The sequence below is a fragment of the Benincasa hispida genome, chromosome 3 (assembly GCF_027475165.1).
Source record: "Benincasa hispida cultivar pf3 chromosome 3, pf3_genome.v1.1, whole genome shotgun sequence".
In the NCBI taxonomy this organism is placed as follows: Eukaryota; Viridiplantae; Streptophyta; class Magnoliopsida; order Cucurbitales; family Cucurbitaceae; genus Benincasa; species Benincasa hispida.
Window position 1 is genome coordinate 839,737 of NC_143480.1, and position 105,580 is coordinate 945,316.

At 36.0% G+C, this 105,580-nt stretch overlaps 5 protein-coding genes across 11 annotated transcripts; 2 read left to right on the top strand and 3 right to left on the bottom strand.

The window, feature by feature from the left end:
• The first annotated feature begins 22,967 nt into the window (after positions 1 to 22,967).
• Positions 22,968 to 24,133, top strand: LOC120069794 (protein PHLOEM PROTEIN 2-LIKE A9-like). Its single transcript, XM_039021607.2, has 3 exons — positions 22,968 to 23,256; positions 23,409 to 23,509; positions 23,593 to 24,133. The coding sequence occupies exons 1-3, from the start codon at positions 23,203 to 23,205 to the stop codon at positions 23,960 to 23,962; spliced, it is 525 nt and encodes a 174-aa protein (XP_038877535.1). The 5' UTR covers positions 22,968 to 23,202; the 3' UTR covers positions 23,963 to 24,133.
• Positions 24,094 to 54,962, bottom strand: LOC120069934 (uncharacterized). 2 transcript variants are annotated; one of them, XM_090311624.1, is made up of 13 exons: positions 54,737 to 54,962; positions 52,691 to 53,324; positions 51,541 to 51,725; positions 50,654 to 50,776; positions 50,504 to 50,548; positions 50,351 to 50,395; positions 39,198 to 39,284; positions 38,119 to 38,245; positions 37,900 to 37,977; positions 36,917 to 37,042; positions 25,258 to 25,322; positions 24,530 to 24,641; positions 24,094 to 24,368 (listed from the first exon to the last, which is right to left on the bottom strand). In XM_090311624.1, the coding sequence occupies exons 1-13, from the start codon at positions 54,890 to 54,892 to the stop codon at positions 24,274 to 24,276; spliced, it is 1,878 nt and encodes a 625-aa protein (XP_090167750.1). In that variant the 5' UTR covers positions 54,893 to 54,962; the 3' UTR covers positions 24,094 to 24,273. The 2 variants fall into 2 exon arrangements, with proteins under 2 accessions (XP_090167750.1, XP_090167751.1); XM_090311625.1 differs by having other exon boundaries at positions 50,654 to 50,734; positions 54,737 to 54,961.
• Positions 54,963 to 68,490: 13,528 nt separating this feature from the next.
• LOC120069960 (uncharacterized) lies at positions 68,491 to 71,036 on the bottom strand. Of its 2 annotated transcripts, none has more exons than XR_005479728.2 (3): positions 70,479 to 71,036; positions 70,318 to 70,387; positions 68,491 to 68,980 (listed from the first exon to the last, which is right to left on the bottom strand). XR_005479728.2 is itself a non-coding variant. In XM_039021805.2 (3 exons), the coding sequence occupies exons 1-3, from the start codon at positions 70,556 to 70,558 to the stop codon at positions 68,695 to 68,697; spliced, it is 402 nt and encodes a 133-aa protein (XP_038877733.1). In that variant the 5' UTR covers positions 70,559 to 71,036; the 3' UTR covers positions 68,491 to 68,694. The 2 variants fall into 2 exon arrangements, 1 of the variants encoding a protein (XP_038877733.1); XM_039021805.2 differs by having other exon boundaries at positions 68,491 to 68,946.
• A 1,455-nt stretch (positions 71,037 to 72,491) lies between these two features.
• CYTC6A (Cytochrome c) lies at positions 72,492 to 75,853 on the top strand. The gene is made up of 6 exons (XM_039021804.2): positions 72,492 to 73,255; positions 73,335 to 73,449; positions 74,123 to 74,226; positions 74,562 to 74,593; positions 75,337 to 75,400; positions 75,468 to 75,853. The coding sequence occupies exons 1-6, from the start codon at positions 73,196 to 73,198 to the stop codon at positions 75,591 to 75,593; spliced, it is 501 nt and encodes a 166-aa protein (XP_038877732.1). The 5' UTR covers positions 72,492 to 73,195; the 3' UTR covers positions 75,594 to 75,853.
• A 1,975-nt stretch (positions 75,854 to 77,828) lies between these two features.
• On the bottom strand, positions 77,829 to 85,758 carry LOC120069958 (protein NARROW LEAF 1-like). 5 transcript variants are annotated; one of them, XM_090311729.1, is made up of 7 exons: positions 85,543 to 85,758; positions 85,248 to 85,379; positions 83,958 to 84,467; positions 83,572 to 83,715; positions 82,032 to 82,272; positions 80,918 to 81,418; positions 77,829 to 78,702 (listed from the first exon to the last, which is right to left on the bottom strand). In XM_090311729.1, the coding sequence occupies exons 3-7, from the start codon at positions 84,447 to 84,449 to the stop codon at positions 78,272 to 78,274; spliced, it is 1,809 nt and encodes a 602-aa protein (XP_090167855.1). In that variant the 5' UTR covers positions 84,450 to 84,467; positions 85,248 to 85,379; positions 85,543 to 85,758; the 3' UTR covers positions 77,829 to 78,271. The 5 variants fall into 5 exon arrangements, with proteins under 5 accessions (XP_090167855.1, XP_090167857.1, XP_090167856.1 ...); XM_090311731.1 differs by having other exon boundaries at positions 77,829 to 78,696; positions 85,543 to 85,753; XM_090311730.1 differs by having other exon boundaries at positions 83,958 to 84,490; positions 85,543 to 85,753.
• Positions 85,759 to 105,580: the final 19,822 nt, after the last annotated feature.

A 105,580-nucleotide genomic window follows, 5' to 3' on the forward strand; every position in this document is an offset into this window, starting at 1 on the left:
TTGACGCATTCCCGTGAAATGCTAGCTAAATACTTTCTCAACCCGTTCCTCCGCATACTCAATGTATCTACCGCATAATCGAACTTTTCTCAAATCCGTTGCATACATTTATTTTATACCCCAAACAACAACCCAAACAACTATTAGATTATTTGGTTACCGCAAAGTCTTCTTAGAAATTATCACCGCATACTATTTTCCCTAGTCCCTGAGTTCGACCCTGGACTTACCAGGAAACTCAGCGGGGTTTATACTTCGATTTCGCTGAGAAAACTTGTTGCTCAACGTATTTCCATCATTGCATTTCATTCCATTATTTCATCACATAAAATAACACATCAAGTTTTAGGCGCCGTTGCCGGGGATTTCGGCAATTCAGTGTGCTAACGATAATTTTTCTGATTTCTTTGTAGCTCTCAATCTCCGCGAATTACAACCCGAAGATTGAGAGGACGTTTCGATGATGATTAAAAGACAACCGCTAACAACAAGACAGAACCCCAAGAATGGCGGAACAACCGGAAGAAAGAGCCGCAAACGTAAACAATATAATGGCCAACCCCATCCTTCTGGCGAATGACCGTAGTAGACTCATTCGTGACTATGAGTCGCCCAACCTCTACGATTTCTCTCTAGGAATCATGAGGCCAGCGTTAGACGGATCGAGGTTTGAAATGAAACCGGTAATGCTGTAGATGATCCAGACTGCTGGGCAGTTTGGAGGAAGGCGTGGCGAGGACCCGCACGCCCACCTCTGGAGCTTCATAGAAATCTGCAACACTTTTGTGTTCTCGAATATCTCTACTGAGGAAGTTCGACTCACTTTGTTCCCATTTTCCTTATGCGATCAAGCAAGAAAATGGACGTTTTCTTTCGAACCGGGAGAGATAACCTCGTGGGAACAAGTCGTGGAAAAGTTCATGAAGAAATACTTCCCACCTACCGAGAATGCCAGGAGAAGGAAACTAATAACTAATTTTGAACAAAAAACTAACGAATCGCTCAGCGATGCTTGGGCAAGGTTTAAGAGGCTGGTAAGAGACTGTCCACATAACGGCTTACCAGGCTGCTTCCAGATGGAGATTTTTTACCAAGGACTGAACCCTGCATTGCAGACCGTTGCCAATGTGGCAGCAGCTGGTGGTCTGCTTGACAAAACATATGAAGAGGCAAAAAATATACTTGATCGAATTTCCAAAAATCACGAGGACTGGCGGAAAAGCGATCAAAGATTAAGAATTAAAGATAGTGATGTGAACAACGGGGCCATCGCATCCTTTCAGAACCAAATGACTGCGATGATGAGTTTGATACAAGGCATCATAATTAACAGCACGGGAGCGAAAAAATGGCAGATCAACGTAATTGCCAAAATGACCGCAAGTTGTGTCATCTGCGGAGATGCTCATCCGATGGAAGAATGCCCAGGAAATCTGTAGTCAGTATGCTTCATAAAGAATAATCCCTACTCCAATACATACAACCCCGGGTGGAGAAATCACCCAAATTTCGTGTGAAAAAATCAGCAACAAAACTTTCAACCAGTGGCGCAAAAAGAAGGGCCACCCAGATTTTTTTTGCAAACAAACAGTTCAACACATAACCAAGCTAGCAGCTCGTAGACACTGCAATCTTCGTCCTTGGAGAGATTGTTGAAGCAGTAAATTGAGAAGAATGAATCAGTGCTTCAGAATCAAGTAACGTTCATTCGAAATCTTGAAATTCAGCTGGGACAAATTGTGGGCGAGCTCAAAAATAGACCGTAAGAAGCGTTGCCGAGCTCAACTGAGCTTTCTCGCAATGCTGAGGGTACAGGGATGGAACAATGCTTAGCAGTCTCCTTGCTAAGCGACAAAATGACTGCGGAAGTAGGGGAGGAACCCATCACGACCAACTTGAATGCAGTGACAACCGAGGACCCGTTAACTTATAATTTGGAAAAGCCTGAGAAGATGAACCTTAAAGTTTCGTCCACCCTCAAGCCTTCAGAACATGAGATAGAAGAAGTCCAACTATCACCAGTCCCGCAAAGAGTGAAAGAGAAACAAAATGATGAAGACAAGATCGCGACAGTGGCAGTAACGCAAAATGCTATGATCCCACCAAAAATGTGCGACCCAGGAATCTTCACGATACCATGCTCTATTGGAGGGTTCTACAGTGGCCAAGCACTATGCGATCTTGGGGCGAGTATAAATGTAATGTTGCTATCAATCTTCAAACGATTGAATATGGACAAACTCACGCCCACGACGGAGACTCTTCTGCTTGCGGATAGATCCCAAATACATCCTGAAGGAGAGTTGAAAGATGTCGCAATCTCAATTGACAAATTCATCTTGCTGGCAGACTTCGTCATTTTGGATTATAAAGTGGACGAAGATGTACCCATCATATTGGGACGACCATTCCTCTTGACCGGTCGCGTTCAAATTGATATGCACAAGGGGGAAATCATAATGAACATCAATAGGGAGAAACTCCAGATTAAGGCAGTCAAGATTCCAGAAGACAGAGAAAAGAAGAAAAACCGCCGTAGACGTAAAAATTCCAGCTTGCACTGTAAAATAAGCTGTCCTTGAGTCATTATGTGATTCAACCTCATCAGGGACGCAAACCTTTTGAATATCCCTTTTCTACATCAATACTTCATGAACTTTCATCACCTTGTTATTATCTGTTATCACATAATTACTTCTTTAAAAAAATCATCATAATGTTGCAATCGGATCCTACTCGTAATTGGATGTCCGCATGACACGTGGGGTCAAGACAAAATGAAGGTGGCAATCATGATCAATGCAAAAATAAATGATCGTAACTCCGCTGCCAAGTAGGTATGAGTTTAGTTTGATAAAGAGTGCCTTGCTCGTAGTTGGATGTCCACGTGACACACGTGGGGGCATGCCAAAATGAAGGCAAGACACTTGGATTAGCGAAAGGTCAGAGAAAAATAATAATGTAAAAAATATGCAAGGATAAAAATTATTTAACACCCTAGTGAAACAATTTTTTTTTTGAAATAAATCATGCGATGTCATGAAATCTAGTAAAGTTCTTTTAAAGGTTAAACTTGCACCTCCTAGGTCTTAGAAATATTTTAAAAAGAGACTTGAATAAGACTTAAGGAAATTTTGGTGTATAGGATTTGAAGGAAGTATCCTTGAGAAATCTAGGAAAAGAGATTGTGCTCGACTTTTTAAAAGAAATATTTAGCTTATGCTTGAGGACAAACATTGTTTAAAGTTGAGGGTGTGATAACGGGTAGAAATGCACGTTATTATAGTGCTAAGTTATTAAATAATGCAGGGTTGCATTGATAAAATATATAAAATTGCGTCAAAAAAACATTAAGTTTGTAACATTGCGGTCGCATGCGTTCATCGCATAAAAACAGATTACTTTTGTATTTTTGTGCAGAATATGTGTTGACGCAAGGTGAAAAATGCGATCACAAGAAATTAACGGTCGAGTGCAGCGTTACCGCAAGGCTTTCCAGTGATTTATGCTTGCAGACATCTGCTCAAGAAGGATTTTTGCATATAGCCGGCGCAACTTGGTAGGCGCATCTGGGTGAAAAGCATAATTAATCACGATGGGACAGAAACTGATGATGGTCGAGTCCGAATTAAGTTGGCAAGCCGCTAACGGTCTACTGTAGCAAGTACTAAGCTTTTCGGGGAGAAATATTCGGTGCATCGGGCAGAGAGTTAAAGCCATCCCATCAGTGCAATCATAAGAGAGAAGACGCCTTTCACCCCAAAGCTCTATAAATACCGAAGGCAACCTTCAGAAAAGGAGTTCAAATAGTTAGAGATTTTTTCCTTAGATAGAATAACCATGTTCTTATATTTTCTTTTATTTAAGGCGAAAGCGAGAGAAGCGAGGTTGTGCCGAGAGATCGTTTCGGTGAACTTGGAAGAGTGTCGAAAGCGTCGAGATCAGAGATAGGGTTAGCTCTTGCGGAAGCAAGAATAACTTTTGAACAGAGTAGAATTGACAGTGTAAAAGCTTTGGGAAGCAAGGGATTGCTACCAGGCTCTCTATCCTTATCTTATATTGTCATTTTGTACTTAAACTTATCTATAGAAATGGAATTTACTTCTTTATATCTGTTCACTCTCTGTTTATTATGCATGAGTAGCTAAATCTGTCGAATGGGTTGAGAAGCACTTAGCTAGTATAACTGGGAATCTTCATTCCATGCGATTATCTTGTATTATGTATGCATCATTCGTCCATTAGAGATACTCAGGAGGGTAGTCTAAGGGCAGAATCTAGGCTTGGAAAATTCAGGTTAGAATCTAGCCTTGGGAGAGTCAGATTAGAACGCATAATCAAGAGATAGGAGCTTAAGAATAAGCACTGTTTGCTATTAACGCATCGCATACATCCTAGAGATAGGATATAATTGTGTGCGGTCATCTTGTCTTTATGTGCATCTTGCATCATCACATAGGAAAAGAGTAGAGACTTAGGAATAAACTCTATGGACATTCTTACATTCAACACATGCATCCTAGAACTAGGAGCACCACATTTGCATTAGAAAATGATTTGCTGATGCATAGTGTAGCATGATCGCATAGTTTGACGCATTTCCGTGAAACGCTAGCTAAAGACTTTCTCAACCCATTCCTCCGCATACTCAGTGTATCTACCGCATAATCAAACTTTTCTCAAATCCACCGCATACATTTATTTTATACTGCAAACAACAACCCAAACAACTATTTGATTGTTTGGTTACCGTAAAGTCTTCTTAGAAATTATCACCACATACTATTTTCCCTAGCCCCTGAGTTCGACCCTGAACTTATCAGGAAACTCAGCGGGGTTTATACTTGGATTTCGCTGAGAAAACTTGTTGCTCAACGCATTTCCATGACTGCATTTCATTCCATTATTTCATCACATAAAATAACGCATCACAGGGCAGCGCTGCAACACTTCCTCAAGTGTCGTAACGCTCCAGAGATTTCATGACGCCGCCGTCGCATCTCTGCTTAACGCTATAACTCCAATGCTCTAGAATAAAATAGGCAGTGTTGCAAGGTCTGAGAATAGTTGGGAAGACTCTCGTAGTGGTCTATGAACCGTTTGTAAGAAGATTGAAGCTGATTTGGAGAAGATTCAAAGACTACAAAGGTTGTATTCTTTTCCCCCATTTTTCTTGTTTTATTACATGCATGCTTATCTTTATAATTAATCTAATTAGAGTACTTTAGATCTGTTTTTCTTTCGCTGCACATGTGTTCGCTCCATCATCGAAGACAAATGAATCAGATTTATTTTCTTTGGAGTTTTTTCTTTCTAGAGAGTAGTGGGATCAGCTCTAAAACCCAAGTCATAAACTCCAAGTTTTATCTCAGAGGACAATCCTTGTCGATGAACTTTATTAGAGTTGGCAACGGTTTCTTTCTTTGTTAGTCCCTTGACATTCAATATAGACTGGAGATTATCTTGGGAACTGACAGTACTGGTTTCATTGTCATCAATCCCGTTTTGCTTGAATCGTGAGAACTTTCGTTTAAACAATTCTCAAGTTGATTCCATGATCTCATGTGCAATGACCATGTTCTTAAACCTTTTGACCAATGCATCAGGTATGCTTGGAAAAATGTGAACTCGGGCCCTCAAATTAGCCTTCATCCATACCTCATATGCATTACAAACATTTCGTTGTGCATCAGGGGTTAGGACATCAGGACAATCCTTAGTCATGACAATTTTGAGGTTGTTTACCACGAAAAACTTTTTAATGGATTCTTTCCACATTGTGTAATTGAAATCGATCAAACTAGAAAAGGAAATTAATGGAAAAATGCTATTTGACATATTTGCTAAAAAATAAACACATTGATCTACATTAGATTTTAGCATAACTCTTAAAAAATCCAATCAGTTTTAACAAAATCTAAATGAACCCCATTTAACATCTAATTTTGTAATGACACTTCAGTGATTTAGGACTAAAGCCACCGAAGGGTAGTCAGTTGTCCCTTCACTGAATTGAGACACTCTCAACCAATCATTACACCAGAATAACTCTTATTCCTATAACAATCAGTCATCATTTATTCAACCAAGAAATCATTAACTTGCTTAATAATTTTTCGTAAGTGTTACCCTCCATTTTAGATCATAGAGTTCCGCTCCAATGAACTAATCGAAGGAAAAATCGATTGAGGTAAAAACTAAAGCGATCATATCCATATATAGAGTTCGCCTTAAATATTGACCAACTGCATAAACCGTCCGAAGAGGGACGCTCCCAGGGTGCCTCGAGGCCGTGCAAGAAAATCTCACGGTGCAAACCAATGAAAGAGACCATAGGACATGTTGACACACTTCCCTCTCCCATTTACTATAAATACTCTCTCCATTCACCTTGATACTGACCCATGCAAACATCATTTGAAGGGGGGATGCTCGTAGGGCACCTCAAGGCTAAGTATGCGTCTCACGGTGTGAATATTAAGGGAGAAACGTGAGTGGAAAAATTGACGTATCATATACATCTTTCCCTCCTACTGAGTATTTTAACAACCTAGGGTTTAATTTACTTAGGAAAAATAAGACTAATTATTTTTATTAAGTGATTGTTTACGTTTGCCCAAAAGTAACACTTACTTTGGAAAGAAACAATTTTGATTAATATTCGTTAAAACACTTTAACAAATGTTTTAATCAACAATTACATGCTTTCAGTAAATCTATCTAATTCACTTTTCCATGTAGGTTCCCAGGTAGGAGTGTGGCATTACTGTCATCTTAAGTACCCCAACCTAGATAGAACTCGCTTTAGACAAAAGGTCCCTTATAGATATATTTACTACAAATTTAGTCTTTTATTGAAATCAATTTAATCCTATTAAATCGATTAAAAAAAGATTAATCTAATTTCTAATCTCATTAGAAATTTGTGAACAAGGTCTATGTGAACCATATTTTAAAACTATTTCAAAAGATGATTTTACCTAAGTTTTCATGCAATTCTTAGTTATTCATTTTAATTTCTAATTTCATTTATTTATAACTCTTATAAAGTAAATAAAACAAATTAAAACCTACATTGCATTGATTGACATACTTTATTAAATTGTAACGTTAATAAGATTACCTAAAGTAATGTCATGCATCATGTAATGTTCATTTTATTACTACATATACATTACACATATATATCAAAGTAATGAAATGAAATAACATACATTACATGCATACATTCAAACTATATATTATAACGACTATAATATAAATGATGCACGGCTATGTTATTTATGCATGCAAACATATAATATAACACTTATATTATATGATGCATGAGCATGCTATAAAATTAAATCATGCATATACATATATTATAACACTTATAATATAAATAATGCATAACTTATGGTGGGTTTTGATTCTATATGACAAACAATATGACATATAAGAAAAAACATACATCATATGTATATTTACAATAAACAGTTAATGGACCGGGATAGGACACCTAAAAGAAATTTAAAGACTAACTATTACAGCAAAAGAGTCATTTGGTTCGAAACAGGTGAACTAGGCCTTGAACCACTCAAATCGAACCGTCCTTTAATGAACTCTCTGCAATGATCGTGTAGCAAACTCGTTGTACGATCTTGTAGCAAATGCTACACAATCGTGTAGCAAAATCTACACTAATGCTACACGATCGTTTAGCAAATGATACACGATCGTATAGCAAAAGCTACATGATTGTTTAGCAAAAGTTGCACGATCATGTAGCTGGCTACACGATCTTGTAGAACTTCTTCGTCTTCCTCATCAAAGCAGTGCTCTAAATTTCTTCTTTGAAGCTCCTCGAGAACAGCACGAGCGACTCAAACTATGAATTACAAATTCTATAGCAATAAAAATGCCCAAAACAGGGGCCTTTACAAACCAAATTTGTAAACGAAATAAAGCCTTAAAACTAACTATCCTATCTCGAAACATCCATCAACAAAATCACATTCACAACCATTCATCGCATGAACTTTAAACAAAATGCAGTAAAACCCACCAACACTGTAAAAACAACTCAATAATAGAATGGAATTTGGGATCATATAACTATCAACCTGGCTTTGATACCAATTGAAGGAACTCTAACTAGGGAGAGAACCTTTAAGCGGAAACAAGATTGCCCCAATTTTCATTTTTCATTGAATATAAATTTTACAGTTAAACAAGAACAATATATGCATTCACTTATATTATTGCATGTAATCATAAAGGAAAATTTAGGGTTTCAGAAACCCTTACTTTTGAAGAATACTTTCTTCAAGAATCCCTCGAACAAGTCACAAATAGATCTCCTTCTCCAAACGGGACACCATCAAACGGAGCCTCCTGTATTCTTCTTAGGGATTGAGAATGACAGGAGTTGTGGGCTCTGCCTTAGGGCTTTTGGAAGAGGGAAGAAGATGGAGAGGAAGAGAGAGGAGAAGAATTTTTCTTCTCTGTGAGTTTTTTTTCCAGAGAGAACCAACTCACAGAGAGAACTCTTTCTCTCAGTGTTTTCAGGAAGATGGATCTTACAACCACATCATCTCTCACACAACCCACATAATTGACTGAGAGAAATAGGGAGAGGAAGTTGTAATTCCTTCCCTTTAATTAATTAATATTAATTTAATAAAATAAAATTAATAATAGTTATACATATAGTAACAACCTTATTATATGTATATAAACTATATGTTATATCCCATATAACACATAATTTATAGTTACATATCGTATCAAATATAATATAACCTATAGATGTATTTTCTCTCAACAGTACATGACATTTAATATAAATCACATTTATATTAAATTAATTTTTATGAATCTCATTCATATAATTAATATTTGGATCATATCCAAATATTTAATTCCTCTCAACTTATTTATGGTATTTAATCACATGAATCTCATTCATATAATGAGTATTTGAATCATATTCATATTCCTCTTATATTACCTTATATTATAATGTATCAAATAGATTATATTAATTATATCTCATATATAATTAATTCCCTCAATTAATTTGAACACTTCAAATTAATCCAAAAAATAATTCTCAATTAAATCCCTGTTAGGGGACCTTATGAGTCTGTAGATTGAAGCTCCAATGGTATTTGAATAATTAATTAAACTCTTTAATTAAATTACCCCACATCCGTTAACTGTTGGTAATTCCACTAAAGACCGATAGTTGTACTCTTTGCACTACAAATAAATTTCTTTGTCCATTGGATATAACCAATCAACAATGTGATGACTTTTCCCAAATTGCTCGTAAGTACAACTGGGCTAAAAATACCATTTTGCCTCTGTAGTTACATCTAACTTCTTAAGTACCACTGATCCCTCTAATGAATAATAAGTCATAGTCCAACTATTGTTGGGGTTGATGCCCTAAACTCTCATTGGGTCCTGTAATTTGTAAATACCTGTATTGAACAAACGCTTGTGATGTAATAATATGAGATATTTTTTTCACTGTTGTCAATGAAACATGAGATGTTTTATTTGCATTTACCACAAACCAATAAACTAAGATCCCTAGTTGTCGTTGTAACTTAAGAATGAATGTGGAGACATACAAGTGGATCATGTATTAAGTGATAACCAAAATGGTCTGTAGTATATAGATATAGGAGGGAAACCTTATCCTAGTGACACTACGAATGTGGTCTGCTTTGTAGATAGTTACAAGTGTTGTGACATGCTATAGATGGTTTGGTTCTTATCATTCATGTAGAGACATGCGAACGGGGGTGTCTTATACAAGTGGAGTTTGTATAAGACCAGACCACGAAGTGTATAGTCTCATTATATAACGCCGTTCATGATAGAAACTTCACTTCACTAGGATGACCACAGGTAACATGATCTTAATCCTGAGTGAGTTAGAAACTCCTGCCTTTGAAAGCGGTCCTTTGATTTGCATGGGTGCGAATGGCCAGATTGCCGACTCAAACCCATCACTTTGGGGATTCATCTGATTGGGGAGCTGGCAACTCAGCTACACAAGATGGAATTCACTACTTCATCGAAGCATGGGTAAGTAGATAGATTGCTCCCTTAAGGGCTAATTCCGGGGCTTGAACGATGTGGCATCACATACCTTCTCATGGCCCGAGAGGTGTTCACTCATAGTAGGACTATGATGTATTGTTCATTAGAGGGATCAATGGTACTTAAGGAGTTAGATGTAACTAAAGGGGCAAAACAGTAAATTGGTCCAACTGTATTTACGAGCATCTGTGAAGGGTTATCGTATTGTTGACTGGTTATATCCGATGAACACAGAAATATATCTGTAGCGAGAAGAGTGCAGCTCTCGGTCTTTAGTGGAGTACCCAACAATTAATGGATGGTAGATCTCGTGACTAAAGAGATAGTCAGCTATTCACGTACTGTTGGAGCTTCAAGCTACAGGTCCATAAGATCCCCTTAGTAGCTCAATGAATTCAAGTTGAGAATCAGTTTTTAGGTCAGTTTAAAGTGTTCAAATTAACAAGAGGTAGTCTGATTATATATGATATGATTAAACTGGTTTAGTTATATATGATATAATTGACATGATGTAGGAGATACATTAATTGGAGGAAAATGATATAAATATGATTTATATCAAGTAAAGGAGAAAATGACTATGGTTTAAATGTTACATATGATGTGATATGAAAACTATAGGTTATAAATATAATATGATAAGTTAGTTATTATATTTATTTATAATTAAAACAATTATGAGATAATTGTTGGCGGTTTCTCCTTTAATCATGCGTGAAGTGGGAGGTTTTATTCAGTTTTCATAACTGAAGGATAAAATGAAAAATGTTTTCATTTTGGAAAAGAATCGCTGAATCGCTTTATTTGCATACACTGCCTATCGTTTAGCTCATGAGAGACTACATGACAGCTTCAAGTGTTTGTCTAAACGATCGTGTACACGCGCCATTCTCTAAATGATCGTGTAGCTTTTACTAAACGATCGCGTGGTTTAGCAAGATTCTCTTAATGATCGTGTAAACGATCAAGTTATTTTTTCCTAAACGATTGTGTACCTACTGTCTTTTACTAAACGATTAAGCATAAAGTCTATACGATAGACACTATACTCTCTCATTTGATTGGTCATTGAGTGCAATCGTTGTTTCTCCAAACCTCTACTAAATCCAACAGAGCCCACACCTCATGGATTCTCACTCCGAGAATACCAAGGTTACTAAGTGGTGGTGTCCAAGAGGTTACTTTTTCGTAGAGATATTTGTTCGTGACTACTGGACGACTGGGTAGACATATGGGCGAGAGCGAGATTTTGTTGTCCAAAGTCTTCACTAGAGCGAGAGGTCTGTGAAAGAAAAGTTCTTCAAAGGTATATCTTTCGTCTCTTTTGTTTTGAATTTCTAAAGCATGTCGTAATTTATTATATTATGCATAAATGGTTTGTATGTTTGTGAATGCTTGTAATTCTATCACAATAAATTTGGAACGATCTTGCTTCTGCTCATGGATTCTCTTTGATAAGAGTTCCTTCAACTATGACCAAGTCCCTCTCGGGCCAAGAGTGCTGGGGTTTGTGCCCTAAAGTCTCGTGTCCAGTAGTTTATAAACAACTTTATACGAACACTTGTGATGTATAATATAAATGATATTTACTTCACTACTTGACTTTGCACATTTAGATTTTACCACAAACCAATAAACATAAAATCCCTGGTTATCTATATGTGACTCAAGCATGTATGTGGTGACATACAAGTGGATCATGTCTTGAGTGATAACCAAAATAGTCTGTAGTATATGAATATAGGAGGGAAACCTTATCCTGGTAACGCTACGGATGCGACCTGCTTTGTTGAATGGTCACAAATGTTGTGACTTGTCACAGATGATCTGATCTTGATCATTCGTGTAGGGGACATGCGAGCGGGGGCGTCCTCTACAAAGAGTTCATATAAGACCTGACCACGAAGTGTTAACGTCTCGTTAGATAACACCGTTCATAAATGAGACTTCACTTCACTAGGATGACCATAGGTAACATGACCTCAATCTTAAGTTTGGAACTCCTGCCATTGAGGGTGGTCCTTTGATTTGCATGGGTGCGCGTGACCAGAACGTCGACTCAAACCTACCATTTTAGGGATTCGTCTGATTTGGAAGCTGGGAACTTAACTACACAAGATGAAATTCACTCCTTCCCCGAGGCAGGGGCAAGTAGATATATAGCTCCCTTATGGGTTGATTCCAGGGCTTGAACGATGTGGCGCCATGCACCTTCTCATAGTCCGAGAGGTGTTCACACATAGTAGGTCTATTTTATATTGTTCATTAGAGGGATCAGTGGTACTTAAGGAGGAAGATGTAATTACAAGGGTAAAACGATAAATTGGGTTGCTGTAATTACGAGCATCTGTGAAGGGTCATCGTACTGATGATTAGTTTATATCCAATGGACATAGAAATACATCTATGGCAAGAAGAGTTCAACTGTCAGTCTTTAGTGGAATGCCTGACTGTTAACAGATGGTGGATATCGTAACTAAAGAGTTTAGTCAGCTATTCACGTACCGTTGGAGCTTCAAGCCATAGGTCCATAAGGTCCCCTTGGTAGCTTGGATACAAGTTGAGAGTGGGTCAATGTAAAATGTTCAAATTGACAAGAGTTCGATTATATATGATATAATTGAACGAGTTAATTAAATATGATATAATTAACTTTATGTATGAGATACATTAATTTGGAGGAAATTGGATATAAATATGATTTATATCTAGTAGAGGAAAAAATATTATAATTAATATTTGATATGAATTTATAAGTTATGAATGTGATAAGTTCACATTAATTGGATGGTTTTAAAAGGAAATGGGAAGACACCTCTTCATTTAAAATAACGGACGAGTGCATTATAAATAGCAGATGGTATGTTGATCTCGATGTGCTTGGGTATTGTGAAAAAGATAGTGTCATCTTTAGAAAATCAGTGCCTATACGATAGGACTACACGATCACTTACATATACGATATTGCTAAGCGATCGCATACCAATTACATCGTCGCACGCTATTATCTAAACGATCGTTTGCTCCCGGTATTTACTAAACGATCATATAGACAATCGCTTAGTTTTCCTACACGATCCTTTTGGACGATCGCTCATCCATTTTCTAAACGATCGTTTAGACGATTGTTTACCTTTTCCTACACGATCGTATAGACGATCGTTTACTTTTACTACACGGTCGTATACTTCACCTAAACGATCAAGCATCCTGTCTATGCAATAGACGACCTCTTCTCCCACTTGCTTGATCGTTGTGTACGGTCACTCTTCCTCCTTCCCTCTACCAAATCCGAACAAAGCCCACACTTTAGATTCTCACTCCAAGAATACTGAGGGCTCTAAGTGGTGTTGTCTTCTCCGATTCCTTCTGTTCGAGTGGTGACTGTTTGAGGTAGACGGTTGGGCTTCAGACTCGAGAAATCTTCATCTAGTATGATTTCTTGATCTCTTTAGCATTATGAAAGTATGTATGAATGTCTATGCGGTAATTCTGTCACAATGAATTGGAAAGATCCGCTTCCGCTCATAGGTACTCTTGAATAAGAGTTCCTTCAAAGAGAGAGTGTGACCACTATGTTCAAGCCCCGAAATCAGCCCTAAGGGAGCAATTTATCTACTTGCCTTTGCATCGGGGAATGAGTAAATTCTGTCTCGTGTAGTTTCCAGCTCCCAGTCAGATGAATCCTCAAAATGGTAGGCTTATTGAGTTGGCAATCTGGTCGCTTTCACCCATACAAATCAAATGATCGCCTTCATGAGCAGGAGTTCACAACTCACTCAGGATTCAGGTCATGTCACCTATGGCCATCCTAGTGAAATGTAAGTCTCTATTATTAACGACGTTATATAAAGAGACTAATCATTTTGTAGTCCGGTCTTATACAAACTCTTTGTATAGGATACCCCGTTCAAATTGAAGGAACTCTAATGGGAGAGAACCTTTAGTGGAAGCGAATCGACCAAATTCCATTTTTATTTAATATAAAATTTTACAGTAAACAAGTAACAAGATATGCATTTAATTCTAAATTACAACATGCTTTAGAAAGGGTTTCAAGAAACCTCACCTTTGAAGACCTTTTCTTCACGTTTTCCCTTGAACAAATCACGAACTCCTTGAAGACCTTATTCAAGATTAACCTCGAACAAAACCGAACACTACCATGAATGTTACCTTGGTATTCTTAGGGTGAGAACCCAAGAGTGGTAGGCTTTGGCTATTTTGGATTTTGAGGGAAAACTTAATGTAGAGGATGGATTGAGAATTTTCACCAAAAAAAACTCAAAGACACAAAACACTTCTGTCGTTTACACTTTCTCAATTTTGATTGACCAACCTTCTTCTTGCAAGAAAAAGAAGAAGCTTTTTCTTTTTTACTTGCCAAAAATAACCACCACCCACTTACGTGGGTGAAGAGAAAAGAATAATATATAACTAATTATATATTATATATATATATATATATATATATATTAAATTATATGTTATATCAAATATAACATATAACCTATAGTTTTAATATTGTATCACATACAATATAAACTATAGTTTCTTTTGTCTTTTATATGATATTTAATATAAATCTTATTTATATTTAATACAACAACTATGAATCCAATTCATAGAAACTATATTTGAATCTCATTCAAGTATTTATTTCCTCTCATTAAGCTATAATGTATCAAATACATTATGACGATTATATTGCATATAATTAAAACAACTTAATTATATCATATATAATTAAAGCCCTCCATTAATTTGAACAAGTCAAATTAATCCAAAAACTGATTCTCAACTAAATCCTGTTAAGCTACCAAGGGGACCTTATAAACCTGTAGTTTGAAGTTTCAACTGTGCATGAATAATTAATTAAACTCTTTAATTACATTATTCATCATCCGTTAACTGTCGGGAATCAATCCTTAAGGGAGAAATTTATCTACTTATCCTTGCCTCGGGGAAGAAGTGAATTCCATCTTGTATAGTTATGTTCCTAGCTTTCTAATCAGACGAATCCTCAAAATGGTAGGCTTGTTGAGTCGACGATTTGGCCACTCTTACCCATACAAATCAAAGGACCATCCTCATAGGTAGGAGTTCACAACTCACTCAAGATTCAGGTCATGTGACCTATGGTCATCCTGATGAAATGTAAGTCTTTATTATGAACGGCGTTATATGATGAGACTAAACATTTTGTGGTACGGTCTTATACAAACTCCTTTGTATAGAATATCTCCGTTCGCATGTCTATACATGAATGATCAGGATAAGATCATTTATAGCACTTTACAATAATTGTAACACCTACAAAGCAGGTCATACTCGTAGTGTCACAAGGATAAGGTACCTCGCCTTATCCATTTACTACAGACTATTTAGGTTATCACTTAAACATGATCCACCCATATGTCTCTACATACATGTTTAAGTTACAAAGATAACCTTGGATGTTAGTTTATTTGTTTGTGATTAATGCAACTAAAATATCATATATTTTATAGACAATGAATAAAATATCATATATTTTATTAAATACATAATGAGTTTGTTTAATAATGTTTACAAACTATAGAACTTTATGAGATTTAGAGTATCAACCTCAACACACATGTCTCCACATGAATGATCAGGATCAGATCATTTGTAGCACTTTACAACACTTGTAACACCGACAAAGTGGGCCGTATCCGTATGTCACCAGGATAAGGTACTCAGTCTTATCCATCTACTACAGACCGTTTAGGTTATTATTTAAACAAGATCCACTTGTATGTCTCTACTGAAGGAATTCTTAAACAAGAGTGTCTATGAGCGGAAGCAGATCTTTCTGATTTCATTGTGACAGAATTACCACACATACATTCTAACAAATAAATATGCAGTGTAAACACTAATTATTAGCATGCTTTAACAAACAAATACAAAAGACCGAGAATCTTACCAGTTGAAGATAGTCTTCAATCGAACTTGATCCAACGAAAGTGAACTCCTCATGCTCTTTATCATCCAACAATCAGTCGCCTAGCAGTACCACAGTCGTCTATACGATCAACAACGCACAAACAAAAAAAAAATCGAGGACGTCACCACCACTCGAAGCCCTTGGTATTCTCAGAGTGAGAATCCAAAGGGTGGACTTTGATGGAATTGGTAGAGGGAATGAGGAAAGGCGATCGTGTAGAACAAATAAGCAAGTGGAAGAAAGAGATGACCATCGTATAATTGGGTGCCTGTCGTTTAGGTCGGGGTACATGATTGTGTAGGTTTAGCTAAGTGATCGTCTATCAAAAGATAAGCGATCGTTTATTTCTGCTCGTCGTGCTAAGCGATCGTGTAGTAAACTTAAGCAATCGTTTAGAAATCGCGGGCGATCGTTTAGTATGCAGGTGTGCGATCGTTTAGGAAGACGGGCACTATCGTATAGGCTCTCAACGCTAAGCGACCGTATGCTTTCATACTGTGAGCGATTCTTCGGATCTCTTTTTGTGTATATTTCAAAAATGAAAACTATTTTCATTTTTATTCTTCAATTACAAGAACTGAATCAAACTTCCCACTTTCACACGAATCCGGAGAAAAACTTGACCAATTATCACATAGCTGCCCAATTAATTAATATAATCATATTATATTCTTAATCTATAGTTTAATATCATATATCAACTATAGTGGTTTCTCCTCTACTTGATATAAATCATATTTATATCCAATTTTCTCCAAAATAATGTATCTCATACATTTAGTCAATCATATCATATATAATTAACCAGTTCAATTAATTATTCCTTTTGTCAATTTGAACATTTTAAACTGACCCAAAAACTTATTCTCAACTTTATTCAAGCTACCAAGGGGACCTTATGGACCTATGGCTCGAAGCTCCAACGTATGTGAATAGCTGACTAAACTCTTTAGCCACACGATCTACCATCCGTTAACTACCAGATATTCCACTAAAAATCGACAGTTAAACTCTTCTTACCATAGATATATTTCCGTGTCTATTGGATATAACCAATCATGAGTACGATAACCCTTCACAGATGCTCGTAAGTACAGTTGGGCCAAATTACCGTTTTGCCCCTGTAGTTACATCTCACTCCTTAAGTACCACTGATCCCTCTAATGAACAATACAACATAGTCCAACTATGTGTAAACACCTCTCGGGCCAAGAGAAGGTGTGTGACGCCACATCGTTCAAGCTCTGGAATCAGCCCTTAAGGGAGCTATCTATTTACTTGCCCCTGCTTCGAGGAATGAGTGAATTCTATCTTGTGTAGCTGAGTTCCCAGCCCCCAAATCAGACGAATTCCCAAAGTGTTAGGTTTGAGTTGGCGAACTGGCCACTCATACCCATGCAATTCAAAGGACCGCCCTCAATGGCAAGAGTTCCCAACTCACTCAGGATTAAGGTCATGTTACCTATGGTCATTCTACTGAAGTGAAGTCTCTGTCATGAACGGTGTTATATAACGAGACGTTAACACTTCGTGGTCAGGTCTTATACAAACTCTTTGTATAGGATGCCCCCACTCGCATGTCCCCTACATGAATGATCAGGATCAGACCATCTGTGACAAGTTACAACACTTGTAACTATTCCACAACGCGGGTTGCATCCGTAGCGTTACCAGAATAAGGTTTTCCTCCTATATCCATATACTATAGACCATTTTGGTTATCCCTTAAAACATGATCCACTTGTATGTCACCACATACATGCTTAAGTTACATACAGAAACCAGGGATTTTAGTTTATTGGTTTGTAGTAAAGCAAATAAAACATTCAACTGAGCAAAATCAAGAAGTGAAGTAAAATATCATATATTATACATCACAAGCGTTCGTACAAACTGTTTACAAACTACAGGACACGAGACTTTAGGGGATCAACCCCAACATCTACATACTTGTTTAAATTACATAAAATAACCTCGGATCTTAGTTTAATGGATTGATTATATGCTTATAAAATAACACTTATTTTATTAACAACAATATGTTTATACAAAGTTTACAAGCTACGAGATTTCAAGGAGATTTAGGATACCAATCCCAACACTCATGTCCCTAGCTATCTACCTGGTCTTACCTTTGAAATGGTAGGCTTATTGAGTCGGCGCTTTGAACCAACCCTCACCTATACAAATCTAAGAATAATCCTGAATAAACAGGAATCCATAGTAGCTTAGGATTAAGGTCGAGTTACCTAGGTCATCTTATTCGAAACAGTCAGCCTTAAACAGTAAACAACGTTATAAAGTAAGAATGACTTATTTTTTGGTCCAATCTTATGCAAATTCGTTGCATAGGACGTCCCCACTTCTCATGTCTCCCCATGAACGATTTAGGATCATGTCATTTTATACTATCTACAAAGCGGGCCACATCCGATAGTATTACCAGAATAAGATACCCAACCTTATTCATATACTGTAAATCGTTTTGGTTATTTACTCGAACTTGATCCATCTTATGTCTCCACATAAAGTTCAAGTATTTATGTAATAGTCATGGATCTTAGTTTATTGGATTTAGTTTTTACAAGTGCAATTTACATATTCAACAACAACTTTATCGAATAACATCTTTTATTGATAATAGAAAATGTTCAACTTTACAAACTGTGAGTTTTAGGACATACAACCCAATACGCTTATGTACATATACCTTATCAGAAATGTAGGAAGCTCGATGATAAAAGTGAGAAGCGTATTTTTGTTGGCTATGATACAAGCTCAAAAGGCTACAAGCTTTATAATCCTGCTACAGAGAAGAAAATGGTAAGTAGAGATATTGTGTTTGATGAGGAAGCAACATGGAATTAGAATGATGAACCAAAAGACTATAAGTTTTTACTTTTTCCTAATGATGATGATGAGTTTAGTGACATTGCTTTTCCATCAACACCACCAGTGTCGCCAATCACTCCACAACAAAGCACACCTTCATCATCTACAAGTTCAAGTGAAGGACCTCGTGGCATGAGAAGTTTACGAGACATATATGATGAGACTGAAGAGTTAAGTCAGTTTTAATAATCTTACTCTTTTTTGTCTTTTTGGTAACAGTGAGCCCTTTGAATTTTGAAGAAGCTTTGCAAGATGAAAAGTGGAAGACTGCCATGGATGAAGAGATAAAGGCCATAAAGAAGAATGATACATGGGAACTTTCTACTCTTTCAAGTGGAAAGAAAGAAATCGGTGTCAAATGGGTATTCAAGACAAAAAAAAAATGAAAAGGGATAAGTGGAGAGGCATAAGGCAAGATTAGTTGCAAAAGGCTACTCTCAAAGAAAAGGTATGGACTACGATGAATTACTTGCTTCTGTTGCTCGCTTGGAAACCATAAGGTTGTTAATTGCAATTGTTGCTCAAAGTAAATGGAAAATCTTTCAAATGGATGTTAAATCAACATTCTTGAATGGATATTTGGAAGAAGTATACTTAGAACAACCTCTTGGCTATGCTGTGAAAGATCAAGAAAATAAAGTCTTGAAATTAAAGAAGGCGTTGTACGGATTGAAACAAATGCCTAGAATATAGAATAACATAATCAACAGATATTTCCTTGACAACGGATATTTGAGATGTCCTTATGAACATTCTCTATATATTAAGACTAGTGATCGTGAAGATATTTTGTTGGTTTGTCTATATGTGGATGACTTAATTTTTACCGAAAATTGTGCAAGTATGTTTGAAGATCTCAAAAAGACAATGACCCAAAAATTTGAAATGACAAATATTGGACTGATGTCATATTATCTTGGCATTGAGGTGAAGCAGTCAGAGGAAAGTATTTATATCTCTTAAGGACGATATGCTAGAGAAGTTCAAGATGATCAATCCTAATCTTGTCACAACTCCAATTGAAATTGGGATAAAACTGTCCAAACATGAAAAAGGAGATGTTGTTTTCTTTCATCTTTCAAAAGCTTAATCAGAAGTTTGAGATATTTGACTTGCACACGACCAGATATTCTTTTCAGTATTGGATTGGTGAGTCAATTTATGGAATCTCCTACAATTACTCATTTGAAAGTGGCAAAGAGAATTCTTCGTTACCTCAAAGGTATAGTTGATTATGGATTATTTTATTCTTCATCTAAAGAATTCAAGCTTGAAGGTTATTGTGATAGTGATTGGGTTGGAGAGGTTAATGACCGAAAAAGTACAAGTGGATATGTGTTCTTTGTTGGTAATATTGCATTTACTTGGAGTTCTATGAAGCAACCTATTATGACATTATCTACTTGTGAGGCAGAATATGTCGTTGTAGCCTCATTATTTGTCATGCAATTTGGTTAAGGAATTTGTTGAAGATAATTGGAATTTTGCAAGATAATGCAACTGTGATACATGTAGATAATAAGTCAACAATTGCTTTAACAAAGAATCTAGTGTTTCATGATCATAGCAAGCACATTGATACAAGATTTCATTTTATCAGAGATTGCATTTCAAGAAAAGAAGTTCATATTGAATATGTGAAGACTGAAGATCAAATTGCAGATATTTTCACGAAGCCACTCAAAGTTGATGTGTTTAACAAGTTAAGAACTTTGCTTGAAGTTTTCAGAAAACATGTTTAAAGGGAATATTGAAAGTTAAACATGTTTTATTTAACTAGATAAGTTACAAATGAATTTAAGGATGTAGGTTAATTAAGCATATTAATTTATGAGAGGTTATAGATGAACTAATTTATGAGAGTTGAAAAAAAATTAAAAGATGAGAGTTAATTAAGTATGTTAACGTAAGAGTTAATTGAGTAGAGTTTCACATAAATTAAGTGTAGGATTTTAATTGTTCCATATATATTTAATTAGGGTGTGAGTTATGTATTTAAATTTACCCATGATAACCCTAAAATAAGATTGACATTGACATTATTGATATATCCAAGTGTGTAGAGAAGAACACATAAAGAGAGTTCAATCAAAAGTGTGAACCAAGTTTGAAGAGTCTTTCAATTAAAAGTGTTTTTGTTTCCTTTCAAATAATCGTTTGTTGGTTATTTATTTGCGAGTGTCCATCACACGCTTCCAACACTGCACGCGTGTAGTGATGTCTTGTTAATAAATGCTGAAAAATCGGTTCATTTCACTTCATGTGTGTATGTGTAATTTTAGAAAAGAAGAAAAATGGAGAAAGAATAGCAAAAACATCATGATCCGATTTTTATAGCATTCACCATTCAGCCGTGCGTGCATGTGGGATGTGTCTAAAGCAAAGCTAAGCATTTGGATGTCTAGAAAGAAAAACTATATTTTATATATTCATATTCTTCTTTTTAAATTGAAACAAAAGGAGGTTGGCACACCAGCGAGCTTAAGTTTAAGCCGCCGATCAACTCAAATTTCCAGAAAACAATTCTAAAAGAGATGGAAACAACCGAGAGAGCCAGAAAAGTAGGGTGTAAATAAATGAATAAGCATATCTTTTACTTGCAAGTCAAGAATTTGGGTTTTGATATTTTTTTCTTTTTGTTGATAATACACGAAATCAAAACCGCTAGCTAACAAACAAATGGCGGCTAGAAAAAGATCGATCAAACCTCTTCTAGCCAAAAAATGAAACTGCCATTGCCAACTTGATTTTATATCACATTGACATCACTATAATGTCCTTTATAAATAAATGATCGATCCAAAATTTTTCTTGTATTGTAATTTTAAAAAAAAAAAATTAAAAAAAGCAACCTTTTAGCCTCAACCATTGATAGAGAATTTGATTCCCTCAGAATTTGTAATATCTGGCCTTATATCAGAAGTTTCTACTTTATGTTTCATCCTTCAGGAATTCTGTTACCTCCCAAAGATACTCATCTTTTTCATTTCTTTTCCTTCTAAAGTTTATTCCTTTCACTTTGATTTATGCAATTCATACTTTTATGCTATATGTTCTTTTTTCTTGGTGGACAATAACTTTCTTGTCTTTACCATCATAATTGACTCGAGTCTCAAGTATTAACACTTTTCTTTTCTTCTTTTGAATACAACCGATTTTAATCTATGACGATCCAAGTGAAATAGTGCATATCAATTATCACGAGTTATGCTCACTTTTAACAAATATTAACACTTGTGCTTGAAGTCTTTGGGTGATATTTGGGGGAAAAAGATTACTTTTCTTAGTGTGATATTTTTGTAAGCAATTTTGGAATAATCACCAATTGAGTACTTCACCTAAAGTCAACATAATCATAGTTCAAATAGCTAAGATACGGCCGTTTGATTCAACTCTCCACCCTTAAATATTGTTGAATTAAAAGAAGTTTCTTTAACTGTTTTTAGAATTTTAAAGTTATATGTATTATCCATCCAAAAATACTACAAATATGTTTTAAAGTATTTCTAATGGACTAAAATCAGTCTTCAATCTTATTTCTATTTGGAAAACTAATGCATGGTAATATGATGTGATTATATGCTCAATTGATAACATGTTCCGAAAAAAACGGCCTGATATTTTATTCACAATCAGAGGCCGCAATACCCTTTACAATACAACTACTGATTATCTTTTCAAAATACAAATTCTTAAAATTCTACCATATTTTCATTTAGTATTGTTATTATCATTATCGGATATTTTTAGAGAATTCAAACTTACGACCTCTTAAAAAATGTATAAATGTATTAACTATTGAACTAAACTCATATTTTTATTAATAAATATACAAGGCAGATATTGGGCACCATAATTACCCACCGTTCGGTCTTTTTAAAAAAAAGTTAGCAGAGGATATTTTCTAGACATTTTCAAAATTTTACAGACTAAATTGGTAACCAGCTTAAAGAATATGAATACTTCATCCGAAATGAAAGTGACATATTCTGTATGAAGATGAAGACAGGAATAAGTAAAAGTTAGAGATTGGGGTTGCTTGATGCGTTTGTGTTGTGTTGTAAATAAAAAGATTTAGTTAAAAAACTTTCATACTTGTCTGATAATAAACCGATTATATTCCTTTTAAAAAGACCTATATATTTATATATATATATATATATGGAAGGAGGTGGTGAGAATGAGAAACTAAGAGTTTGACATTGGTTCGAGCAGGAGAAAGAAACAAAAGAAGCTTACAATCAATGAGTGGAGGAGGAGGACAAGCTGAGAAGAAAAAGAAATATACGGCTCCAAGTGTACGTCTCTGTTTTATTTATTTATTTTTTTGGGGGGGGGGGGGGGGGTGGGGCGGGGGGTTCTGAAATTCTAATGTTTTTACTTTGCATGAAACTCAATCAGTGAGTAATGGAAAGACATTTATATATGATATGATATAAAATGATGGCAGGAGAAAGATGAACATGAGAATGTAATTATACCACCACGAGACCTGAAAATAGCATGGGGCTCCGATGACACTCAGTGGGAAATTGAGAAGGGAAACATAGAGTAAGCACCCACCATGCCTTGTAATTATATATATGAATGGGATATATATATGAATGAAATTGGAATGAATGAATTGCAATTAGGGAAGAGAGCTATGCAGAAGCAATCAAAGTGACATGGCTTGAAGTAAAAGCAATATACAAGGGGGCAAAAGCAGGGAGCAAATATAGGATTGGGTTCAAAGTCGGCCTAAAGCCTGATGCGTTTGGGTGGGATAACAGTCCAGTGTTCCTGATGGCTAAGGTTGGAGAGTCAGGATCCTACGCTTGGAAGAGGCTTTATTTCAATACCAGGGATCTCAAAACGAAGGCTGTCAACTTTCCCAGCAATTTCGAGATCAATATTCCAAGCTCAGCTGAGGACACCACCCTGTACTTTGGCCTTTATGAAATCTGGGGTGGCAGATGGAAGGGAGGCTTGCGCATATATCATGCCTTTGTTAATAAAGTTTGATCCAACCTTTTCTCATCACATTCTCTCTTTTACTAGAATACTTATCTCTAAACTTGACACTACCCTCTCTTTATCTATGTGTGACCACTCTTTTCTTTCTTCTTTCACTCTTTGACCATTACAGTTGTATGTTACCATCTAAATAATCCATACAATCTCATTTAAACTCCACTATTGGTTTTTCATATGCCAATTCCACTTACATCAACGATCAAAATCTACTGTAAAATTTATGCGAAAGGCACAATTAAATTAAATTACGCTTAAAAAAGGAAGTTGATAAGTAGCTTTGCGTATCTGTGCCACTCAGATTAGCATTTCTGACAAAATTCTTCCAATATGCGTTCGATAGTCCTCCTTGATGCAATCTTATTAATCTCAAATGCTCTAATTTCATCCGTGAGACCTGCATGGCAACCATGAAAAAGTACGCATTTCAATGGTATGTCAAGTGAAAAGGCATAAATAATTCAACGGACTGATGCTAGAAGCTATCAGCTGCGCCACCTGTTGATGTTATCCTGCAAATACTTTTCCAGGATGATGAAGAAGAAGAAGAAAAATTACCTGTCTGATGAAGAACTTTCAGGGGTAGTTGTGACTGGGAGGTATCAGTATTTAAAAAGACGATCAGCTTCTGCATAAGCTCCAAAGAATCAGCGACGGCTAGGATCTCCCTCTTAATTACGCGATATGCACGGTAGATAGAAATAGGAGGGAAGAAGTAGCAACATAAAATCAGTTAGTAATGCAAGTTTCTCAAAACTGGAAACATAGAACAAAGCACAGTTATCCTTGAATGTTGGTTTAAATATACAGCCATTCTAATGAAGGAAAAATTTTAGTTTAATTGATTTGTCAAGTTAAAGATATGATAAAGGACAACCAAAAAAAAAAAAGAAAGGAGAAAATGGGAGATAAGACAGAAGAGAGAGGTTGGGTCATGGTAACGGAGAAAGAAATAACGAGCTCTAAATTCTAGACACATGCATATAATAGAAAGACACCTAAACCTTTTGATTATATTTTATTTCCATTTTGTTTTCAATCTAGTCCATTCCATCTAAATTCTTCCGTTACTCATCTCACAAGTCGAAACAGAATGCAATGCCAACAGTGTAATTGTAGAATTTAAACACGGCTAACTAGATTGAAGGTAATTAGAAACTAAACAATTAGATAGAAAGATAGGCAGAAAGGAATCACAAGGAGTGGGGAGATAGAAAAGAGCATAAGGATTAAATTTGAAATTTATCCGTATCCCATAGTTTGACTAAAGGCCTATCTATTTCAACCTTGAAGTTTTTCCGTGCATCGTAGTATCCAGAAACAATTACAAGAAGCTGAAGTTTCTCTACACCTGAAAAAGAAACAATAAAAGTTGTTAGAACGATGTTAATAAATCAACATCTAGAAAGATGTCAGGCTGAAGGCTGATTTCCAAAAGGAGCTATTGCAATCTAAGGTTTATTTATCCATTGGATGCAAAAGATCACGAGTGTCAGATGTGATGGGAACTAACACCAATGTTCTCTATTCCTCACATGGATCAATTTATATAATCCTGGCTTGCTATTAATTCTAGGAGGCCAACTTCTCGCCCTCTCCACCTCACTATTACATCTTTACTACTTTATATACAAGTGTCGACCATACTAACTAACTTTTAGCAGATACATTTCCCTTTATGCCTCTTCTAACGTACATTCACTATTGGAGGGTTAACAATGTCCAACATAATAAAAGAGAACATTTTCAACGTAAGTGTTAAAGCAGACAAAACAACACTAGTCTCGTTAATCCTGTTTGTCCTTTTTAAGGCTCTCAGGTTTTTTCTAGTCTTCATCTAATAAACGTGGTTCATGTATCCCGGTTTCATATTGTACCTATTACTACATCACAGGTTCTTTTACTGGTATAAGGTGCTTGAATCCTTCAAGCAGCTTAGGGCTATGGGGTCTCTACAGAATGATGTCAAGTTCTCCCAAAAAAAAAAAAAAAAAAAGTCTTTCTTTGGGTGGATAGTGAACTTGACACACCAAACCAAGAAGAGAAGGATTTTCCATGCTGACTTTGTTGACAATTTCCATGAAAACCTAGGTTCACTCATAAGCATGGATTTGGATTCTCCACCCCATTTTGACAAGATAGATGGTTGAACAGTGTACGCCTCCAATCAAAATTCCAAAGCTCTACTATCTCTCAAACTGAAAAAGAAGCATATTTAATTAAGTTTGGAGACCCTTGGAGAAAAGTTGGGTTCTAAACTTCAGAAGACATCACAAAGAGGAAGGAATTAAAGAATAGGCATCTTTGTCACATTTGCTAACGGAGGTATTTCTCTAGACAGTTAAGGATGTTTAATATGGATGATGAATCCATCGGGCTCCTTCATGCTACATTCCCTCTATTATGATTTTATCAGTCGCAATATGGAAGTTGACAAGCCCAAATATCAAAGGAGGTCATGGAGGCATCAACATACACAGATTTTTCCTCATAATCTTCACCGTTGCAAGATTTGCTATGTTTCTGGAAGAAGGATGCCGCAAAGGAGAAATAAACCATCCTTGTTTACAAGCAACCTTCAAATAGCCCTCTGAGGTGATATGAAGTCCTTACTAAAATTCCCTTTTGATTGGTCACCCTTTCAAGAAGGAAAAGAAGCTTCTACAACTCCAATATTAGAGGCTTCTTTAGGTTGAAATGGCTTGAAAGAGAAAACAGCATCAACAACTTCACCCCTACTTTTTCAGAGTTTCGAAGTCTCTACGTTTGTCCTGGTTTTTTTTTGGTGTAAATTTTACTCCACTCACTCATTAGTCTTAGTGATCTAAAAGCAAATTGCAGACCCTTTTTATAACTTTCTTTAATAAGATTTCTTGTATAGATTTGTGAAATATTTGTTTTCTATAAGGGAAAAAAGAGAAGTGTCCATGAAAACAGAACGGCAAGAAAAGTTGTGTGATTGTATCTATGAACCAACCATTTGTCTTGATGTTCCTTGAATGTAAAAGAAGAGAGAATCAAGAAAAGAGAAACCCATTCTAGAATTTCATCGTCCAAAAAGTTCCTTTAAATTTCAATCTCCGAGATTCCAACTATGGGAAGCAAAATTTCAAGTGCCTTGAATAGAAAGCTTTTCCATTGGCCAAAGCATAAATATTCGAGGTCGATGCAAGAGAAACCTCACCAATCCAAGAAACTCTCACAAGAACTAGTGGAAGCTTCCATTCCCACTTTGATCTTGATTCTTCTTGAGAATAGATCCTTCAGCTTGTAGATGACTTTCCGGGTCCCTTTAAAGAGTGAACAGGAGGATCCTGGTAGCAAAGTGGTAAGGCAACTTGGCAACTAGATGAAGGCTATAGCTTAGCTCCTACTTTGATGGGAGATGTAACGACTCGACTTTTTAAGACTACTAACATGGTCGCTAGTTGCTACTAGCCATTCTATCAAAATGGCTTCGGGAATTTTCTTCGAAGTCCAGTAAACAGAAAATATGGTCTGGGCGAACAGAGATAGCAAAGCAGTTTTTTCACAAGGGTGCCTGCAGCCCTTGAGAGTCATGCATGTCAATCTAAATAATATATGCATATCCAACATACATTGGATACCTAATGTTATAATTCTATGGTAAGGGTTTTCCATTATTAAAAATATCTTATTATATTTTCCTTTTCTATGCTTTGTACACTTGTATGTATTCATATATTTGGTGAATGAATAGAGTATTTTGATTCTCTCTCAAACCTAAGAGTTTTATATGGTATCAGAGCCCTCTAAACAAAATTAGGGTTTTGTGAACCTTAGGGTTTTAGAATTTAGAACCCATTTGTATTACATCTAGGGTTTTGTGGAGGGGTGAGTTTACACTTTTGCTCATAGCCGCCATCTTCGGTTTGTTTGCTGCCGCCACCGCCGTCGGAACAAAAAAAGAAGGTAGTTTTTCGACACCGCCCAATCCGTCGAGGAGCCTAACTGCCAATCTACAGAACCCCAAAGTCCGGGATCCATCTGACCAGCGTGTGAGGCTTACACGCCACTTTTCCCTTCTGTCGTCAATCCACGCATCGGCGCGTGTAGGTGCGTGAGCCACCTGTTTTGGTTCATCTTCTATGGGTTTCCTCGGTTTTGTTGACTCTTCTTGATGATGTGTTTGTTTGGACTATATACTCATTATTTGTGGTTCATTGAAGAAAAAAAAATATTTTTTCGGTAAATTAGGGTTTGATTCTCTTCTGTCCGATATTTATAATGGTTGATAAGTGTTATAATTCTATAATTAGGATTTTCCATTCTTGTAAATATTTTGTGATATTTTCCTTTTCTGTGCTTTATACACTTGTATATATTCATATCTTTGGTGAATGATAGAGCATTCAGATTCTTTCTCAAACCTAAGAGTTTTACATGGTATCAGAGCTCTCTAAATAAACTTAGGGTTTTTGTGAACCTTAGGGTTTGAGAATTTAGAACCCATTTGTGATACGTTTAGGGTTTTGTGGAGAGGTGAGTTTACTCACAGTTGCCGTCTTCGGTTCGTTCGCCGTCATTAGTCGCCACCACCGCAGTCATCAGCCGTCGTCGCCAGGAAAAAAAAAAGGCTGTTTTTTTCGACATTGCCCATTCCAAAGAGAAACCCAGCCGCCGATCTACAAAACCCCCAAAGTCCCGTTGCCATCTGTTCCAGCCTGCTGTCCGTCCACGTGCCGGCGCGTGTAGGCGCATGCGCCGCCGTTTTTCGTTCGTCTTCAGTGAGGTTTCCTCAGTGTTGTTGGCTCTTCTTGGTGGTGTGTTTATTTGGGATATATAGATATACTCATTACTTGTGTAGACATCTCTTCGGTAAATTAGGGTTTGATTCTTTGTTGTCCGGTGTCTACTTTTTGAGATAATGGCTGATAAGAAACCGGTAATATCTGAAATTGTTCCTATGGTGTCAAAAGTAACTGAACACAAGTTGAATGGATCTAACTACTATTTCATGGAGATCAAATCCAAGAGGTGTTGTTTGCTATTATTGTCATAAACCTGGCCATACGAAACATGAATGTAGAAGATTACTGAATAAGGGTCAGAGGATGCCATCACCCTCTGCACATGTCGCCTCTACTCCTGATAATCTTGACAAGTCAATTACGATTTTTGCAAGGGGGTTTGCTAAATTTCAGTAGTATCAAGAGTCATTGAGGGCATCATCTTCTACTCCCATTACGACCATCGCAGAGACAAGTAACATTTCTAAATGCCTTCTTTCCTCCACGTCAAAATGGGTCATTGACTCTGGCGCTACAGACCATATGTCAGGTAACCCCAGTTTATTCTCTACCTTTTGTACATCTACCTCTTCACCTAATGTTACTATAGCTGATGGAACCTCCACTCCTATTTTAGGATCAGGAACCGTTCATCTCACTGAAACAATTTCTTTGTCATCAGTTTTAAATTTACTAAATTTCTCGTTTAATTTTATTTCAATCAGTAAACTCACTCGTGATCTTCATTGTTGTGTCTCCTTTTTTTCTGGTTATTGCTTATTTTAAGATCTTACGATAAAACAGACTATTGGTAAAGGGCGGGAAGTTGGAGGTCTTTACATCTTTGAACCACAAACACCTACGGCCATCACATGCTCTAGCGTGTCGTCTCCCTTTGAAGAGCATTGTCGTTTGGGTCATCCGTCTATCTCTATGTTGAAGAGTCTTCGTCTACAACTTCAATATTTGTCTTCTTTCAATTGTGAGTCATGTCAGTTTGTTAAATTTCATCGTTTGAGTTTGTATCCTCGAGTCAATAAACGAGCTAGTGCTCCTTTTGAATTAGTCCATTCTGATGTTTGGGGTCCCTGTCCTGTTGAGTCCAAAGGAGGGTTTAGGTATTTTGTTACATTTTTCGATGACTATTCTCGTGTTACATGGTTATATTTAATGAAAACTCGTTCTGAGTTACTTTCTCATTTTCGTAACTTCCAGCCGAAATTCAAACTCAGTTTAGTGGTATTCTTAAAATCCTACGGAGTGATAATGCTAAGGAATATTTCTCTCACACACTCAAGTCTTATTTAAATGCCCATGGCATTCTTCATCAATCTTCTTGTGTTGATACTCCATCTCAAAATGGGGTTGCAGAACGAAAGAATCGTCATCTCCTTGAGATAGCCAGAGCTTTGATGTTTCAGATGCATGTTCCAAAATCCTTTTGGGTTGATGCTGTTTCCACAGCTTGTTTCTTAATAAATCGCATGTCCTCTTTCATTCTTAAGGGTGAGATACCTTTTCGTACTTTATGCCCCAAGCAACATTTGTTTCCCATTCAACCCAGAATATTTGGTTATACCTGCTTTGTTCGGGATGTTCGGCCTCAGCATACCAAGTTGGATCCAAAGTCCTTAAAATGTATTTTTTTTGGTTATTCCCGTGTCCAAAAGGGTTATCGGTGTTATTTTCCTAGTCTTAATAAATATTTAGTCTCTCCTGATATCACGTTTTTTTAACATACCCTATTTTTTCATTACCGTCTTTCTTTTCGAATAAGAGTCAGGGGGAGCATAAGGAATTAGAGGATGATTTCCTTGTCTACACAGTTATTTCTCTTTCCTATCCTCTTCTTGATTCATCTCTTCCTGTGGCTACCTCTACTCTTCCTGATTCATCTCTTCCTCCCATCGTTAAGATCTATACTCAACGACAACCTCCTCCAGTTCCATGCCTTGTACCAGAGTCTTCTTCGTCATTGGATCCAGAAACGGGTGATGATTTTCCTATTGCTCTTCGTAAAGGTAAATGTACTTGTGCTCATCCTATTTCCTCTTTTGTTTCATATAACCATTTGTCACCTTCCACATGTTCATTCATTGCATCCTTAGAGTATGTATCCATCCCGAAAATTGTTCATGAAGCTTTGTCTCATCCTGGTTGGTGTGCCGCAATGGTGGAGGAGATGACTGCCTTAGATGATAATTGTACTTGGGATTTAGTTTCTCTCCCTGCAGGAAAAAAGGCTATCGGTTGCAAATGGGTGTCTGCAGTTAAAGTCAATCCTGATGGTTCTATTGCTTGGTTAAAAGCGCGCCTTGTAGCGAAAGGCTACGCACAAACTTATGGCGTTGACTATGCTGATACTTTTTCTCCTGTAGCAAAAATGGCATCTGTGAGGTTGTTTATTTCATTAGCTTCATCAATCATTGGCTTTTACATCAGCTTGATATTAAAAATGCTTTCTTCATGGTGATTTTCAAGAAGAGGTGTATATGGAGCAACCACTAAGATTTGTTGCTCAGGGGGAGAATGGAACGGTGTGTCACCTTCGTAAATCCTTGTATGGATTAAAGCAAAGCCCACGAGCTTGGTTTGGTAAATTTAGTTAGGTGATTGAAAGCTTTGGAATGCAGAAGAGCACGTCAGATCATTCGGTCTTTTTTAAGAGATCTGAGGGTGGTGTCATCTTGTTAGTCGTATATGTGGATGATATTGTGATTAATAGTGATGATGCTTTAGGTATCCAGACTTTAAAGACCTTTCTTCATAGTCAATTCCATATAAAAGATTTAGGCATGTTGAAATACTTCTTAGGAATTGAGGTAATAAGAAGCAAGAAAGGAATACTATTATCACAGAGAAAATATTTACTTGACTTGTTGACTGAAACAGGAAAGCTAGGGGCTAAACCATGTAGTACCTCAATGATGCCCAACTTACAGCTCACAAAAGATGGAGAATTGCTAAAAGATCCTGAAAGTTATAGGAGGTTAGTGGGAAAACTTAATTACCTTACAATGACTCGACCCGACATAGCCTATTCAGTAAGTATTGTGAGTCAGTACATGTCATGCTCTACAGTTTATCATTGGGCTGCATTGGAATAAATTCTTTGTTATCTGAAGGCTGCTCCTGGGCGTGGTTTATTATATATGGATTATGGTCATACTAATATTGAATGTTTCTCAGACGCCGATTGGGTAGGATCTAAAGAAGACAGAAGATCAACCTCAGGGTATTGTGTTTTTGTTGGTGGTAATTTGATTTCTTGGAAAAGTAAGAAGCAAAATGTGGTGTCATGTTCAAGTGCAGAATCAGAATATAGAGCAATGGCACAATCTGTGTGTGAATTGATTTGGATATATGAACTTCTTGTTGAGTTGGGATTTGAAATCACCACACCGACAAAGTTGTGGTGTGATAATCAAGCAGCACTTCATATTGCGTCTAATCCAGTATTTCATGAAAGGACTAAACATATTGAAGTTGATTGCCATTTTGTACGTGAGAAAATTTAATAAGGGTTGGTATCTACAGGATATGTGAAGATTGAAGAACAATTAAGAGATATCTTCACGAAAGCATTGGATGGAAGATGTATAGATTATCTATGTAATAAGTTGGGCATGATAAAACATATATGCTCCAACTTGAGGGGGAGTGTTATAATTCTATAATTAGGATTTTCCATTCTTGTAAATATTTTGTGATATTTTCCTTTTCTATGCTTTGTACACTTGTATATATTCATATCTTTGGTGAATGAATAGAGCATTCAAATTCTTTCTCAAACCTAAGAGTTTTACAATAAGAAACCAATAGTCATGTCTGAGATGGTTCCTATGGTGTCAAAAGTAACTTAACATAAGTTGAATGGATTCAATTACTATTCATGGAGATCAAATGTTCGTCACTTTATTAGGAGCATGGAGATGGATGATCACATCACGGAAGAGCCACCGATTGATGCTAATAAAAAAAATTGGTGGCGGGATGATTCAAGAATGCTTCTACAAATCAAGAATTCTATTGACCATGAAATCGTTGAACTAGTAAACCACTGTGAATCAGTCAAGGAACTATTGGAATATTTGGATTTTCTTTATTCTAGGAAAGAGAATGTTAATAGAGTGTTTGATGTTTGTAAGGGTCTATATCAACCTGATCAAGGAGAAAAATCTCTTACAAGCTACTTTATGGAGGTTAAAAATACATGTGCGAATTCAATGCCTTGATGCCAATCAGCACGGATCCAAAGGTTTTAATGGCTCAACGTGAAAAATTGTTTATCATGAGTTTTTTAGTAGGTCTTGCATCTAAGTATGAGATGGTCAAAGATCAAGTGTTGGCAAGCTTAAATATCTCATCGTTGGAAGAACCTTATATTTGAATACTTCATACAGAGAAGACACAAGCAACTATGTCATCTGATTCTAGTAGTGCTTAATGATTATAGAGGTAATAAGGAGGTTGAATCAAATAGCTCTAAAGGTCATCCCAATAACCAAAGATAAAATCTAAGATGTGTTGTTTGCTATTACTATCATAAACCTGGCCATACAAAATGTGAATGCAGAAGATTGATGAATAAGGGTCAGAGGGTGCCATTTGCACATGTCGATTCTACTCCTGATAATCTTGACAAGTCAATTACGATTTCTACAAAGGAGTTTGCTAAATTTCAACATTATCATGAGTCATTGAGGGCATCATCTTCTACTCACATTACGGCCATCGCAGAGACAGGTAACATCTCTAAATGCCTTCTTTCCTCTACGTCAAAATGGGTCATTGACTCTGGCACTACAAACCATATGACAGGTAACCCCAGTTTATTCTCTAACCTTTGTACATCTACCTCTTCACCTAATGTCACTATAGTTGATGGAACCTCCACTCCTGTTTTAGGATCGGGAACCGTGCATCTTACTGAATCAATTTTTTTGTTATCAGTTTTAAATTTACCACATTTCTCGTTTAATTTGATTTCGGTCAGTAAACTCACTCATGATCTTCATTGTTGTGTCTCCTTTTTTCTTGGTTGTTGCTTATTTCAGGATCTTTCAACAAAGCAGACTATTGGTAAAGGGCGTGAATTTGGAGGTCTTTACATCTTTGAATCACAAACACCTATAGCCATCACATGCTCTAGCATGTCGTCTCCCTTTGAAGAGCATTGTCATTTGGGTCATCTGTCTATCTCTGTGTTGAAGAGTCTCCATCCACAACTTCAACATTTGTCTTCTTTAGATTGTGAGTCATGTCAATTTGATAAATTTCATCGTTTGAGTTTGTATCCTCGAGTCAATAAACGAACTAGTGCTCCTTTTGAATTAGTCCATTCTGATGTTTGGGGTCCATGTCCTATTGAGTACAAAGGAGGGTTTAGGTATTTTGTTACATTTGTCGATAACTATTCTTGTGTTACGTGGTTATATTTAATGAAAAATCGTTCTGAGTTACTTTCTCATTTTCGTAACTTCCATGCTGAAATTCGAACTCAGTTTAGTGGTGCTCTTAAGATTCTACGGAGCGATAATGCTAAGGAATGTTTCTCTCATGCACTCAAGTCTTATTTAGATGCCCATTGCATTCTTCATCAATCTTTTTGTGTCAATACTCCATCTCAAAATGGGGTTGCAGAACGAAAGAATCGTCACTTCCTTGAGACAGCCAGAGCCTTAATGTTTCATATGCATGTTCCACAATCCTTTTGGGCCGATGCTGTTTCCACAGCTTGTTTCTTAATAAATTGCATGCCTTCTTGCATTCTTAAGAGTGAGATACCTTTTCGTACTTTATGCTCCAAGCAACATTTGTTTCCCATTCTACCCAAAATATTTGGTTGTACCTGCTTTGTTCGGGATGTTCGATCTCAACATACCAAGTTGGATCCAAAGTCCTTAAAATATATTTTCCTTGGTTATTCTCGTGTTCAAAAGGGGTATCGGTGTTATTGTCCTAGTCTAAATAAATATTTCATCTCTCCTGATGTCACGTTTTTTTAACATTCCTCATTTTTTTCATCGCCTTATTTCTCTTTGAATAAGAGTCAGGGGGAGCATAAGGAATTAGAGGATGATTTCCTTGTCTACACAGTTATTTCTCCTTTCGATCCTCTTCTTGATTCATCTCTACATATGGCTACTTCTACTCTTCCACTCATTGTTAAGGTCTATACTTAATGACAACCTCCTTCAGTTCCATGTTTTGTTCCAGAGACTTCTTCATCTTCTTCGGTTCCATGCTCGATACCAGAGTCTTCTTTGTCATTGAATCCAGAAACGAGTGATGATCTTCCTATTGCTCTTCGTAAAGGTAAACGTACATGTGCTCATCCTATTTCCTCTTTTGTTTCATATAACCATTTGTCGTCTTCCACATGTTCATTCATTGCATCCTTCGAGTCTGTATCCATCCCTAAAATTGTTCATGAAGCATTGTCTCATCCTGGTTGGTGTGCTGCAATGGTGGAGGAGATGACTGCCTTAGATGATAATTGTATTTGTGATTTAGTTTCTTGTACTTAGGTGATCTTCAAGAAGAGGTATATGTGGAGCAACCACCAGGGTTTGTTGCTTAGGGGAAGAATGGAACGGTGTGTCGCCTTCGTAAATTTTTGTATGGGTTAAAGCAGAGTCCACAGGCTTGGTTTGGTAAATAGCTTAAGAATACGGAAGAGCACATCAGATCATTCGATCTTTTTTAAGAGATCCGAGGGTGGTGTCATCTTGTTAGTCATATATGTGGATGATATTGTGATTTCTGGCGTTGATGCTTTAGGTATCCAGTCCCTAAAGACCTTTCTTCATAGTCAATTCCATATAAAAGATTTGGGCATGTTGAAATACTTCTTAGGAATTTAGGTGATAAGAAGCAAGAAAGGAATACTATTATCACAGAGAAAATATGTACTTGACTTGTTGACTGAAACGGAGAAGCTAGGGACTAAGCCATGTAGTACTCCAATGATGCCCAACTTACGGCTCACAAAAGATGGAGAATTGCTAAAAGATCCTGAAAGATATAGGAGGTTAGTGGGAAAACTTAATTACCTTACAGTGACTCGTCCCAACATAGCCTATTCAGTGACTATTGTGAGTCAATACATGTCATATCCTACAGTTGCATTGGAACAGATTCTGTGTTATTTAAAAGCTACTCCCGGACGTGGTTTATTATATAAGGATTATGGTCATACTAATATTTAATGTTTCTCATACGCCGATTGGGTACGATCTAAAGAAGATAGAAGATCAACTTCAGGGGTATTTTTGTTGGTGGTAATTTGATTTCTTGGAAGAGTAAAAAGCAAAATGTGGTGTCACTTTCAAGTACAGAATCAGAATATAGAGCAATGACACAGTCTGTGTGTGAATTGATTTGGATATATCAACTTCTTGTTGAGTTGGGATTTGAAATCACCACACCGAAAAAGTTATGGTGTGATAATCAAGTAGCACTTTACATTGTGTCTAATCCAGTATTTCATGAAAAGACTAAACATATTGAAGTTGATTGCAATTTTGTACATGAGAAAATTCAACAAGGATTGATATCTACAGAATATGTGAAGACTGGAGAATAATAAGAGATATCTTCACGAAGGCATTGAATGGAACACGTATAGATTATCTATGTAATAAGTTGGGCATGATTAACATATATGCTCCAACTTGAGGGGGAGTGTTATAGTTCTATTGTTAGGGTTTTTCATTATTGTAGATATCTTGTTATATTTTCCTTTTCTATGCTTTGTACACTTGTATATATTCATATCTTTGGTGAATGAATAGAGTATTCTGATTCTCTCTCAAACCTAAGAGTTTTACACCTACCACTAGTTAAATTTTGAATCTAAAGCATTTAAAAGTTGTAATATCACTTAGAATTATTCTGGAACTTTCTTGGTAGGCGTTAATGTTAGTCATGGCACCATAACAACTACGTAGATCCTTGATTTTCAACTGTTGTATAGCTTGTCTTCTTTTGTTTACTGTGCCCATGTCATGTGTCCGCATCCATTCTAGGTTATAAAGGGTAGTTTTATCTTTGGTAAAGAGGAAACTTGAACTTTAGGGTTTTCTATTCCCTGATTCTTAAATAAAACTTCTCTTTTATCATTATGCTTCAAACCAGAAAAAGACAAACAGAAGTGTAATAATGAAATCTTATTCAAATTTCAAATACTTACGTAGAAAGTTTTTTATGTCTTGAGTCGAGTTAACTTCCAGTGAAAGAAATTGAGTAATTGATATTCCAATGGAACTCATCCCAAGATCTAGTTTCGTCAATCTCTTTCCAGAATTGTCCAAAGATCCTGGAGTAAAAATTCCAGAAAGAACTATGAATCAGGTAAAGATACTTTTTAACTTGAATTGAAGCATCTAGACAGGTCAGTGGTCACTGTGCAGATTAAAGTATCAATACTTATAGCAAATTATTAGTACTAAAAACATGAAATTTAACATCCACTAAATAACACATTTACATACTTACAAAATAGTTCCACGAAAGTAGGCATGAAAGATTTGCATAAACTGGTCGCCGATACAAAAGCAAATTGTTGGTTTAACGACAGTCTTTATATTTATTTATTCTTCAAGTCTCCAGACTACAAATATCATTGTATCAAGCAAGGTACGTGATTTTTTCATTGAATATAATGACATCGTATGTTCTTCGCTACTTTAGTAACTGGGATCAAAATAGAGTCAGGTTTGGCACAGAGGAAATGCCCAAAGCATGGTGCGGTGGCAAGACTAGTTTTAATTATTGATTGCCTCTTTGACAATTGAGGAAGGTGAGGATATGCGAGTCTTTGCCCAATAGTTCTTTGATGTCTCCCTCGATCAGAAGTAGGAGATATAATTTGAAGTTCCTACTACTAGACCCTGAGGTCCCATATAATTTCTCACCCTAATTAGATATTATGAAAAGGAACATAGTTCACTCCCGAGTACTCAGCACCTAATCATTAATGCTAGTTTTGTATCGAGAGAATTTGACAGATAGGAAAACTATAACCTAAGAGGGTTTGGTCCCTTCTGCGAAAAAGAAAAATGAATTGCATGAAATGAAATTTAAATTTTTCATCAAAGTTTGAAGAGATTGAACGGCATTAGAGGACCTAAGTAAATATACAAGACAATGACAAACTAAATGTCAAGTCCCCACCTTTTGTCCACTTCTTGAAATCCTTCAGCACTATATCAATTACTCCATGGCTGGACACATTGTACATCTTGTATTTCACTGTAGATACACAAAAATTAATAATAATAATAATAAATAAATAATCCTTAGATGATATTAGAAGAACAAGAATGAGACACAAGTAATAATAATTTGGTATTTGAACCATAAAGATTGGAAAGAGCAGAAATATAGACATACGTATCTGATAAAAACCATTGCATCCAAATCGACCAGCACCGTTAATCAACAATGTAGCCATGTACTTATCTTTGGGCGTACAATTTGGGCTAGTTAGGTTTCCTGAATCTAATAGAATTCCAGCAAGCTGCAAGGAAAGGAAAACACAACAAAAGAGTTAGGTTTTAAAAGACAGAAAACGAGAAACCTATGGAACTAGGAAAATGATCAACTCAGAAGCTAACATTAAGTATATCAAGCAGGAAAACTTTAAGGGAAGAAAGATGTCTAACCATGTAATACTTCTAAAGTTGAAGCCAAGTTATAAATAAATTTAAAAATTGTTGGAAGTTTTTTAAATTCTGCATAGTTGTTTATGCTTCACGATCATACAAACGTTTAGAGGGGCAGAACTAAGACACCATCTATTAAATGGGAATGGGAATAAAGAAGAATGCTAAATTGTCTGAATAGAAATGAAACGTCAAATATTGTATATAACAATTTTTCTTTTTTTTTTTTTTTGGAATTGGAATTTGAATGGAGAAGACAACAAATGATATTGTTTACTAATACTTCAAATGCATATCAAATTCAATTAATCTGGGACCACACAGAGAAAGCAGAAAAACACTAATCAATAAAGTATGGGACTTGCTAAAATGGGAATGGAAAAGACATTGTTTTCCTTTTCAAGAGGAATGAATCAACGAGAATGGTTAGAAATTTTGGTGGGTCCTGGGAATTATTTCCATTCATTAATTACTTTTGTAATCAATGTGAAATGGAATATGGGAGCATGATTTTCACTCTCCAATTCCTGTTTCATGTACGGAAATAAAATGTGTGCATTGTATGAACTTCCATAATACCAGGGATTAGGGAATGTAGGATAACACCATGAGAAGACAAATATTTAAAAGTTGAGGTTGAGGTAAGTGTATAGTGCATGCGGAACTAGCTAGGGGATCAGCTTTGTATCTAATGTTGATGGGCATTGTACATTTAAGAAAACAGCTCTCCCCAAAATTTTTCATCCAACCCTTCAAAGTACATATGCATGGATGAAGTCAAAAGTAGTTGTCAAGAGTAATAAGTACCAAAAGTCTACTGAATCCTTTCCCAGCCAGAATCTCGGGTGAAATTTGAGCGAACTTCTCGGCAATTAGAGTACAACATGAACAGTCCTGTTTTACAAAGTAGTCTCAGCTAAGAAATACAGTAAACCATAACTGGATCAAGTGAACCCATACAATTGAAAGAAATTTGAACACTAACTTTTTCTTGAGAAAGAAATTACTCAAATTTCAGCTGGCTTATATATTTTAACCGACAAGTTCTAATGAATATGAAAATGGAAGACCTCATAGAATTCCTCTTAAAAGCATCAAGTCAGATTTCCTACTGTTGAAAGTTGGTACTGTAGTAAACCTTTTCCCTTGCTTTCTAATAATATTTTTATTGTTGGGACCGTTAATGATAATTATGATAATGGAATTTCCAGCTATAATTTATGAACATGACCATTTAACTTTTGTAATTGCATTCGTATAAAATTTACCTAATATTTTACTGACATTTATATATGACATGTAACAATAAGCCATGTTTAATAGCTGCGTTACAACTTTTGTCCAAGTGCATAGCACTCATCTTCTCGACATCTCCAAGAACAAATTGGAAGGTTTTTTAAGCTAACTTCCTTAATATGGGTTGAGAGTCTTCTCCCCTATTTAGCATTTTTCTATTTTCAATTAAAGCATTTCGTGTCTAGGAAAATGTATGCCATAACCATAATCAAAGCAAGAGGAACATAAACATACTTTCTTTCCTAATTTCAATTATTTATCATATATTATTATCTCTCTTTATTTCTTTATCTTCATTAACTAGGCTACACTCCCCTGAAAAAGATGGATATGGCAAGTGGTTTTCAATTCTATGAGAGTGACGACGTGCCTATGAACCAAATATTTTGAAAGGCATTCCGCTCTCATGTTAGGTTTGTTTAGTTTGGAATTCAAAGTCATATTTGAGTTTATTTGTCATAGATTTTACACTACTAGTTTGTTAATTTCCATATAAGGGAACAACTCAACTGGTTAAAGCATATATTCTCGACTGAAAGGTTAGAAGTCTGAATCCTCACCAAAGTGGGGTTATCAAAAGACCTTTCATGAGAGTGAACTGAGTCGTTGGGGTGCTGCCAATGGCAACTGCTTGAAAATTTTCAAGAAGAATAGAAAACAAGACGTTCACATGCGAATTTGATAAAGAAAGCAGAGGGAGAGTCATCTGTTTGATAGAATCTCATCTTGACAGAACTTTTTCGATCACCAAAGAGGAAGCTATAAAACAAAGCAGAGGCAGAGCGTCTGTTTGTTAGAGAAGATCTCTGCTTTTGATTCTATAGACGACTTTGGTTTGCTCTCTGATGCTGCTATTAAAGAGAGAGGCGATTGTAAAGTTTCTCATCTTAAGACTATTGTAAAAGAACAAAGGATTTGGGCCTAGAAAAGTAAAATTCAGTGGCTTCAAGAGGGTGAGGATCGAATTTCTTTCATAGACAGGTCTCCGCTCGGAAAAGTAAGAACTTCATTTATGCTTTAGAAAATAGAGAAGGTCGGGTTTTCCTTAATGAGGACGAGATAGTGGATGAAATCTTATACTTTTACACAAACCTTTATGGTGCTAAAATTCTCCATCCCTTCACTTTTGAAGGGCTAGATTGGAGACCCTTTAGCACCACTGCCTCTCTGTCCTTGGAAGTCCCTTTTGAAGAAAAGGAGATTCGAGATGCAGTTTTTGATTTGGGGAATCTCAAGTCTCTAGGTCCCGATGGCATGACAGGGGAGCTTTATAAAAAATCTTGGAACATTTTGAAGCCCGATATTGTTAAGGTGTTCCAAGAGATTTTTTGAAAACGGTATCATCAATAAGCGCTGCAATGAGACGTATATTTGCCTCATCCCCAAAAAGAAAAAAACCACTAGGGTTAGCAACTTCAAACCCATTAGTCTTGTGACCTCTCTTTATAAGATCATCTCCAAGGTCCATGCTAATAGATTGAAGAGAGCCCTACCTCCATTGTCTTTGAGTCTCAGATGGCCTTTGTCGAAGGCCGCCAAATTCTAGATGCTATTCTTATTGCTTCTGAAGCTGTGGATGAGTGGAACTGTTGTGGGAAGAAAGGTGCTCTCTTAAAACTAGACCTGGAAAAAGGCTAATGACAAAGTGCACTGGGCTTTTCTTGATGTTATTCTCAAACTCAAAAGTTTTAGTAAGAGATGGAGAAAATGGGCTTGGGGCTGTCTGTCCACGACCAACTTCTCCATTATTGTTAATAGTAGACCAAGGGGTAAGATCCTTGCTAAAAGGGGTTTAAGACAAGGAGACCCCTCGCTCCTTTTCTTTTCACAATCGTGGGGGATGCCTTGAGTTGTTTGGTGCATTATTGCAATGAAACGAAGGTCATTAGAGGCTTCTCTTTTGGTAACTTGCTCTATGAGTTAACCTATTGGAATTTCTATATTTGTATATGAATATTTATTTTTCCTTTATTGTCTTTATTCTTTCCATATTTGTAAAAGGTCTTCCTCCTATATAAAAAGACCTAATCTGCACATATTTAATAAGAAAAATGATATTAATATTTCTATTCCTCCATGTTATAATTCTATTGTTAGGGTTTTCCATTCTTGTAAATCTTTTGTGATATTTTCCTTTTCTATGCTCTGTACACTTGTATATATTCATATCTTTGGTGAATGAATAGAGCATTCTGATTCTCTCTCAAACCTAAGGGGCCGTTTGGATTGAGGTTTTCTCAATACCCAGGAATTAAGGATGTCTGGGAATAAAATTATTGGGAATCAAGAATAACTATGTTTGGTTGTGCATGGGAATGCTATTAGAATTTTGTGACCAAAAATTGTATTTGTGTTTAATTTATGAAATTAAGCATGAAAATCTTATTATAATTGTAATAGATTAATAATTTAAAGAATAAATAATATTCAATATTTCAATAAAAAAAATAATTAATTATGAATCAATAATAATTTCAATTATAAATATTTGAAGATAATAATTATAATTATAAATGTTCAATATTTTAATTATAACTATAAATATTTTAATAATTTTATAATTAAAATTAATCAATTAATTCATTTTATGAACGTCATACTAATTATAATCTAACACTTAATCATTTTTATTATTAATCAAGTTCAACATTAGTAATTTTACTTTTAATTAAATAATATAAGAAAATATATTTAAATGGACAATATATTATATAAAAGGTGAAGAAAATGAGATAAAAATATTATATATTAATAAAGAATACTAAAAAGTATTTTGTAAATATGATATGTCTATAATGAACGGAGTAATAAAAAATAATCACAATAAATAATTAACTTCTTATAAATAACCAGTGATAATTATATGTTCATAATGAATTATCAAATTAAAATTAATCTCCATAAATTACTTGATTATTAAAAAAACAATAAAGTAATAAATTACTATTATTGAAAATGAAGTTATATGTGGGAAATGAGAAAACCCATAGTTTTTTAAGGGAATAGAAAACACCTATATGTGGGAAATGAGAATGTTTGGGAATAGCTTATTCCCAGGCAAATAGGTGAAAACTGTGAAACAAACATGGGAATTGGATACCTATGCCAATTCCCATGTAGAAAGCCTGCCAACCAAACGGCCCCTAAGAGTTTTACATGGTATCAGAGCTCTCTAAACAAACTTGGGGTTTTGTGAACCTTAGGATTTGAGAATTTAGAACCCGTTTGTGATACGTTTAGGGTTTTGTGGAGAGGGGAGTTTACACTTTTGCTTACGGTCGCCGTCTTTGGTTCATTTGCCGTCATTAGCCGCCTCCGTCGCCGGGGGAAGGAAAAAAAAAACTAGTTTTTGGACACTTCCTAGTCCGTCGAGGAGCCCAACCGCCAATCTACAAAACCCCAAAGTCTAGATTCCATCTGACCAGTGCGTGAGGCTCACACGCCGCTTGTTCCATTCTGCCGTCGGTCCACGCGCCGGTGCGTGTAGGCACGTGCGCCATCTGTTTTGGTTCGTCTTCTGTAGGTTTCCTCAGCTTTGTTGACTCTTCTTGGTAATATGTTTGTTTAGGATATATAGATATACTCACTGCTTGTAAAGACATCTCTTCGGTAAATTAGGGTTTGATTCTCTATTGTCCGGTGTCTATTTTTTGAAGTAATGGCTGATAAGAAACCAGTAGTCATGTCTGAGATTGTTCCTATGGTATCAAAAGTAACTGAACACACACTAGTTGAATGGATCCAACTACTATTCATGGAGATCAAATGTTCGCCTCTTTATTATGAGTATGGAGATGGATGATCACATCACAGAAGAGCCACCGATTGATGCTAATAAAAAGATTTGGTGTGGGACGATTCAAGAATGCTTCTACAAATCAAGAATTCTATTGACCGTGAAATCGTTGAACTAGTAAATCACTGCAAATCAGTCAAGGAACTATTGAAATATTTAGATTTCCTTTATTCAGGGAAAGAGAATATTAATAGAGCGTTTTATGTTTGTAAGACTCTATATCAACCTGATCAAGGAGAAAAATCTCTTACAAGCTACTTTATTGAGGTTAAAAATACATGTGCGAAATTCAATGCCTTGATGCCAATCAGCACGGATCCAAAAGTTCTAATGGCTCAACGTGAAAAGTTGTATATCATGAGCTTTTTAGTAGGTTTTGCACCTAAATATGAGATGGCCAAATATCAAGTGTTGTCAAGCTCAAATATCTCATCATTGGAAGAAGCTTACACTCGAATACTTCGTACCGAGAAGACACAAGCAATTACGTCATCTGATTCTAGTAGTGCTTTGATTGGGCGCACAAATGATTATAGAGGTAATAAAAGGGGTTGAATCAAATAGCTCCAAAGGTCATCCCAATAATCAAAGATCAAATCTAGGAGGTGTTGTTTGTTATTATTGTCATAAACCTAGTCAGACGAAGCGTGAATGCAGAAGATTGATGAATAAGGGTCAGAGGATGCCATCACCCTCTGCACATGTCGCCTCTACTCCTGATAATCTTGACAAGTCAATTACGATTTCTACAGAGGAGTTTCCTAAATTTCAGCAGTATCAAGAACCATTGAGGGCATCATCTTCTACTCCCATTACGACCATCACAGAGACAGGTAACATTTTTAAATGTCTTCTTTCCTCCACGTCAAAATGGGTCGTTGACTCTGGCACTACAAACCATATGACAGGTAACCCCAGTTTATTCTCTAACCTTTGTACATCTACCTCTTTCACCTAATGTCACTATAGCTTATGGAACCTCCACTCCTGTTTTAGGATCAGAAACCATACATCTTACTGAATCAATTTCTTTGTCATCGGTTTTAAATTTACCACATTTCTCGTTTAATTTGATTTCAATCAGTAACTCAATCGTGATCTTCATTGTTGTGTCTCTTTTTTTCCTTGTTATTGCTTATTTCAAGATCTTACGACGAAGCAGACTATTGGTAAAGGACGTGAATTTGGAGGTCTTTACATCTTTGAACCACAAACACCTACGACCATCACATGCTCAAGCATGTCGTCTCCCTTTGAAGAGCATTGTCGTTTGGGTCATCTGTCTATCTCTGTGTTGAAGAATCTTCATCCACAACTTCAACATTTATCTTCTTTAGATTGTGAGTCATGTCAGTTTGCTAAATTTCATCGTTTGAGTTTGTATCCTCAAGTTAATAAACGAGATAGTGCTCCTTTTGAATTAGTCCATTCTGATGTTTGGGGTCCATGTCCTGTTGAGTCCAAAGGAGGGTTTTAGGTATTTTGTTACATTTTTCAATGACTATTCTCGTGTTACGTGGTTATATTTAATGAAAAGACGTTCTGAGTTACTTTCTCATTTTCGTAACTTCCATGCTGAAATTCAAACTCAGTTTAGTGATGCTCTTCAAATCCTACGGAGTGATAATGCTAAGGAATATTTCTCTCATACACTCAAGTCTTATTTAGATGCCTATGGCATTCTTCATCAATCTTCTTGTGTCGATACTCCATCTCAAAATGGGGTTACAGAACGAAAGAATCGTCATCTGCTTGAGACAGCCAGAACTTTGATGTTTCAGATGCATGTTCCAAAATCCTTTTGGGTTGATGCTGTTTCTACAGCTTGTTTCTTAATAAATCGCATGCCCTCTTCTATTCTTAAGGGTGAGATACCTTTTCGTACATTATGCCCCAAGCAACATTTGTTTCCCATTCCACCAAAATATTTGGTTGTACCTGCTTTGTTCGGGATGTTCGGCCTCAGCATATCAAGCTAGATCCAAAGTCCTTAAAATGTATTTTCCTTGGTTATTCCCATGTTCAAAAGGGGTTTCAATGTTATTGTCCTAGTCTAAATAAATATTTCATCTTTCCTAATGTCACGTTTTTTGAACATACCTCATTTTTTTCATCACCGTCTTTCTCCTCGAATAAGAGTTAGGGGGAGCATAAGGAATTAGAGGATGATTTCCTTGTCTACACAATTATTTCTCTTTCTGATCTTCTTCCTGATTCATCTCTACCTGTGGCTACCTCTACTCTTCCACCCATCGTTAAGGTCTATACTTGACGATAACCTCCTTCAGTTCCATGCCTTGTACTAGAGTCTTCTTCGTCATTGGATCCAGAAACGAGTGATGATCTTCCTATTGCTCTTCGTAAAGGTAAACGTACATGTGCTCATCCTATTTCCTCTTTTGTTTCATATAACCATTTGTCACCTTCCACATGTTCATTCATTGCATCCTTAGAGTCTGTATCCATCCCTAAAACTGTTCATGAGGCTTTGTCTCATCCTGGTTAGTGTGCCGCAATGATGGAGGAGATGACTTCTTTAGATGATAATTGTACTTGGGATTTAGTTTCTCTCCCTGCAGGAAAGAAGGCTATCGGTTGCAAATGGGTGTCTGCAGTTAAAGTCAATCCTGATGGTTCTATTGCTTGGTTAAAAGCGCGCCTTGTAGCGAAAGGCTACGCACAAACTTATGGCCTTGACTATGCTGATACTTTTTCTCCTGTAGCAAAAATGGCATCTGTGAGGTTGTTTATTTCATTAGCTTCATCAATCATTGGCCTTTACATCAGCTTGATATTAAAAATGCATTTCTTCATGGTGATTTTCAAGAAGAGGTGTATATAGAGCAACCACTAAGATTTGTTGCTCAGGGGGAGAATGGAACGGTGTGTCACCTTCGTAAATCCTTGTATGGATTAAAGCAAAGCCCACGAGCTTGGTTTGGTAAATTTAGTTAGGTGATTGAAAGCTTTGGAATGCGGAAGAGCACGTCAGATCATTCGGTCTTTTTTAAGAAATCTGAGGGTGGTGTCATCTTGTTAGTCGTATATGTGGATGATATTGTGATTAATAGTGATGATGCTTTAGGTATCCAGACTCTAAAGACCTTTCTTCATAGTCAATTCCATATAAAAGATTTAGGCATGTTGAAATACTTCTTAGGAATTGAGGTAATAAGAAGCAAGAAAGGAATACTATTATCACAGAGAAAATATTTACTTGACTTGTTGACTGAAACAGGAAAGCTAGGGGCTAAACCATGTAGTACCTCAATGATGCCCAACTTACAGCTCACAAAAGATGGAGAATTGCTAAAAGATCCTGAAAGTTATAGGAGGTTAGTGGGAAAACTTAATTACCTTACAATGACTCGACCCGACATAGCCTATTCAGTAAGTATTGTGAGTCAGTACATGTCATGCTCTACAGTTGATCATTGGGCTGCATTGGAATAAATTCTTTGTTATCTGAAGGCTGCTCCTGGGCATGGTTTATTATATATGGATTATGGTCATACTAATATTGAATGTTTCTCAGACGCCGATTGGGTAGGATCTAAAGAAGACAAAAGATCAACCTCAGGGTATTGTGTTTTTGTTGGTGGTAATTTGATTTCTTGGAAGAGTAAGAAGCAAAATGTGGTGTCACGTTCAAGTGCGGAATCAAAATATAGAGCAATGGCACAGTCTATGTGTGAATTGATTTGGATATATCTTCTTGTTGAGTTGGGATTTGAAATCACCACACCCACAAAGTTGTGGTGTGATAATCAAGCAGTACTTCATATTGCGTCTAATCCAATATTTCATGAAAGGACTAAACATATTGAAGTTGATTGCCATTTTGTACGTGAAAAAAATCAATAAGGGTTGGTATCTACAAGATATGTGAAGACTAGAGAACAAATAGGAGATATCTTCACGAAAGATTGGATGGAAGACGTATAGGTTATCTATGAAACAAGTTGGGTATGATTAACATATATGCTCCAACTTGAGGGGGAGTGTTATAGTTCTATTGTTAGGGTTTTCCATTCTTGTAAATATTTTGTGATATTTTCCCTTTCTATGCTTTGTACACTTGTATATATTCATATCTTTGGCGAACGAATAGAACATTCTAATTCTCTCTTAAACCTAAGAGTTTTACACTCCACTTTCTACATAACCCATCTCCAATATGCAGATAATACTCTCCTGTTTTGCTCTTGGGAGGAGGGTAACTTGGTGACTTGGTGGACCATTGTCAATATCTTTCTCTTGGGCTCGGGATTGTCTCTAAACACATCTAAAACCTCTATTATTGGTATTAACGTGGAAAGTGAGGAAGTGAATCTCCTTGTCGCATCCGTGGGGTGTAAAAAGGAGACCCACCCATTCATGTACTTAGGGTTTCCTATGGGAGGAAAACACAACGCTAAGGAAGTTTGGAACTCCATCGAGGAGAAGTTTAAAATGAAGGTGGATGAGTGGAAAGGAATTTCCCTCTCTAAAGGAGGAAGGTTGACCTTAGCTCAGTCTATCCTCAACAATCTCCCTTGCTGCTACCTTTTCTCTCTTATGCAAGCCCCCATTAGTGCTATTAATCGATTAGAGAAGATTATCAGAGATTTTATCTGGGATGGTAGTTTGTGCAACCCTACTACCCATCTTGTCAATTGGAACTAGGCTTCTTTACCTACAATACCTTGGGATTGGCTCTCTTCGTCAGAAGAATACAACTCTCCTTATGAAATGGTTGTGGAGGTTCTGTCATGAGGAAAACGCACTGTGGAGACGTATTATTGGTGCCATCTACGGTATTGAGGAGTTTGGTTGGTCTACTAAGTTTCCTAAGAAGGGCAAAAAGTCTAGAATTTGGGCTGACATCATGAAGTATAAAGATCAGTTCTTTAACTGTACTCAATTAGTGGTGGGTGATGGTAAAACAATCAGGTTCTGGCTGGATAAGTGGTGTGATCTTCAACTCCTTGCTTAGAAGTTTTCAGACATTTTCTCCATCTCTTTAGAAAAAGATGCGGTGATCGCATATTGTTGGTGTGTCTCTAGTCAAGCATGGGATTTGGGCCTTAGAAGACGTATTTTTGATAGAGAGGTTGGTGATATGATTGTCATTTTACAAATCCTGAACTCTTGGGCCCTTCAAGACAGTCGTGATTGTATCAATTGGAAGATTGATGCCTCTGGGAAGTTTACCACCAAGACCACCTTCCTTAACATTGTTAGGAAGCCCCCTTCTTTCACCTTTCCTTTGTTGAAGCTGATCTGGAAACTTAAAATCCCTAAAAAGGTTAAATTCTTCCTTTGGTCCCTCGCTTATAGAAGCCTTAATACTCATGATAAAATGCAAACGAAGCTAGAAAATAACTACTTATCCCCCTCTATATGCTGCCTTTGTTTGAAAAACTAGGAGAGCTTGGACCATCTTTTTTTGCTCTGTGAGTTTGCCTCCAAGGGTTGGTCCCGTTTGTTAAGTACCTTCAGTTTGGTGAGCTGCTGCCCCAGAAAAATTGATGATTGGTTGCTTGATGGGTTGGACAGCCATGCCTTCGGTGGAAGAGGGAAAGTGCTTTGGAGATGTGCTATGTGGTCCCTTTTGTGTGTTTATGGAATGAAAGAGATATTCGTATTTTTGAAGATAAGTATGCTTCTTTTGATTTTTTTTGGGCCTTAGTTCAACATACGGCCTCTTGGTGGTGCACTAACTATACCAATTTATTTTGTAATTATAGTCTTTTGATGATCTCTAACAATTGGAAAGCTCTTCTGTATTAGCTTCTTGGGGAGGGATCTTCTCAACCCCTTGCCCTTAGGTTGTTCCTTTGTTTTTTGATGGAATCTACATGTGTGTTTCTTATAAAAGAGAGGGAAAAAAAAAAGATGGATATGGACATAAGAAACAAAATAGCATGAATGCAATTATGCTAACATATTATCTTGAACTAAGATATGGACACCAAAAGCAGGTTAAACTTAAATTCTACATATACAATTTTGTATCTTGCAATCAGGAACCAAAGCCAACTAAAAAAAATGTCTTTCTTGTCTCCCTCACTAACAACCTTCCAATCCCTCTCACCTGGCTAGACTTTTTAGAATTCCTCTCTCATGGATATTGACATTTATATATGACATGTAAGAATAAGCCATGTTTAATAGCTGCATTACAACTTTTGTCCAAGTGCATAGCATCTCAGCTTCTCGACTTCTCCAGGAACAAATTGGAAGGTTTTTTAAGCTAACTTCCTTAATATGGGTTGAGAGTCTTCTCCCTCATTTGGCATTTTTCTGTTTTCAATTAAAGTATTTCTTGTCTAGGAAAATGTATGCCATAACCATGATCTAATCAAGAGGAACTTAAACATAATTTCTTTCCTAATTTCAATGATTTATTATATATTATTATCTCTCTTTCTTTCTTTATCTTCATTAACTAGGCTACACTCCCCTGGAAAAGATGGATATGGACATAAGAAAAAAAAATGGCATGAATGCAATTATGCTAACGTATTATCTTGAACTAGGATATGGACACGAAAAGCGGGTTAAATTTGAACTCTACATATACAATTTTGTATCTTGCAATCAGGAACCAAAGCCAACCGAAAAAAAGTCTTTCTTGTCTCCCTCACTAACAACCTTCCAATTTCTCTGACCTGGCTAGACTTTTTAGAATTCCTCTCTTTCATGACCCTAATTCACTTGATTATTACCTTTCAACACCTTCGTGTATCCGTGTGTGTTCTTTTCTTCTCTTTATTTTATTGAGTGACATGACACGTCTGAACACATCATCCATTCGATGGACTTCATAACTCTAGGTAGAAATATGAGTGGAAAAAAACTTCATAAAACTATACAAATGCCAAACCTGTTGGATTGTAATATTCTCGACCCAAGGATATACAGATTCATCCTGAAAGACAAATGGAAAATATATGAATGCTTAGTCTCTCATGATCTCAAGATGTCTTGAAGTTGCGAAATTTCTTTATTTCTGACCAAAATAAATTATTCTATGCACCTTATTGCAGTTAAAGATTTCAACAACTGCCTCTTTTAACGCTTGCTGTTGTAAGAGAGAAAAAAATGGATATTCCATAAGTATTAGTAAACGAAGGCCAGGTTTTTCCAGAAAAAATGTTGTCAAACCGTTGCCAAATGTGGAGCTTACCTCTTGTTTAGCAGGAAGTTTGGAGCTGTTTAGTAGAACTACCTTAAGACTTCCAAATAATTCATAATATGATAGGTCGATCTGGGAAAATATTTTGTGGTCCATATTAAAATGAGTGAACTTCTGAACCGAAGCTCAAAGAACATATCTGTTAGCATATTGTTTTACCACTGGCTACCTCTGTCGTGCTTACGTACAGCATAAGCTTATTCAATTAAATCCACATTGGGTGGCCATAGAGCTTACATTATGTTATGCAAAGATCGATCGAAAATGGATTTCACACCCTTAAAGAATAATAATAATAATAATAATAATTTATAGAAACTGGTATTCCTAAGTCATGCATTCCGAAGAAAAATTAATTCTTGACCCAAATTTCTACACATTACATCTGGGTGTGATGTAGTCTTTCAAATAAACGTTTCTATTCTCGAGACTAGAAAACATTTGTGGCTTAAAAGGCAATTAACAAATACCTTTTAAAATTGTCTACAAACGTCATTTATAGTAAATTCGTTAAACAGATATAAGTTTAGTGATAAAACGAAAACTCATACAGGTAAAATTGAGATATATAATGTTAGGGACAAAATTGAAACATATACAAGTATCTCATTTCATGCTTATCAAGCTTTAACGACATCAATTTAAAGGGTAACTTTGAAGTTGAAAAATATATTGAAATTGCTACAAACTTGGGGACAAAATTGAAAAGTCACATATTAAGTTAGGGGCAAGAAGTATAACTTACACCTTTCTCAAAGTATATCTTATTTGAGACAACAAACAATATTATCCTTCATTGTAGAGTATCATAAATAAATAACATTAACAATAAATGAAAATCAGCGAATAATTTTCAGAAGGATTGCAAAGGATTATACCTCATCTACAAAAATCAAAGATGACGTGTCAATCTGACAGGAACCGAGCAGCCATTTAAGTTCAGAATGAGAGTTTAGATCCGTTCTCTTCATGTTGATAACAGGTACGGTGCAAAACTCATCATATTTGTGTGTCTCATTCAAGTAGAAAGCATACATGATGGTAGAAACAACTGACCCAACATCTGTATGAAGCAATAAAATAAGTTAGATCTATATGAGGTTCTACTAGAAATCTTTTTTGAGTTTTTGAAATAAACAAATAGAAAATTCAGGAAAGCAATTTAGATTTTCAATATTATTTGGCAAGTGTGACGAGCTGTTTTAGAGATGAATCTAACAAGTATCATGCTTTACATTTGAAGTTGTATTAATCATTGTGTTCATCAATATAAGCTTCAATTAGCCATTTATATGGTCTCGGGTACAACAGACCAAAAGGACGGTGCTACTGTATCTCATGCATACAAAGAAATTGGGCTATCTAGCATTGCCGAAGTTTTCAGCAGACAGATTAAAAGAAGATCCCGAAGTTAGATGTAGAAAGAAATGGCGGTACCTACAGAAAGAGAGGCAAGTCTAGAATGTGATTTTGGTTTAACTTACCAATCTCAATATTAGACCAATTTCCCATTTTCCGGAGTTAATTTTCACCATCTCATTTGTACCTTCTATATTTAAAGTTTTTCTATTAAATTAGATAGCCAAAAAAAAAAATTATATGAGAGATAAGTAATTTCCATTTCTGGTCTAGACATGACATAAACAGAACTCAAGTTTCCTTTCAATTTATACTGAACTTATACACATATCCAAAGAGTGCAATTTGCATATGAAGCGTTCACTAGCTTTTGAGGGTGCACAGTAATGTTTTTATTTTCAACAAATTAATCAACCAAACAATTTGAAACCATCAACAACATAATCAAGTTAGATCTCAGAGCACCATTGACAAACCTCTAGTTGAATAGCTTCAAGTCTCCATAATACCATAAAGGTATATCAATATTATCATATAAAAAAATGTATACTAAATTTCAGATTAATGAACGTTAGAAAGAAAATTAGCACGTATAGTGTCCTAAAATATAACATAGACGCTCAGAGATCTACAAAGAATAGTAAAATAAGAGTCAGCCAAAAGTTTCACCTGAAACATCTTTTCCGATCACAACATGCAGAAATCTTCCAGGGACCCCTGCATTGACTTCATCCCTTTTGGATTTCAAATAAATATTGAGCTGTTCAATGCTTTCACATGATTCAGAAACTTCCATCACTGGCGACCACCCATTGTAAAATGAGGCTGCTGACTGAGGAAGTGAGATGCCAGAGAAGTCATCTTTCCTTTTCTTCACAATAAAAGACTTTTGAATCCAGGACCTAACTGGGTTGCCTGGAGTCTGACATTCTTGAAAGGTCCCAGCCTCATGTTTCTTTGTTCTATTATCAAGATCTTCCAAATCAAGGTTCAAATTCGACAAAATAGTTCGGAAAGCAAATGGTGATGTCTTGCCACCCTTTAACCACCTTCCAGATGATGATCTTTCAAAGGGTTCAAAAATAATATCCAAGCCTGAATCATCCATTTGGGGCTCTGTATCTTTGTTGATAGTTTTTGAAACCAGTTTTCTATTTTTAATATTGATGTCGCCATAATCCGATGTAGACTGAAAAGCATTCTGGCCATTGATACTATCTTGGGAACCGGAGCTAGAAGTAAAAACATGGGCCTCCACCGGAAAATCAAAACGTGGATTATCTTTGTTACCAATATATGGCTCCTGCAAATAAACGTAAACTCATTTCATATAAATTTTGTTTTCAATTAAAGAGATGGTACCGGTAGTCAGAATGTAATGATCCCGAAAATCGACTATAGCACTAATTTCAATTGCAGTTTGAGTTTTCGTATAAATTTTGTTTTCCGATTAAAGAGATGGTACCGGTAGTCATAATGTAATGATCCCGAAAATCGACTATAGCACTAATTTCAATTGCAGTTTGAGTTCGGATGAGCTAAGGTTGGCAAAAATTTCGTGGATCTCCGTTCCAATCGGGATGGAGAATCTCCGGTTTAACTAGAAATGAGTCAAACTGGGGATTATAACTGGATTCCCAATTGGGGATGGGGCGGGGATGGGAGGGTATCTCGTCCCATCCTGACCTCGACCCCGATTAATTTTTTATTTTATATATATATTAATATTAATTTTACAAATATTTATATAATTATATATATTACAAAAGAAACCGAAAATGGGTCCCCGCGGGAAGTCCTCGTCTCCGTCTCCATCCCCGCTAGTGGGGATAGGGGAAAATATCCCCGCGGGGATGGGATGGGGAATCCCTGCCCCAGCCCTTACCAACCTTAAGATGAGCTGATGAATGGTACAATTTAACGTACATCAAGAAAGTTATCAACGTCATCATCCCCAACTTTTAATCATTCGAAAAGAAAACTAGTGAACTTTTATCCTGTTCTATCGGCAAATAAGATGGTAAGAGAAAAGAAAACAGATAGTTGTGAAACTAGATGCGATACTAAACATGGTTAAGGACTTTAGAGATTTAAGATTTTAGCAGAACAAGGGTGAGAAGTAGTAGAGCATATGAATCACTCAGATAACGAAGTCTTAGTCGACAGGAATTAAGGTTTTATGTTATTTCTTGTGGTTGATTCTCATATGACTGCTCTTAAATGTTTGCATGTATGACCGTGTGTATTTATGGACGTCTCTCGACAATCAACAAGCATTTTACCATCCTTTGAGTTGTTTTGCAGACAAAACTCTTTAAAAAAAGTATTCATCTAATGGATATGCAGATAGATGCCTTTAAATCAGAATTCCACATATTCTGTCAGAATTTTGAAGTCTCGAATGTTACAAAAACAAACTTCTTCAAATGCAATGGAGCTATAATGCTAAATCCAAAGAAACTGAATGTGACTAGCAAAATTTAGTGAACAAACATGATGCTGTGCAAGATTACAACGTAAACTTGAATGTTGGTAACCTCTCCGTGCAAGAAATATGAATTTTCATAGGGTCAAATGAGCAGTAGTAACTATATGTGCAGCTTGGCATTACAAAAGAACCTCATATCATAATCATAGTATGCAGAAAAGAAAAAGGGAAGACATATAAAGGAAAGTATGGAAATCAAAGAAGAGAGGAGAGGAGGAAAGTGTGACCTGAAGACGGGGTGCATTTGGTTTGGGAGTCACCATACTGAATGTGAATGTCAAGGGGGGGAAGAGAAGAGAAAGCAATAGAGCAAAATAATAACAATGTGAAAAGACGGCAAAGCGGAAGAAAAACACGAAGCTGAATATTGTGAAATCCGCCATTGGAAGTATCCCATTATCAGCTTCTTGTTATTGTTATTTCTAAGTTGTGCCTCGACTGTGTCAGGTGTTGACGCCCAGCCTCAAAGCCTACCCGTGCGCGCTAAAACTACTTTAAACGTGTCTTTTTCTTTCCGTTTATTTCCGTTTTCACTTTTTCCATATCGATTTAAATTATTTATGAATATAGTAAAATCAATCTATTTATTTACGAATATTAAAAAATACTATTATCTATCAACGATAGACACTAATAGATACTAGATATTTATTTACAAATATTGAAAAATATTATTGTCTACCAACGATGACACTAATAGATACTGGACACTGACAGGTGTCTATTGTTGATAGACAGTGGATATTTTGCTGTATTTGAAAAATTTTTTAGTAATTTTGATATTTAAATTATTGTTTATCAGTGATAGACACTGACAGATGTCTATGGCGGATAGATAATGACATTTTACTATATTTTAAAATATTTTTAATAGTTTTGATATTTAAAATAATTACCTTATCAATTTCAACCAAAAACTTTTGCAATATGAATTAAAATTCTATAAAAAAAAAAAAAAAAAAAAAAAAAAAAAAAAAGCCAAGATAACACTCAATCAACATTTGTCACTTGACAATTATTGTTTTAAAAAAATTGATTGTTTTTTTTCCTTACTAAGTATGGATAAGGGTTGCATGAAATTAACTGCACTTAATCATTACTCTTACAATCCTAATACCCATTTGGTAATCGTTGAATGTTTTATTTTTTATTTTTAAAATTTAAGTCTATAAATACATTTTTCATCTCTAAGTTTTTTTAATTTGTTGTTTATTTCTCTATCATGTTTTCAAAAATTAAGTTAAGTTTTGCAAACTAAAAAAAACAGGATTCTAAAACTTTTTTTTTTTTGGTAAGAAATTGAAAAGAAATGAACAAATTTTTCAAAAATTAAAAGGTTACTAAACGAGATTTAAATTAGTTTATCAATTTAAATTTTTTAACCTCCTTTTTTAGTTGTTAAGTAGAAGTGTTAAAAAAATCTGATGACCTAAAAAGTTTGATCAATCCAACTGTAACGATACAACTCTCTAGACATACCGTACAGATATTACTTCATTCCTATTATGAAAGATAAGACTTGGCAAACTTAAGAGAAGCAAACCATCTTTATTAAGTGAAGTGCGGAAGAATAAGGGACATAAAATTCACTATTGATGGTACCCCTAACTCTAATTTAGAATAAATTAAGCAAATAAATCGATTAACAAATGAATTAACCAAGATTTTTAAACGTTGGACTCTTAAACCAAACCGTGTCTATTAACTGTCGATCACTCCACTAAAGACCGATAGTTGCATCTTTTCACACTATAGATATATTTCTTTATCCATTGGATATAACCAAACAATAATGTATGGACCCTTCACAAATTGCTCGTAAGTACAGCTGCACCAAAATTATCGTTTTGCCTCTATAGTTACATCTAACTCCTTAAGTACCACTGACCCCTCTAATGAACAATAAGTTATAGTCCAACTATCATCGAAACCCTCTCGAGCTAGAAGAGGGTGTGGCATTGCATTGTTCAAGCCCCAAAATCAATCTTTAAGGGAGAAATTTCTCTACTTACCTTAAAAATAGAGAATAGGTAAATTTCTTCTTATAAAGCTGCATTCCCAGCTCCACAATCAGACAAATCCCCAAAATGATAGGTATATTGAGTCGACGAAACTAGCCACTCTGATCTATAAAAATCAAAGGATTGCCTTCATAGTCAGAAGGTCACAACTCACCCAGGATTCAAGTCAAGTCACCTATGGTCATCCTAATGAAATGTAAGTCTCTATTAACAACGTGTTATATAGAGAGACTATTCATTTCGTGGTCCAGTCTTATACAAGCTCTTTGAATAGAATACCCCGCTCGCATCTCTCCACATAAATGATCAACATTAAATCGTTTGTAGCACTTTTCAACAATTGTAACAACTACAAACCGGGTTGTATTTGTAGTGTCACTATGATAAAGTATCAAATCTTATCCATCTACTACAAATCATTTAGTTTATCACTTAAACATGATCTACCTATATGTCTCTACATACATGTTTAAGTTACAGAAGATAACCATGGATCTTAGTTTATTGGTTTTTGTGGGTTAATGCAACTAAATGTCAAATAAAATACCTTTTATGTTATTAGGTAAATAAAGTGTTTATACAATACAATTACAAACTACAAATCCACGAGATTTAGGGCATCAACTCTAACAAATAAACGCCTTGAAACTTTGATCTAAACTTCAAAACATCATGGGTGTGACTTAAGTTAGACCAATACTCAATGGGCATTCAAAACCCATTCAAGAAAAATCCAATCAAAACCTCAAATTTTACCCAAAATTCCAAGTTTCCAGCAGAACAGAACCGCACAACGGTGAGGTGCAGCGGCGAATCATGGCGAAAATGGGCAACAGGCGAACGAAATTGATAGCTGGACAAGCGCGGAAATTGGCTCGAGCGGCAACATCGAATTCGACAATGACGCATGGTCTGAGCAAGCGAGCGACAGCGTCGATGGTCTGAGTAGGTTAGCGGCAGCGTTGACTCAAGAAAAACCATCGAGGGTCTCCACAGCCACACAAATAAGAAAGAGCATCCCGTGAGGTTTTGCTTTTGGGCTCAGGAACTAGGACTATTGACCCTCTGACCATCCCGATCACATAATATCATTCTCATGCTAGATACTCATTCATAACATAAGCATATACAATTTACTCTAAAATATATACTTAATACTTAAAGGAAAGTACCACTCACCTTAGTAAGGATAGGAATCTTTCTCTTAGCAGTTCCTTGATCTTCTCGGACTCCTCTTTTGAACCCTAAATTCCATATTCAACTTAAAGCTCAGATTACTCATAGTTTTAGGCTTAATATAGAGTTACTTCCTTCTACAAATATGCTTTAAAATGTCTCAGGAAGCTTACCTCAAAATATTAGGTCATAAATTCTCGTGGTTTGGTCGAAATCTTCAAAACCTCAAGACTGGCTCAGCTTACCCGACAGCTCGACTCTTCTATATTTTCCTCATTCTCCAGCCTGATTCCTTGGAGCTTCTTCTCCGGCAGCCTTACCCTGAAAACTAGGCTCTTTTAACTTTTCGGTGGTTTTAAAATCACTTCAAACGCACAAGTATTTTGGGAGATATCCTTGTCTTAATTTGATGCTACTTCCAGACTTCACTGTCCGACAGCATCTTCTCCTCTTGGAACTTCATGACCGACGCATGATCTCACTCCCAACGCATGGTCTCTTTCAAATCCATCCTCTAACACTCTTCTTTACACTCAACTTCCTTCAATGTCTCTATTCTGACTTTCGTCCGATCAACACTTCTTTTCCTTCATTCAACACGTGAATGTCTCTTACTTACTTCTTTCTTAGTGATCTTTATGAACTTAAATGGTTTGTGGGCTAAAGAGAAGCGTTATACTCCTTTTATAGGCATCTTACCCTTCTCCTTTACCCGACACTTCCTTCTTTGATCACGTCCAGGCGTTTTCCTCTCATTTTGCCAATGCCCAGCTTCATCCACCTCCTATTTGATGTGTCTTCTTCATGCATGAGAAATGTCAGTTATTATAAGCCTTTTATTTAGAATTATGAAGGCTAATAAGTAGAAAATACGGTGATAATACTTAGACTTTGCGAAAAATTGAGTTTTGCATCGATTAGCACCTAAATCCTCACTGACCCCAATATTATGCGTTACTCCATGCCAAAGTGTCTATTTTTGTAGCTATCGCAGGAATCAAACGCATGCATTGGAAATAAGTAATCGCAGACAAACGCATGCGTTGAAGCCAGGCGACCGCAAAGACAAACACATGCACTGAAAACTGAGCTATCGCACAGATGAATGCATGCGGTGATCGCATGCACCCATCACATGGAAGTTGTAGTGATCGAATGCGCCCATCGCATGGAAGTTGCGATGATCGAATGCGCCCATCGTATGGAAGTTGCGGTGATCAAGCGAATACGGTGATCAATTGGAGATTGCGGCCACGGAGAGACAACCATAATAGAAGGACGATCCCAAGATGGGTAGAATGCGTTGATACTTCAGCTGAATCAAGCTCGGACGCATACCTTGGGAGTATCAACAAGATAAAATGATGTGACATTGCCCATACCACGACAAAGACAGCAGTGAGATATAACGCAATCATGATAGCTGTCGACGTTTAAACCCTATAAATAGCCCCTTAGACCTTCATTTCAAAGCATCTGAACTTCTGCCTCAAGGCAGAGGTTTGCAATCACAGATGAGAGCTTGAGCAAGATTTTCAGTGAGAATCCTTCATCTCCACAAACCAGACCGAGTGACGATCAGAGCTTTCGCCGGAGATAGAGCTCAAGAGAGACACTCCACCATTCATCCATGGTACCACCGGTAGCCTTGACACAAATTCCTTCATTTTTCTTCTAACCTCTGTATTGTATTACATTTTAGCTTAAGATATTAAGATATTTTGTGATCAATGCATCTCTTGATTCCTTCAATGCCAGCTTCTTCATCATCTGTATCTTTATCATCATTTACCTACATCGTTTATTTATCAAAAGTGATCGCATACTTAATCGTGTAGCCTAGAGATAAGACGCATGTAGCAACCCACCAAGAGGTGTGTACTATGCAAGTATAGTGAGTTAATCCTCTTTGCTTGGTAAAAGGTTGTCGCAACGCTTGTCTTTGGGTTGTTGCAATGCTTGTCTATAAGTTAAATAGTCGCGTGTAACTGCCTGAGAAGGTAAGAGATGGAACACACTAAAGCAAAGTATGCATTGTTCCTAGAGATAGGCACAATCTTATACTCGATGCAACCATGCACTATAAAGATATAGTCATGCGGCTGACCACCGAGAGGTGTGCGATACGTTAGTATGACGATCTGGGATTACTCGAGCGATTTAAGATAATAAACATTACTATACGTTAACGGTAATTGTGTATCTATCTATTCTCATCGCAAGTCTTCTATTGCTCAATTTGTTTAGTTAGGAGTAGGAGTAGTATGTAAATCCATTAAATTTCTTCTTTTTATTTTTATTCATCGCCTCAAACGCATTGTTTCACAAGCATTATTGAGTGACAAATCCCTGTGTTCAACCTCGGATTACCCGAGAAACTTGCGTTCGCATTATACTTGGCGTGAGCGTAAGAAAACTTGTGATAGGAACGCGTGGTCATTGCATACTAGATTAACGTATTTTCATTCCGACGCATGACCTCTGACACATGGGCGTAAACGCATAGCTTAAGCCATGTCTAATGCATGATTGCATGTGCAACCCCATTCCCGATTTTCTTTCAACAAGTTTTTGAAAATAACAACTCCACTATCAACGCAATGGGGAAACCCATGTTGAAAAATTTTGAAAATAACAACTCCACTATCAACGCAATGGAGACCCATGTTGGTAAGAGTTAAGTTGTGAAAGGCACTTACCTGTAGTTGAATGTCCTCATGACACCCGTGGGGGCAAGCCAAAACAAAGGCAAGTCACCAAGATTAGCGCATTAGCGCAACTCCTCTGTCCGGCGCAAGCCAAATTAAATGAGATAAGAGTTTAGTTGAATATGGAACGCAACCAAAGTTGGATGCCCGCATGACACACGTGGGGGTAAGTTAAAACGAAGAGCGTAACCAGGTTCAACGTCACATTTGAATAAGTCATTATAAAGTTTTGAAGTATTTTAACAAACGCATTCTCAAAAGCTAAACGCAAAATTGCGATGAATGAATAAAAAGTTTTTTAACAAAAGGCTTGCCAGATTTAAACTTAGAAAAGATCTTTTTAAAGATGCAGCCAAAGTGGAGGAAAGCATTGCGGTGATAGTCAGAGGTGTATGTAAATTATATTCTGAGAAGCTGGTCATCATAAAGAAACGCCGGAAGGTGAGTTAAGAATTTCTTAAGTATAACGCATGCTTGAGGACAAGCATGATTCTAAGTTTGGGGGTGTGATAACTGGCAGAAATGTCAATTATTATAAGCCTTTTATTTAGAATTATGAGGGCTAATAGGTAGAAAATATGGCAATAATACTTAGAATTTGCAAAAAATTGAGTTTTGTGTCGATTAGCACCTAAATCCTCACTGACCTCAATATTATGCGTTACTCTATGCCAAAGTGTCTATTTTTGTAGCTATCGCAGGAATCAAACGCATGCGTTGGAAATAAGCAATCGCAGACAAATGCATGCGCTGAAGCCAGGCGACCGCAAAGACAAACACATGCGCTGAAAACCGAGCTATCGCATAGACGAATGCATGCGGTGATTGCATGCGCCTATCGCATGGAAGTTGTGGTGATCGAATGTGTCCATCGCATGGAATTTGCGGTGATCGAATGTGCCCATCGCATGGAAGTTGCGGTGATTAAGCAAATGCGTAGAACGATCGCAATGAGATTGTGGCCATGGAGTGACAACCATAATAGAAGGACGATCGCAAGATGAGTAGAACGCGTTGATACTTCAGCTGAATCAAGCTCAGACGCATACCTTGGGAATATCAACAAGATAAGACGATGTGACATTCGTGACAAAGGCAACAGTGAGACATAACGCAATCATGATAACTGTTGGCATTTAAACCCTATAAATAGCCCCTTGGACCTTCATTTCAAAGCATCCGAACTTCTGCCTCAAGGAAAAGGTTTGCGATCACAGATGAAAGCTTGAGCAAGATTTTCAGTGAGAATCCTTCATCTCCACAAACCAGATCGAGTGACGACCGGAGCTTTCACCGAAGATAGAGCTTGAGAGAGACATTTCCACCATTCATCCATGGCACCACCGGCAGCCTTGATGCAGAGTCGTTCATTTTTCTTCTAACCTCTATATTGTATTACATTTTAGCTTAAGATATTAAGACATTTTGTGATCAATGCATCTCTTGATTCTTTCAATGCCAGCTTCTTCATCATCTATATCTTTATCATCATTTATTTATCAAAATTGATCGCATACTTAATCATGTAGCCTAGAGATAGGACCATGTTGCAAGCCACCGAGAGGTGTTCGCTATACGAGTATAGTGAGTTAATCCTCTTTGCTTGGTGAAAGGCCGTCGCAACGCTTGTCTATGGGTTGTTGCAATGCTTGTCTATAAGTTATATAGTCGTGTGTAACTGCCTGAGAAGGTAAAAGATGGAATGCACTAAAGCAAAGTATGCATTGTTCCTAGAGATAAGCATAATCTTATGCTCGATGCAACCATGCACTATAGAGATATAGTCATACGGCTGACCATCGAGAGGTGTGCGATGCGTTAGTGTGACGAGCTGGGATTACTCGAGCGATTTAAGATAATAAACATTACTATACATTAACGGTTATTGTGTATCTATCTATTCTCATCACAAGTCTTCTATTGCTCAATCTGTTTAGTTAGGAGTAGGAGTAGTGTGTAAATCCATTAAACTTTTTCTTTTTATTTTTATTCATCGCCTCAAACGCATTGCTTCACAAGCATTATTGAGTGACAAGTCCCTGTGTTCGACCTCGGATTACCCAAGAAACTTGCGTTAGCGTTATACTTGGCGTGAGCGTAAGAAAAATTGTGATAGGAACGTATGGTCATTGCATACTAGATTAACGCATATCCATTCCAATGCATGACCATCGATGCATAACTATCAACGCATATCTTAAGAACATGCATCACATACCGCGTCCAAGGGATTTTAGTTGTCAAGTAAAATTGACTTCTAATTTCCTGTCACCAAGTTTTTGGCGCCGTTGCCGGGGATGATCCTTGTGATCCAAGGATTTTCCCCCATAATCCAGACAAACTGCGTGAGAAGATGTTTGAGAGTTCTTCAGCTCCTTCATCCATTCTGAGTGACGACCGGAGCCTTCGACCGAAGATAGATCTCAAGAGAGTTAGCTCCATCGCCCATTCATGGCACCACTGGCAGCCTTGACGCACATCCACTGGAAGCAAGTCTTTTCTTCCAACTGGTCACTTCATTTTCCTTTCTTTTCTTATATTGTATTATATGACATTTTGTAATTAAGGAATTAATGCAATTTGTTTTCAATGCATTTCTCTGTCTCCTTCGACTCCATCTCCATCTTCTTTGCTTAGCATTTTTACTTTCATTGCAACACTTAGTGGGATTACTTGGGTATCGCATACTTAGTCATGTGGATTAGGGATATGAAGCACGTAGCAACCCACCAAGAGGTGTGCGTTACACGAGTGTGTGAGTAATCTTATTTTCTTAGTGTGAAACTATGGCAATGCCTGTCTATGGGCTAACGCATTGCTTGTCTATGAGTAAAGTCAGCAACAATCAATTTCCCGGGAGGGTAAGTGGTTGGTCGCACTAAGCAATGTATGCATGGTTCACTACGAATAGTAATAATCTTAGGTTAGAAAAGTTCATGCGGTTACCTTGTCCTATGAGCGCTTCATTCATCATTTAGACATACTTGAGAGAGTAGTCTAAAACACAAATCTAAGAATCCGGAGAGCGGATTGGAACGCATAGGCAAGAATGGGGATCTTAGAGATAAACTCTGTTTGCTTCACACAGTGTATGCACCCTACAGAATGGATTTGCATGTGTCCAAGAAGTAGGATAAGGGGTTATGCGGCAGCCACGCTCATGCAGCGAGAGCTAGTGAGATGGTTATGGAGGTCTAGGTAGGCATAGGCTTCTCGGCAATATCGCAAATACACCGCATACGTCCTAGAGTTAGGTTCACATTTGTGTAGTATGATTGCATGGTTTGTGTTGACTAAGGTGCCCTTGAGGTCACTCTTAAGGGTTACAATGAAATTATCACAACATTTTATCTATTTTCCCATACATTTATTTCATGTCAAGTGTTGTCGTATCTCTACCTCTCATGCATATTCTCATTGCGTTGTCTGTTAGATAGGAGTAGGAGTAGGGTTAACTTAGCAACCTCCCTTCCATTCTTTTACTTAAACCGTTGCATGCACATTACTGCATACATATAGCTACAAGTCCCTATGTTCGATCTTAGATTACCCGAGAAACTTGCGTTCACGTTATACTTGGCGTGAGCACAAGAAAACTTGTGACAGGACGCATGGTCATTGCATACATTTATTAACGCATATCCATTCCAACGCATGACCATCGACGCATGTCTATCAACCCATATCTTAGGAACATGCATCGCATACCGCGTCCAAGGTATTTTAGTTGTCGAGTAAAATTGACTTCTAATTTCCTGTCACTAATGCACACAACTCACCTTGCATGAATTTTTATTCGTCCAGCTCATATTATCTCTATTTCAGACTTCCGTTGGTAAAGCCATTTATCCTGATGAGCTCATTAATCTTGCATACCGCAATCCTCAGCACCATTCTATCCTTTAGTTTCTGCATCTATCATTTAGCTCCAACAGCCCATCGTGTAGCTCAATCGTTTATTAAACGATCTCGCTCTCAACGATCTCACGCATAGCCTATTGCTTAGCTACTACGCGCATCGTTTACCTTCATCGTTTACCGCTGGTGCCTTATCGCCCAACGCATCTGCTCATCGCTTAGCGTCATCGCCCAGCACCTGCGTCTATCGCCCAACGTCCATTGTGTAACGCCATCGTGTAGTCCATCGTTTAACGTCCACGCATCGTTTAACACTTAACGCTATCGTATAGTACTATCATTTAGCATTGTCGCCTACCTTCCACGCTCATCGTCTAGCGCTTACACTGATCGTGTAGAACTTGGCCTATAGTATAGCCCGATCGTCTAGCGCGTCATTTCTCATTGCTTAACGCCGCACCCATCTACAAGATAGTCTAGCGCATCACTTCGCTCCGCGCATCTGCTATACGATCGCCTACCTCATTGTTTAGCTCCCTGCATTGCTATACGATCGTCCAGCGCCCGCCTATACGATCACCTACCTCATCGTGTAGCTCCCTGCTTTGCTACACGATCGTCTGCCCAACATCTTGTGCTCAACATCTCGCTTTATTCGCTTTTGCTCATACATACCCAAGCATGAGCAACTTTTGGCAACACCTCATACCAATACTTTGGCCAATCATACGTCCAACCTTACAAACGCATGGTTGCCTTCTCATCTTATGCGTTAATGTCTCTTAACAGTTAACGCATGGGTCCTTTTGACCTTACACTTAGCCAAATTTCACCATTTAAGGATTAAACTCAAACTATTCAAGGAAAATCTATTCAACACTTAGAAATTTCCTTCACTTCAAAATAGGATTTAACTTTTACTTAGTTAATTCCCTTAATCACCTGCTTAAGTAAGGAAAATGGAAATCTGGGTTTCACAACTAAAGCCCAGTAGTTGCACTCTCCTCACAGTAGATATATTATGTCCACTCGATATAACCATAATTAGTAAGTTAACCTTTCACAGATCGTTCGTAATAGCGGCTGGGTCAAAAGCTATTTTATCACCGAGATTACATCTTGCTCCTTAAGTCCCACTTATCCTCTAATGAACAATTGGTTTGTGATCCATTCACTAAACCGAGTTCTTCTTGGGCCAATGAGAGGGTGGGGCCCTTGTTCAAGACTAGAGTCAGCACTTAAGGGAACAACCTCTCTACTATCCCCAAAAATTGGGTAGGAGTGAATTCCGTCTTGTACCCTGTGTCCCCAGCATCTATCCAGTCTTACCCCTGAAATGGAGGCTTATTGAGTCGGTGCTGTTGAGTCAACCCTCACCTATGAAAATCTAGGGATAATCTCAAATAAACGGGAGTTCATAGTTAGCTCAGGATTAAGATCAAGCTACCTAGGTCATCACTTTGAAATAGTCAGTATTAAACAGTAAACAGCGTTATAAAGTAAGAGTGACTTAATTCTTGGTCTGATCTTATGCAAACTCATTACATAGGACGCCCCCACTCCTCATGTCAATATATGAACGAATCAAGATCAATTTGTTTATAGCACTTTACAACAAATTGTAACAACTACAGAGCGAGCCGCATCCAATAGTGTTACCAGAATAAGGTACCCAGCCTTACTCGTATACTATAGATCATTTTGGCTATTTACTGAACTTGATCCACTCTTATGTCTCCACATAAAGTTCATGTATTCATATAATAGCCATGGATTTTTAGTTTATTAGATTTAGACTTTACAAGTGTAATTCACATATTTAATAACAGTTTTATTGAATAAATATCAATAACATTTTTATTGATAATAAAATATGTTTAACATTACAAACTGCGAGTTTTAGGACATACAACTCAACAACGATGCATTAGGTAAATATAGTCATATCTCAAATAATCATCTATAAAGCTGATGAAATATTCATATCCTCCTCTAGCTTTAACATTCATCGAATTGCAAAGGTCTGAATGTACTAGCTCTAAGGATTCTTTGGCTCTAAGACTATTTCCTGAAAAATATCTTTAGGTCATCTTACCCTCAAGATAAGATTCATATGGAGATAAAGAGTTGTCTTCTAACTGATTTAAAAGCCACTCCTAACCAATCTCCCAATCCTATTGAGATTAATGTGCCAAAGATAGGCATTTAAAGAAATCTTTCATTTCTTATTTTAAGTTTTGCCTATTTTAAACATCTCTATATTCAAAACAACCTTTACTTCAGTTGGTTTTAACACGTATAAGTTATTTCTAAATTTGCAAAACATATTTTAATACCTTTCAAAATAATGAACATTTCATTATTTCAAAAGAGACTTTGTAATTTTATTCAAGCAAACATGAGATAAATATTAAATTTTTTTCATAGAAAGAATATAATAGACATTTTCAAGTAAAATGTGTTTATCTCCAACGAATAACTTCATATCTCCCACTGCTTTAGTTAAAACAACTTCCCCAGTCCTTACCTTAAAAGTTACTTCTCTTTCTGGAAGTTGTCTCCAGGAACTAGTTTTCTGAGCAAAAGCACTGATATGATTAGCGGTACCTGAATCTATTATCCAAGTATTTTTATCATGTTCCACTAAACATGTCTCAATATAAGCAAATCGTATTTACTTTGTTGTGCTTTCTTTGTTTCTTCATCTATGACATTCATGATTTCTTTAGCAAAAGTCATGTTCTTATTTTCTTAGCTAATATATAAGATATATTTGCTAGAATAATGTTTCGGGTTTTTTTATTTGCCTTAATCCATCCGTCATATGCATTCCAACCATTTTGGTTTGCAGAAGACTTGGGAGATCGAGAACATTCCTCTATTAAAACAAATTTTAAATAATCATTTACTAGTATATTTGATTTCCATGTTGAATAATCATTATCATTAAACATGTCAAAAGCGAGTAATTTTGAAGAAATCAACATGTTGAAACTTAAACAAATTCTAATTAGTAAATTTGTTTCTAAATCCAATCCAATTTTAGCAAAAACAAATAATGTACCCAAAAATTCATTATTTATTTGCAACGATACTATAGTGAGTCCGAATAAGTGCTACTGAGGGGTAGTCAAATAATCCTTCACTAAAGCAAGACATTCTTAAGTAAATACTATCTCCAGAATAACTCTTATTCTTATAGTCGTTTAGTTACCATTTTCAGTCAAGAATTTACTAACACTTAGTAATTCTGTAAGTGTAATCCTCCATTTTCAGACTTCAAGGGTTGACCCCAATGATGCTTCCGAATTGGATAGTTAAAGTTGGGAAGTGATCTAAGAAATCTATCCATTTATGGAGTTTGGTTGTTTCCAATCCCATGTTACGACCCTCCAAGGGGATACCCATTTGTTAAACAACCAGCATAGGTTTCCTAAAGTCAACAAGTAGATGCAACATAGGAATCTCGCGGTCCAAACTAACGGAAGAGACCGTAGGACATGTTGACACATATCCTTCACCCACTTACTATGAACTACTTCTCCTATTCACCTTACTATTGATCCATGCAAACACTTTCTGAATGGAGGTCACTCCCAGGGTGACACGAAGACGAGCATGAATCTCACGGTATGAACTCTTAAGAATGTGAGAGCTAAAAATAATATATCGTATATATTATTAAGCTCCTACTGAAGTGTTTTAATTATTTGGGTATCTATTGTACTTAGGTATATTCTAACTAAGAAACACTCTAAGTCTATGTGATTTATCCAAGTGATAAAACCATTTTATTACCTCACACCGCTCACGCATGCTCATAAAACCGGTTAACAACGCTCAGTAATTCGGCTAAAATCCCCAGGTAGAAGGTGTTACGTAAACCGTCAACTTAAGTACCTCCAGCCTTAGACCGAATTATAGATCGATTGAGTTTGTAGCCGTGTTTTATAAGATAACGACCTATTTTAACTATTAAAACAAGTTGTTATTAGACCTAAGTGAGCATGCATCTTATCTTTGTTGTAGATTTTAAATGTCTAATTCATTTTATAACTCTTATAAAAATATAGACATATTATAACATATACTTAAGCATTCCACACATTAATATAACAATTATATTAATCTTATGAAACCTTAATCATGCATGCTATATACATTATAACCAATTCATAACATATATTAATGCATGAAACATGCTTTCCTATGGTGGGATTTAAATCTACATGGCATACCATATGCATATACATATTTAAATTAAATATAACATACATCACATGCATAAAATATTTAAATAACACTTATATAACTTTGGCATCCTAAGCAAGCAATAAACTAATTTATTATATAATTAATTCAAAAACAGCTTGAGAAAGCCTTTGGACTGCTCGAACCGACCCGAACACCCAAATCGGCCCTTTAAAGCTCTAAAAGAGGTTGAACCGGTCCAAAAATGGTTGAATCGGACTTCATATCGTCAAATTGATCATATCGGACCGCTTCTGCTAACCAAATCACGTGTGCGCGTGTTTCTGGGTTGAGATGAGCAGCATTGCAACGCTCCATCCCAGTGTTGCGATGCCTCGGCTTCATGAAGAATAGTGTTACAGCGACGCTGCCTGGCCGTGGCTTCTTCTCCATTTTTTTCCAACTAAGTTTGCTTGCTTCAATCTTCAATTACAGCTTAACTTCAACTTTATTGACTCTAATAAAATTATAGACCCTTAATCATATACAATCAAGAGCCAATTACAAATTTAACAACTGAATCAAAGAGAAATCTAATGCCAAAGTTGAATTAAAACCATTTCAGTCACCCGAACATGTATTGCTAGAATTTCACCCACCAAACTCAAATTAACGTTAATTGAGTGCTTAAATCATGCTCTAATACCAATTGATAGAATAAACATGCATAAAGCATGTAACGACCTTAGTTTCCTACTAAATTCTAGGACGCTACTTCGTGCATGCATAGGCTTAATTGTACATTTTCTTTTAAACCATCAAATAAAAGAGCCAAAATTTATTTAATAGCCAAATTTTATTTAATAATGCTCAAATGAGCAAAGATAAGAAAACATAATTAAATAAAAATAAATAAACTAAAACAAAAATAAAATAAAATAAAAATTTACCGTTCAAGGTACCACTAAACCCAACTTTAAAATGAAGACAATTAAATAGTCAAATAATAAAATTAATAAATTTTGCATGAGAGTGTAAAAACGTATAACTCCTAAACCAGACTTCAAAACATGATACTAAGTGCGGAAGCAGTAAATCGTCCTAATGGCCAGGTCACGGATCTCTCTTGTCATGCGCCAGTCTGTCATTACCTTTACTTGAAAAATAGGGAAAGAAAAAGGGTGAGTATAAAAATATACTCAGTAAGCAGGCCACTACTGGGTCCACTTAATGATCTGTTAGTCTTTCTATTGGATCAAAATGCACAAGGACATCATAGGCATAGGCATAAGGGGCGAACCCGAATGCACACTTTCATAAATAGTGACACAAAGGTCACAGGCATAAACACAAGTGGTGATCCCAAAAAATCACCAAAAAAAGGACACCGTACATAAGCATAGGGTGTGGCCCAAAGGCTCACACATGCAATGTGCATAGCCTAATGGTAATACTAACAGCCACTAAAATCTTATATGGACATAAGCATACAATTAAGAATCCCGGAACTAACAGTCATTAAAATCTCAGACATAAGCATGCAATCAAGGCCATGAATCAGCATCAAACTTTAACACCATTACCCATACATCAACTTTATCGCAGTCTACTCATACATCAAGCCTTATCACAGTCTATTTATACATTAACATTAGTACTCTATCTCTAGCCTACTCATGCATCAAACTTTATCACAGTATCCCAATCTACTCTTACATCCAACTTTACCACAATATTCTCATACGTCAACTTCAGCACAATTACCCATATCAAATTTCATCACAGTTTACTCATAAATTTTTTAACAGGCTTATTATCAAAATCTTAGGGTAAAATCGGCAGTAAACCACTTACCTTATGATAACGAACTGTCCCAAAACGAGACCTTACTCCGCTCGAAAACTTCCTCCACCACCACACGTTCCTGAAACCAAACACAAATTCCATGGTGAAGGTTAGCTTAGGCCCCAGAATCCCAAGAGACAATGGGCTGCCAAAAGGGAACCGAAACTTACCTCGACCATATGGTATCAGAGTGGAACGTCTCCCAGTAAGATGTGGTTCGAGGACGAACCAAGCGGAAGCTGGTGGGCATGTAACGACCCGAGTTCAGGAGGGTACATGAATGAGCCGATATCACTTCTGAATGAGAAGGATCTTGAGAACATGAAAGTATGGTTAAGAAAGGCTTAAAAGAATTGAAAATTACTACTACCTATATCAACAAGGTGCACCTTCCTTTTCAGTGGCTCAATCATAAGAACTTCAAAGTTAAGCGTGCTTAGCGTGGAGCAATCCTATGTTGGGTTATTTATTCAATTAATCAATGCAAGCACCTAGTCTTTCAACATTTTGACACATCAAAATGCATTAGCTAAGTGGTCTAGGCATTGAATTGTGGAGAAATCCACTAAGAAGTTGAAATCTTGGACAATTCCACTAAACTCAATTTCAAATTTAATTTAATTCAATTTTCAACTTAATTAAATTAAATTCAAATTCAATTTTTGAAATTGAATATCCTAATCTGAGATTGATTTAATTTAAATAATTAATTAAACAACTTCAATTAATAATTTAATATCAAATATTAGATTAATTAAAACACCTAATTTTAAATATGAATCCTATTCATGTAATCAATATTTAAATATTTTAAACTCTCCAATTACGTTTAATTATGATAAAATTAAATATTAATTATATCAAATATAATTATCTAAACCCTAAATTGAATTTGAACATTTCACACTTCAAATTTGCTTAATATTCTAATCCAAGGTTTAATCTTTTATGAGCTAGTAGAGGAACCATATGGACCTACAAATCATGAGCTCCAATGATATGAGATTAATTGGTTAAACTCTTTAATATGAATTAATCAATATTCATTAACCACCAAGACACGAAGTTTGCACTCTCCTCACTGTAGATATATTTATGTCCACTTGATTTAACCACAATCAGTAAGTCGACCATTCATTTGTTGTTCGTAATAACGGCTGGGTCTATGTTGTTTTACCCCTGAAATTACATATTGATCCTTAAGTTCTACTAATCCTCTAATAAACAATAGGTTTGTGATCCAAACACTAAACCGAGTCCCTCTCAGGCCAATGAAAGGGTGAGACCTTTTGTTCAAGAATTTAAGAGAACAACCTCTCAACTATCCCTAGAGATGGGTAGGAGTGGATTCCGTCTTGCACCCTATGTCCCCAGCTATCTACCCGGTCTTACCCCTGAAATGGGAGGCTTATTAAGCCGGCACTGTTGAACCAACAATTTACTTATACAAATCTAAGGATAATCCCGAATATACATGAGTTTATAGTTAGCTCAAGATTAAGGTCGAGTTACCTAGGTCATTGATTTGAAGCATCAAGTCTTAAACGGTAAACAGCGCTATAAAGTAAGAGCGACTTATTTCTTGGTCATGGTCTTAAAAAAAATCTTTGCATAGGATGTCTCCACTCACATGTCTGCACATGAACGATTCAGGATCACATCGTTTGTACTAGATACAAAGTGAGTCGTATCCAATAGTGTTACCAGAATAAGGTACCCAATCTTTTTCACATACTATAGACCGTTTTGGCTACTTACTTAAATTCGATCCATCTTTATGTCTCCATATAATGTCCAAGTATTCATGTAATAGCCATAGATTTTAGTTTATTAGATTTCTTCATTACAAAGTGCAATTTACAGACTTAACAACAATTTTATTGAATAAATGTCAATAACATATTTATTGCAAATAGAATATGTTTGACATTACAAACTGCGAGTTTTAAGATATACAACCCAACAACATCGTCCTCCTCAATCACATCATGACACTTCACTTCTCTAACCCTTTCTTTGGCTTAATGGATGACACCCTTTTGAACGTCATCATGCATGCTTCTTGTCTTGTTCACTTCGTGGGAGTCTCAACCCACTCACTTATAGTAGGATCGAGACACCAAGCATGTCTTCCCCTCATTGCTACTACACTACTTTTACAAATATATATATTATTGAATGTGTTTTTGCATTATCATCATTCTTCCCAATTTCCGCTTATTTTGTGTCTACCATTTTCTAGTTTTTTAATGTTCCCCAACTCGTATGGAGCATTTACAGTTAAACTATCTTTTTTTTTTTTTTTTCCTTTCATTCTTCTCCTCCGTGATTTTCGCCATCCATATTTCCTCCTTTCCTTCCAATCCTGTTTGCAACAATTTTTTTTTATATTATGAGTGCTTTTTACGTTTTTTTTTCTCCCTATTTTGAGCCATACCTATTTGCATCTCACTCATTTCTATATATTTCACTCTCATCATACATATAAAAAATAATATTTAAATATAATTATGATTTGACAATTTAATATGAAGTAGAAAAATAGATTTAGCATAAGATACAACTAAGTACTTTATTTTTATTTTTTCATTTCAATTTTCTGTCTTTTCTCTTTTTAGTCTACTCATTACTCCCTTTTTTCTCTTCATCTCTACCTTATTCCATGTCATTTACTCTTTTCTTTTATATGTTTCGACAATTCATTTCAATTTTCACATAAAAAATAACGTAAAAAATGAGATGAATTTTTCTTCATGAGGAGGGGAAAAAAGGGGGTTCGTCCGATCCGCTTTTCGCTTTGGATTGGGCATAATTTCAGCTTCGGTTAGCGACATCGGAGACCAAGCAAAGCACAGAAGCAACGACGAGAGCATCAGAGACGAAATAGATGCATCTTCTCTCTGCAACTTCGAATTTTTGTCCTACTCCCCATTGCTTCCCACTAAAGGTCTCGTTCTCTTCTCTCTCTTTTCTCTCTACGTATTTCTCGCTGGAAATTGAGACTTCCGAAGTTGTAAGCTAACCAGGAAAAGCGACGGACCGTAGTTTGTCAAATTCGTACACAAGTTAAGATTCTCAACTCCCTGGCTCCCCCTCTCATTGCGGTGTTTCTAGCATTATCTCCCCTCAACCAAACCCCAGGTGAAGCCATACCCCATCAATGCATAACTATTCTATTCATTCATTACTCATCTTTGTTTTCCTTTTAATTTCTTGACCCCTGCAAACGCACATTGTGAAATCTATTACAGAAATCTATTATGATTTTTACCTACAAGGGATAGTCGATTCGTGGATTTACAATTGGAAACGTAAACAAATACTGTGTTCCTAAAAGATGAAATGATTTAAATGTTGCCGTCTTCTTTCTTGTATATTGTCAAAGTTATACATACACCCATTAAGCTAAGATAACTATACATTACTTATGTAATTAGGAACTGATGCATGTTAATACAATTTTTCTTTGTATGCATGTCAAAGTTATACATACACCCATTAAGCTGTATTTGGTATTTTCCCCCTATGTTTTAAGAAATGATTTCGATACATTTCTTTTAACAAAAATGTCACCATAATTGATTTTTATTTCTTACCTCTGACTTCTGAGTTGTCAAATTTTTTGTTTTCTTTCAAGCAAATCATTCAATTTGAAATTTGGAATTTAAAAGACAGATGTTGGAAAGGTCATCAAAGAGATCCTCAATATATCTCTGCTTTCTCTTTACGCAAATCAAAGACCTTATTGATAATTGATATGCAGTTGTACGTATTATTTCCTGACTTGGCTTTGTCCTTGTAATTTATGTAAAAGGATGTCTTGCACTTGCCCAAACGGCAGAAATAGAAAGAGGAGGTGCATTGTTTAATCAAGCTTGCATTGGCTGCCATGATGGAGGGGGAAACATAATTCAGCCCGTTAGTGCTACCATCTCTCCTTACACTACTCTTTAATTTAGATAAGCTTCTTAGTACATGCTGATATTAGCATGCTCATCTGACTGTGTTTTAATATAATCGTTCTCTGTTTGTTCGTTTTGAACTACCAACATCAGTAGCCTTTCCTGGAATCTGTTTCTATTTGTTTGATTCTGAATTTTTATTGACGATTTTTATTGATGGTTTTACACGTATCTTCAGAATGTTGAACTTGAAGTTTGATGGTTCGGTTTTTATTTTTTCCTTTTGCTGTTCTTTCTGTGGAACATTTCTGCTGTTTCTGTAACCGACTTTTTGTTTTCTTCTCTTCTTAGGGTGCCACACTCTTTTCAAGTGATCTTGAAAGGTAATCTTCTAGAACTTGAGAAAACAATGAAGTTTATTATCAGTTTATGATTTCAGTCCAATGTCCATGCAACACTGCCTACTAGTATCATGAGGTATTAGAACACGGATCTACTCTCTCTCTTCTAATTCTGTCTTCGATTTTTCTAAAAAAAATTGTGTACTTTTTTATATTGTACGAGTGTGATCGTAGTCCTATATTGATTAGATTATAGATGAGGGAAGATTGTAGATGCATCAATAAGGGCAATAGCTCTAATGTTGTATGGACTTTTTCGTAGGGTCCAAAAAATCTACATGGTCTTAACCCAAATGGGGAAAATCAGGCAAATATTTTAAGAACTGATTTTCTCTCCCATCTTTTAACTGTACGAGGAAAACTAGCTTTTCAAACATCCTGAAAGCTTGCCATAATAACAATGCTCACATAAAATTGGCTTAGCTTCTCCCCGAAGACTTGCGCTTGCACGCCTTTAACAATTTTAATTTTTTTTTTTTTTTTTTTAAAAAAAAAAAAAAAATCACCACACTTTTACGAAGGGTTCGGATCAAATAACAGAGCTTTCAAAATTTCTCCATATCCAGCCATGCTGAATTGGTTTACACCAATTGTGTTCGTGAGGTGATGAAACAAAACTGAAGGATAGTGCATGGTTGTTGTCTTAGTTCTAGAGTCCAAAAGAGGAAAAGCATTCTAGAACTCTATAAATATTTCAAAATTTTGTTTCATTGTTCCTTGTATAGAAATGGAGCTGATGCCGAAGAGGAGATCTACCGGATTACATATTATGGGAAAGGAAGAATGCCTGTAAGTGATCATTTGTTAATATTATTCTACAAGCTTGGAAATATTTATATATGATGATGGGTTTCAGGGTTTTGGTGAGAACTGTAAGCCAAGGGGTCAGTGCACATTTGGTCCCCGTTTGCAGGAGGAAGAAATTAGGCTTTTGGCGAAGTTTGTAAAGGTACAAGCAGATCGGGGGTGGCCAAACCCATAGACGGGTAATGATTTTGGGGCCAGATTATTATTGCCTTGGTTACCAAGTATTATTTTATGTTTACTCTGTATAAAATTGAAGTCTTACCGGTCAATATTTGTGAACCAATGGCCTTATATGACAACTGAAAAGCTAGGATGGACTGTAAGTATAATCCTTTTGATAACTAGCAACGTTTAAACGCTGTAATCAACTGTAATCATGGATCTTTCTTAAAGTGATATCCATACTTCGCTCTGGCACGTGAATTGATCATAAAACGAAGGTCAAAAGTAAACTTAATCTCAAATGTAACTCAAGTACATGAATATATATATATGTATGTATGTATGTATACATGCCAATTTCAAGAGTAAAAGGGTATATTATGATGCACCTTTGAACTGTTCTTATTCAACATTCTCCTTTGAAGATTTGAGAGAAAACGTTTGAAGATTAAATTTGGTGGATTGATTCCTAGAGAAGATGGTTGAAGATAAGGAAAATGTGGAGGAACATTGCATGAACACATGAGGTGGGTTTATCGAGAGCATTTCTCCTGCTTATTAGGTGTGTCCAATTGAATTCATAAAGTAAACAAAACAAAACATAGAACATTAAAAGAACAGGAACTCAAATTTACCAAAGATTTACCAATGAGCTTGATCAGAAGCTGAAGTGATTCAAATGAAAGTGTGTTTTCTAGATAATTGAGACAAAAGAGGAAAACCAACCATCATAAGCAGCAAAGTTAAAGAACGTTATGAAGAAGATTGACTTATCTGAAAAAGGGTGTTTTCTGGACTGAGTTGGATCAACGGTAATATCCTTTTTGGTGTGCATGCAATAGGCAATAGTGTTGGTGATTTGAGTGATTGAAGCTGCAAGATGACCTGATGGGAGAAACCAAGCTTTAAGCCGGACGCGGAATCAATATGGGTAACAAAGTGTTACAGCGTTCCTCAGATCATGCTGGCAGCTTCAACCTCTCAAACCAACACAGAGGAGGAGAGAGCTAAACAAATTACGCAGCTCCAAAGTTAACAAAGCAGACAAGGCTATAATGAGCCATGAGCTCTCCTGATTCTTCTCTCTATGTATAGAAGAGTCGTCTTGGCAGTTGGCAGAGGTTAGAGAGTAGTTTATATAATGCAACTTTCTGTGCGGTTTACAACTATTTTTTCTGCTGACCCATGAGCTTCCTGTCCAATCCCATTATCATCATATTGTTTAATTGGTGAGGTGATATACAAAACTCAATTATATGTAGATGTATGACCATAGCTGTAATTATATTATATGGTAGTGATTAGTGGCGATCCATGTGAATACGCAACTAAGTAATGCAGGAAAAAAAAATTCATAGCTAAAGGCCAAGCCAACAGGGTTGAGGATAGTGGCATGAAATGTGAGAAGAGCAGATGAGTTTGGTGCGTGTTCGGAATCTGTTGTGGTCTGGTTTGGCCTTTGAGATTAAGAGATGATTTTTCTGTCTTAATAATTTCATGTCGTCTTTTGGTTCAAAAAACGATGTATTTGACAATTCCATGAAATGACAGCAGACAATAGACAACACGTAACAGACAAGACAATAGACAACAAACATCTTTTTTCTTTCTTTTATTTCATTTAAGAAAATGAAGAACATAAAAAATTAGGCTTTTGATTACTACTGCCTACTCACATGCCTTTGTAACGTGTTATGAAAGATCAAAGAGTTGACTAATCTTTCATTTGATTACGGTTGGTTCGAAAGCGTAGAAGGTGGGGTGGGGTGCATAATAATCTAAAATCCCAGATGTCATTTAATCTCTAATCTATTTTTAGAGTGCATAATTATCTATGATAACACTAATTATTTTTAAAGAAACAAATATAATACACTACGAGTTACATCATCCATGCATGCTTAGATCCATCAACACTCACTAACTCAAGTTCCCAGATTTCTTTTATATACAAAATGGTAATTGTCATCCAACAGAATCTTCGTGTCGATTTGAAATATTAGTCGAACATTATATTATGAACTACTACCAGCTCCCATTAACGTGATCACATTTCATGGGCCAATCTGGTCGTATTTTTCTTTACTTAGTTGCTAATGTTGTCATGCTTTAGCTGTAATCACATGATGTTTACAAGACATACGAACATGCATTTGAAATCAACATCAACACACCACATCTTGAATGACAATACCAACACAGTTATAAAGGATGACTTTAAAATAACAATTGTGAAGAGGAAGCAACATTAAGCCTATCGAAAAGGGAGACTCTTTTATTGGGTTCCAAATGTATTGTAACATTTTTCATTTTTAGCTTCTGATAACTTTATATAACTTTATATATATGTGAACTTTTTCTCCCTCCAGAAAGTAGTTATGGTACAAGGACTTCACCTGCCTCTAGTTGGTCCAGGTAAATAGGAAATTAGATGCTCAGGACCGGCATAGATGCCCTTCTTTCATAATATGTTGTATGAACTGAAAACTAACCTCAAACCTTTCACTGCACAGAACATTTAAAAGAATGGCAACTCTCCCACCTTGAGGCTTCAATCTTTTTATAATATGGCAGTCCCAATTTTTACAGCTAAATAGGCGGCAAAATGATCCGAACCCAGTATGGATATATAACCATTTAAACTTATTTCAATTTTCAGTACCAAATTGAATGTATAATCTTATTTCTCACTCATGAAGATGACTCTTTGATACTTGAAAGAGAATCCAAGTGCTTCCTTCTCTTTGCTTCTGGCTCACCCAACTGCAGCGAAACTGATACCTCACTATCATAGCCATTCCTCAGGGCAGACAGATTTTTTAACTTTTGGCTTTCTTCGTTCTTCTGTTGCAGCAGAGAGCTGCTGGTTAATCTTGGTATAAATTGGAGTTCGACGCTCGGAGTCACCTCAAACCCATTTTCTATGTGAAATGCAGCATGCTTAAAAGGTGAGATCATCCCCTGAGAGGATTCACCTTCAGGGAAAATTTGCTGGACACTTAAACCGAGCAGCTCAGAGTTCTCTTTAAGTCTATATTTCAACGGCATCCGATCAAGACAGGACTCTGCAACAGTAGAATCGATCCCTCCAACTGAATTATTCCTTTGTTCATGGACTGCAGCTTAATTAGTCATAAAATAAAGCGAAAAACCCAAGTCAGAGAGGCATAATTGATATAAAATGTTTGCCAGAGCCAAAAAGTTATTACAAAACTTGTCTTTCAAGTTTCAACAACTTAATTGCGTCTAATTATTGTATGGGTGCATCGGAAAGGTTCCTGGGCTATGACACAGTTAAACTTCGTTACCTCGCTTCTAAATGAGCAATCCTTTTCTATCTACACAACTATTCTAATCATGTGCAAATATGAATATATGATGCCAAACATATTAAAGAAAATCTATGACAGATAGATCAATCAAGAAAATGCAAAACCAGATCCCCCCCCCCCCCCCACACACACACACACACGAAGCTCTCCATTCATTTGAAACCCACAAGAAAACCATGACTTCACAGGGTTTATACACAATGAGCCAATGACTTTAACTTATAAACAAACTGGTGGATATTCATCCATGGGATTGGCATTAGGGCAGGGCATGAGCAGGGAGTTAACCCCCATCCCTTGCTCGATTTCCTCAAGAATCCTCTAAAACTTTTTGGGTTTCCCATGAAAAAAATGTCCCTTGTTAATTTTTATTAATGTATAGAAAAAACGGGGTACTAAATGTCCAAAACAGAGAGAATTGATCTTTTGATATATATGGGTTTTTCATGCCAATGTTATAAAAATATTTAATAATTTGTATGAACAAATAAGTGAATAAAGTTCAATAAATACAAAATAATAAATAAAAAGATTATCCTTTTCCAAATTCAGTGTGCGACAGAGCCCAAAATCAGGATTTAATTGAAGAGAGATGCACCCTCAATTTTTTATCCCATTTTATGGGTTTAAAAAAAATCTTCTTCAAATAAGGAGCCTTTAGTATCCCAACCAAACTTATACTCTTCAACATCTTTTGTCAATAACATTCTTTCCAAGGGCTTTATTTGACTCGACAAATGGGGTCATCAAAAAGTCAGATTTTTGGAAGAAGATGAGTCAGACAATGATTCTGTGTTAACTCTCAGAAGTACTGATTTGGAGTACAATTTTCCAATTGTTAATGGCCACGAAAAGGTGTCTGATGAAGAACTTGATGAGGAAGATTTTGAAGAGGCTCTTTATTCTATTTTGGAAGAACTTAATTCACCTTTAAAGAAACTACCAGATGAGTCTTCCTCTCCCCCTCTCATCAACACAATCGATGAAAAAGAAAAAGAAAAATTGTCTTCCTTCCTAAAGGAACGTGGCATTGAAATATATGAGATCATATAGAGGCTGGGCTTTTGACCATTGGTTTATTCTTTTCTCCTTGGAGTGTATTTGTCTCTGGCTGGCTTGAAGTGGTTTTTGTCTGTTTTGCTCATTGGTTTCCAGTTTTGGGGTGAAGTTGCTGCTTCTTGAGGTTTTCTTCAGAGTTGAATTTGGCGTTGATACAGCTTTTGGTTGTTTGTTTTCTTCTATGGCCTTATGGTATTTGTGCTTTTCTCCTGGGCAGTTGCTGCGTTTTCTTCCTTTTCTGGTGAGATGTTTCAAGCTGGTTTGTTCTTTTTCTGTTTCAAGATTCAGTGGTTTGTGGAGCTGCCCATTAAAGTTTCAGCTTTTTTTTCGAAAGCTCTCTAAAAGTTTTTGGTACTTTTACTGTTGTTAGTTGGCTGTACTTTGGTTCCCTTATTTTGTTTGGTATCCTTTCAGGTTCTTGTAATCTTTTCATTTTTGTTTATTCTTCGGGAATTATGTTATCCCGAGTTTGTATCTTTGAACTTTTTTCTTTCCTTCTATATATTAACAAAAAGTTTTTCTTTTCTTAAAATAATAATAATAATAATAATAATTTTATTTTTAAAAAAAAAAAAAAAAAAAAAAAAAAAAAAAATCATACCTTATTACACTAGTTCCATTTGGTCTAATTCCTCGACCCACAACCCAATGGGGTTTTCTACCATCCATATTACAAATTGGCACGCATGAATAAAAAACATGTATATTTATTGCTTTCCCTCCCCAGCTAGACATCAGACTAGAACTGAATATATATCTTAGATAAAACTTCAAAAACTTAATATCTATGATTTGGATAAGACTTCATAAACTATTTCCATAACTTCATCAGCATTACCATGCTCAGCAATCAACACATGCAACTTGATAGTTTGTTAAACACGGTAAAATTTTAAAAATAACCATAAATCTAAAATGGCTTTACGATTGGTTAAGATAACCAAACCTTGAAAACCATCATTTGTGGTAATAAGATCGAGCTCAAGGAGATCAAGAAGGCGTCCAAGATCAACTCCACTGGTCCAATTCTCTGGTGGTTGACCAACTTTTAATTTTAGTCGACCTCGATTAGCTGTTCCTCCCCATATAATCCCAACTGGACGTGGCTTTTCCTCATCCTGACCAGTTAAAAGAATAAGGCTTCCACTGTCACCTTCAAGATCAAACGTCTGTTGGTCATCTCCAACAACAAGAAAGTCAGTGAAGAAACAAATCCCTTTTACATCGTTATACTCAAGGGCATATGCCATTATAGTCCCTCTGGTCAAGCCTGAACTTCTTCCAACCTTGATCACCTTTCGTCCAATAAGACTGTTGATCGGGGATTGCAGGTCTATTTTGTTGACATCACCAATCTCACCAACGCCTTTTACAAATGTAATGACATTATTCATGTTAAAATCTTCAGCAAATGGAATGAAAGCTCCATCAGCTCGCACAAATGTTTCTGCAAGAGGCACCAAATTGCGATGCGTATGCGCAGAGTTTATCATATAATATACATACCAGTAAAACAGTTTTGAATCAAGATGAAAGTGGACACTCAAACCAACGCAGCAGCCAAAATATCCCAATTAATTAATGATAGCCTTGGATTGCCATAAAATCAATTAACCACATGCTCATAGATTCTGATTGAAAAGTACTTAGTGGTAACGAAGCTATTGGTTAAGTGATCTGCCGTCATATATAATTAAGCTATCAGTAACATGTCACACAAGGGAAAAAAATGGAGAAAGAAAATACTGAAAAAATAATGACAAAAGATTAAAATAATAATAATAATAATAATAATTGTTAATTATTTCTTTGCTTCTCCCATTCTGAGATGGATCAAACCTGTGATTTGGGGGAAGCATCGAGTCTGCCTAACTCAGCTGCCCTGCTAAGCCAACAAGCTATAACATGTTTTGATCATAAAAAGATAAAAATACCTTATACAAATTTTGGTTTTCAGCGACCATGATGCAACAACAATCTAAACCACTACACTAGAAAAGATGGAAGAGCAGAATTTCATGAATGCCGAGGTGTATGTCAGAATACACTATTTTTGTTACCTGGATTTGTTCCAGCAAAGATGCCATACCAGACATCATCGGTGATAAATGATGTTGCTCTCTCCACCGCACCCAGATATACACCAGGTCCAAGGCTGGGAGGCAAAGGATGAAACATTTTCTGACTAGGGTAGTCTAGATCAACTGCAACATGCCGGTTTGTAAGGAAACCAACTTGCCGGGTTCCTGTCCGGCTTTTTACAATTGCACCCAAAGTCCCATAAGTTTCTTGGCTAGCAACCTACAAAGCAAGAAGTCATTACTTAATAAAAATTACCACAAGCTAAAAGATATAAAGAAGAAACACACCTAAACATAGCTGTAAATAAAAAATTCAAGCAAAACATAATCAATATGACTACTATTATGAAAAAGATATGGGTTTTAAAATATGGCCGGCCTACTACAGTCCACCTACCTCTATGGTTTATTCATATGTCCTATGGTTTGGAAAGTGTAGCACAGCATACTTCAACACTACAAACAATACCAGAAACTTGCTCCAGCCAACTTGTTAGATCTATCTAGAACAAAATGAAGGTCTTGATGTAAACACGTGAATAATGAAAATATTGGGAATATAACTTATTTGCTTTGCCCAACGTATCCCAGAGGAAATTTTCCTTAAAAAATAAAAGGTAGGAACATTGACATTAAATTCACTGAAATCATCAGCACTTAATAGTTGCTAAAATCATTGCAAGAACAAGGTGTCAGTAACAAAAGGCATTTCAGTGACTAGAGAAAGATTAGCCTTCAGAATCTTGAATAAGTCAAAGGTATTTCAGAAATGGTTCAAAGCGAACAATTATTTCAACATTTTATCTCAAAAGTTGCCACTATAAACATCTAAATCTAAGTAAAGAGTTTTAGGATATGAAGAGATGAGGAAAGGAAACAAATGGTTAAGCTTCATTAATGGTGCACATAATTCAACATACGTGAGGTTTGGTCAAATGCCATCAAATGATAAACAAAATAATACCATCATAGTTCCTTTTTATATCAACCTTGAAAAAGAATCTTAAAAGAAAAAACTGTTATTCATAAAACAAAAAAAGCAGCAGCGGCGAAAGCACTATTTCAATGGTTAAGATCCCCTTTTATCTTCATGCCATTGGAGATAAAAGAAAGCTTAAGATGGAAGGTTTACAGAATTTCCATTGACAATCTGTATGAAATCAGAAAACAGTAAGAATGGTTAAATCAGTATTAAGAAGTCTTGATGCAGTAAATTCCTTCCTTCGGAACCTTTTAGGTGAAGAAATTTATATTTTCCTCTGAGAAGAAGAAGAAGAAGAAGAAGAGAGAAAGAGGCAGAGAGAAGGAAAAGTATGTTATTGACGTCAACCTTCTAGCTCAAAACAGAGACCGAGTATAGAAAGATTTGGTAGACGAACCAAACTGCAAAGAAATGAGGCATCCAGGGGTTTTTCTTTTTTTTTTTTTTTTTTTTTTTTTTTTTTGATAACCATTTTCCTAGACGGTTAACAATCATGCACATAAGAACTTTTCTTTTCTGAAAAAGGAAAAAATATACCTGGGAACCAGAACCAATTGTTGGATCGCTTCCCCTCAGACCATCAACAAGTTCTGTGTATACTTCTTCTTTAGGTGTAGCTGCCGGAGCACCATAATAGGAGAACTCCACAACGTCAACATCGCACCATATACCTCCAGGTCCCTGACCCCAGTGATCATTTTTGGGGAAAATTAAGAAGGAAATGAATGAAAGAACCAGCCAAATATTAGAAAAGATATTCAAGCCCAATAAATTTATGGGCCTCACATTAAGTATAGACATTAGTAATCTTTTTATGATTTCTCAGAACCAAAAATGATTTTCTGAAGGTAGTACTGAAATAAGGTCAGTGAACAACCTCTAACAGAGGTAAAAATAAAAACTCGATATGTTGAGTTTCCAACCTCAAGTGCAGCAGGTAGACATTGAACATCACTGAGCCACTGCCTGTGAACTTTGCGTGCAACAAAGACAATAATAGCAGGAATATCTGTCAACATACCCTTCTGGATTCGGAATCCTATTGCAGTTCCAAGGCTAAAACGACGCAAGATCTTGCTATGGAATGCCCTTATGGTCATTAGCTCAAGCAAAGTAGTAGCTCGCTGCCCAGTGGGAAGCCGGCCCAGAATTTCAGGAAGCACGCCTTTCTGAAGGTTCCCAAAATAGTTTGCTCTATCTTCTGCAGCGTCGTTTAAACGGCTGGAAGTGGGCCATGAAAAATAAGCATTGGTCTCAGACAGCTGACTACCCGGAGCAAAACATTGACTAGGTGATGGACTTGATGAAGGCATATTAAGATGACTGCAATAGTTCCTTTCTAAGTCCAAAGCAGATTCCTCTGATTGTGTTGATACTGAATGATGAAAACTTAAATCCAGTCTTGTCCTGTCCATCTTTCAGCTCTCCAATGACTATGAGAGAAAAATTAAGGCCTCTAAGAAATGAAAATTCATTCTATCAAAGCCCATTAAAATAATTACAAAGAGAGAAAGAAAGAGAGAGATAAGGGAGATTTCTGCCCCCATTTAAGATTCAAGGGGTCTGAGAAGATGATGCCATTGCAGATACATACATTCGATTCAACTGTGATAACAGAACATAGGGACAAGGGAGATTGTCTATAAGAACTAAGCCACGTGCAAATATCCAAAAAAATTTAACCTCCCAATTCAATAAATGCGTTCAGGGAAAATGCAGACCATTGCAGAATTACATTTGAGAATTAAAAATCACAACATATGCAAGAAATAAGATAACACGACAAGCTAAAAGCTCCCCACTTTCACAATTCATTCTTCTAATAAAACGGTCTGTGAAAGATGAGAAACGCAATTGTAATACGCGTGTGATTTTAGTATTGCTGAAACATTTCAGTTGAGTAACTAGTCTAACAAACCTTTCATTAGTTAAGGACTTTCAAGTATAACTAGAAGAGAGGAACTTGGAGAGAAGAATGGGAGTGGACAATGTAAGTGAGGAAAATGCAGGAGAGGGAAAGAGGCATGCCGAAGCCAAACTCAGTAGACCCATTTCAGAAACAGTTAAAAGGGGGAAAAGAAATCAGTACCCAGAAGGCAAAACAAGGCATCAATTAAAGTAGTGCACATATTAGGTAAAGATATATGCGGGGAATTGGGAAAACAAAAAAGGCGGATAAAGTAAAAAAAAAAAAAAAATGGAACTCAACTCACCGATCAGCAAAGGGGGAGCTCTGATGGAGAAGTTGGAATGAAGGGTTTTCATGCCCTAGCACTGATTTCCCATCATCCCTTTGGAGATTAGTATGCAGAATCACTTTATCAAATGGAAAAAGTCACTTATCTCTGCAAGTAAAGGTTGAAGAAAATATGAAACCATGGCGGATACCATTGTGAAAAAAGAGAGCCAAAATCCAGGGAGAGAGAGAGAGAGAGAGTATCTTTTTGGTTTTATAATAATAAGAACAAAAGAAGATAAAACCTTGGAGAGTTAAAAAAAAAAAAATACCCTTTTTTCCTTTATTTTTCTCTCAGTCTATGTGGGTTCTTTATGAATTATGGTGTGGAATGACTTTTGTTGAAATGGTTTGAAATTGAGATATGGATGAATGAAGAGATGAGATCAAATCAAATGAACATCCATGGATGAATGGAGATTAGAGAGTGTTAATTACAATTGGTTAGAAAGACAGAGAGATGGGAGATTGGAAATAAAATGAGTAATAATTTGTTGGATCCTCCATGGCTCCATTGATATTTAGTTTGGTGGAGAATGGAATAGGGCCCATTTGTATCTGCTCCCCAAAAGTACCACACCCTTATAACCCATTTTACTATTTTATTTCCACCATACCCCATTTTTCTCGGTGCTCTCTAATTTAAATATCATCTTCTTTTCTTCTTTTTACCTTTTTCTTTTTCTTTTTTTAATTTCTATGAGGAGATTTTCAAAAAGAGAAAAATATGAGAATTATTTACCTAAAATAATAAAATTTAATATTCTTTGATAGAGATTGATAGAAATCTATTAGTGGTAGAAATTAATAGAAGTCTATCATTGACGCTATGTCATAGACGTTGATGGAAGTCTATCGATGTTTTTTTTCTATTTCTATAAATAGTTTGACATTTTTTCTATTTGTGCAGATTTTCCTTTCTCTAATCTACTACAATGTCACTTTCTACTTCTTTCTTTTCATGTCCCTTTCCCTTCTCCGGGGCTTGTATTATCTATCTCAATTTAGTTTATTTAAATACACGTGTATATATATTTTTTTAAATATAATGGATTTATAGATGTGTAAAAGTATACTACCAGGTAGGGGTTGAAATGAGAAATGTATGTGATTTTGAAGTGCAATTTTCTATTTTACTGACTCTACAACAAAAGGGGGTCGTTTGGGGGCCCAAGTTGAGAATAGATGAGATGAGTTTTTAACCCAACTCACCGTTTGGGCCACTAACATTTGAACTACCCACATGTGATATCCCATATCCCCACAATGCACCATTTCTGCCTACCGATATTGCAACTCCTCTTCCCACACTACACGATTTTTATCTGCTGACATTTTGGTTCTCTCATTTCTCTCTCATCAAACATTTTGTTGCGTTAGTTCTTCCATGGAGAAGGGTTTCCTTTCTCCAATCGAATGCATGATTAGTCTGTGTTGAAGGTGTTGAAAAATCATGGTAAAGGCCTATGGTGTCCGATTTGGAGTTTAGTGAGGGGAGGTCGTTCTCTTATTCTCAGATCTGTTGAATCATATATACGTTAATTTTCAAATTTGTTGATTCTTTCGTTCTTTCTTTTTCTCACCCTTTGAAATCTCTTCAATTCCCCTTTTCACCCTCTCTGCTTCAATGAAAACTTGAAACCAATCTCTTGCCGATTTAATGGTCCTCTGTTCACCCATGACCCGTTCTATGTTTGGTTTGTGGGGCTTGATACATGTTACTTCTCTAATTTTCAGCATTGAGGTCTTGGTAAGGGACTGGTTTTAGTCATTGGAGCTTGGTGGGGGAGAATACCATCCAGGTTTGTTTTCTAAACCCCAGTCGGCCGATGATGAGTACCTATCCATGAATTTTTGTTAAAAAAATTTGATGATGAGTACCTATCTATGAATTTTTGTTCAAAATTTTTTCCCTTATAATGGTTGAGTTCTTGATACATTATTTCTCATATTCAAACCTTTGTTTATTATGATTTCTTCTAAAATTTCTTCACTATTTTCATATTCGGTATGTTTTTCTTTATTCCTTCTCATTCATTCAATTTCATACTTTCTGTTTGAATCATTATTGTATTTGGGCTCGATTGACATGTGTTTCTAGATAAGATATTTATTCCAAACTCCAGTGTTCTTCATTATTTACATTTTCAATTCTTCTTTTTTTATGATTTCTTATAAAATTTGTTCATTATTTATCCTGTTTGATTTGTTTATTATGATTCCTTTTTATTTGTTTTATATCATGCTCTATTCTGTTTGAATCTATGTTGTGTTTGGGCTCGATTAAATATGTTTCTGGATAAGATACGTATCTCACCTCCAAAGTTCTTCATTGTCTACATTTTCAATCCTTTATTCATTATGATTTCTGATGAAATTTCTACATCATTTTTCATTTTCTATTTGTTCATTTCGATTCATTCTCATTTGTTTTGTATGATTCTCTGTTCTCTTTGATCCCTATTGGTATGTGTTGATTGCACATTTACTCCATGTAAACAATTTGTTCGATGTAGTTAATTTTTAATGCTTCTATTTGCTAACTGAACTCCATTTGCTTGCGTTTTTACACTTGATTAATGACTCAAACACTTCATTAATGGGAGTCCGTTCATTTACTCATGAACAAAAAATAAAAATTACGAGGTTGGTTCCTTTTTCACCATTATTCTGATTATTTTAACTATTGATGTAATGTTGAACTACTTTTGCATACTTGTTCTACCAAGGTATATTACTCTCCATTATCATGGTGGGTGAACAACCACCCCCCTTCACTTTTCTCCTCTATAAAACCACTTTTGTCCAGCTTAAATCACTTGAGAATCCACCATTGTTGTATGTTTTTTCTCAAGAGGTGAGTTATTTCTATCAAATTACTTATCTTCTACTTTCTTGTTCTCTCTATCATTTCTCAGGGTTTCATATATTAATGTGGTAGTGGTTTGATTTTCCATGGTTCTATTTGCAAACTTGTTTTATTGATATTTTAGTATTTTAAAAGTATTTCTATGAGTTGTTTTCTGCTTGTATGTGTGTTTGATGAACTTGTATATGCATTTGTACTATTTTTCCTATATCATGGTGTCAACTATCTAATGTTTTTTTTTTTTTTTTTTTTTTTGTAACTATGAATTACATTTCATGGATGTCTGAGGTTGACTATATTTATACATATTCTACTTGAGTTTAAATGTGGTCCATCACATCTATTATCCTACAAATCACTTGCACTACAAGAAAAATGAGCTCCTTCAACGCCTAAATCGGTCGTCGAGAGACAGGGTATCTCTCGTTGAAGTAAAACATCGTCGGGAGTTCCGTGCTGTAAAGAACTGTCGGGAGTTCCCAAGGAACTCCTGACGAATAAAATATGCGTCGGGAGTTCCTCGGAACTTCTGACGCCTTACCCTAACTCCCGATGGTTTTCTCGATGCCCGTTGGGCTGCGTCGAGAGATGGGATCTGGAAACCAGATCCCTTCTTCCCCAAATTGTAACCTAACCCGCCATCCCCTCCCCCTCCCCCCCCCCCTCCCTCATTTTTTTCCCTCTTCCCCGTTGCGCCCTCTCCTCCGTCGGTCTTCCTTGCCGCCGCTCCCTCTCCCTCGCATTTCGCTCAACACCCGCCACTCCCCTCCTTCGACCCGTGTAAGTCTCCTTCAAGCCGCCGCTACCTCCCCTCCTTCAGTTGCCGCCTGTCAGTCATCTTTCCCTTTTATTTTCTCTTATTTTGTATATTAATTTAAACCATTATTTTTAATTTCTAGCATGTTAGTGTGGATTGAGTTTTTTTTTTTTTTTTTTTGTGGATGTTATTGTGGATTTTTTTTAAGCCATAGATTGTGGATGTTATTATGGAATGAGTTTTTTTTTTTCCTTTTAATTCTTAAGGTTATGGATTACTTAATTTACATTAATAGATGTGACAATTTCTGCAATTTGATGGATTATTGTGAATTTTGGATTATGGATGTTACAATTTATGCAATTTTGTGGATTATGGATGTTATAATTTATTTAATTTTGGACTTAGCTTAGGGGGAAAAAATCAATAACATTAGGGGCAAAAAAAGTCAAATCACCTATTATAAATTATTTAAAATTTTAAATTCTCTAAACAAACTTGGAATTTTGTATTAAATTAATCAAAATCCATACTTAATAAAGACTTTGTACTTTGTCCCCTGATCCACGTTATTGTTTTGGATTACAAGTTGGTCAGAAAATATTTGTTTTTAAGGATGAATAAAGAATGGAATAAACTAAGAAGTAAGTTATCAGTGGAGTATAGAGAAAGAGTATCCCAGTTTTTAGATATGGCGAAGTTTCATGTTAATAATTCCGGACGAATAAGATGTCCATGCAATAATTGTATGAATTCAATTTAGGAAAAAATAGATATCGTGGAACGACATCTGTTAACATATGGAATATCTCCCTCATACTGTGAATGGGTATACAATGGAGAGCTAGTAAACTTATCTAGAGGTTTTGAAAGTCATACAACTTATTCAATATAGAATGTTGAAGTAGATAGTATAGAGGGTAATGTCGGCGAAGAAAATGAGATGTTGAATCTTATAAACAATTTACAAGTCCCAATTGAAAACGAAAATGCAAATGTATAAAAGATTGAGAATGAAATGTTCTCTAATGGTCAAGAAAGAGATACCACGAACATATTCGAAGATTTAATGATCGAAGCACATAATGAATTATACCCTGTTTGTTCGCAATTTTCATCCTTGAACTTTTTAGTGAAGTTGATGCATATCAAAGTTCTCAATGGTTGGAGTAACAAATCGTTTGACATGTTGTTGAAATTGTTAAAAGCAATGTTTCCGACTGGCACCGCTATACCTATTTTCTTTTATGAAGCCAAGCAAAAATTGCGTGATTTAGGCTTAGGTTATGAGTCTATTCATGCGTGTAAATGTGATTGTATATTGTATTGGAAAGAGTTCACAAATTTGCAACAATGTCCCGTTTGTGGTGAGTCTCAGTACAAAGTTTATGATGGCAAGGGTAAAAAAAACCACATAAAGTATTGCATCATTTTTCATTGATATCGAGATTAAAACGATTGCTTGCATCAAAAGAAGGTGCTTTTGACATGAGATGACATAAAGATAAGTGAGTTGAAACGGAAGATGCATCCAGCTGATGCAGAGGGGTGGAAACATTTTGATCGTGAATTTCCTCATTTTGCTTTAGATCCCTGAACTGTTCGTTTGGGATTAGCTTCAGATGGGTTCAGTCCATTTGGAAATATGGCCTGTGGTGATAATTCCTTATAATTTACCCCCTTGGAAATGCATGAAGGAAACAAACTTCTTCATGTTTTTGCTCATACCTGGTCCAAAATCTCCTAGAAATGAAATTGATGTTTACTTGCAACCGTTGATTGAAGAGTTGGAAAGAGTTATGGACAATTGGTGTGCTAACTTATAATTCTATTACTGATGAGTTTTTCAATTATATGCTACCTTATTATGGACGATTAATGACCTGTTTGGGTGGAGTACAAAAGGTTATCAAGCATGTCCAATATGCAAAGAAGATAATTCGTCCATCAGGATAAAAGGAAAAATATCATTTATGGGACATTGACGTTATCTTCCAGAGAATCATAGTTGGCATCAAAGTAGACAACCTAATGAAAAAAGTTGAACGTAGACCTCCAGTTGTAATGAATGGAGAAGATATCTTACAAAAAATAAATACATTAAACTTTTATGTGCTTAACAGACATCCATCAAAGTAAGATAAAAAAAGAAATCGAATTATAAACTGGACTAAGAAAAGTTAATGGTTAATTATGTTTTACAGGTTATTCAGATTAAATTTTAAAAAATTACAAACTATAAATTAAAAATATTTGAAAGACAATTTTCAACTAATGAAGGAACTCTCCACGCATGAAACAAACTGTCGGGAGTTAGTCAAGGAACTCCTGATGCCTTATACATGCGTCAGGAGTTCCTCGACTAACTTCTGACGCCTTCCTTTCATGCGTAGGGAGTTCCTCTCCCTACGGGTTTTTTCCGACCAAGACGACCCATTATTCGTCGAGAGAGGCTCTCCCGACGCATTTTCCACCTTTTCCCGACGAATTGTGACGTCGGGAGAAATTCGATTTCTTGTAGTGTTGTATCCCACATTGTGTACACTTGATGAATCTACAATCTACTATCCTTCTTGTTAGTGTGGCGAGTTATTCCTTACTATCATTGTTGTTGGATTACATTTTCTTTCTATTCACTTATGTTTATCTATGTGTTCATAGTTTCTTTTATGGGCACTAATGGCGACACCATTTCAGTGTTAGAGTCGATCCGGTGGTTCGTTGATCCTCAAACTACAATCCCCAAGTAAAATAGGTATGTATACGTTTATCCAAAATGTGTTCCTAAATGATTAGTCTTACATACCGTGAGTTTTTAACTAAATACTTTCTTTGTTGTTTTGCAGCCCAAACTAATAACACTGCCATTAGTTTGATGTTTGTGTATTACGTATGTTTTTCCTAATTTAAAAGACGTTTTGAAGAAAGAGATAATAATCAAAATAATCTTAAGTACTAATTCTAATATAAATTACGTATTTCAATTAAGGCCCAGTCCTTAATAAAACTATTTTTCCTTTTGTGTCCTAGGGTTTTAGGTTTCTATCCCAAAATATGGAAAATGAAGAAGTTTTTACTATCCTTTCAATCATCACCACGTCCCAACGACAACTATTCCTAACATTCACCCTATTACTAAATGACTATCGTAGAATAGAGAACTAACCCTCTTGCATTATCGAATTAGACAACTAAACTTCTTTCGGCTTATTTATGAGAATGACATCTGCTGTCACGAGAGCACATGAATGGATAGACAGACTTTCGTCATCCTATGTAACATGCTTAAGATGACCAGTCCTCTAGCACCTACTCAATGTGTTGACATCCAAGAGATGGTGGTGATTTTTCTCCACATTTTGGTGCATGATGTTAAGTATCGAGTAGTTGGACAACAGTTCAAACGGTCTAGTGAAACTATTTCGAGGCATTTTAGGTTCGTTATGACCGCAGTACTACAACTTCATGAGTTACTACTGAGAAAACTGTAGCCTATCACGAACGACTACATTGACAGTAGGTGGAAATGGTTTGAGGTATCACAACAATTTTAATTCCACTCTTAGTTAAATATTAAGTTCTAGATTTTTAGGAACTATGAAATATTTATCCCTTTGTCAATGTACAATCCCATACAGAACTGTCTGGGTGCATTAGATGACACATACATAAAGGTCAATATAAGTGCGTCTCTGCTATCGTATCCAGAAAGGTGAGATAGCCACGAATGTGCTTGTCATCTGTTCACCAACTGGTGATTTCATATTTGTGCTGCCAGGTTGGGAAGGGTCTGCAGCCGATTTTAAAGTGCTTAGGGATGCAATTTCTCGATCACACGGGTTGAAGATTCCTAAGGGTATAGACTTTTGTGATTCCATTGTCGGGATTCAAGAGCAAATAGTTTGCCAACTAATTTTCTGCATACCATGCCTGGGTTATTATTGCCTATGTGATGTTGGTTATCCCAATACCGAAGGATTCTTGGCACCATATAGGGGAGAGCAGTACCATCTTTCAGAATGTCGTGGTGTTAATCTACGAGAATTTTCCAACATGAAACATTCATCTGCTAGAAATTGCATAGAGAGAGCATTTGGCGTACTCAAAGGTCGTTGGGTAATACTACGTGGGAAGTCCTACTACCCAGTTAAGATCCAATGTAGAACAATAACCGCATGTTGCCTGCTGCACAACCTGATAACGAGGGAGATGGGAAAGACTACAATGTCCGGAACAACGGATGATGAAGATTTTACATCAACGAGCTCAGCGATGAAAATATACAATTTATTGAAACATTCGATGAATGGACAAGTTTTATGGATGAGTTAGCGACATTAATGTTCGATGAATGGGAACAAACATCATGAGCACAAAGTTTCTTGTTCAATTAGCTTTACTATGAATAACTTCTTACTTTTAGACTATGTTATCTTTCGGTTCAAACAATCTACTGTATTGAATTATCTTAATTTATGTTGTGTTAATTGGTTCATGTGAATGATGAAACATGTTCTACATTATTTGTACTCAAACTTTGTTTATCTACCTGTGCCCAATTTATTTTATTAAGTTATACGTATGTATGTAGCTAAATGGCAGGATGTGAGAAAATGACAAAACATATTTGGACAAAGGTTGAAGATGCATGATTTATGGAGTCACTTTTGCACTTGGTAGAAACAGGTTGGCAAGCTAATAATGGAACATTCAAGCCTAGCTATCTACAACAACTACAACGTCTACTTATAGAAAAAATTCCTAGCTCTTCCATCAGGTTGTCGACAATAAAGTGCAAGGTTAGATTTTTAAAGCAACAATATTGTGCAATCGTTGAGATGCTGAGTAATGCATGCAGTGGTTTTGGTTGGAATGATGAGTTCAAATGTGTGGAAGTAGAAAAAGAGGTTTTCGATGTATGGGTTTGGGTAACAGAACACATCATAGTATTATTATCTTACTATGGTGAACTCTTTATAATATAATATTATGTTCTAACATAATATACATTCCTGTTTGTAGTCTCATCCCAACACAAAGGGTTTGAGACACAAACCAATCCCGCACTACGATGAGCTTTCAATCGTATTTGGGAAAGATAGGGCCACTGGTGAAGGCAGTGAAACTCCGTACGATTAAGCATCTGCAACAGATGAACATTTGGAGGATACTCGATTGGGATCACAGGTTAATGAGCAATAAGAAAGTATACCTGACATGAACATACCGACCGTTGATGGGATAGATGAGGTTTTCTCAGATACACCTATCAGTAGGCGTACTAGATCAAGTAATGATACGAGAGGAACGAAATGGACTCCCTTCCAATCTGAAATGCTTGACATTGTACCCATAGCAATGGACATGCAGGAAAGTAAAACGGAAAAACTTGTACAATGGCAGAAAGAGAAATATGAATTGGAGCTCAAGAAGCGTCAGGAGATCATCGAATAGATCTACCAAGTTGAGGGTTTAGAAGAGGACGATTAATTGACCTTCATAGATCTGTTGGTGAATGATATTCAGCGAATAGACAATTTTCTAGTCATTATACCACTATTAAAGAAAAGGTATTGCATGCGTTTGTTGGGCAAGATTAACTAATTTTTTTGTCAGTGTTTTATTTTTTGTAACTTCCCCTAGTCTCTTATTCCATAGGTTTTTAATATTTGTTTATTTTTTGTGACATGTACAAATGGCCCGTGGTATGTGGCCCTTAGATATGGATGAAAATATTTTTAACCAAGTTGTAAAATGGTAAATACAAGGCCATCGAATTATGTAAAATCTTTTGAGGGGAATGAATTTCATATCTGGTCTAATTTTTTTTATCAGTGGAATGAATTTAATTAACTTCATATTCGGTCTAAATTAACACTATTTTGTAAAACCATTTGGCTTTCTTTGATGAGAAGTTTGGAATGAATAATATAATATTGAACTATATACCATATCTTGAGATTGGAAAGAATAAAAAAAATGCAATCAATGTCTTATTCTAAATAGAATGGATATAATAATTGGATTATAAAATTTTAAAAAAAAAACAGTGTTTATACAGGCAAATTATTATAGAGTACACAAACTAAATTAGATAAAACTGACATAACAACTTTGCATACCCAAACACAAACATATGAACTCAGACATAACAACTTTGCACACCTCAAAGACATATTAACTCACACATAACAACTCTGCACACTCAAACACAGACATCAGAACTCCCCAGACATTAGAACTCTTCAGACATCAGAACTCCCCACATTCTATATCATCTCAGCGCCCCAAAGAGCCCCAAAGTTGTTTTGCTCATGAGTTACACGTCAAGGAGATTGTTTTGTGTTTTTAAATGTATATATTTAATACAACACTTATTTTACAACAATATTGGATTTCAATTATGCCCTTGTTTTTTTTTTTTTTTTTTTTTTTTAATTTTTCGTTGTTATTATAGAACTTTGAATTTTGTTCTAATAACACATACAGTTTATTCTCTATTAAAAGAAATTATGAAAATTAGTGTGACATTTGATGTGCAATAATTAGAAGAGGATGGTCATATTATTTACAACTATATAGAAGATTAAGACAGTTTTCATTAACTAAAATGAACATATCCAACTGATATAATGATTGTATTATCGACCTCGAAGTCAAAAGTTCAATTTTCTATTTCACATATTAGATAATATATATATATAGTTTTTCCATTTTATTTTTTTTCGAAAGATGTTGGTAAGACCATTTTTATAATTAATTTTTACACATTAGTTGTCACATCAATTTACATTGATTGTGTTGTAAATCATGTTTCACATGTCTTCCAACTTTTAAATATTAGTTATTGCATTAAGTCCTATTTCATGGGTGATTTTATATAATTTAGCATGAAATTCTTAAAATTTACAATTTTCTGACTTGAAAATATTAATATAATCATGTATCTAAAATTTATAGAGGAGTCTAGTTTTCCTTTAAATGGTTTTTTTTTTTTTATTAATTCAATACTAGTGGACTTTTAAACTTATTCTTTTGTCTTTATGGTTCACAAGTCTTCAAAATTCAATTCAATTTAACTAATAAATTTGTACTTTTTGTTAGTCTCATTCAATTGTTACGTATCATTTTTTACACATTGTATCATAAAATAATGTAGACGTGAGATAAAGAGTCTTGACATTAGATTTCATTGCATATTTAGAAGTTTATTATCATTATAACTCACCTCTATGTTTAGCATAGAGTAGCATGGAGCGAGTGTGACGGTTGTAATAAATCTGTAATTTTCATAAAAAACAACTTAAAAATAACAGAGTGACTTTAAATTATAAGTCAAACATCATCTCTATAGAGGTCATTTGGTTAGTAAGCATTACAATTCAACATTCCTCTAAACATGACATAAAATTTAAAAAGTATGTATCATTTTATCATTAAAAATAAATTATGAAAATGATATATACATTAATTTGTGACATTCGTCATTTGGTAGTGAGCATTAAAATTCAACATTCATCTAGATGAAACATAAAATTTTAAAAGTATACGATTTTATTATTAAAAATAAATTAAAAATATTATATATATATATATATATATATATATATATATATATATTAAAAAAGAAAGCAACCCATGAGTAGTTTCTCTCACTTCCTATCCCATCACACATTATCCATTTATCTTCACTTTTTGTCGTTTGTACTATCTTTCAACTATGAAATAACTATCATCTCAAAATTAATATATTGTTATAAGTAATTTTGGATAATTGACATTTAGAAACGATAAGATAAAAAAGAAGCATGATAAATGATATGAGCTAAAAGTAGAAATTGAAGACTCAAATGGGCGGGGGCTGGCTTCGACCATGTTTGGCCTCAGACTGGGGCATGCAGGGCGTTTTGGGCCCAAAATATGGCCCAAACAAGATGCTCTTAGCCATGGTTGACCCCAGCTAAATATAAAATCGGAGTCCGCCTCTTGACCAGTAGGCCATCTAATTATCTTAAGGCAACTTTGAAACTATAGGGAACAACTTAGGTCAACTTTCTCTTAAATACATCATTACGACTTCACATGAGATAACTCAAGTTATACTCTCAAACTCTCTAGCTTCCACATTCTTTCACTATCTGACTTAAATTGTGTGTGGTAAGCACCACATCGGTGTGCATGTTTTATCTTTTGCAGACCACGTTCTTCTCCCCTTAAAACAAAGGTCATGTGCACACCCCTATCCAAAAATTGGCATCGACAATATTTTTTAGTAACATTTTTTTATTTATCTGTAAATTTTGTTTGGAAAAATCTTAAACTACCAAATCATTTTTTCAAATAACAAAATTACAAATCATCAAACTTTGAATTAAAATCAAAGTCGAAGACTACAAGCCAGTGGATTTTACAAATACCATGTATCTTCGTCATGGCCATTGAATTGAACAAGCTAGTTTGATTCAGTAGGGCGGATGTATAACCAACCAAGTCCAAGCTCAATGGGCTAGGTTGTCCATGGTCATTCCAACACAAGCCCACATGGGCCCATAATGGCTTATTAACTTTATAAGTAGAGGAGCCCACCCTCCTTAAAGATTTAGGGCCCATTTGAAATTATTATAGTTTTTAAAATAATTTTGTCTTTTTGACAACTCTATTTTCAGGGGAAAAAAATAGTTTTCATGTGAAGTAGAATTATTGTTCGATAAAATTTCAATTTTTTTTTTATAAAAAAACTGGTAACAAGAAACCAAATGTTATGAAATTGAGAAGCATAACGGGAATACGGATATGAAAAACATAATATAATAATAATAAATAAATAAAAACTAAAATTATAAAATATTATTGAGACTTGAGGACAATCCTCATTCATGACAACTTCGAGGTCGTTTACCATGAAATTTTTTTTAATGGATTCTTTCCATGTCATGTAATTAAAACCGGTCAAACTTGAAAGGGCAACTAAGAGAAAATCACTATTTGACATATTGCTAAAAAAACAGACATTGATCTACATTAGATTTTAGCATAACTCTCTTAAAAAAATCCAATCAGTTTTACTAAAATCTAAATGAACCTTATTTAACATCTAATTTTGCAATGACGCTTCAGTGATTTAGGACAAAATCGACCGAAGGGTAGTCAGTCTCTCCCTTAACTGAATTGAGACACTCTTAACTAATCATTGCACCAGAATAACGCTTATTCTTGTAATGATTAATCATAATTTATTTGGTCCATAAATCATTAACTTGCTTAATAATTTCCTATAGGTGTGACCATTCATTTTAGATCCTAGAGTTCCATCCCAATGAGCCAACCAAAGAGAAAAATTTATTGGGGCAAAAACTAAAGCGACCCTGTTCATTTATGGAGTTCACCTTGATATTGACCAACTACACAAACCATCCGAAGGAGGACGCTCCCAAGGCGCCTCAAGGCCGTGTAAGAAGGTCTCACGGTGCAAACCAATGAAAGAAACCGTAGGATATGTTGACACACATCCTTCTCTCACTTACTATAAATACTCTCTACATTCACCTTGATATTGACCCATACAAACACCATCCGAAGGGGGACACTCCTAGAGCACCTCAAGACCAAGCATGAGACTCACAGTGTGAATATTAAGGGAGAGAGTGGAAAAATGACATATCATATACATCTTTTCCTTCCACTAAGTATTTTAACAACCTAGGGTTTAATTATACGACTAATTTTTTACTAAATTATTGTTTAAGTTTGCCCAAAAGTAACACTTACTTTGGAAAGTTAAACAATTTCTATTAACATTCATTAAACACTTTAACAAATATTGATCAACAATTGTATGCTTGTAACAAATCTATCTAATTCACCTCTCCAGGTAGGTTCCTACGTAGGGGTGTTCCGTTTCCATCAGCTTAAATACCACAGCCTAGCTAGAACCTGCCTTAGACAAAAGGTCCCTTATAGATATATTTGATACAAATTTCAATCTTTTATTAAAATCAATTTAATCCTATTAAACCAATTTAAAAGATTAATCTAATTTATAATCTCATTAGAAATTTGTGAACTAGGTCTATCTCAATCATATTTTAAAACTATTTTTTAAACAATGATTTTACTTAAGTTTGCATGCAACTCTTGATTATTGATTTTAATTTCTAATTTCATTTATTTATAACTCTTGAAACAAATTAAAACCGACATTGCAGGCATTAGCATACTTTATAAAATTATAACGTTGATAAGATTACCTAAAGTTGAAGGAAATCGGAAGCGAGATTTCCATGAGCAGCGAAACAAAACTATTCCAATTTACAATCATTAATAAACAATGCATTTACAATCGACTTCAAAACAAACGGTTATAAAAATCATACAAAAATTACAACATGACAATACAAATAAACAGAGATCAAACTCTACGCACATATGAGGATACGTTTCCACACTCCATTGCGCGACTCTGATCAAACAATAACAACCACGAACGCTCGATCTACACGACCGCAACACCGTACGAACACAGTACGAACTCTTCGCGCTCGTTCTCAACGATCTCCTCTGCAACAGCGGACAACATCCACAGCACCACGAACGACCTCCAAAAAACCTCGACGGTGTCGAGTTGAGTCTGATACCACCAACAAGGTTACCTTGATATTCTCGGTGTGAGAATCCAGAGGGTGGGCTCTGTTAAGACTTGGTATGAGGCAGACGAAAGAGGAAACACCGATCGTGTACACGACTGGGTAAGTGGGAGATGGCGAAGACCTATCGTATAGGTCAATGCCCAATCGTTTAGATAAAGTTAAGCGATCGTCTAGAAAAGCTATGCGATTGTTTAGCTCATTCTGTCGCATACAGACTCTAATGATTCCATATAACCATTCAACCTTATATTATAACACTTATAACATAAATTATGCATGAATATGCTATAATGCATGCATACATATATTATAACTCTTATATTATATGATGCACGAGCATGCTTTATGTAATTTAAATCATGCATATTAGTATGTTACAACACTTATAATATAAAATGATGCATGAAAAAAAATGCATAACCTATTATGGGTGTAAAAGTTATATGACATACATTATAGCATATAGTATAAACATAAATCACATGTATATTAATATTAAAGTCGATGGACCAGGATATAATATCTCTAAAACGAAAATTAAAAGGCTAACTATTACAAATATGAGTCAACAAGTTCAGAACAAATGAACCGGGTCTTGAACAGCTCCACAGAGAACCTTTGCAGTTGATCGTGTAGCAAACGCCTAATCGTCGAGCAACGAGACGTCGAGTATGGACGATTTTTTATATGCGATCGCATAGCTTAAGATTATGCGATGAGCATGAAAGTCTACAGATCGTGTAGTAAACATCTATGCGTCGAGTATCATACTCTGCACGATCGTGTAGCTAATGACTATGTGATGAGCATGATAGTCTACATGATCATTTAGCATGCAAGGATGCGTTGAGTATCATATACCAAGTGAACTTCTACCAAGCTACGTGATCATGCAACCAACGAAACACGATCGTGTAGCAAACTCTACATGATCGCGTAGCATTAGCTATGTGATCATTTAGCAAATGCTACGCGATCGTGTAGCAAACTCTACACAATCGCATAACAAAATATAAACGATCGTTTAGCTCTATCTACATGATGTGACATCCTCCGTTTTGTCTTCTCCATCGAAACGCACTGTAACATTTTTTCTGAAGTCTCACGAGCGACTAAAAAACTTAACAAATACAGACTCGATTGCAAAAATTAATGCACAAAAACGTAGGGGCCCTTACAAACCAACTTTGTACCAAAAAAAAAAAAAAGGCCTTAAAACGAGATTTCTATCCCATAAACATCCATCAACAATTCATCCACAAACATTTATCACATAAACGCAATGTAGATCATAAAACCTACCAGTACTGTAAACAAATTCAATACAATAATAGAATTTGGAATAAGAAACTAACAACCTGACTCTGATACCAATTGAAAGAGACTCGACATGAGGAGATCCTTAAGCGGAAGCAAATCGTCCAAATTCCATTAATTGTTGAATACAAAATTTACAGTAAACATACAATAGATATGCATTTAAATTAAATTGCAACATGCTTTTACAAAGAAAACAGGTTTCGAGAAACCTCAACTTTGAAGAACCTTTCTTCAAGTAATCCCTCGTACTAGCCACAAACAGAACTTCTTCTTCATGGATCTCCTTCTTCACACACGAACATTACCAAGCGAGAACCCTATATATTCTCTTTTGAGATTAAAGGATTCAAGCAGAAGTTTGGGTTTTGCTTGAATCCTTGGAAGAGGGGAGGAGAAAGAGAGGATGAGAAAGAAGTTTTCTTCAGATAACCTTTCTCTTTCAGATAACTTTTCTCTGTAATTGTGAATCGATAAAGAATATGATTCCCTCGACTTCTTTTATCATTTGTTAGTTTTCTTTGAGAGAATGTGGAGAGATAATTATAACTCCTTCCCTTTTATTAATTTCAAATAAATTGATAAAATGGAATATATAATAACTACTTTATTATATGTACACTATATGTTATATCAAATATAACACATAGCCTATAGTTTTATATTGCATCAAATACAACATAAACTACCAATTTTATTCTCTTTTAACTATACATGACATTTAATATAAATCGCATTTATATTAAATCCATTTATATGAATCTCGTCCATATAAATGATATTTTGATCATATCCAAATATTTTATTCCTCTTAATATAAATCATATTTGTATTTAATTACATAAATCTCATTCATATAATTGGTATTTGAATCATATTCAAATTCCTCTTATAATGTATCAAATACATTATAATTAATTATATCATATATAAATAATTCCCTCAGTTAATTTGAACACTTCAAATTAATCCAACGATGAAACCCCTATTGAGCTACAATGGGGCCTTATGGATCTGTAGATTGAAGCTTCAACGGTACTTAGATAAATAATTAAACTTTTTAATTAAATTACCCAACATCTGTTAACTGTCGATCACTCCTTAAAAACCGACAGTTGCACTATTCGCACTACAAATAAATTTATGTGTCTATTGGATATAACCAATTGACCGTGTGATGACCCTTCACGAATTGCTTGTAAGTATAACTGGGCCAAAATACTATTTCGCCCCTGTAGTTACATCTAACTTTTTAAGTACCACTGACTTCTCTATTGAACAATAAGTCATAGTCCCACTATGACCAAGTCCTTTGGCCAGGAGAGGGTGTGGCCACTATGTTCAAGACCTGAAATTAGTCCTTTAGGGAGCAATTTATCTACTTGCCCCTACACCGGGGAAGGAGTGAATTTCGTCTTATGTAGCTGAGTTCCCAGCTCCTCAGTCAGACGAATCCCCAAAATGATAGGCTTGTTGAGTTGGCAATCTGGCCACTCTCACCTATACAAATCAAAAAGCCGCCTTCATGAGTAGGAGTTCAAAATTCAGGTCATGTCATATATGGTCATCCTAGTGAAATGTAAGTTTCTATTATTAACGACGTTATATAAAAAGCCTAATCATTTTGTGGCATGGTTTTATGCAAACTTATTATATAAGATACCCCTGCTCACATGTCTCTACATGAATGATCAAGATCAGATCATTTGTAGCACTTTACAACACTTGTAACATCTACAAAGCAGGTCGTATCCGTAGTGTCATCAAGATAAGGTACCCAACCTTATCCATCTACTACAGACCATTTAGGTTATTATTTAAATAAGATCCACTTGTATGTCTCTACATACTTGTTTAAATTACATGAAATAACCTCGGATCTTAGTTTATTGGATTAAGTATATGCTTATAAAATAACACTTATTTTATTAACAACAATATGTTTATACAAAGTTTACAAACTACGAGATTACAAGGAGATTTAGGACACTGTTCCCAAATGCTCTGTCACACTCCGCCCCAGATTATCCTTTTAACTTGAAAGAACACGTGACGACAATAGTTACCAACCCTTTTGCTGACACTTACTATCTAACTAACTCGTTCAATCTGTCTTAAACCCTTGTATACATACATTTTATCAACATACTGAATAGATTAACTTGAAACTTAACACATTCACATGACAGGGTTTTAAAACATTGTTCATACATACACTTAGGTATATTACAACTTAGTGAGCCTAACATATAACACTAGTCCCCATATGATAGACACATGTGTACTAACAATTACAAAGTCATAAATTCCTTCAACTTGTGTCTTTGAGTGGCAAAGTAGCAACAAAGATGTCTTCTGGGGAGTGATCGCTACCTTGGGGGGAAGACATTTTGAAAACATGAGCTAGAAGCCCAGTGAGTGACTAACTTTTAAGACATAAACATCATACATAAAACTGATAGTCAAACTGAAAGCTTTAACTGGAAACATAAACTTAATAAATAACATTCACATTAAACATTATAACATAACCTTTTATCTGAGAGTGGCCCTCTTACTCACTTTTTTTCATACTTATATTTAACCTCTTATCTGAGAGTGAACCTTCTTGTCCGCTTTCTATCTTACTTAACTGCATTACTACTTAACCTCTTATTTGAGAGTGAACCCTCTTGTCACCTTTGTCCACTACCTTCCACCTAGCTTTCCTCATACTATACATGTTAAGGTGTGTCTCCTTTGTCCATCACCTTACCTCGTAGTTCCCTAGGATAAGGTGTGTCACCTTTGTCCATCACTTTTCTCCTAATCTTAGTTGTCTTACGTGTACGTAGACTGGATCTTATCATTAGGACTCATATCTAGGACTGAGCTCCAATACCTTCACACTTAGTCCTTCAGTACTGATCTATTCATATACTATAAGACACATTTTTATCTCTATATGACTTAGTTGCCCTAAGGCAGTCAGTACTGACACATACTCATGATCATTAAAATACATAACATAACATTAAAGAGAGATGAGTTACTTGAGAAACTATTTGAAAACAATTGTCATAATTAGCTTTCAGTAAACATAAATTTCCTAATCATTCATAAAACATTTGCAAATCATTTAAAGCATTTAAAAGTCACTCACTGTCTTGTATGTCAACCCTCAACGCCTAGCACCAATAGACGTTGAGTACTTAGCCAAATTCCTACGCTTTAACTTGACCAGGCAGCAACAATTTCACTAGTGCCTATCACCATGTGTCCATTGCATGCCTTATGCGTTCAAGTCTCCTATGCGTCCAGGTGCATCCAATCTTTCAGCTCATGCTCATACAGCCTATCGCATAACTATCCTTTGCGGCTAACTTGTGGCACATCAATGCATGCGTCATGCGCTCGTCTAGTTGCAGTGCAACCTTGCGCCAACTTGTCCTTCCACGCAACTCAGCCCTCAACGCATGCGTTCAGCATCACCGTCTGGCCCTTTAAGCCGTTTGCTTGTTTAACCTAAGCAGCTACCTGCTTGTTCAAAAGTTCCATATTCAACTTACAAATTGAATAACTAATTTTCAGGCCTATCTCAACAAGTTTCCTTCTACAAGCTTGCTCTAAAATGTCTTAGCAAGCTTAGCTTAAAATATCAGCTTGGAACTCCTCGTGGTTTGGCCGGAATCCTCAAATCATCAAGATTGGCTCGAGCTTATCTTAGAGCTCGACCTTCAACCAGATTCTTAATCTCCAGTCCGATTCCTCTGGAATTTCCTTCAGGCAATCCAACCTCAACAACTAGATACACTCAGAGTTTGAATGGCTTTGGAATCATTCCTTTTTTCACGAGTGAATCGCTCAAACCCTCTTTTTGAAGTCAAGCTTCCCTTTTACACTAGCAATTGCATGCTAACCTTTCATTATCAAGTTGTCACCTCATCCTTAAAGAGATAACAACAAACCTAAGTATGACAGTTAACTTAGCTGATTGTTCACTAACCTGATCCTTTCCTCTTGGTCATCAATGCAAGGCTCAACTTTCAAGCCAATGCTTGCAATTACTTGGTTGTATGCCTTCTTCAGACAATGGATCGCCCAACCTTGGCCAATGCATAGCTCACCTTGAGGCTATCATGTCCTTCCTATGGTCGCATACTCTTAGATTAATGCATTTCCTAGCCCACGCATAGCTTAGTCTTAACATATCACCAACCAAGCGTTAAGCCTTCCTCAATGCACAACCACCGAGCATCGCATGCCTCGTGTACTTTGCGCCAAGACTACCAACGCTTCCCAAGCAGTCGCAGTCTTCCAACGCACATCGCATACCTCATAGTGTACTTCTTCGCTTCATCACATAAGTATAGCACGCATCGAGTACCCAACACCTTATGCTCATCGCCGCACACTGGTTAGCACGCACACCCAACCTCAACGCTCAGCCTTGCGGTCATCATGCACCCCAACGTACATCGTATACCTCATCATCTAGTGCTTATCGTGCAGCCACATATGCAACTATGCGATCACCCTCGCGCAACGCCTCAACACCCAACACCCATGCTCGCGCGCAACCAAGCGCTTCCTTGCTTGCGCTTTGCCTATACTTATTACACGATGGCCTTTGCTCGCTGCACGATCACGCAAGCCTCTTGTGGCCGTTTGACATATTCCTCGCCCATGCTTTGACAACCCCTTCATGTCATCGCTCGGCCAACCTACACCATGCGTCCAAT

Bases quoted from the DNA above. Each gene is read 5' to 3' on its own strand.
- LOC120069960 (XM_039021805.2), bottom strand. From the start codon at position 70,558: ATGCCCACCAGCTTCCGCTTGGTTCGTCCTCGAACCACATCTTACTGG. The intron at 70,388-70,478 runs GTAAGTTTCGGT...GTTTGGTTTCAG, and splicing joins TCTGATACCATATGGTCGAG to GAACGTGTGGTGGTGGAGGA. The intron at 68,947-70,317 runs GTAAGTGGTTTA...CTGTAATTGAAG, and splicing joins GGACAGTTCGTTATCATAAG to ATTGAAGCAAGCAAACTTAG.
- CYTC6A (XM_039021804.2), top strand. From the start codon at position 73,196: ATGCATCTTCTCTCTGCAACTTCGAATTTTTGTCCTACTCCCCATTGC. The intron at 73,450-74,122 runs GTGAAGCCATAC...TTTATGTAAAAG, and splicing joins TCCCCTCAACCAAACCCCAG to GATGTCTTGCACTTGCCCAA. The intron at 75,401-75,467 runs GTAAGTGATCAT...GATGGGTTTCAG, and splicing joins ATGGGAAAGGAAGAATGCCT to GGTTTTGGTGAGAACTGTAA.
- LOC120069934 (XM_090311624.1), bottom strand. From the start codon at position 54,892: ATGGCGGATTTCACAATATTCAGCTTCGTGTTTTTCTTCCGCTTTGCC. The intron at 50,777-51,540 runs GTATAATCCTTT...GCTTCGGTTCAG, and splicing joins CTTTGATTTTTGTAGATGAG to AAGTTCACTCATTTTAATAT. The intron at 50,549-50,653 runs GTAAGCTCCACA...CTCTTACAACAG, and splicing joins AACTTCCTGCTAAACAAGAG to CAAGCGTTAAAAGAGGCAGT.
- LOC120069958 (XM_090311729.1), bottom strand. From the start codon at position 84,449: ATGGACAGGACAAGACTGGATTTAAGTTTTCATCATTCAGTATCAACA. The intron at 83,716-83,957 runs GTTGGAAACTCA...CACTGGGGTCAG, and splicing joins GTCTACCTGCTGCACTTGAG to GGACCTGGAGGTATATGGTG. The intron at 81,419-82,031 runs GTAACAAAAATA...TGCCTCTTGCAG, and splicing joins CTTTGCTGGAACAAATCCAG to AAACATTTGTGCGAGCTGAT.
- LOC120069794 (XM_039021607.2), top strand. From the start codon at position 23,203: ATGAGTGGAGGAGGAGGACAAGCTGAGAAGAAAAAGAAATATACGGCT. The intron at 23,257-23,408 runs GTACGTCTCTGT...AAATGATGGCAG, and splicing joins AGAAATATACGGCTCCAAGT to GAGAAAGATGAACATGAGAA. The intron at 23,510-23,592 runs GTAAGCACCCAC...AATTGCAATTAG, and splicing joins ATTGAGAAGGGAAACATAGA to GGAAGAGAGCTATGCAGAAG.